Below are 112,382 nucleotides of genomic sequence, written 5' to 3'. Positions count from 1 at the left end.
AGTTTTCCATGTTTGCAGGTTTGTTGTGTTTCACAATAGACTATAAATTAAAAAATACTGGGCGGTAATTTCCATGGCTGCTTCTGGTGGTCTTCAGGATTGAACATCAAGATGAAGACAAAAAGAAAAATAATGAACATAACACGAGTTTCAAAAATACCTTGAAAAATGAATCAGCAATTCACATTGGGACAGAACTTAAAGGTAATTATCACAGCAAAGAATAATTAAAAACACTTAAAAGAAACAAGAATGGTGGTCACCAATACGGATGGCAAATGATTATAGTATGGGAGATCTAGGCATAGATAAGAAAAGCCAGCACACAATAAAAAATACATTGAAAAGAGATCAAATAAATTGTATGTATTATCCACCGACTAGAAAAGGGCAACATAACTTACGACAAAATCCAATCATAAAGTGTTAAAAATCAAACACAGGGCTGTTCATAAACTGTGTTCTATGTTTAGAGCTGCAAATTAAAGTTATCACAGGGTAGATGTCCACAAAAAAAAATTAAGAAAAAGGTGACTAAATTTAAGGGAAGTAAACAAACAAGCTTGGGACATAATACAGGTAAAAAGTAGGATCCAGCACTACACTTTAACATGCGTTTTGCTGTTTGCTTCCTCAAGGGGTTCTGAGCCTATACGGGGGAGAAAAAAGTATTTAGTCAGCGACCAATTGTGCAAGTTCTACCACTTAAAAAGATGAGAGAGGTCTTTAATTAACATCATAGGTAGACCACAATTATGAGAGTCAAAATGAGAAAGCCAAACCAGAAAATCACTTTGTCTGATTTGTCAAGATTTATTTTGCAAAATATGGTGCAAATAAGTATTTGGTCACCTAAAATAACATGCAAGATTTCTAGCTCTCACAGACCTGTAGCTTCTTCTTTAAGAGGCTCCTCTGTCCTCCACTCATTACCTGTAGTAATGGCACCTGTTTGAATTTGTTATCAGTATAAAAGACACCTGTCCACAACCTCAAACAGTCACACACCAAACTCCACTATGGTGAAGACCAAAGAGTTGTCAAAGGACACCAGAAACAAAAATTGTAGCCCTGCACCAGGCTGGGAAGACTGAATGTGCAATAGGCAAGTAGCTTGGTGTGATGAAATCAACTGTGGGAGCAATAGTCAGAAAATGGAAGACATACAGGACCACTGATAATCTCCCATGATCTGGGGCTCCACACAAGATCTCACCCCGTGGGGTCAAAATGATCACAAGAAGGTGAGCAAAAATCCCAGAACCACACGGGGGGACCTAGTGAATGACCTGCATAGAGCTGGGACCACTGTAACAAACGCTACCACTAGAATACAGTAATTCAGATGAACATGATATTGAATATTGATGCAGTGCTATTTGCACTCTATAGTTCTATTATTACCATTAAATAATTGTAATCGTCAGTGATGTCTTAGCCCTAATACCCTGACCTAAAGGGCATCACTGTAACTACTGGGCCTGTCACCATCGTTACTCTCTAGGCAACACAAAACATCGCACAGGTCCTAACGTAATGTCGACGACATTACCTGCTAGGCCGCAAGTCCCAGATTAGTGAGTTACTCGGTACACTTGTCACACTGGCTGCCTTCGTTCCCTTAATCTCAGCACCGGTCCCCACTTTGTACCGTACGTATACACTGGAAGCGACAACTCACATGAACATCCCTTCGCTGCGGCCTAGTTGTCTCTCTCTGCCCTGGTTCAGCTCACTCAGCTCAGCTCTCCTGCCTCTGGTATCTCTCGGGTCTTTACTCAGATCAGATCTTTCAACTCCTTTACTTGCATCTGGTCTCTCGACTCTGTTTCTCTGATCTGGTTTCTCGACTCCTTTTCTCTGATTTCCTCTCTCGGCTTCTTTACTTGGATCTGGTCTCTCGACTCCTTTACTCGGATCTGGTCCCTCCTGGGATTTTTATAATTACTAACTGTACCACAGCTATCACCTGATCTGGAGTCTCCTCCAATCTCTTCCCCAAAGGAGCATGCACGTCACTCTTAAATTCCTACTAATGCTATTCTTTCTGCTTTCACTTTCTCTGTTGTCTTTGACCAGCAGATGAATGGTATTTCTTGCAGCCACTCTGTTAGGCTTTCAAGGGGTTGACCACTATTAGGACAACCCCTTCTTGATAAATATCTTTGGCGTCAATAAAATATTAAAGCCTATACTCACCTCCCGTGCCGGTACCTTTCCCACGCTATCGGCACTTGTTCATCCCGGGCTCTCATGCAGTGTTGTGAAACGTGACGCCAGTGCCCACTCAGTGCTGATGTCACTGCCTCCGCCTTCGGACAAATCGAACATAAAGAGTAAGTTCGGGCTGCAGCTTGGACTTCCTCTTTATGTTCAATTTGTCCGAAGGCTGGGACATTGACGCCAGCACTGATTAGGCGCCGGCATCACGTGTCACAACAGCATGGGAGTCCAGAAAGGACTAGTGCTGACACCGCAGGAACAGCACCGGCATGGAAGGTGAGTATTGGATTTATTATATTATCAGTGCTAAGCGAGGGGTATGAGAAGAAGTTGTCCAAGTAGTGAACAACTTCTATAACTGTGTGCATTTTCTCACTTGTCTATCTCCTTACATTACATTTATAGGTCTTTACTTATTTTGCTTTTCCTTTTCTGGTATTCTTTGAGTTACATAGATGAGTTTCTTATATTTACTTCATTAGAGTTTGCACAGTGGAACATTATTGGTTTAAACATCAACATGGGCCACAGCATGTGGCCACGTAATATAATGTCACTACAACAAAAAAACACTATGACAGTTATTACACCAAGTGGATGAGGAATAAAGAAGAATTTTAAGTAACTTGCATACTGTGTTTTATGTGGATCTTGGGGCGTGCTGAACTCTAGACCCAAATCATACAATCATAGAATGGTAGAGTTGGAAGGGACCTCTGGGTCATGGTGTCCAACTCCCTGCTTAATACCGTTTTACTAAATCATGCCAGACAGCTATCTATCCAGCCTCTGTTTGAAGACTTCCAGTTAAGGAGTATTTACCACCTCTTGTGGCAGCCTGTTCCACTCATTGATCACTCTCACTGACCAAATGTTTTTTCTAATATCTAATCCGTGTCACCTCCCATTCAGTTTCAACCCATTGCTTCTAGTCTTTCCTTATGCCCTTGAAATATTTGTAGAAAGCTATTAAGTCTATTCTCAGTCTTCTTTATTGCAAGCTAAACATTCCCAAACCCTCTAACCAGTCCTCATACATTCTGGTTACTCTTCTCTGAATTTGCTCTAGGTTGTTCATGTCTCTTTTTTTTTAAATGTGGTGCCCAAAACTGGACACAGTATTCCAGATGAGGTCTGACCAAAGAGGAGTAGAGGAGATAATTACTTCACATGATCTAGACTGTATGCTTCTGTTAATGCAACCCAGAATTGTTTGCCTTTTCTTTTTGCTGCTGCTGCATCACACTGTTGACTCATGTACAGTCTGTGATCTATTAGTATACTCAAGTCTTTTTTTCACATGTGCTATTGCTTAGCCTTATTCTTCCCATTCTGTATATGTTTTTTTCATTTTTCTTGCCCAGATGTAGGACTTTACATTCTCGCTGTTAAAACCCATTCTGTTAGTGGTTGCCCACAGTTCCAGTTTGTTTAGATCTTTTAATCCTCTATCTCTCTCTTCTCTAGTAATAGCTATCCCTCCTAGCTTTGTCATCAGCAAATTTAATAATTTTACCCTCCCGATATCTTCCCTCATGTAATCTCCGGTCCTCCCAAGACCTCCTTGTCTCCTCCATGTTTATTTGCTCCTCACCTAATCGCCTCCAAGACTTCTCTCGAATATCCCCCATCCTCTGGAATTCTGTGCCCCAACGAGTCCGACTATCAACCACATTCGTATCCTTCAGACGGAACCTGAAAACCCACCTTTTCAAGAAAGCTTACAGCCTGCAATGATCCCACTGCCTCCTGACCACTACCGGAGCTACCACCTTACCAACACCGGAGCTGCTGAAACCCCCCAACCTACTGTCTCCTTCCCCACCATCCTGTAGAATGTAAGCCCGCAAGGGCAGGGTCCTCTCCCCTCTGTATCAGTCTGTCATTGTTAGTTTGTTTACTGTAATTGATATCTGTAATTTGTATGTAACCCCTTTTCATGTACAGCACCATGGAATCAATGGTGCTATATAAATAAATAATAATAATTCCTTCATCTAAATAATTGATAAAGATGTTGAAGAACACAGGGCCCAGGACAAAGCCATATGGTACTCCACTTGAGACATACTTTCAACTGGATGTGAAGCCATTTATGACCAATATTTGGATCCGATCACTAAACCAGTTATGAATCCGATCACTAAACCAGTTATGAATCCATCTAACAGTTGCCTTGTCCATTTCATACTTGATATTTTTTTCAATAAGCATGGTATGCAATACTTTGTCAAATACTTTGCTGATGTCAAGATATACTATATGTAATATGTAATATGTTTCCTTGATCCATCTAGTCAGTGATTCTGTCAAAGAAATTAAGCTAATCTGACATGATTTATTAATTACAAACCCATGCTAGCTCTGGTTAATCACTTAATTCTCATCCAGGTACTTGCATACATGTTGTTTAGTAATTTGTTCAAAAATCTTTCCTGGTACACAAGTCAGGCTCACAGGCCTTCTACCTACCCCCTTTTGAAGACAGGGACAACATTTGCTCTTCTGCAGTCTTCGGGGACTTCTCCTGTTCTCCAAGAATTTTCAAAGATTATGGGGAGTGGTTCAATACTTTTCACTGTTATATCCTTCAGTGCCCTAGGATGTATTTCATCTGGACCTGGAGACTTGAATTCATTTATGTTTTACTTAAGTATTCCCTCACTATCTCTCTGTTTATAGATGGTGTGGATTCTTCTAGTCCTTCAATAGTACAATGAAGATTAGTTAATGTTACATTACTTTCTAAGAGAAAACAGATGCAAAATAGGAATTTAAAAGTTAGGTCTTCTCAAAACAATGCATTGTGATGATAAAGCATATTTAAAAGGGACACTCCATTTCTAGTTTGCTCTCCTTCCAACCAGAGCTCATTAATGTTTTTAGATTTGAACTTCACCTAGCCTCTGTTCTTTCAAACTTCAGTGCTGTCTCCGGGTCTCCTGAGCGTACCTGTCTGTTGTTTCCATCCAGAACTCTCTGGACATCCAGTCTTGACTGCTGTATCCAGATCCAAACTGCTCCTTTTTTTCCAAGCTCCTTTTTTTCCTTCTAAATCTTCTCTGTGCCCTGTGCCTGCCATGTTATGTTCACCTTTCCCCCAACATCATTACATTTGCAGGACATTACAACACATTAATCTGCTGCATCAAACATCACATACAAAGAATGCATTAATACAACACAGCAATTGCAGCATCTTCAGGGGGGTGCGGGACATCTCACTCTCATTTACAGAGCTATACAATGGTATCGAGGAGGTTTACAGCACACTTTTAAGTCATGGTCATGTATCTTTTTTGGGGCTTCCTCTTCCATCACCTGTTGCCCGCCTCTACAAATTTACCATTGGACACCATAAAACATGAAACCTTCCAGAATAGCAGCTTTCTAGGAAGTCACAGACAGTTTTAGAAGACCCTGAAAATGTGTCAATTCTGATGGAAATAAAGGAGGTAGAGGTATTGTAGAGGGGTGGTGCTGTTATGGACAGTAAGGAACACGCTGCCACTTTAAGAGACAGCACCCCCTTGTCTGCTGTGATGGAATGTTCTTCTTCCCCCTGCAATAGACTGTGTGAATGAACTGCCCTGTGCTAAGGGGAGGGGTGGAACCTGGACAGTGTGTGAGCTGAAGCTACTACAGAGCCAGAGAACTTTGTGCTTGTAGCTGCAAAAGAGGACCCACAGCCTGGGATGGAGTGGACTCGTGAAATTGGACAGACTCTTCGGGCGTAGCAAGGGTGGCTGTCCTGTGCTAGTTTGAGAAGCCACGAAGATACCAAGAAAGTGATTTACAGTTTCCAGGAGCACCTCCCGGATCCAGAAGCAAGGAGAAGACCACGTTTCATGGAGCTGGCAGAGAGCCGTGTGCAGCACCATACTGGACTGTTGGGGGCCCCCCGGGACTGGATCTGAGTCCCCAACATCATCGTGAGTTTGTTCCTGTTTTGTACGCATGTCAGGGCCTAGTGTAGGCTTCAAAAGACAGAACACGGCAGCCGTGTGGCCTGCTTAGTAAAGGCCAGGGAGGCTATACGTAGAGTAGCATCATTCTTTGTTTATTGTTTGCATTTGCTTGTGTGACTTATATTGATTCTGTAATGGTTGGAGCACCGTGCTATTTGACAGCCCAGCTTAAGAATACAACTAGTATAGACTCCTTTGGGTCCCATATTTCAGCACAGTAAGACCATCTTGTTGGACTGAATGTACATTGAAGGGGCAAAAATATGGTAGGGGTTACATATAGATGACACGGCTTCATGCTGTTGCTTCAATGGAAAATATGTAGGCTCAAAGCGTTAAAATACTTCTATCTTCTCATGTGGCCAACGGTCTTATCACCTACCCCCGATATAGGATACAGGATATAATTCCAAGCACTATAGTGTCCTACCCCTCAGTGTCCGCATTGGATGAAATGGAATGAGGACTTGGATATTTAGTAGTACTGTATGAGTTCTGCTCATGACTGATGAATAGGAATTACAGAATAATCGGAAGATGTCCCCATTACTCTGTTTAGGTGATGATAGAATAATGGGTTTCATTTTGCTTCCAGGCTCAGGGTAATCTGAGCTTCATCCACTGCAGTTGAAATTGATTTTTAATGCTATACTAGATTGATTGATTTCTCTAGATCACTCACCCAGATTACAAAACATGGAAGTATTAGATTTCCTTAAAGGGGATCATGTTTGTTAATGACCCTTTAATTGGTTTCCCTATGGAGTTTCTATGGAATGATTATTAGTTGATGTTAAAGGGTTTTTCACACTGGGGAGGAGGGAGATTTGAGCTATCTATGTATGTATCTATCTCACATTAGTTATCTATTTTCTATCGGTATATGTCATATAAACTTATATAAACATATCTACTTATTTATTTATCTCAATGGCGTGCCACAAATAGACACCCGCACTGCTCCAACTCTCCCTCCCTTGCCTGACATGAGGATTTCAGTGATATCTGCATTCTCATGAAGTACATAATGCAGATACTGTGGATACACTGTGTCAGGTGCAACAGACACTGTAGCAGGTGCAACAATTTCACTAGATCACGTTTGCTGCATGGAGCCTCACACGCTACACAGAGCAGAGCAGTGCATCGAAGGACCCGGACTAGGTATTTTTTTTAACTTATTTTTATTAGGCTGCACTTCAAAATGGCTGTGTGGCCATAATATTGTGTTGGGGGCTGTGTGGCCATCATATTGTCTAGTGGTATGTAGTGGCCATTAAACTGTGTCTGGCCGAGGGAGCATAATACTTTGTGGGGGTGCCTGTGGGGACATCATGCTGTGTGTAAAGGATATTGTGGAGGTCATTAAAATGTGTGGGGGCTGTGGGAGACATCATATTATGGGTTGGGGCTGTAGGGGCCATCATAATGTTAGTTCTTACTGCCTGGGTCTGGAGTTGGAGGTGTAGTTCGAGTTCATGGTTCGAGTTAGTGTTTGGATAGTGTTCAGGAGATTGCTGCTTGTAATTTTGGCTGTGTGCCCATCCTCATCCTCTTCTATGTGGTTTCTCCTTCTTTTAACTACCCTGTGTCCCACTCTGCTGTTTGGTGTGTGCATTTTGTATGGTCGGTATTTTCATTTATCCCTCTCCATCTTCCCTTATTTGGTTAGTGTGTTCATATAGTGTTCAGCTTTCCTCTGCCCTGGGTAGGGGAGGGCGCAGATCAAGGTAGATATAGATGCATAGCAAGGCACAAGAACCTGGCATCTCCACCTTCAGGAGTAATCCGGGGAACAGAAATAGACCAGGGCACCCCAAGTTCTAGGGACCTGGATAGCACCCAAAGTCCCAACTCCTTTGTGACACACAGAACTTTATCACTTGCCATTATGTGTGAAGGAAATTGTGGGGACATCATACTGTATGGGGTCACTGTAGGGGTATCACACTGTGTCAGGAGCACTTTTGACGTCATACTATGCATGTGGGGACACTGCTGGGGAATTCTCTCCCAGCTCACAGAGGTCATAGACTGCTCCTGCCAACAATTCTCCTTGATTCTGTGACATCACGTCGACAGAGTAGTTCCTTCTCCTCAATGCTCTGTCAATGAGTTGTAACAGCCAATAGATGTCATGTTAATTGACCACCAGTAGGCAGAGCCAGCTTTCAAGCAAGATGACATTGACAGAGCAAAGCAGAAAAGTAGGAACTACTGTTGATGTGATGTCACCAGAAGTGGAAGAAACAAAGGCATGAACGGTCCGCGACATCTGTGAGCTGGAAGAGATTGTCACAGGGTGGCAGAAGCAAAAAAGGTAGCAACTGCCTGTCGATAAGTGCTTAGTCCCAATGAGAGGGGGTGAGTCTTGATAACCTCCTCTAAATAATCTATCTATCTATCTCTTCTATCTATCTATCTATCTATCTATCTCATATCTATCTATCTATCTATCTCTACGTTAAATTTACAATGTTTGTAGATTAAATGTAAATAGTAACACTTTCTTACCTGAAGCATCATCGCCATTTGATAATTCCAAACCAACTCTCCCCTCCCCCAAAATCAAAAATTTCCACCTGTCAATTATACAGACCTAATGCTATATAACTGTGCCCAACTGAGGAGTAATAACATTACAGTGGGAGATCTGTGACTGTGTAGAAGGAAGGGAGGTCACGGGATGTCTCCGAGGAGGCAATATCTATAGTTGGGAATGTAATCACACACGAGAAGAAGAAACGCTCTAGATATTAGTTGGTATATATAGCAGCAGAGAGGAACAAACATCCATCTATCACCCACATGGGGCTATTTCTTGCCCACCTGTCGCCACAGGTGCCCTTACCTTTTACTTGTAGCGAGCTGGAAAATAAGCAAAGGTGACATTATTAACTGGTGATGCAATTATATCATTGAATGCTACAATTATAAAAAAATATGCATGAAAAATATATGTACACTATATTTTTCTTTAATGAAACAGATGTGATTTAGTAACGTATAAGGGAAATATATATATATATATATATATATATATACATACATATATATATACACACAGTACAGACCAAAAGTTTGGACACACCGTCACATATTTTCATGACTATGAAAATTGTACATTCACACTGAAGGCATCAAAACTATGAATTAACACATGTGGAATTATATAAAAAAGTGTAAAACAACTGAAAATATGTCTTATATTCTAGGTTCTTCAAAGTAGCCACCTTTTGCTTTGATAACTGCTTTGCACACTCTTGGCATTCTCTTGATGAGCTTCAAGAGGTAGTCACTTCACAGGTGTGCCCTGTCAGGTTTAATAAGTGGGATTTCTTGCCTTATAAATGGGGTTGGGACCATCAGTTGTGTTGAGCAGAAGTCTGGTGGATACACAGCTGATAGTCCTACTGAATAGACTGTTAGAATTTGTATTATGGCAAGAAAAAAGCAGCTAAGTAAAGAAAAACGAGTGACCATCATTACTTTAAGAAATGAAGGTCAGTCAGTCTGAAAAATTGGGAAAACTTTGAAAGTGTCCCCAAGTGCAGTTGCAAAAACCATCAAGCGCTACAAAGAAACTGTCTCACATGAGGACCGCCCCAGGAAAGGAAGACTAAGAGTCACCTCTGCTTCTGAGGATAAGTTTATCCGAATCACCAGCCTCAGAAGTCGCAGGTTAACAGCAGGTCAGATTAGAGACCAGGTCAATGGCACACAGAGTTCTACCAGCTGACACATCTCTACAACAAGGGTTAAGAGGAGACTTTGTGCAGCAGGCCTTCATGGTAAAATAGCTGCTAGGAAACCACTGCTAAGGACAGGCAACAAGCAGAAGAGACTTGTTTGGGCTAAACAAAGAATGGACATTAGACCAGTGGAAATCTGTGCTTTGGTCTGATGAGTCCAAATTTGAGATCTTTGGTTCCAACCACCGTGTCTTTGTGCGACGCAGAAAAGGTGAACGGATGGACTCTACATGCCTGGTTCCGACCGTGAAGCATGGAGGAGGAGGTGTGATGGTGTGGCGGTGCTTTGCTGGTGACACTGTTGGGGATTTATTCAAAATTGAAGGCATACTGAACCAGCATGGCTACCACAGCATCTTGCAGCGGTATGCTATACCATCGGGTTTGCGTTTAGTTGGACCATCATTTATTTTTCAACAGGACAGTGACCCCAAACACATCTCCAGGCTTTGTAAGGGCTATTTGACCAAGAAGGAGTGATTGGGTGCTACGCCAGATGACCTGGTCTCCACAGTCACCAGACCTGAACCCAATCGAGATGGTTTGGGGTGAGCTGGACCGCAGAGTGAAGGCAAAAGGGCCAACAAGTGCTAAGCATCTCTGGGAACTCCTTCAAGATTGTTGGAAGACCATTTCCGGTGCCTACCTCTTGAAGCTCATCAAGACAATGCCAAGAGCGTGCAAAGCAGTCATCAAAGCAAAAGGTGGCTACTTTGAAGAACCTAGAATATAACACATATTTTCAGTTGTTTCACACTTTTTTGTTAAGTATATAATTGCACATGTTTTAATTCATAGTCTTTGATGCCTTCAGTGTGAATTTACAATTTTCATAGTTATGAAAATACAGAAAAATCTTTAAATGAGAAGGTGTGTCCAAACTTTTGGTCTCTACTGTATATATATATATATATATATATATATATATATATATATATATATATATATATATATATATATATATATATATATATATATATATATATATATATGTCTGTTCTCAGCAGGTGCCCGGGATCAGCGCGAACAGTACCGCTGATTTCCAGGAGCCGGTACATGTCACACTGATGATACATGGATGTCATCAATGTGCACGTGTGCGGGATGTTTTGCGGCTTGTGCTGCCCTAAGTGATCAAAAACCTCGTTGGGGACGCCAGAAGCTAAGAGATTCGCAGCATCCTGTTCAGCTGCCACTGACCTGACTGGATTCCCATGAATCGATCCACTCATCTCTAGCCCAACTGCCCTGGATACAGCGGACAGTCCTGGATTTAGGTCTGTGCCCTGCAGTCTCAGGAGTCCCTCGCTGCCATCGTTCCTCTGATAGAGAACAAAGAAATGGTAAATGGGCATGGATTGGGACGTGGCACATAATTTTTCTTCTGTTCTTCAAAAGTTGACAGGTATGCTGGTAGGCATGCCACTCACTATATGGAAAGTATGAGGGATGAGTCTGAGTGCTGGAACCTGACTGAATATGACAGGGATCGGTCTTGTGTTTCACCAAAAATGTCTCTCCTTTGTGTGCTGTGTGTGGTAATGCAAACTCCAAGGCTCCCCTGAAATTTTCAATATGGACACAATAAACCCTATAGTGTCTCTTTTGACCATCCGATATGTTGGGAGGTATATCATTATTAATATTATTATTACTATTATTATTATTACATTGCTTTTAATAGTAACCAAGGCTTCCCACTCTGTGCACAGAGATCTCCAGCTGATATTGCCACCTAGCGGTGCTAGGGACATAATACAGTAGTATTGAAACTAAAAAATAATTTGGTGAGACAGCGCTGAATTTTGGATCATCAGCTGTTGCAGAGGCCATCGTATTATCAAGAAAAAGCTGTATGTGCCCTAACAATAGCAGAAAATTATTGCAAGAGCAACATATTATAAAAAATAATACTGACATATAAGTGCCCAAATAATAGTGCCGTGTAGTCTTCAAACTACAGTACTAATAACAAATGCGTACAATCTATAGACAGTCGATTAAATAATACTGCCATACTATACTCAAATATTACTTTCATATGGTACCAAAAAAACCTGTCCTATACAGTCCCCAAATAATCAAGCCAAAAAATCTACAAATGATAGTATCATAAATAATTGTAATATCTGGTAGTTTCTATACTATAAACCCAACTTATCAGTATCTGACACATATACAGTTTTTGTCACCGTGCCTTTATAATAGTGCCTGTTACAGTGGCCATATGGTGCCTTCTGTAGGCCTCTTTGGTGCCACTTTACTGTGACTAGCTGAAATCAAGGATCCTATAGATGTCCAAAGTTATGGAAGAAGTACAGGATGTGACATGATTGGTTCTATACTGTTCTATTTGATCAAGGTATTTTTTTTCAATTGTAATTTATATTTAATTTTTTAAAGATTAACACAATGCAATCGTATGTTATGGAGAAGTATATTAGTGTGTATAAAGTACATTGAAAGTAAAGGTACCGTCACACTCAGCGACGCTGCAGCGATATAGACAACGAGCCGATCGCTGCAGCGTCGCTGTTTAGGTCGCTGGGGAGCTGTCACACAGACAGCTCTCTCCAGCGACCAACGATCAGGGGAACGACTTCGGCATCGTTGAAACTGTATTCAACGATGCCGAAGTCCCCCTGCAGCACCCGGGTAACCAGGGTAAATATCGGGTTACTAAGCGCAGGGCCGCGCTTAGTAACCCGATATTTACCCTGGTTACCATTGTAAAAGTAAAAAAAAAAAACAGTACATACTCACCTTCTGATGTCTGTTACGTCCCCCGGCGTCCACAGGGTTACGCGCTGCTGCTCAGAGCTTCCTGCACTGACTGTGTCAGCGCCGGCAGTAAAGTAGAGCACAGCGGTGACGTCACCGCTGTGCTCTGCTTTACGGCCGGCCGGCGCTGACACATTCAGTGCAGGGAAGCTGCCGGCGGGGGACCTGACAGACATCAGAAGGTGAATATGTAGTGGTTTTTTTTTTACTTTTACAATGGTAACCAGGGTAAATATCGGGTTACTAAGCGCGGCCGTGCGCTTAGTAACCCGATATTTACCCTGGTTACAAGTGAACACATTGCTGGATCGGTGTCACACACACCGATCCAGCGATGACAGCGGGTGATCTGACGACGAAATAAAGTTCTGGACTTCTAGCTCCGACCAGCGATATCACAGCAGGATCCTGATCGCTGCTGCGTGTCAAACACAACGAGATCGCTATCCAGGATGCTGCAACGTCACGGATTGTCGTCGTTCTCGCTGCAAAGTCGCTTAGTGTGAAGGTACCATTAACCATAGGCCCTCTAGTGACTCTTAAGCAAACTGCCTGATAATGCAACAATGGTAGTATTGTAGGACTAATTAGCCAATAAAAGAAAATTGTGCATGGAGCCAGAATAGTACAATATCTAACCATTTAACCCATAGAGAATTTCCATACTAATAGTGATAACGTGCCTGGATAAGTCGTTATCTGAGCATGCTCGGCTGCTAACCAAGTGACTTCAGCGTGCTCGAATAATATGTTCAAATTCCTGTGGCTGCATGTCGACAGCCGCCACACATGCAGGTATTGTCTAACAAACAGGCCATCCCTGCATGTGTTGTGGCTGTCAATCAGCCATGAGTCATGCAGCTGCGGGGACTCAAACATAGTATTCGAGCACGCCGAAGTCACTCGGTTAGCACCCGAGCATGTGGGATAACACCTTATCCGAGCACATTCACTCATCACTACATACTAAGAATTGACAAACAAAAGATAAAAGACACAATGAGGAAAAAGTAGGGAGCATCAATGAGCATGGAGATCTTAATTGTTAAATTGAGCCCATAAATAATCCCAGGGAGCCCAAATAGAATCAAAACGGTCCACCCTAGCATTCAGCAGAGCCGTCAAATTTTCCATTCTGCGAATGTCAGAGATCCTGATTAACAAATCCTGATAGAAAGGTGGATTGGACTGTTTCCAATGTAGAGCAATCATGCACCTAGCAGCTGCTAATATATGCAGTAACAATTTAGATAAATTTTTCCCCATCCCTCTGGTGGTGACATTGAAAAGATAAATTGCGGGATCCAGCCCCATATCTTGGAAGAACTGTTGATTAGTTATGGAGAAGTAGAATTTGATCAAGTCAAATGAGTAAATCTCCAACTAATCTCTGTCAACCAAATCCGCATATCTAAAGAGACCTGCTGAAATCCACTTATAGGAGAAACTACTTGTAGGATTGGGGTGTTGCAGCACCGGAGCTCTCATGAAGGCCTCTTTCAAATGCTGGAAGATTGACACTGCCATCTTAGACCAATACCTGGCATTAGCTACCCTTCTTGGTTAAGGGTTCGATTAGGGACGATAAGTGTTCAATAAAAAGCCTGTAGAAGTTGGCAAAACCCATGAACCACTGGATGGCACGGGCTGAGTGGTTAGCATTGCAGCTTTTTTAGCGCTGGGGTCCTGGGTTCAAATCCGACCAAGGACAACATCTGCAAGGAGTTTGTATGTTCTCTCCATGTTTGTGTGGGTTTTCCCCGGTTTCATCACACACTTCAAAGACATAATGATAGGGAAATTAGATTGTGAGCCCCATGGCGACAGTGCTGATAATGTCAATGGAGGCAATAGCCAGGGGATGATCTAGCTGTTGCATGGGAAACTGAAGTTAAAGAGATAGGTCCTGATGGATGAAGTTAGCAGCGGATCTGGAGTGTAAATGGGCTGCCGTGGAGAGAGACCTCTCTCCTCAGGAGAAGGTGACCTTGGTCAATAGTTTTGGAAAGCAATCTTTCTCACCAAGCAAGGGATACTGGAAGATGGAAGCCAGCCTGGGTGGTCTTCTGACACAAAAATATACTTAATCTTGTTCCAGAGCTCCCTCATGGAAATGAAGATCAATCCTAGTAGCGCTTTTTCATTCCAAGCCAACTCCGCAGCAAGGGAGATGAAATTTACAGCATGCGGAGTCATGGTGTTTGTGCCTTGTCTTAAGGTACCTTCACATTAAGCGACGCTGCAGCGATAGCGACAACGATGACGATCGCTGCAGCGTCACTGTTTGATCGCTGGAGAGCTGTCACACAGACCTCTCTCCAGCGACCAACGATGCCGAGGTCCCCGGGTAACCAGGGTAAACATCGGGTTACTAAGCGCAGGGCCGCGCTTAGTAACCCGATGTTTACCCTGGTTACCAGCGTAAAATGTAAAAAAAACAAACAGTACATACTCACATTCGCGTCCCCCGGCGTCCGCTTCCTGCACTGACTGAGTGCCGGCCCTAACAGCAGAGCGGTGACGTCACTGCTGTGCTGTACTTTCACTTTCACTTTACGGCGCTCAGTCAGTGTGGGAAGCGGACGCCGAGGGATGCGAAGGTGAGTATGTAGTTTGGTTTTTTTACATTTTACACTGGTAACCAGGGTAAACATCGGGTTACTAAGCGCGGCCCTGCGCTCAGTAACCCGATGTTTACCCTGGTTACCAGTGTAAAACATCGCTGGTATCGTTGCTTTTGGTGTCAAACACGCCGGTCTGACGACCAAATAAAGTTCTGAACTTTGTTCAACGACCAGCGATATCACAGCAGGATCCTGATCGCTGCTGCGTGTCAAACACAACGATATCGCTAGCCAGGACGCTGCAACGTCACGGATTGCTATCGATATCGTTTAGTGTGAAGGTACCTTTAGAGTCAAGAGGGACAAGGCGGCAAAGGAGGTGGGGCCTGGTACCTTGAACGTCGCTCAAAACTCCTCCAGGAAGGAATTCGCAAGTCTTTGGACCTCCACGGTCCCAAATGGGATTTGCCCATGCACGGCTTGTCCGGACAACAGAAAGACCATAAAAGCAATCTTGGTTTGGTATGATCGAAAGAGATGGGTGTGGAGCATGTAGTGGATCTGGCACTGGTTTATACAGCTGTTGTTCTCCTTGTGGCTTTCCTAGGGCATCTTCCAGAGACAAAAATGGAAACTGGAGCTTATCTGCTACATCAGAAACTGAAGATTTACGCAGCTCCCCCTGGAGAGGATATCAATCCAAAGACTGGATGGCCTGTCACGGTAGAGAAGCGGGACAGAGTGGACAAATCCTGCAGCTGAGTTGCTACCACATTAATTGCCTGCATCAACTGGTCTTGACACTCAAGATGCGAACGAACCCCCTCATACAAGACTTGAACATTCGACTTGAGGTCTCTAGGTCCCGTTTTGTCAAGGGGATCCATGAACTGAGCTTACGGTGACGGCCGTGGCTGTGCCACGGGAATGGGAATGTAAAACAGGATCAATAACAGGGTGGCTATGGGAAGTACGAGGTCTGGGATCCAGCCTACAACTATTACTCATCTGTCCAACACCATTTACCAGAAAGCGTTTGATGCTTGTCAGAAGATAGGTGTAACAGATGTGTGTCTCAAGCTAAGTATAAAAGATGCCGGTGAGACATTGGATGCCAAAGAGGCACATAATCTAGACGATAGGCTCAAGACAATTTCAAACTCAGATCTCAGCTGCTGTATCACTTTTGTAAAAAAAAATAATTTGAATGTGCAACAGCTTTGCACACAGAACAAATTCAACGGCACTAAATGAAAAGGTTGGATATAGCGGGCTGTATCATGTTTATCAACAGAAAAAATAAATATTTTAATGTGCTTGAGGTCTGCAGACAGATTAATATCACCGCCACAAAATGACAATGTGTGATACGGCACTGTATCACATTCAGCAACAGAAAAAATTATAATTTTTTTTAACGTGCGTTAGGTCTGCAGACAGGTTCATATCACCACAGCACTAAATGACAAGGTGGGATACAGCAGGCTGTTTCACATTTAGCTACTGAAATAATATAATTTAGAACCCTATAGTCGTGCATGGAGCACAATAGAAGCAGTGCACAACACACTTGTAGGCATATGCCCTGCTGGCTTTGTCTGTGGATCTCAGTAATAGCCCCCCCCAAAAAAAAAAAATTCCGGAAGGTAAATTTAACAGCCACACTGGACACTATCTAGCTATACTGTCTGATATACAACCGCCTAACTAACTAGCTGAAACCTTGCTGCTAATAGTGCCACCGTCAGGAGCAGCCTCTCTGCGCTGTTACAATGTCAAAATGGCGCTAAAAGATGTCCGCTATTTATATGGAGAGGGACATGTGATTTCAGCAGCCAATGACAAGCTGTTGTCAGTACATTGTGGGTTTTTCCTGCGTCCTGATTGGCTAGCCGCAATACACATAAAGTTAGGGGGGGTAAAGACTGATTACAAGAGCACTGCACCTCTGAGCTCTGTAAACCCCCTCCCCTCATCAAACACATGCCAAACGCTCGTGATACACCACCATTATCGTTGCTAAAGTGCTGAAAATACTTTTGTGGGTGGCAACGCAAATATTTTCCTGCCATTTTTACCTAATGTTACAGATTTTTACCGACTTTATAAAACTTTGCTCGGGTTTCCGATCATGAATCCGAATGTGCCATATGCGTGCAGATCGTTTTCCGAACAAATTCGCTCATGACTAAGGCTGCAGTCACACTAGAAGTATTTGGTCAGTATTTTACATCAGTATTTGTAAGCCAAAACCAGGAGTGGAACAATCAGAGGAAAAGTATAATAGAAACACGTCACCACTTCTGCATTTATCACCCACTCCTGGTTTTGGCTTACAAATACTGACCAAATACTGCTAGTGTGACGGCAGCCTAAGGCTAGGATCACATTGCGTTTAGTACAATCTGCTTAACGGATCCGTTAAACGCATGTGCAGAAATGAGCCAAATTTGTGAAAATTTGGCTTCACGTTAACGCTTGCGTTAACGCACATGACTGCGTTTATGTCATTCTGATGTCCGTTCGTGAAGCATCCGTTTGTCTGCCTTCAGGCACTGTTAATAAAGTTGTTCCTTTTTTTTTTTTTTGCTCTTTTGTCAGCGTTGGGTGTGTATGGATAACATTCTCCATTTTGAAAGCATTCAGTGAACTTCTGCAAGCAAGGGGTTTGTGTCTGAGCTTGTTCGATTTCGCTTGATGCAGTTGCGTCTTCGGCAGAGAAGGCGTATTTCTCAAAGGAGATATTGGATCCATGAAGTGAATAATTTTTTACGGAATTCATATGGTGCCTTTCACACCCTGTATGTTCAGCTTCGGGATCATCCCTTTAAATTTCATCGTTATCTTCGGATTTCCATTGAAGCGTTTGATATTCTGCTATCACATGTGAAGGATGAGATACATCATCAGCGCAGCACTGTCCGTGATAGTATTTGTGTGGAGCAACGTTTAGTGGTGACTCTGAGGTAATTATCCTTTTTTTTAACATTGTTCTATTGACAAAGACAGGATATAATTTATCGTGGAGCATGTCTTTTAATTATGTTCACTTTGGCAATTGTCCGATGCCATTTTAACTTGCCTTTATTTTAGGTGTCCTTTAAAATCTTTACAAAATGTCCATAGTGCTAATTTTTTTTTTGTGATTGTCGACAGATATCTGGCTACTGGAGAATCTTTTGCATCACTGCATTTTCAATTTCGACTGGGAAAATCAACCATTTGCCAACTAGTTCGTGAAACTTGTGATGCCATTTGGAACAACTTACAACCACTTGTGCTACCAACCCCAACATCAGAAATGTGGCTATCAATTTCCAAACATTTTGAGGATGTGGCCAATTTCCCCAATTGTATTGGTGCCGTGGATGGCAAGCACATTCGGATTCAGAAACCAGTGCATAGTGGATCCCTATACTATAACTATAAGAAATACTTTTCCATTGTATTGATGGCTATTGCGGATGCTAGATACCGTTTTGTTGCTGTGGATATTGGTTCATATGGACGGACGAACGATTCCAGAGTCTTCAAAGAGTCCAACATGGGGAAATGTTTGTACAGCAACAACTTCAACATACCTTCAGCACGACCTCTTCCAGGGACCGAAGGCCCAAGTTTGCCCTATGTTTTAGGCCTCTTTCACACGTCAGTGTCTCCGGTACGTGTAGTGACAGTTTTCTCACGTACCGGAGACACTGACACACGTAGACCCATTTAAATGAATGGGTCTATGCACATGTGCGTGTTTTCACACGGACCGTATGTCCGTGCTGAAAACACGTCGACATGTCCGTTTTCTACCGGCAGCACAGACCACAATACGGACAGCACACGTGCACACGGAGAACAGTGTGCACTCTCCTCCGTGTGCACGTACCGCCCGCAGGAGAGACAGCGCTACAGTAAGCGCTGTCCCCCCCGCTGTGGTGCTGAAGGCGGCATTCATCTCTTCTCCCCCGCCGGAGAGAAGAGATGAAAGATCATTTTTTTTTTTGTGAACAATAAAGTTTTCATGCGCCCCCCGCCTCCCCCCTCAGTGCGCCGCCTGGTCCCTTGCCGCAGAAATACTCACCCGGCTCCCGCGACGTCTCCTCTGTCCTCTCCGCGCTGGCAGCTTCTCCTGTGTGAGCGGTCACGTGGGACCGCTCATTACAGTCAGGGAATATTCCCTGACTAATGAGCGCTCCCACGTGACCGCTCACACAGGAGAAGCTGCCAGCGCGGAGAGGACAGAGGAGACATCGCAAGAGCTGTCCGGGTGAGTATTTCTGCGGCAAGGGGGCAGGCGGCGCACTGAGGGGGGGGGGGGACGGGGACGCGGACGCACATGCAAACTTTATTTCCCCCCCCCCCAAAAAAAAAGATCTTTCATCTCTTCTCTCCAACGAACGCTGGGGGAGAAGAGATGAATTCTGCCTTCAGCACCACATGCGGGGGGGGACAGCGCTTAGTGTAGCGCTGTCTCTCCTGCACGGTCCGTGTGGTCCTCAGGCGGCACACGGGCGGCACACGGATGCCGCACGTATGTGCCACTTGAGCACACGGACATACGGACACGGATATCTCCGGTACCGTTTTTTTCCGGTACCGGAAATATCAGGACGTGTGAAAGAGTGTGAAAGAGCCCTTAGGGCTCTTTCACACGTCCTGATATTTCCGGTACCGGAAAAAAACGGTACCGGAGATATCCGTGTCCGTATGTCCGTGTGCTCAAGTGGCACATACGTGCGGCATCCGTGTGCCGCCCGAGGACCACACGGACCGTGCAGGAGAGACAGCGCTACACTAAGCGCTGTCCCCCCCGCATGTGGTGCTGAAGGCAGAATTCATCTCTTCTCCCCCAGCGTTCGTTGGAGAGAAGAGATGAAAGATCTTTTTTTTTTTTTTTTTTTTTTTTGGGGGGGGGGAAATAGTTTGCATGTGCGTCCGCGTCCCCCCCCCCCCTCAGTGCGCCGCCTGCCCCCTTGCCGCAGAAATACTCACCCGGACAGCTCCTGCGATGTCTCCTCTGTCCTCTCAGCGCCGGCAGCTTCTCCTGTGTGAGCGGTCACGTGGGAGCGCTCATTACAGTCAGGGAATATTCCCTGACTAATGAGCGGTACCACGTGACCGCTCACACAGGAGAAGCTGCCAGCGCGGAGAGGACAGAGGAGACGTCGCGGGAGCCGGGTGAGTATTTCTGCGGCAAGGGACCAGGCGGCGCACTGAGGGGGGAGGCGGGGGCACATGAAAACTTTATTGTTCACAAAAAAAAAAAAAAAAAAAGATCTTTCATCTCTTCTCTCTGGCGGGGGAGAAGAGATGAATGCCGCCTTCTTAACCACAGCGGGGGGGGGGACAGCGCTTACTGTAGCGCTGTCTCTCCTGCCGGCGGTACGTGCACACGGAGGAGAGTGCACACTGTTCTCCGTGTGCACGTGTGCTGTCCGTATTGTGGTCCGTGCTGCCGGTAGAAAACGGACATGTCGACGTGTTTTCAGCACGGACATACGGTCCGTGTGAAAACACGCACATGTGCATAGACCCATTCATTTAAATGGGTCTACGTGTGTCAGTGTCTCCGGTACGTGAGAAAACTGTCACTACACGTACCGGAGACACTGACGTGTGAAAGAGGCCTTAGTTGGGGATGAGGCGTTCCAACTCGGACACAATCTCCTAAAGCCGTACTCAAGCCGTAGTCTAAACTCCACAAGACGCATTTTTAACCCCTTTACCCCCAAGGGTGGTTTGCACGTTAATGACCGGGCCAATTTTTACAATTCTGACCACTGTCTCTTTATGAGGTTATAACTCTGGAACGCTTCAACGGATCTCGGTGATTCTGACATTGTTTTCTCGTGACATATTGTACTTCATGATAGTGGTAAAATTTCTTTGATATTACCTGCGTTTATTTGTGAAAAAAACGGAAATTTGGCGAAAATTTCGCAATTTTCCAACTTTGAATTTTTATGCAATTACCGTATATACTCGTGTATAAGCCGAGATTTTCAGCCCAAATTTTTGGGCTGAAAGTGCCCCTCTCGGCTTATACTCGAGTCATGATCGGTGGTGGGGTCGGCGGGTGAGCACTGTGATATACTTACCTAGTCCCGGCGATCCTGGCGCTCCCCCTGCCCGTCACACTGTCTTCGGTGCCGCAGCTCTTCCCCTGAGCGGTCACGTGGGACCGCTCATTAGAGAAATGAATAGGCGGCTCCACCTCCCATAGGGGCGGAGCCGCGTATTCATTTCTCTAATGAAGCGGTGCCGGTGACCGCTGACAGAGGAAGAGGCTGCGGCACCGAAGACCAGCTGTCCGGGGGAAGGAGCGGGACGCCGGGAGCAGGTAAGTATCGCATATTCACCTGTCCTCGTTCCACACGCCGGGCGTCGCTCCATCTTCCCGGCGTCTCTCCGCTCTGACTGTTCAGGCAGAGGGAGCGATGACGCATATAGTGTGCGCGCCGCCCTCTGCCTGATCAGTCAGTGCGGAGAGACGCCGGGAAGATGGCGCCGAGGAGCTGCAAGCAAGACAGGTGAGTATGTGTTTTTTTTTTTTTTATTGCAGCAGCAGCAACAGCTATGGGGCAATAATGGACGGTGCAGAGCACTATATGGCACAGCTATGGGGCAACGGTGCAGAGCACTATATGGCACAGCTATGGGGCAACGGTGCAGAGCACTATATGGCACAGCTATGGGGCAATGGTGCAGAGCACTATATGGCACAGCTATGGGGCAATGGTGCAGAGCACTATATGGCAGAGCTATGGGGCAATAATGGTGCAGAGCACTATATGGCACAGCTATGGGGCAACGGTGCAGAGCACTATATATATGGCACAGCTATGGGGCAACGGTGCAGAGCACTATATGGCACAGCTATGGGGCAACGGTGCAGAGCACTATATGGCACAGCTATGGGGCAACGGTGCAGAGCACTATATGGCACAGCTATGGGGCAACGGTGCAGAGCACTATATATATGGCACAGCTATGGGGCAATGGTGCAGAGCACTATATATATGGCACAGCTATGGGGCAACGGTGCAGAGCACTATATGGCACAGCTATGGGGCAACGGTGCAGAGCACTATATGGCACAGCTATGGGGCAATGGTGCAGAGCACTATATGGCACAGCTATGGGGCAACGGTGCAGAGCACTATATGGCACAGCTATGGGGCAACGGTGCAGAGCACTATATATATGGCACAGCTATGGGGCAACGGTGCAGAGCACTATATGACACAGCTATGGGGCAATGGTGCAGAGCACTATATGGCACAGCTATGGGGCAACGGTGCAGAGCACTATATGGCACAGCTATGGGGGAACGGTGCAGAGCACTATATATATGGCACAGCTATGGGGCAACGGTGCAGAGCACTATATGGCACAGCTATGGGGCAATGGTGCAGAGCACTATATGGCACAGCTATGGGGCAATGGTGCAAAGCACTATATGGCACAGCTATGGGGCAATGGTGCAGAGCACTATATGGCACAGCTATGGGGCAATAATGGACGGTGCAGAGCACTATATGGCACAGCTATGGGGCAATGGTGCAGAGCACTATATGGCACAGCTATGGGGCAATGGTGCAGAGCACTATATGGCACAGCTATGGGGCAATGGTGCAGAGCACTATATGGCACAGCTATGGGGCAACGGTGCAGAGCATTATATATATGGCACAGCTATGGGGCAACGGTGCAGAGCATTATATATATGGCACATCTATGGGGCAACGGTGCAGAGCATTGTATATATGGCACAGCTTTATGTGGAGTATCTATGGGGCAATGGTGCAGAGCATTGTATATATGGCACAGCTTTATGTGGAGCATCTATGGGGCCATAATGAACGGTGCAAAGCATTATATGTGGCACAGCTTTATGTGGAGCATCTATGGGGCCATAATGAACGGTATGGAGCATCTATTTTTAATTTTGAAATTCACCGGTACCTGCTGCATTTTCCACCCTAGGCTTATACTCGAGTCAATAAGTTTTCCCAGTTTTTTGTGGCAAAATTAGGGGGGTCGGCTTATACTCGAGTATATACGGTAAATCACAGAGATATGTCACACAAAATACTTAATAAGTAACATTTCCCACATGTCTACTTTAGATCAGCACAATTTTTGAACCCAAATTTTTTTTTTGTAAGGGAGTTTTAAGGTTTAAATTTGACCAGCAATTTCTCATTTTTACAACACCATTTTTTTTTTTTTTAGGGACCACATCTCATTTGAAGTCATTTTGAGGGGTCTATATGATAGAAAATAACCAAGTGTGACACCATTCTAAAAACTACACCCCTCAAGGTGCTCAAAACCACATTCAAGAAGTTTATTAACCCTTCAGGTGTTTCACAGGGATTTTTGGAATGTTTATATAAAAATATGCAAATTGCCTCTTCTGAGAAAAAGAGGACTTAAACTCTACAGCGCCACCTATTGGAAGTAGCGATCCTACAAGTCACAATCAACCCTTTAACGAGTCGTGCAATATGACTTAGGATAAAAGCCAAATCAGTATCTCAATTCGCAGACACGGTGTTTCAGGCTGTTGGCCCTCGTCAGTGCGAAGCATGAGAACTGATTTGGCTAGGTGAGAGGCTCTGGACATGGGTCTAAGGGGTATCGTTTCTCCTTATGGAGAGTGACATACCATCTCTGGCTTGTCAAGGTAAGGAGGCTTATTTGCCGTACAATGCTCCTCTGGGAATTTAAATATGCAAATTGCATAAATAAAAATAAACATTTAACTTATTTTCACAGAAAATTTAATTCAGCTCCAATTTGTTTTATTTTACCAAGGGTAACAGGAGAAAATGGACCCCAAAAGTTGTTGTACAATTTGTCCTGAGTACGCCGATACCCCATATGTGGGTGTAAACCACTGTTTGGGCGCATGGCAGAGCTCGGAAGCAAAGGAGCGCCATTTGACTTTCAATGCAAAATTGACAGGAATATAGATGGGACACCATGTTGCGTTTGGAGAGCCCCTGATGTGCCTAAACATTGAAACCCCCCACAAGTGACACCATTTTGGAAAGTAGACCCCCTAAGGAACTTATCTAGATGCGTGGTGAGCACTTTGACCCATTAAGTGATTCACAGAAGTTTATAATGCAGAGCTGTAAAAATAAAAAATCATATTTATTCACAAAAATGATCTTTTCGCCCCCAATTTTTTATTTTCCCAAGGGTAAGAGAAGAAATTGGACCCCAAAAGTTGTTGTACAATTTGTCCTGAGTACGCTGGTACCCCATATGTGGGGGTAAACCACTGTTTGGGCGCATGGGAGAGCTCGGAAAGGAAGGAGCTCCGTTTGACTTTTCAATGCAAAATTGACAGGAATTGAGATGGGATGCCATGTTGCGTTTGGAGAGCCACTGATGTGCCTAAACATTGAAACCCCCCACAAGTGACACCATTTTGGAAAGTAGACCCCCTAAGGAACTCATCTAGATGTGTTGTGAGAACTTTGAACCCCCAAGTGTTTCTCTACAGTTTATAAAGCAGAGCCGTGAAAATAAAAAAATCTTTTTTTTCCACAAAAATTATTTTTTAGCCCCTAGTTTTGTATTTTTTCAAGGGTAACTGTTGAAATTAGACCCCAAAAGTTGTTGTCCAATTTGTCCTGAGTACGCCGATACCCCATATGTGGGGGGGAACCACCGTTTGAGCGCATGGCAGAGCTCGGAAGGGAAGCAGCATCATTTGGAATGCAGACTTAGATGGATTGGTCTGCAGGCATCACATTGCGTTTGCAGACCCCCTAATGCACATAAACAGTAGAAACCCCCCACAAGTGACCCCCATATTGGAAACTAGACCCCCAAGGAACTTATCTAGATGTGTTGTGAGAACTTTGAACCCCCAAGTGTTTCACTACAGTTTATAAGGCAGAGCCGTGAAAATAAAAAAATCTTTTTTTTCCACAAAAATTATTTTTTAGCCCCCAGTTTTGTATTTTCCCAAGGGTAACAGGAGAAATTGGACCCCAAAAGTTGTTGTCCAATGTGTCCAGAGTACGCTGATACCCCATATGTTGGGGTAAACCCCTGTTTGGGCGCACGGGAGAGCTCGGAAGGGAAGGAGCACTGTTTTACTTTTTCAACGCAGAATTGCCTGGAATTCAGATCGGACGCCATGTCGCGTTTGGAGAGCCCCTGATGTGCCTAAACAGTGGAAACCCCCAATTCTAACTGAAACCCTAATCCAAACACAACCCTATTCCCAACCACAAATGTAATCTGAACCCTAACCCTAGCCCTTGAAATAAATACATTTTTTGCTAACTAAGGGAGTGATGAAGGGGGTTTGATTTACTTTTATAGCGGGTTTTTTAGCTGATTTTTATGACTGGCAGCCGTCACACACTGAAAGACACTTTTTATTGCAAAAAATAGTTTTTGCGTTACCACATTTTGAGAGCTATAATTTTTCCATATTTTGTTCCACAGAGTCATGTGAGGTCTTGTTTTTTGCGGGACGAGTTGACGTTTTTATTGGTAACATTTTCGGGCACCTGACATTTTTTGATCGCTTTTTATTCTGATTTTTGTGAGGCAGAATGACCAAAAACCAGCTATTTATGATTTTCTTTTGGGGGAGGCGTTCATACCGTTCCGCGTTTGGTAAAATGGATAAAGCAGTTTTATTCTTCGGGTCAGTACAATTACAGCGATACCTCATTTACATCATTTTTTTATGTTTTGGCGCTTTTAGACGATAAAAACTATTTTATAGAAAAAATAATTATTTTTGCATCGCTTTATTCTGAGGACTATAACTTTTTATTTTTTCTTTGACGCTGTATGGCGGCTCGTTTTTTGCGGGACAAGATGACGTTTTCAGCGGTACCATGGTTATTTATATCCGTCTTTTTGATCGCGTGTTATTCCACTTTTTGTTTGGCGGTATGAGAATAAAGCGGTTTTTTTTTTTTACGGTGTTCACTGAAGGGGTTAACTAGTGGGACAGTTTTATAGGTCAGGTCGTTACGGACGCGGCGATACTAAATATGTGTACTTTTATTATTGTTTTTTTTATTTAGATAAAGAAATGTATTCACAGGAACAATATATATATTTTTTTTTTAACACATGTGAATATTTTTTTTTTTTACACTATAACATTGCCCCAGGGGGGGAGGCATCATGTTATAGTGTAAGATCGCTGATCTGACACTTTGCTGTGCACTGTGTCAGATCAGCGATCTGACGTGCACAGCTCCAGGCTTCCCGGCGCCTGCTCTGAGCAGGCGCAGTGAAGCCACCTCCCTGCAGGACCCAGATGCCGCGGCCATTTTGGATCCGGGCCTGCTGCAGGGAGGAGGTAAGAGACCCTTGGAGCAACGCGATCACATCGTGTTGCTCCGGGGGTCTCAGGGAAGCATGCAGGGAGCCCCCTCCCTGCGCGATGCTTCCCTATCCCGCCGGAACACTGCGATCATGTTTGATCGCAGTGTGCCGGGGGCAGTCCGCAACCGCTCCTGGCACATAGTGCCGGATGTCAGCTGCGATAGTCAGCTGACACCCGGACGCGATCCCCCCGTGAGCGCGGCCGATCACATATGATGTACTATCCCGTCGGTGGTCATACGGGACCACCCCACCTCGACGGGATAGTACGTCTAATGTCAGAAAGGGGTTAATTATTGCTTGAGCCGGGCAAGACGTTTTGTGACGTGTGTTTTTGGTATTTTGACCTTAAAATGGCGTATCTTACTAACTTGCATGCAATTGCAAACTGAAAATGTGGACCGTGTAGTGAAGGCATGCATCTGCCTGCACAATTTTGTTTCCAGACATGAACCCCAGGTGGCTGACCCCGATGATTGAGTCGAACCTCATGAGCATAGATTCGACTACTGTTCGGTCTACAGTTGAAATAATGAGGATTCGTGATCAATTTGCAAATTACTTCATACATGAAGGTCTTGTTCCATGGCAAGACAGACACGTGTGAAAATGTTGAAGCCTGTTTATATTGGTGCAATGTGTGGGGAAATTCATTTTTTTTTTTGTTTATATAACCTTAAGCAATTGTAAAAAGTTCAATCCATACAAGAATATGAAATGTTATCATAACTTTACTAAAAAATATTCTGAAGACATTGTGCGTCCAACCTGATTGTTGGTAGACATTTTAACATATGAGATCCCATAGGGATGAGCAAAAACCATACACGAGTAACTTGGGTACAAAAAAAATTTACACCAACATTTTAAAAGCAGTAATTGCCAAAGTTTGGTGATTGCTTTAACAGTAGTTACATACTGTGATATTGCGCGGGCGTATTGTCTGCCCAACTGTACGCTGGACTGCTACATTGCCTTTTCCATACTCGGTTCACCCTGGCCTCTGTATTGTGGTTTGTATGACGGCATATCCATGGTTCTTGGTCTCAAGGAAGTGGGTTCTTGAGGGCCCAAAAATTCCTTGACTAGGTCATTTAATCTTTGCCTAAACATTACATTCCTGTGTGGCGGTATCTTTTGGGCTACAGGCACATATGACAAAAGCAGGAGCTTCCACTCATTGGCTGCATATACTGATTCACGGGATTGCAATTCCGTAATTTCCCGCCTTAGATCTCTGTGATCACTGCGACACAGATCCTCTAACCGTTGGAGTCCATCTACAATTATGGCATTGACTTCATCTTTGGCAGACGATCGCTTGCGTCCACTGGGGGTGTTTTGGCTGCTGCGGAAGTCCCGTACAAATCGATCTCTAATGGATCTCCACCGGGTATAGACAGCATTGGCTTCAAAGAAAAAAAACAAACAAAAAAATTATTCGACAGCTTGCAATCTTTACATTTTGCACGTTAAGTTCAGCAATAATTACCAATTTTTTTCTTAGAGGATGCGGACTTATCCAAATATCGTGGGTCCAACTGGCATATTATTTTCTCCCACAGCTTCCGGTTTTTAATAATATCGTTGTGGGAGCTGTCACTTTGATCCCATATGGACGGATTCGCTTCCACTAGTGTTATTAGTGTCTCATTTTTAATGTCCAAGGGGTCTTCGTCAACCGCAATGATCCTTCTTTTTTTGGCGGGCTGCTTGGACTATGTAAACACAAAACGTTATATTAAAATGTATACGTTAATTTTTGGTTGCATACCTTTATCTCATCGCCAAAACTACATTATTATGAAGGACAGTTATCCTAATTTTTATTCATTTTTACCACTTTTAACTTTTTATAAATTATATTGCAATGTTTAATTGTTTATTTTTTGTTGGTTGTCCTTGTACTGTTTGGTTTATGTTGTGATATGTATGTAGTTTTTTAACCAGGGTTTTAAACGGCTGCCCACTCTCCCCAGTCCCAAAAGCTTGCTGCCTCGGGGTAATCCTTGACGCTGATCTCTCCTTCAAACCACATATCCAAGCACTTTCCACTTCCTGCCGACTTCAACTCAAAAATATTTCACGAATCCGTACATTCCTCAACCAAGAATCTGCAAAAACCCTAGTCCATGCCCTAATCATCTCCCGCCTCGACTACTGTAACCTCCTGCTCTGTGGCCTCCCCTCTAACACTCTCGCACCCCTCCAATCTATTCTAAACTCTGCTGCCCGACTAATCCACCTGTCCCCCCGCTATTCCCCGGCCTCTCCCCTCTGTCAATCCCGTCACTGGCTCCCCATTGCCCAGAGACTCCAGTACAAAATCCTAACCATGACATACATAGCCATCCACAACCTGTCTCCTCCATACATCTGTGACCTCGTCTCCCGGTACTTACCTGCACGCTACCTCCGATCCTCAAGATCTCCTTCTCTACTCCCCTCTTATCTCCTCTTCCCACAATCGTATACAAGATTTCTCTCGTGTATCACCCCTACTCTGGAACCCTCTACCACAACACATCAGACTCTCACCTACCATCGAAACCTTCAAAAAGAATCTGAAGACCTACCTCTTCCGACAAGCCTACAACCTGCAACCACCGATCAACCAAACCGCTGCATGACCAGCTCTATCCTCACCCATCCCTTGTAGATTGTGAGCCCTCGCGGGCAGGGTCCTCTCTCCTCCTGTACCAGTTATGACTTGTATTGTTTAAGATATTGTACTTGTTTTTATTATGTATACCCCTCCTTACATGTAAAGCACCATGGAATAAATGGCGCTATAACAGTAAATAATAATAATAATAAAATGTTTGTTGTGTTATTGTATGTTTGATTTTTTTAATTAAAAAAAAAAAAAAAAAAAAAAAACCAAATTAGTATTTTTTTTGTTAAAAAAGGAACATTTTGCGTGATATTTACCGCTTCTAGGTGAGGTGAAGACAGACGGCGAGGCTGATTTTTTTTTTTTCCTTTTTCAACAACCTACGGTGTAGTGAAAAAAAAAAAAAAAATACAAATCTTGCATCCATTCATTTATGTGTAAAAAGACACAAAATGTGTGGCATGTACCTTCTTGGACACTTTTGCCACTTTGTTGGGGGGTGGCCTGGCAGGTTCGGGATCAGAAGATTCCTATTTGCAATAAAAACATGATCACACATGATTACCCCAATACACTGGAGTGGCACACAACATTATTGTGGGAAAGCCTACCGCCTGTGAAGAGAAGACTGCAGACACGCTGCTGCTGCTGCTCGATCCCTCACTATCCGACATCTGCGCACAAACAATACATGTAGTGCGCACACACCCGACGGCCACTACATTATGTACACAGAGATATATAACACATAGAATTGTACTTACATTGCCTCAGAGCGCTCACAGGATCACACACTGGGCTGCTGGCGTTCTCAGCAGAGTATATTTATGCTCCACAATGGCTGAAATCCTACTTCCTGTCACATGACCGCATGGACTAGCCTCATTAACGCAATTCGTTAGCTTGACCGGACCCGAAAATGCTGCAGGGGGCGTTGGAAGGTGCGTCATAAAAAAACAGAATGTTGCTAATGCATGCCAATGCTGACATGCGTCATACAAATGCAAGTCTATGGGGCGTTACAATGTCCGTTACATTGCCTTTTGCCTACTTAAAACCGCGTCCGTTAGACGGACTCCCCTAGCGCAATGTGGACCCAGTAACAGTCAGGCATGACGGGAGGTGTACGGCGCACATCAGTGGTCCCCCACCAATCACCTGACGCGTTCCCGGTTCTAATAAACTACAAATCCCATCGTGCCTCTGCCACTTGTTTAGTAGACTGGAGCGTGTATTTCCTTCGCAAGTCATTCTGGGAAGTGTAGTTTAAAAAAAAAGTGACAGCCGTTTCCTGGCTGTGCTGGCAGGTAAACATGGCGGCGGTGAAGCTGAGTGAGGTGCGGGACCCCAGCGCCCTGTTTGAGGCGCACAGCGCGGAGGAGATCCGGGGCCTGGAGAGGAAGGTGCGGGCGGAGATCGAGCAGAAGAAAGAAGAGCTGCGGCAGATGGTGGGGGAGCGATACCGGGACCTGATCGAGGCGGCGGACACCATAGGAGAGATGCGGAGGAGCGCGGGGCTGGTGGTGGACGCGGTGCGGGGGATGGAGCGCTACTGCGGGGCCCTGAGAGCCAAGCCCGGCCCGGCCCCGGGACACCGGGGAGGAGGTGCCGCACAGGTGAGAACACGGCCGGCTCTGCTGCATCTGTACAGGGGGGACACGGCCGGCTCTGCTGCATCTGTACAGGGGGGACACGGCCGGCTCTGCTGCATCTGTACAGGGGAGAACACGGCCGGCTCTGCTACATCTGTACAGGGGGGACACGGCCGGCTCTGCTACATCTGTACAGGGGGGACACGGCCGGCTCTGCTGCATCTGTACAGGGAGAGAACACGGCCGGCTCTGCTACATCTGTACAGGGGAGAACACGGCCGGCTCTGCTGCATCTGTACAGGGGAGAACACGGCCGGCTCTGCTACATCTGTACAGAGGAGAACACGGCCGGCTCTGCTACATCTGTACAGGGGGGACACGGCCGGCTCTGCTGCATCTGTACAGGGGGAGAACACGGCCGGCTCTGCTGCATCTGTACAGGGGAGAACACGGCCGGCTCTGCTACATCTGTACAGAGGAGAACACGGCCGGCTCTGCTGCATCTGTACAGGGGGGACACGGCCGGCTCTGCTGCATCTGTACAGGGGGAGAACACGGCCGGCTCTGCTGCATCTGTACAGGGGAGAACACGGCCGGCTCTGCTACATCTGTACAGAGGAGAACACGGCCGGCTCTGCTACATCTGTACAGGGGGGACACGGCCGGCTCTGCTGCATCTGTACAGGGGGAGAACACGGCCGGCTCTGCTGCATCTGTACAGGGGGGACACGGCCGGCTCTGCTACATCTGTACAGGGAGAGAACACGGCCAGCTCTGCTACATCTGTACAGGGAGAGAACACGGCCGGCTCTGCTACATCTGTACAGGGGGGACACGGCCGGCTCTGCTGCATCTGTACAGGGGGAGAACACGGCCGGCTCTGCTGCATCTGTACAGGGGAGAACACGGCCGGCTCTGCTACATCTGTACAGGGAGAGAACACGGCCGGCTCTGCTACATCTGTACAGGGAGAGAACACGGCCGGCTCTGCTACATCTGTACAGGGGGGACACGGCCGGCTCTGCTACATCTGTACAGGGGGGACACGGCCGGCTCTGCTACATCTGTACAGGGGGAGAACACAGCCGGCTCTGCTGCATCTGTACAGGGAGAGAACACGGCCGGCTCTGCTGCATCTGTACAGGGGAGAACACGGCTGGCTCTGCTGCATCTGTACAGGGAGAGAACACGGCCGGCTCTGCTACATCTGTACAGAGGAGAACACGGCCGGCTCTGCTACATCTGTACAGGGGGGACACGGCCGGCTCTGCTACATCTGTACAGGTGAGAACACGGCCGGCTCTGCTGCATCTGTACAGGGGAGAACACAGCCGGCTCTGCTGCATCTGTACAGGGGAGAACACGGCTGGCTCTGCTACATCTGTACAGGTGAGAACACGGCCGGCTCTGCTACATCTGTACAGAGGAGAACACGGCCGGCTCTGCTACATCTGTACAGGGGGGACACGGCCGGCTCTGCTGCATCTGTACAAGGGGGGGACACGGCCGGCTCTGCTACATCTGTACAGGTGAGAACACGGCCGGCTCTGCTGCATCTGTACAGGGGAGAACATGGCCGGCTCTGCTGCATCTGTACAGGGGAGAACACGGCTGGCTCTGCTACATCTGTACAGGTGAGAACACGGCCGGCTCTGCTACATCTGTACAGAGGAGAACACGGCCGGCTCTGCTACATCTGTACAGGGGGGACACGGCCGGCTCTGCTGCATCTGTACAAGGGGGGGACACGGCCGGCTCTGCTACATCTGTACAGGTGAGAACACGGCCGGCTCTGCTGCATCTGTACAGGGGGGACACGGCCGGCTCTGCTGCATCTGTACAGGTGAGAACACGGCCGGCTCTGCTGCATCTGTACAGGTGAGAACACGGCCGGCTCTGCTGCATCTGTACAGGTGAGAACACGGCCGGCTCTGCTGCATCTGTACAGGTGAGAACACGGCCGGCTCTGCTGCATCTGTACAGGTGAGAACACGGCCGGCTCTGCTACATCTGTACAGGGGGGACACGGCCGGCTCTGCTGCATCTGTACAGGGGGGGGGGGGACACGGCCGGCTCTGCTGCATCTGTACAGGTGAGAACACGGCCGGCTCTGCTATATCTGTACAGGGGGGGACACGGCCGGCTCTGCTGCATCTGTACAGGGGGGGGGGACACGGCCGGCTCTGCTGCATCTGTACAGGTGAGAACACGGCCGGCTCTGCTACATCTGTACAGAGGAGAACACGGCCGGCTCTGCTGCATCTGTACAGGGGGGGACACGGCCGGCTCTGCTGCATCTGTACAGGGGGGGGCACGGCCGGCTCTGCTGCATCTGTACAGGTGAGAACACGGCCGGCTCTGCTACATCTGTACAGGGGGGGACACGGCCGGCTCTGCTGCATCTGTACACGGGGGGTCACGGCCGGCTCTGCTGCATCTGTACAGGGGGGGGACACGGCCGGCTCTGCTACATCTGTACAGGGGAGAACACGGCCGGCTCTGCTACATCTGTACAGGGGAGAACACGGCCGGCTCTGCTACATCTGTACAGGGGAGAACACGGCCGGCTCTGCTATATCTGTACAGGGGGGGACACGGCCGGCTCTGCTGCATCTGTACAGGGGGGGGGGACACGGCCGGCTCTGCTGCATCTGTACAGGGGAGAACACGGCCGGCTCTGCTACATCTGTACAGGTGAGAACACGGCCGGCTCTGCTACATCTGTACAGGGGGGGACACGGCCGGCTCTGCTGCATCTGTACAGGGGGGGACACGGCCGGCTCTGCTGCATCTGTACAGGGGGGGACACGGCCGGCTCTGCTGCATCTGTACAGGTGAGAACACGGCCGGCTCTGCTACATCTGTACAGGGGGGGACACGGCCGGCTCTGCTACATCTGTACAGGGGGGGACACGGCCGGCTCTGCTGCATCTGTACAGGGGGGGGACACGGCCGGCTCTGCTGCATCTGTACAGGGGGGGGACACAGCCGGCTCTTCTGCATCTGTACAGGTGAGAACACGGCCGGCTCTGCTGCATCTGTACAGGGGGGGACACGGCCGGCTCTGCTGCATCTGTACAGGGGGGGACACGGCTGGCTCTGCTGCATCTGTACAGCTGAGAACACAGCCGGCTCTGCTACATCTGTACAGGGGGAGAACACGGCCGGCTCTGCTGCATCTGTACAGGGGGGGACACGGCCGGCTCTGCTGCATCTGTACAGGGGGAGAACACATCTTCTGATTGCGACACGGCATCAAACCGGGCGCATGATGAAATCGTATCACTCTAATATCTGTTAGCAGCAATCTGAGCTTGCTCTGGTTGCAGGTGCCAGCAGTATAATCGCCCTCCCAGGTGTAATATTGCGCCCCCGCTGGCATCTTATGGGCAGTGCAGCCCCCGCTAGTGTCTTCTAATGTGTCTCTTATGGACCTGCTGCTGACTTCACACGCAGCAGGTTTTGGCGCTAACATACCCACGACATCTGCATCCCATGCGTAGGAATGTGGTATTTCCTGCTCACTGCACGAGGCACGTCAGAGCAGTCCCATGTAAATGTGCCTTTAGGTGGGTACACGCAGTGATGATCCAGACGTACAATGATCCCTTTCTCTTCAGTCCCAGGAGCGGTTTTACTGCACGGCGGCCCAGATCAAACTGCTGCTGGAGATCCCCGAGAAGATCTGGAGCGCCATGGAGTCCTCCCAGTTCCTGCGCGCCACTCAGCTCTACCTCCTGTGCTGCCACCTGCACTCCCTCCTGCAGCTGGACTCCTCCACCTCCCGCTACAGCCCCGTCCTCGCCAAGTTCCCCATACTCATCCGCCAGGTGGCGGCCGCTGGCACCTTCCGGTAAGTACAGCGCCGTCCCTCACCACAGGCCGGGTCTGGTACTGCGGCTTACCTCCAGTAATGTGAATGAAGCCGAGCTGTAGTACCAGGAGCATCCTGTGGGCAGGCGTGGCGCTTTTGGAGGAAGAAGGCGGCCGTATATTTTTCATGTGTAATTTCCATTGTCCCCCTACAGCGCCACCATTCTGCAGGAGAGCAAGTCCCTCCTGAGATGTTCGTCGGCCTCTGACCAGTCAGTGGCGGAGGCCCTCTGCTCCATCATGCTCCTGGAGGACAGCTCCCCGCGACAAGCCCTGGCCGAGTTCCTGCTCGCTAGAAAGGCCGGGATTCAGCAGCTGCTCAACCAGCCGCACCACGGTGAGGGACTCGGCCCGGGGGTCACCCACTGCTAGGTTGTACGCAGCACAGAGGATTTCAGAAAATGAGTGCAGCTTGTCCAGTCATGTGATGTAATTAGGGGCTGACAGGACTTGATTAAAGCAGTAGGAACAGTGTCTTTCAGCAGCACAGAGGATTTCAGGAGCAGAGTGTGCTGAGCTGATGACACGTGGGGATTTCATTCATGAGGGGGCTGCGCCTATACAGGAGACAGCGGGGAGCGAAATGATGTTGCTGGTTGATGATTTAGGGTATGTTTCCACGTTCAGGAAACGCTGCGTGTTTGACACTGCGCAGATCCGCAGCGTCCAGATGTTCCAGCATAGTGGAGGGCATTTTATGAAATCCCGTCTCCACTATGAGTGGTAACACGCACCCGGCGACCCTGCGATTCCGGACATGCGGGGCGTCTTTTTAGATTGCAGCATGTCCGTTTACCTTGCGGGGACAATGCGCCGCCGCAAGGTAAAACACAGGGTCCTATGTGTGGGGTGCGATGATGCCGGATGTGAGCAATGAACACATCCGGAATCACCGCGTCACAGAAGGGGTCGGAGCGGGTTTGCCACTCCGGCCATCCTGAACATGGACACGTACCCTTAAGGCGCTAGGTTACTGTGAGTCACGGGGACATGTCCCGTTGGGAGAGAGATCATAGCGAGTCACCGGCTGACCATTCAGGGACTGTGATTACTGTGCAGCACAGAGTGTTTCAGCACAGCCCAGAGCAGATCGCAGTCCGCTCACGTGAGCACAGGGCTGCATGTTAGGCTACTTTCACACTAGCGTCGTACGACGCACGTCACAATGCGTCGTTATGTAGAAAAAAACGCATCCTGCAAAGTTGCCCCCAGGATGCGTTTTTTCTCCATAGACTTATACATAGCGACGGATGTGTCGTGTTTTGGCGGACCGTCGGCACAAAAAAAGTTACATGTAGCATTTTTTTGTCCATCAGTTCCGCTTTTTCCGCATGCGCGGCTGGAACTCCGCCCCCTCCTCCCCGCTCATCACACTGGGCAGTGGATGCGTCGTTAGACTGCATCCGCTGCCCAAGTTGTCATTAATTAGCACACTGTCCGACGGTTTGCCCGTACCGAAGGACTAGTGTGAAAGTAGCCTAAGCCAAAACCAGGAGTGGGTGATAAATCCAGAAGTGGTGCATATGTTTCTATTATACTTTTCCTCTAATTGTTCCACTCCTGGTTTTGGCTTACAAATACTGAGGATAAAAACTCACCAAATACTGATAGTGTGACAGCAGCCTAAGAGCGTCCGTCTGCTGAAACACTCTGTGCTGCTTTTATACTAGTATCAATCTAAGACATCTATCTTTTTTTTTTATCTTGTCTTCCAGGTTCCAGCATAAAGTCCCAGGTGTGTTCCCTGGTGGAGCTGTTGGCAAATACCCTGTACCAGGCCCATGCCCTCTTCTATACTCAGCCCGACGCCGTGGCGGCCGACCCTGCCCTCAGCTGTGGCCTCCTGTTCTCTATATTAGAGACAGTCACCGCCCAGCAGGCTGGAGGTAAGATGCCCGTATCTCACCAGTGGCATTGCCAGCTCCCCTGCTGAACCTGTGCTAATGTGAGTGCCGACCTGTGGGGGCGCCCCCTGCCGGCCGACCTGTGGGGGCGCCCCCTGCCGGCCGACCTGTGGGGGCGCCCCCTGCCGGCCGACCTGTGGGGGCGCCCCCTGCCGGCCGACCTGTGGGGGCGCCCCCTGCCGGCCGACCTGTGGGGGCGCCCCCTGCCGGCCGACCTGTGGGGGCGCTCCCTTCCCGCTGACCTGTGGGCGCGCTCCCTTCCCGCTGACCTGTGGGCGCACGCCTTGCCGTCTCATCGTTTTTGGTTCTTTACTATTAAAGGGAAAGGCATCAAAGTATTAAGAGAGGAGATGCAGTCCGTCAACTGGTCCAAGCACCTGCCGCCCTCTGTCCTGGACTTCCAGCCCACCCTGCGGACCCTCGCTCGCCCTATAAACCAGGACTATCTACGAGAAACTCTGCAGCAGTGGATTAACTTGTAAGATCCTGTATGTATTTAAAGGGGTTGTCCTGGACTTAAACATTGATGGCCTACTTTTAGGATTGGTCATTAATCAATGTCTGATCAGTGGGGGTCTGACACCAAGCACTCCCACTGATCAGCTGTTCCCAGTGGTGGCCAAAACTGCTCACACGGCTTAACAGGACCCCCAGTCTCGTTATTGGCCCAGGCCCCCATGAATACTTGTATATCCTATGACAAAACGTTTGTTGGATAACCCCCTTTAAGAGTGGAAAATCCCTTTAAGAAGGGTGAGGGTAAGGGCGTGTATCTTATGCCATTGTTGTATTTCCGCCAGGTGCAATGAAGACATAAAATCTGGGATTTCTGCGCTGCTGGTCTATGTGAAGACCCTGAAGGGCCTGGCCGGTATCCGAGACGCCGCGTGGGAGCTGCTGACCAGCGACTCCATGAGCCTGAACTGGGAGAAGGTTTGTCAGCGACTGCTGGACCGTCCCATCCGGTTCTGGGAGGACATGATGCAGCAGCTGTTCCTGGACCGACTGCAGGTCAGTGCTCGCTTTGGAGGTTATATGTCAAGTCATTAGAGACCAATTCCGAGGAGCCTCATTAAAGGGGTTGTCCACTACTTTATGAATTTTTATTAATGGTCAAAAGTCCAAAACAGAAATCTCTACTGGAACTGTGCTGCTCAAGCGTATGGCTGCTGGTGTCCCCTAGCGGTCTACTGGCTGCTGGTGTCCCCTAGCGGTCTATTGGCTGCTGGTGTCACCTACTGGCTGCCGGGGGTCCCCTAGGGGCCTACTGGCTGCCGGGGGTCCCCTAGGGGCCTACTGGCTGCCGGGGGTCCCCTACGGGCCTACTGGCTGCCGGGGGTCCCCTAGGGGTCTACTGGCTGCCGGGGGTCCCCTAGGGGTCTACTGGCTGCCGGGGGTCCCCTAGGGGTCTACTGGCTGCCGGGGGTCCCCTAGCGGTCTACTGGCTGCCGGGGGTCCCCTAGCGGTCTACTGGCTGCCGGGGGTCCCCTAGCGGTCTACTGGCTGCCGGGGGTCCCCCGTTGGTCTACCACGGTCCCGGTTCCGGGGAACTGTCAGGTGATGGCTGCAGCCTTGACATTCCTATCGAATAGGAAAAAGCACTCTCTTCTCCTCATCCCAGCGCCCATAAGACAACGGCTGACCTGTGCCATGTACCTCAGTGACAGATGATGGAAGGAAAGAAGGATCGGGCATATTTGATTTCAATATGCCCAGTCCTGTGTTATCATTAGAGATAAGCGGCCACCTAAGGTGTCTGGGAGCTGCTTTTTCTTACGTGTATGGGGGCAGCTTTGTGTATGGATGCCTTTTAAAGGTTATTGCCAACGTCGGCAGAGTAGGGGACGGACATGCCCATCCGTTGTAAAGGGGACTTCTAGAGATCCATTCTCAGGATCAGTTGGACCCCCAGCAGCGTGATGTCGACCCTGCGGATGGGGTGACAACTTGCACTAACCCTTTGTAATCTTGCCATTTTTTTTCCTCCCTGTTGCCCAGACTCTGATGAAAGAAGGACTGGAGTCGATCTCCTCGGAGTCGGTGCAGCTGCTGCTCTCCACCCTGCAGGACCTGGAGAAGAACCCGGACTCCCTGAAGCACATCCAACACGAAGGTAACATCTGCTCCTTCCTGTGGTCCGAAAGCCAAAGCGACCTTCCGCCAGACGCCGCCTGGATCAGTGTGGCCCACCGCGGCCCCCAGCGCAGGAGCGGCCTCTCCCTTAAAGCCCAGGCGGTCACTCCTTGCATCCAGAGCTTCTGCCAAGTCATAGACCTCAAACTGAAGGTGAAACTGGAGGACCTGTTCTCCTACCTCCCGAGGGAGGTGTCTACCGGCGATCAGCAGGGCCAACCTCTTGGCGGCAGACCCTCGGCTTTCGATCGTTACGGAGATGCTGGCACGGTGCAGGAGATGTTATGCCACCACTGCCTCACGTGCATGCAGCACATCCAGGACTCGGTCAGGACACAGCTGAAATCTGCGGCAGATGTAGAGCCCGCCAATAACGCTGCCATGTGCGGGCATACACTGGGCAGGGTACTGTTCCTGGCAAGGTTGTGCCAGTCATTAAGCGAACTCTGCCCTCATTTGAAGCAGTGCATCTTAGGAAAGTCCGGCGGCATCGAACATACGATAAGGGAGGCTAAGACCACCAAGAAGTCCGGTAAAGGGAGGGCCGCCGACAAGCCGCAAGTCGTCTGCAAGTGGCAGGAGCTGAAAGACAAACTCGTAACACAGTCCCTGGATGCCTACTCCATCTGGAGCGCCACCGTGGTAAAAGTAAGTGCTGGGAGGCAGAAGTGCTTTATAGATCACCATTATAATGACAGTGCCCACAATTCTGCAAGCTTCAGAGCTGAACTCTTCCAGCAGCTCCTGTGCAGATCTTGCTTTAGTGGTTTTTCTTATTTTGGGACGTCATATGCTGCCCCCTTGCATTGTAGAAGGTTTGGGGAGTAACATTTCTCATTTGCACCTTTTTCCCCACAGCACTTGGTACATTCCTTCACGAATACCTTGCTGCAGAGTGCGGCTGGATCAGCACTTGCTACTGCCACCCAGTGGGACGAAATAGAAATTCAGGAAGAAACGGAGGCGGGAAGCAGCGTCACGTCAAAGATTCGACTACCTGGACAGGTGGGTAGTTTTTTAGGATTGAAGCTGTAAACGTCGATCTTAAACCAAACTGGCACAATTATTAAGAGGCACGGCTATTGGTAAATTGGGGGGGAGGGGTATCTTTGGCAATACTGGTGCCAGAAGATTAAATCTGTTATTAGCAGGTGTACATTGGGGCTATAATTGCCCCAACTTCTGACATCAATGTGTCCCGTGTCCACAGGAGGCCCCACACCTCCTTCTAGACGATGCTCAGTTTTTCCATCACTATATTTGTCTTATAATTCTACACCATAGAAATGGAGCCTTTACTATTGTCGACATTTTTAATGAATACTACATTGTTCCGCAATTGTGAGGCTGAGTACTATGCTTGCTTCCAGCTGAAAATGACATTGCTCCGCCTACTTTATCCTTTCCAGTTGAATACACACTACAAACACAAGCTCCTATAAAGTAAAAAAAAGGCAATAGCCGTGGTGAATTTACTCTTTTTGGGATGAAATTGCAAGTAATGAGCGATTTCACTAATATCCTCACTGCTTTTTGTCCACTCCTTGACTTGATCGTAATCTTTGTATTTGTGGTTCCCTTCTGCAGTGCTCCTGGTACGTACAGTCGCTTCTGTTTAATCTGTGCCAAGCGGTCAACAGAGTCGGAGGTCACGCCCTACCCAAGGTGACCCTGCAGGCGTTACTGAGGAGCTGCCTGGATGAAGTACTCGGTGCATACGAGAAGCTGTGCCAGGAAGGTTTGGGAAAGGTTTGGTCATATTATATATATTTATCCGATTTACAGTAGTCCTAATACTGTTGGTGGAGCATATGCAGATGCCCCTAATGCCCCTGCCTAATAAACCATCTGATAACCGGATTGTAGCACAACTCAGCTATGCAGAAGATGCCCCTAATGACCCTGCCTAATGAACCATCTAACAGAGTTGTAGCACAGCTCAGCTATGCAGAAGATGCCCCTAATGACCCTGCCTGATGAACCATCTGATAACTGGGTTGTAGCACAGCTCAGCTATGCAGACAGATGCCCTTAATGACCCTGCCTAATAAACCATCTGATAGCCGGGTTGTAGCACAGCTCAGCTATGCTATGCAGAAGATTCCCCTAATGATACTGCCTAAAAACCATCTGATAACCAGGTTGTAGCAAGTTCAGCTATGCAGAAGATGCACTTGCCCAATAAACCATTTGGTAACCGGATTGTAGCACAGCTCAGTTCAGCTATACAGAAGATGCCCCTAATAAACCATCTGATAGCCAGGTTGTAGCTCAGCTATGCTATGCAGAAGATGCCTGTAATTACCCTGCCTAATGAACCATCTGATAGCCGGGTTGTAGCACAGCTCAGCTATGCAGAAGATGCCCCTAATGACTCTGCCTTATAAACCATCTTATAACTGGGTTGTAGCACAGCTCGGCTATACAGAAGATGCACCTAATGACTCTATCTAATTCAGGAAATACAGATGCACCTATGACCCTGTCTAATAAAAAAAATAAAAATAACCAGACCCTCACACGACATTCTCATTGCCCTGACGGCCATGTGGTAGCACAGCTCAGCTATTTTATACTCCACTCTGCTATACATTCAGGGGAGAGCATGGCCATGAACCACTAAGGAAACGTGGAGTGTGTAAATAGTAATGAATATTGGTCAGTCACTACGTTCACAACCATCAATGGTCACATCATCCATAGAAACAAAAAATTGCCTCTGTCAAGATCTATATCAGGAAGCATGAAGGAGAGCAAGGCAAGGGGGCCTGCAGCACTGAAGAGAAGCAGGGTACTGCTCGATTAAGGGGGTTTAAGTTGAACTGAATTACGAACATGGCCATCCTCCTCCATAGGTTGTGTCCCGTCAAGCAAAATGAGTAGGGCTAATCTCTAATACCACGCGCAACCTGAGAACAAGTGTGGTGTTGTCTTTGAAAGAATGCAGTCATCTTCTGAATATGCACAGCCCGTCCCCCGCCTGTTCTCTGGGGTGTGCACTCAAAGTTGAATCATAACCTCCTAGACCCGCACATAATTTTTAATTTTTTTTTGCAGAAATCGGCAAATCCCGTCACACAGACCAGAGCTCTGCAGCTTCTATTTGACCTCCGCTACCTGTGCCTGGTCCTCGGCTCCCGTGCAGAAGATGGAAAGAGTGGTAAAACGAAGCCAGACTCCAGGTATGTTACTGGTGACAGGGGGTGTTGTCATAGGATTACTGCATAGTCCGATTTGACATGGGATTGCGGTTACTTTACAGAATTCAGCACATTGCCGATCAGCTGGAGGGCCGCATTGATCCATTCGATTTGGACGTCTTCACCCCACATCTGAATGTGAACCTAAACCGTCTGGCTCAGAGGACGTCAGTAAGTGGCTCGTGTGCTGTGTTATAATATGGCATCAGGTGGATCTGACTCTGGATTATCAAATGGACATGGATAGAGATGGTGAGGATCGATTTTCAGGACCTGGTCCAGTGGTCACCTGACGGGAGCCCTGAGAACCACCTCCAACCTGACATTATCCATGGCTCAGCTTGACGCATCTTCACGTGAGTCACACTACAATGATGACGTCGCACCAAGCCAGCTAATCAGATGTAGAGCCATGGATGCTGTCAGATAAGAGGCAATTCTCAGGGCTCCTATCCACCGACCAGATCAATGATGTGCCCGCTGCATCAGGTCCTGCAAATCTATTATCACCATCCCTAGTCATGGACCTGACTGTCACATGACGGAGGAGGCGCAGTCTTAGGAGTTACTCCCTTTCTTGTTGCAGGTCCTATTTGGGTTACTCACAGGAGCTGAAAACCAGTTCATCAGCAGAAGTTCCACGCTGGGGGTCCAGGAGACGCACAATGTGCTGCCATTGGCATCCAGCCAGATACGGTAATGGCCACATTAGATGTGTGGGAATGGAGTCTGACCACAGAAGTCAACGGAAAATAAGTGCACCTGTTGTGGTTGCGCACTCAGTGATGTAGAGCAAGACACTGAAATAGTATTTCACCTCAAGTTTTGTCCACAAATAAAAATCTCCTCTTTTCTGCTGCCGAATATCTTCCTCCAAACCCAGAGAGAAAATCGGCAGCAGATCTGTCACACGTGATCACAGCCTTGGAGCAATTTATGATGTCTGCAAGCAGCAGTCCCTGGGATCTGCTCTCCAGCCCATTATCTGTTATCTAGTCCCTGGAATGTGCTCTCCAGCCCATTATCTGTTATCTAGTCCCTGGAATGTGCTCTCCAGCCCTTTATCTAGTCCCTGGGGTCTGCTGTCTAGTCCCTGGGATCTGCTCTCCAGCTCATTATCTGCTCTCTAGTCCCTGGAATCTGCTCTCCAGCTCATTATCTGCCCTCTAGTCCCTGGGATCTGCTCCAGCTCATTATCTGCCCTCTAGTCCCTGGGGTCTGCTGTCTAGTCCCTGGGATCTGCTCTCCAGCTCATTATCTGCTCTCTAGTCCCTGGAATCTGCTCTCCAGCTCATTATCTGCCCTCTAGTCCCTGGGATCTGCTCCAGCTCATTAATCTGCCCTCTAGTCCCTGGAATCTGCTCTCCAGCTCATTATCTGCCCTCTAGTCCCTGGGATCTGCTCTCTAGCTCATTATGTGGTCTCTAGTCCCTAGGATCAGCTCTCCTGCTCATTATCTGCCCTCTAGTCCCTGGGATCTCCTGCCTCCCTTTGCTGCGATATACTTCTGTATTTGGCAGGAAATGTGCCAACCACAAAGACGACCAGGTGCATCTCCTGCTGCCGTTCTGTCTGTGACCGAGAAGCGACTTATGGGCTTGTGTTTTTTAGGTTCGGGCTGCTTCCTCTCAGTATGACGAGCTCACGGAAGTCACTGAGCAGAACCGTGGAAGAGGTGAGAACGCAGGTGAGCGCTGCGCCAGTGTGCGATATATGCTCTGCCCTATGGGGCACCCATCTTGTGCCCTTCTGCACCATCTTTCGGTCTAGAACTTATTAGATGGGGACAGATGGCACCCAGTGCATTCAATCATTGAGATAATTAGGGCCGTGGCTGCCCCATCGATGGAATATTGATGGCCCATGCCAAGTACAGGCTATCCGTTATTAAAGGGCAGTGGTCTGTAGCGATGCAAAATGATGCTGTCTTACCGCTGTCTCTAACATCATGTCCTCCCTCTATCTGAAACTGAACCTGTCAAAAACTGAACTCCTCGTGTTCTCTCCCTCTACTAACCTACCTTTGCCTGACATTGCCATCTCTGTGTGTGGTTCCACCATTACTCCAAAGCAACATGCCCGCTGCCTTGGGGTTATCCTTGATTCCGAGCTTTCATTCACCCCCCACATCCGATCACTGGCTCGCTCTTCTTATTTGCATCTCAAAAACATTTCTAGAATTCGCCCTTTTCTTACTTTCGACTCTGCAAAAACTCTTACTGTTTCTCTTATTCATTCCCGTCTGGACTATTGTAACTCTCTACTAATCGGCCTCCCTCTTACCAAACTCTCCCCGCTCCAATCTGTCCTGAATGCTGCTGCCAGGATCATATTCCTCACCAACCGTTACACCGATGCCTCTACCTTGTGCCAGTCATTACACTGGCTACCCATCCACTCCAGAATCCAGTACAAAACTACTACCCTCATCCACAAAGCACTCTATGGCTCAGCACCACCCTACATCTCCTCTCTGGTCTCAGTCTACCACCCTACCCCTGCCCTCCGCTCCGCTAATGACCTCAGGTTAGCATCCTCAATAATCAGAACCTCCCACTCCCGTCTCCAAGACTTTACACGTGCTGCGCCGATTCTTTGGAATGCACTACCTAGGTTAATACGATTAATCCCCAATGCCCACAGTTTTAAGCGTGCCCTAAAAACGCATTTGTTCAGACTGGCCTACCGCCTCAACGCATTAACCTAACTATCCCTGTGTGGCCTATTAAACATAGAAAAAAACAAAACACAATCAGGTTCCTTGCATCGTGTTCTCATACACTTTATGCAGTTAATAGCACTCTGTGTCTGTACTGCTACATACTTAGGCAGTTAACTGGTTCATGCAGCTTTACATGAACACCCGAGCCTTACACTATGGCTGGTCCAAATAACTAAAGCAATTGTTACCATCCACCTCTTGTGTCTCCCCATTTCCTCATAGTTTGTAAGCTTGCGAGCAGGGCCCTCATTCCTCCTGGTATCTATTTAGAACTGTGATTTCTGTTATGCTGTAATGTCTATTGTCTGTACAAGTCCCCTCTATAAGTTGTAAAGCGCTGCGGAATATGTTGGCGCTATATAAATAAAAATTATTATTATTATTATAATGATGGCTCTCAATATGATCCAAGAGCCAGGGCATTCTGAGAGTTGTAGTCCTGCTCCACATCCAAGATGATTAGACAAAGGTTCCTAGGAGGGCTAGTCTCTGTTCCCCCTGGGGCAGGACATCGCTATTGAATTCTGAAACTTTTTTTTTTCTACTCCTGTGAATTATCTTCTAGCTGTTAGCGGACCACATCCTGCTCTAGATGTCTGCACCGCGAGGGCGGGAGCCTGGTGTGTAAGCGGCTGAAGGGTTGGGATGTGTCTTGCAGTGAATTGCGTTTATATAAGTGCATGTCAGAGAGAACCCATGAGGAAAAATAACGGAGCTGGTTCTCCCTCATATGTGCTCTGTAATATCTCCACCACGTGCTGGCAGAGCATAGTGGTCTGAATCTGAGCCAGAATAGTCATGCTGAAGATATTCTACTGGTGCAGTCACTGTGTACATACATTACTGATTCTGGGTTACATCCTGTATTATACTCCAGAGCTGCACTCACTATTCTGCTGGTGCAGTCACTGTGTACATACATTACTTATCCTCTACTGATCCTGAGTTACATCCTGTATTATACTCCAGAGCTGCACTCACTATTCTGCTGGTGCAGTCACTGTGTACATACATTACATCACTGATCCTGTACTGATCCTGAGTTACATCCTGTATTATACCCCAGAGCTGCACTCATTATTCTGCTGTTGCAGTCACTGTGTACATACATTCCTTATCCTGTACTGATCCGGAGTTACATCCTGTATTATACTCCAGAGCTGCACTCACTATTCTGCTGGTGTAGTCACTGTGTATATACATTACTGATCCTGTACTGATTCTGAGTTACATCCTGTATTATACCCCAGAGCTGCACTCACAAGTTATTAGAATCAATCCTTTTTAGGCTAAATGCACACGTTGAGTAAGATTTCTGCACTTCTTAGCAGGAAAAACACTTGTTTTTGACTGAAGTCAATGGTGAAAAATGCAGAGAATTAACTGCAGATTATTTTCTGCACCAAATGAGGAAGTCAAAAATACTCCACGTGTGCATGACACTTCAGGTTTCTCATTCACTTTTCGGGCATCAGGATTGCTTCAGGTTTATCTAGAAAATCTGCAAGGGAAAAACACAAGTTTGCAATGTGTGCATACAGCCTTACCCCTTTCCAATAATACCATGCATGTCGGGTGTGCGTTTTTTGTCTCTATAGCAGATGCTGGCTGTATCACATAGCTGGCCTCATTCTGTAACAGCAGCAATCAGACCCTGCTCCCATTATTGCAGTTTAACCATTTAAATGCAGCTGTTTGTCATATAAATTATGTGATTGCTGGTGGGCATCCAGCTCCCATATTACCCCTCCTACGACGTGATCGGGGGTCACAAGCCCCCATGGTCGTTATGTTAGTCTTCCTACATACGGATGTCATTTTGACAAGGATATAGAAGCAGCTTTGTTTGTGTGTTTCCTGGGACCCCTAGAGCTCTTGGATTTTACCGTTGCATGAGACTTTGCAGTGTGATTGCACCCCAGCACATCGGAGCCCATGTTTCCAGGGGTCCCAGAAAGTCGCACTCTGGCTTTGCTTGCACCAGTTTCGATAAATCTCCCAGATGACGAGAATACTATTGTTTTTTTTTTCCTGATCCTTGCAGGTGACTGCAACCATCCCGAAAGCTGAAGAGGACACATTCAGACCGGGGTCTTTATTCAGACAACTGGCGACGCAGGACGACGACACGCAGGCCCCGTCCCTCTTCAAACTGGGGTGGTTGTCCAGCATGACCAAGTGACCACACCACCCGCGCTAAAGAACTGACACATTCGAAGAAAGTGGCATTTTGAGCAAATTAAATAACTTTTATTGTGCAACAATCCCAGTTTGTATTGCCTGTGTTTCCACCTCATAATTCAGGATCATGTTGGAGCAAGATACAAAACTTCCTCGCACTCTCCTCTGGCAGCAAAAAAAAAAAGAAAATAATAATAATGTAAACCACACAGATGACCATGTCTCCAAAATAAACTGCAGGTCCGGAGTTCTGATAGCGAGTGACCCTTTATAGTTACATGTAGGTCCCCCATGTGCCCATTTAATGAAGAAACCAGTCCTAAAAGCAAGCGACCGTCCATTAGATCACGCAAACATCCTGGCCAATTTCCCATCATGGACACCTTGGGTTTGGCTGCTGAGTGGTTTACAAGAGCGGTCTGTCTTCTTCCTTTATACAGGGATGTATATAGTATTGTAACTCTTAATCAGTCATTGGAGCGGAGCTGCAATACCACACACAACCTGAAGATAGAAGTGGCGCTGTTTAACCAGTTTATTATCTGTCCAAGTTCCTTTCCAAGGTGACATTACACTGGGGCCACACTTCTACTTTGTAGTACCCCAGGAGTCGCTGCTATATTGCAGCCCAATACAAGTGAATAGGGTCTCATTGCGACCCCTGAGGGTACTGCAAAAAAAAAAAGTTGATCTGTTATCTTGCTTGTTGGGGGTCACATTGTGACCCAAAGCCCTGCTGTTGAGCCGTGATGTAGGGGCAACACATAGCCAAATTTGGTCACAGCGAAAGTCGCCCTGTAGCCCCTGCCTGACCAACGCAAATTCTGCCCCACTTTTGGGCTGGTACATTAGCACTTAATGCACTTTTTTTTTTTGCTCCCCTCATGCAGATGCATATAGACCCCATCCTTATTAATGATCGGAGAGCAGGGGTCCGGCTGCTCTATCACGCCACCATAGCCTTTTGGACGTGACCCTACCTAATCTCAGGCTGGGGCTAGACGGCATAGTTTGCAGTCCATATACATAACCAAGATGCCCAGACTGAGCGCAGGTCAGACATTAAAGTGTCTGAGGCTCCAGGTTTGGGCTAGGCCCCCCACAAACAGTCTGGGCACTGCAGTTTGTACATAGACCATGATATACACTATTCGAGCAGCAGAAAGCTCCACATCTGCCCAATCTATCGGCAGGTTCGTAGAAATCTACGTACGTCCCGACGAGACGTCTCCTTTCACTTCTGCCGAGTGCAAAATATAGGAATTTTTTTTTTACATTTTGTTCCTTGAGAAATGGAGGCGATCAATGGCTTCTTACCAATGTAGCACCAAAGAGAAGGAGTGCAAGCCACGGGGCAAGTAACACCATGGAGCCGTACAGCATGTCTCTGATGGGGCTGGACGGTTACTGAACCATGCATGCTACTTGCTGGGTGTTGTACGGTTGCCGGCCCGGTGTGCAGTCATGTCACTTTGTGCCCAATGTCAGAATGGGCACAACACAACCCTTTTAATAAAAGGTGGAAAGTAAATAGCCTAGCCAGTTTTTCACAGGGCGCCTATGGCACTAAGAGGTGTCCCTCTGACAAGAGCACCGTTTGTGCTCTTGAGATCAGACACTATGGCGGCACTGCTCCGTGAATGAGGCAATAAAGAGGTGATCCAACATCGCTCAGGTTGCGAGAGGAGCTGATGGCATGGATGGTGACTTGCTAGGTATTGTGCACCAGTTATATAGAACGGACACGTGCACAATATCTGACAGGCAGCCATTACCGCCACAGCCATAGCTGGATAAAATGGTCAATGCATCTAGAAAGTTGCTGTGGGCAACTGTCAGTGTTGCGTTCCCCGATGGCTGTGGATGTCTAATGCCACAAATGACGAGGCTCTGCCATCCTTTCAGTAAACAGCCCAATTGTTATATTTATGATCCGTTCTTAATCAGAAAACTATAAAAACAAAGGACCCGGGGGGGTAAAGGTGTGATTAATGTAGGGAGAAGAGAACATAGATGCAACCACAGCCTCTAACATCAGGCTTCAATGCCAGGAGACCCACCATCTGCTCGTCCTCGCCCCCCCTGACCACAACACCACTTTACAGCCAAAAAGCTGTGGCAGCGCCAGTGCTGGGATTTGCCAACATCGCATCCCAACAGTGACCACCGTGGGTCAGAAAAATCAAAAATAAGCTCCCTGGTGTGCCGTGGGGTGACCCTTCTGCCACGCAAGGTGGTAAGAGAAGCGATGGAAGCTCTGGTCCAAGACAAAAGGCGCTTTTTGTTCCATTGCTCCTGCAATCTGAGAAATGGAGGTGGAACCAAGCGAGTGTATTTACAACCCCCCTAGAAAAGGTGCTAATGAACTGGAAGGGGGGGGGGGGGGGGGGGGGGGTGGGTGGGGGTGAAGAAAAAAAAAAACAAATATACACAACTAAATGCGCATGGCAAGATGGCATCTCAGTTTCCTTGTCCAAAGAATCTTCAACAACAAAGAAAAATGGCACCTCCGTGCCGCCAGAATGGGGCCGAATTGAGCCTAGTAATAATCTGTTAACTTGAGTAACGAGTTTGAAACAACTGAATAAAGCTGCCGGGCAACTGGTTGCACAACCTGAGGGCTGTAATATTGGCATGAGATAGTTTGCTGGGTAGGATCCATGGCTGGCAGGTCAGGACGAGGGGCAGCCCCGCTGTTGTAGACTGGAGAAGTGCGCTTCCTTTAAGATCTGGTTGATGTGTACATAGGGTCCTTGATTTAGCGCCGACTGCTCTGGGACGGAGACTGGCTGTGGTGTGGCGGGGCCCGATCCGGCCATGGTCTGGGGATTCTCGGAGCCGCTGCTTCGATCCAGGCTGCCGTTACTGCTGTCGCTCCCTAAAGACTAAAAGAAAATGAAAAATCACACAATGTTTGGGAAAACTTACTGCACCCAAATCAGAAAAGGTGATAGCATCAGCCCCATGGCGGAGCCGAATCAGATGATACGTCTCCCTGAAGGTGCTGGTTTATCTTGTGGAGAGTCTTTAAGGGCCTGATGGGAAAATTATGCAAATAAGCTCTCAAAAGGAAAAAAAAATCTCTAGTGCCACCCACAGGCACCAGGTTATTTCACCAGAACCCTGTCAGGTTTTTAAACTCAGCCCCTAACTAATGGGATAGCCACCGATACACGCAACTGTAGTCCGATTTTGCTTTTGGAGGAAGCCCCCAACGCCCCACTACATTGGTGAAACTTGCAGACGAGATGCCATCACTATATGGAGCGGGCACAGTGATTGTGGGGTGCCCATGGGATGTGGCAAGGTCAGAACAATCTCTAGCCGCATGACCTGTGGGTAAAGTCTCTGTGGAGCCCCAGCCTAACATCCACATAAGCCTGGGTTACTCCTTGCAGAGGTTTTTTTTTTTTTTTCACACCTTGGTTCAGATTTAATCCTGTCCGAGTTGAAGTCCTGAGTCATGGAGAGATGGGTGGGTGCTGGGCACAACCCAACACATCTTGGCAGCAGTCACATCACCGGCTGCTGCATTATTCAGTTTCCATCTTCAAAGAAGGCCTCTGACGCAACAAGACACAGCCTGAGGCCCAGTTAGAGGCCTCCTGTGGAGATGGAAGAGCCGAGAAAGGTGATGGGTGTGGTGCCAGAAGGGGGTGCACAGAGAACCGGAGGAGATTATGAGGTTTTTGTTTTCCCAGCCACTGACTGAGGTCTGAGTGTGCAGCTCCTTCACTTCCACAAGAGAAATATGCCAGAGCTTGCCAGATCACTAACTGCATCTGCAAGTTTCCTCACTTTCCACCATGCTTAAATGAGCTACAGTTTTGGCTCTACTTAAACTTACTTCTCCTTTTCCATCCCGAAACACCAATACACAAATATTTGTGTCTCCTGCCCTCTTACCCCATCTGCTGACCTGCTCCTGAACCTCAGATCCCTCCTTCTAAAAACAAATCAGGCACTCTCCTTCCCCCACCTCCACACCCTCACTATGCTTCTCCTCACTGTTGATGACATATCAACTAATCCTGGACCTCCACAGCTAATAAACCTATTTATTTATTTCTCCCTCCTATCATTCCCCCATCTACTAAAAATTACCGCAATTTCTGGAAAGCCAATTCCTGTTTAATCTGCAATAAACTCCACATCATTCATGACCTCTTATTCTCACAATCCATTCGTCCCAGCCTCATCAAAACATGGCTGACGCCCTCGGACACAGCCTCCCCTGTTGCACTGTATTATGGTGGTCTTCACTGGACCCACACTCATCTCCCTGGCAATAAACATGGTGGAAGTGTTGGCCTTCTCCAGTCCAACAACTGCACCTTCAACCTAATCCCACTTCTACCCTCCCTTCTTTTGAGGAGCACTGCACCATAGCTGCTCTCCCACCAAGAGCACTGCGCCATAGCTGCTCTCCCGCCAAGAGCACTACGACATAGCCGCTCTCCCTCCTCTATCATAGACCCTACAGGTCCTGCCATAACCTTTATCAACCACTTCTCTATATCGCCTCTACATTTTCTCTCTGCTGACATTCCAATCATCATGAGTGACTTCAACATCCCCTCTCACACCCACCAGTCGGCAGCCTCCAAACTCATCACTTGCTTCACCCTTCGGTCATATACAATGGTCCTCCACATCCATCCACACAGACTGACATATCAGACCTTTTCTTCACCCGCCTGTCAACCATCTACTTACTGTCTCAGCCCTGTCCTCTCCACTTGTCCCCCAAGTCCAGCAGTTAGGTTTCTGCAGGGGTGCGCTCTCAAAGACTATTGGACCGTTGTTCACCATATCCTCACTTCATGAAACAGACACTGTTTTCTACAACGCCACACTGGCAGCAGCTAGTGATTTGTTCGCATACATACATAGTAAAGGGCAAGGAATCAATAGACAACCCTGGCACACAAACCTCACAAAAAAAATCTTCGGCACGTGTCCAGGGTTGCAAAGCAGTACTGGAAGAAAACGCAGCAAGCAACTTTCATATTCAAGTCGGCCCTCACCTCTGCTAAGCAGGACAACTTTACAAGCCTCAGGTCTTCTCTATCCCACAACCATAAACAGTTATTCAACAGTTAACTCCCTCCTCCGCCCACCACTGCCCCCTCCGACCTCTCATCTCTGCAGAAGACTTTGTCAGACACTTCAAAAACAATTCAGACAAGTCTTTACTGTTCAACCACCACAAATCCTCCCCACCTCACTGAAAGTGAGCTTACTCATCTTGTCTCCACCTCACCACTTGTGCAGTTGACCCTTACCCATCCCACCTTCTTGCTCATCCCAGCCCTAACATCTGGTACCTTCCCTTCTGCTTTTACACATGCCACTTATTCAGAAGAAACCTTCCCTCAACCCAACCTCTATGTCCAGCCATCACCCTATATTTCTGCTCCCGTTCACCTCAAAAACTCCTTTAATGTCCATGCTGAACTTTCATCTAACTCGCTTTTTGACAACCCACAATTCGGTTTCCATCCCCACCACTCCAATGAAACTACCCTGACAAAAATGACTAACGACTTACTGCCAAAACTAACAGACAATTCTCTATACTCCTCCTTGTAGACCTGTCCTCTGCCTTCTACTACAGATTCTCTCCTCCTTTGGCGGGAAAGACCTTGCCCTCTTATAATACTCATAACTTTCCAACCACACATTGCATCTCCCACGCTACCTCCTCACCCCTGCTCAGTGGTCACATAGCAGGGGGGGGGGGGGAGAGAATCTCCTGCTCAGTGGTCACAATGCAATCTCATTCAAGGGTTCAAGATGCAGTTGGGGGAATGCCAACTTCCTCAGCAGTCACAATGCAGAGGGGGAAGGTTATGCTAATCTCCTACACAGAGGTTACAATGCAGGGGGGGGGGGGGGGGATGCTAATCTCATGCACAGTGGTCTTGCCATATGGAGGGGACACTTACCTCTGCCTCAGCCTCCCAGTCCTGGAATGTTTGGCTCCTGTTGCTCCGTTTAGTCTGTGGGAGCTGGGAGACATCATTGTTTCGCCGTCTCTTTCTAAAAATGGAAATATAAAAATAAACATGTCAGTTAAACAGCAGTTCTACAGAAAATGCTGGACGTAGACAGTGCAGCCTCAGGCTTTGAGCCTGCTACTTTTTAGTAAAGGCTTTTTGCTGGTGGCCATTCTTGGGTCCTGTGGCTCAGCTCCCGTTCACTTCAATCAGGGATATCCGACAGCGTACTCTGTGCACACTACCACCGTGGGATCAGATTAACCCCCCCCTGTACCCGGCACGGCGTCCACCTGTCCGAGGTGGACGCCACATGTAGAATCCCACAAAGGGACCTTGCAATACATAGCCATATCTAGCCGTACACGTACGGCGTATCGATTGCTTTCTATTATCGGCCATTTCAAATCTAAGCCTCTAGCTAGAGAAAAGCCATGACACACACTGCTGCAACGGCAAACAAATCTAGGACTAAACAGACCTGTATGATCTCACCGTTTTGTGTACACAGCTCTTAGGCAGACCTATGCATTTCCATGGTTACAAGCTACAAATAGTGTTATCCAGTTTGTTTTTCCAGTGACCCCCACTGGCACGGGGAAACGTTCAGCCATACCCACACCTTTGTCTGCTCTGCAGCTTTGGCCTGTAGTATCCAGGAACCCGATGACGGACCTGGCATCAAAACAGACTGGCACTAATACACCGCCACCTCGTGTGCCACCCTGTACTGTAATATGAGGGTGTAATCCAGGGTAAGCGGATGAGCCCTGAACTCCTGACACACTACAAAGTTTAGGAACTTAAAGAGGGTTGTCCACGGTAGATGACTTTTTTTCTCACTTAAATACAATTTTTGGGGCTAAAAATTATTTTCGCAATTGGGTTTCATGATAAATTTAGCACCGTTTATGAACTATAGCCTCTCTGCCTACTGCAGAAAACACAGTCAGCGGGCTCATCCTGACTAAGAGAGGTTAACTCTTAGCTGTTTTCTTCACTTCGCTGATTGAAGACCACCTCAAAATGGAGTATGCTGGAAACCAACGTCTGTAAATAATTATGTAATGAAATCCAATTGCAAAAATGATTTTTGGCCCTAAATACATGCATTTAAGTAAAAATAAATAAATAAATAAAATAAAATTGTTCATAAAGGTGGATGCCCCCCTTAAAGGGCAATTCAGAGCAAAGACATTTAATGCCAAATGTTCGGCAGGTGGGACCCCCAAAAAGTGAGGACACAAGTCTGGTAACCCCCTCCCCTTACTGTAACTGGAGCCGAGGGTAAGTTTAGCAGCGTGATCACGTCCTGCTGGAATTTGTAGTGTCACAGCAGTGTCAGATTGCAGAATATCTCCAGTGCGGCTGTCACCGTGACTCAGTATTATCCAAACAAAAGCAAACTGCTGATTACACCCATATTAGTGGGGGGTTATAATAGACAGGAGAACTCCAGTCAAAAGACAGCTGAGGAACACCATAGCTTTTGGGTCACAATTTCACACAGCGCCTGTAAACCAAGGTAAACATCTTTATTTTCAGAAATAAATATGCAAATGAAGCAGGAAGTGCACTGGGGGCGTGTTATATACTTGAATATTTACTGATACGCCCCCAGGGCACTTCCTGTCTGATTTGCATATGGTTTCTACACTAGATTCCTGATGACTGACATCAGATCTCTAAAAAAAAAAAAAAAAGAGGATTATTTAGGGGGAGAGGAGTGCCTATACAGCCATGCCACTACTTCCATACATAAAACAGTGCTGCTGACTGGATCCCTTTAAGTGGTGAGGACAAGAGTGAATTTATACAAGAAATACAAGACTTAATTTCTGACCTGCTATCAGGCAACATCTGGGACTCTGGCGTCCGGCTGTGCCGGGATCCTCTGCTGATGATGAAGGGTGGGATCTGGGTCCCACAGTAATTAAGTGGAGGCTGCTGTCCACTGCGATTTCTCCGCTGCTTAGTGCAGGCTAGGAAAGAAGAAATTAGATTAAAAATGTATTTTTTTAGATCAAATATACAATGTGACAAGAGAAACCGCAACTGCCAAAGGGTGAAACCCACCTATAGTGCGGGGCACACAACAGAGGTCTAATGGATTAACCCTAAAAAACACCCGTTACCTTCTCCAATGAGTAACAAAAAGCCGCCTCATGCTGCTGGAGGCATTTCTACCCTGAGCCACTCTGGTGGGGCCTGGACTGAATTCCCACCCCACCCCCAAAAGAGACAAAAAACACCCCAGACTGACTTAAGGTCATTTAACTCCTTCCCCTCCAATCAGAGTGATCGCATGCCACCAAAGGTCCTTGTTACTCCTGTGAAGTGCGGCCATGGTTTTCACTGTATACTCCAATACTTCGGCGATTGCAGGTTTGTTTCCCCTCAGGAGGCTCAAAAATAGCTAAATAATTATATATATATATATATATATATATATATATATATATATATATATATATATATATATATATATATATATATATATATATATATATACACACATACATATACACTAATTTACATCACACTGAGATCGGACTAGTATATATTTTTTTTAGATAAATACAATACTAATAAAAATACAAATAATAATCAGACCCTCTGCAATATATTAAAAAACAAAAACACAAGCTCTCGCACAGCTTTATGTACTCAGAAATAAAAAAAATTGAAAAAATAAACAAATCGGCAGTTATAGGGTTAAAAAGCGACTCCCTCTACAGACTGGTTAGATCTGGGCCCAGTCTTTAGGCCCACGACCCCTGTGGCTCAGTCTGGCAGCCTCATCTTACTAGCCACCAGGGTAAAATCAGTGGCCAGAAGCCATTTAACCCCTTGTTGCCCCCTCCAGTCCAGTCTCCTGGCACCAGGCCGAGTATAAATAACAACAGAAGTCATAGACCATGATTCGGCCATTCTGCGACTTGTAGTTCCACACCCACAGTATAAAGGAGCGGCGCCCCCTTACCTGAGCCGTCCTCTCGGCTCTGTCTCCCCGAGGCTGCGGCCCCGGCCTCTCCCCCTGCAGTGCATACTCCTCACACACAGGCCCCGCCGGCCTCTATGCTCCAAACCATAGCTGCAGCCGGATACAGGCCCCTGTGACGTCAGGACGCAAGCCTTTAAGAACGCTTCTATTGGCCAATAAGGACGCGAGCTCAGAACTGTCGCCAGTCTGGACGAAGAAGGCGGCCATTTTAATGGTTTGACAAAAAAACTACTTTGCTCTAAAAACATTTGTTTCCGCTGCATGGATGTTTTTTTAGACTATAATATCAGACTGATAATGATACAAGTATATGGAGAGCAGAGCCAACCATAGCAACCAATCCGAATTTTGCTTTTATTTTTTTTTTTCAAGAAATGAGTTGAAAATTAAACAAGGGTTCCGATTGGTTGATCTTGCGCAACAAACTGAGCCTGTCAGCGAGGTAGATACGAGCTGTAAATGTGTCTACCGCCTCTACCAACATGGCGCCCATACTACCATCTTGGAGGCTCCAGCCAATCACAAAACACTAAACTACCCACGTGATCCTTCTCGTCGCCTCATGCTGCGTCTCCATTTTGTTGGAGTATAAACGCGATTTTCTCCTTCTATTTTAAAGTACGTGTACTCGCAGTCTCCATACCCGCAATACTATAATATCAGACGTATGGGAGAGGTTCAGTGACCGTATAACAGCCGGTAAAGCACTTACCACTTTTGCCGCTACCAACATGGAGACGCCTTCATTCCCAGGGACAAGTTCTTTCAGCCAATGAGAGTGGCCAAAGGTGTGTCCATGTGACCGTCACGTGTGAGGTGACGTCACACGTGCGGTGCAGGGCAGAGGCAGCATGTGGCTGAGGAGTGAGGAGCAGCAGGTAACCCCCGGCTCGGGGTCTGAGCTGTGTGCGACCCCCAAATATTCAGTCACCTTTGTTTTTTTATTTTACATGAGTCCATGTTTTCTGACAGTGAGCACCCCACAGTGTAGGAATAAAGCGCAATCCTTACCTCAGGAGAAGTTTAGGAACTTTCTGATAAACTGTGCCTTTCATTTCCTATTTTCAAGCTCTCTGCCTCCTGTCAGTGAACCGGGGGGATGTCTTTGAGCTGAGGGACCCTGAAAAGGTGCGTAATACAGTGGTGTGAAAAGGGGTCTTATGTCCCTTTATTTAGGACACGCACTGCACTGTAAAACACAGACCCCAAAATCCATTCCCCCCTTTAAAAAAAGACCACACACTGACCCCTTTCTTTATACAGTACCCTCACCCAATCCCATAACACCCTTTTTTGGACCCCAGACCAGCCCCCTTGTGCCTTTATATAGGTCACTTAGACCAGTTCCCTCTCTTTATAAATACCCTTAAACCATCCCCAATCTTTAAAAGGACCATGTGAACCAGCCCCCTACCTTTATACAGATTCCCCCAGACCAGCCCCCACTTTTATACAGACCATCAGACTAGCCCCCTACCTTTATACAGATAATAATAATAATAATAATAATTTTATTTATATAGCGCCAACATATTCCGCAGCGCTTTACAACTTATAGAGGGGACTTATACAGACAATAGACATTACAGCATAACAGAAATCACAGTTCAAAACAGATACCAGGAGGAATGAGGGCCCTGCTGCTCGCAAGCTTACAATCTATGAGGAAAAGGGGAGACACGAGAGGTGGATGGTAACAATTGCTTTAGTTATTTGGACCAGCCATAGTGTAAGGCTCGGGTGTTCATGTAAAGCTGCATGAACCAGTTAACTGCCTAAGTATGTAACAGTACAGACACAGAGGGCTATTAACTGCATAAAGTGTATGAGAACATGATGGAGGAACATGATTATGTTGTTGTTTTTTATTAATAGGCCACACAGGGATAATTAGGTTAATGCGTTGAGGCGGTAGGCCAATCTGAACAAATGAGTTTTTAGTGCACGCTTAAAACTGTGGGGATTGGGGATTAATTGTATTAACCTAGGTAGTGCATTCCAAAGAATCGGCGCCGCACGTGTAAAGTCTTGGAGACGGGAGTGGGAGGTTCTGATTATTGAGGATGCTACAGATATACAGATCCCCGCGCACTCCTTTTACAGACCCCCAGACCTGCCCCCACCTTTATATAGATACCAGGATCAGTCCCCTACCTTTATCAAGATACCCTGACTAGTCTGAATCTTTGTAATTCACACCAATCAATCCCACACATTCCTTTTACAGCCCCCCTTTTTACACAGCCCACATGGATTAATCCCCTGCAGCTTTATCCAAACCCCTAGACCAGCCCCCATAGTACCTTTGTATCGATCACCTAGCCCAGTCACTTCTCTTTATATTCATTCCTAAACCATCCCACTTCTTTATAAGGACAACCTAGACCAACTCCGTAACTTTATACAGATACCAAAGCCAGTTTGACTCTTTATACAGATCAATCCCCTACACTCCTACAGACCAACAGCTACCGTTATACAGATGCCAAGACCGGCCTCTTCCTAATAGAGACACACAGACTATCCACCCCTTTATATACCCAGGCCCTTCTTTATACAGCCCACACTGACCAATCTGTAGCGCCCCCACTGCCGCAGGGCCGAGGGGTACCCGGTACCGGGCCTCTGAGTCTCTGCTCTGGGGTTGTCACGGTGGCTAGACCCGGTCCGTGACCCTGCTGAGGGGCGCACAGTGATAGATGTGGATGGTGGTGCGGTGCAGTAAATAACGAGGACACCAGGTTGCAGTCTCTTTACCTCTTTACTGAAGGCTTCTGGGTCCTCAGTCCGGAATACGGTTAACCAGGCTGCGCAAGTCCGGCCGGTCCGATGGCACCTCCAGAGTTCCCTTCGCAGGTGGAAATCTGTGCCTTCCTTCTAGCGCTTATGTGTTGTGGTCCTCCCCTGCTGTGCTTACGGGATAGTCCCCACAACTGTTGTGTCTGTTTCTCGTGTTCCCTCACAACTCGATTCTGATGTTCTTCTCGTCCCCCAGATCTTATGGTAGGACGCACCCGTATGACGGGAAGGCTCGGAGCTCTTCCGGGACCCTAGTGTGGCCCCTCTCCACAAGTTGCCCCCTATGTCTGCGTAGGTGATGTGAGACAGCAGCCTATAGCTCTCTGCCCTGCCGTTGGTTTGAAGTAATGCTTAGAGCCCTGTACTTCCTCGGCGTTCCGGCCACCGGTTATTTACGCCTCAGTAGGATGTTGCCTCGGTCTAACAGCACGACTCCTACTGGTATTCTCCCTGTTGCGTTGATCTCGTTTCTCACTCAGCACAATAAATCTCGCTTCTTGTCCTTTCTTAGGGCACCGCCGCTATGAAGTGCAGTCGCGGTCCCGTAGCTTTCTCTCTGTTTGCCAGGCCTCCGTCAGGATCCCACCCCTGACAGGGACCCTACCGAATCTTCCCCTACAACACCCTCTGCCACAAGGTGTTGCCTGGTTCCAACCCAGTCAGCTTCTCTCTAACTTCCTGCCTAACCCCCAGTTTTACCAGACTGTGAGGAGTGGCCTAATGAATAGTACCCTTAGCTCCCCCTGGAGGCCAGACTGTGAAATGTATTGGTGTCTGTGATACCTGGTCAGATGAACTCCTTCAGTGCCATCAGACGTACCATAGCCCCCCTTAGCGGCGGAGCCACAGTACTGCAACGACCAGGACTCTGGGGCGCTGCAAATCCAGCGTAGCGCAGATCCCTAGACAAGCCCCCCTATACCTTTTATATAGATCACCTAGACCAGTCCCCTCTCTATATAAAGACCCCTAAACCAGCCCCCACCTTTTAGACCAACCCCTTTACAGTTACCCCCTCAATCCCCAACACTTCTTATACAGACCCCCAGACCAGCTGCTTCCTAATAGAGACCCACAGACTCCCACTTTAAAAAGATCCCTGGACCAGGCCACTCTTTATATTGACCATCAGGCCTGCCCCCTTCTTTCATAAGCTGCCCAACCAGACATACAGATAATGACTCTTCCATCCCATCCCTACACGTCCTTTTACTCCTGGTCAATGACAACATCCTGACACTGGGAGCGGCTCGGAGAGGGATTAGTGCTGCTGAACTTCTCATAATACTATGATAGTCGGGTATCCCACCCATAATAAGCAAGGGGAACAGGCCCACCTCACACCCATTCCAGCTTGTAAGGCGGCTGCCACATCTAGACATCACTGGGGCGACTCCACACAACTCTACTACAGGCTCAATTCTCGACCAGACCCGAACCTATTACGGTTCCCTTTCCTTAGGTGAAAAGAGTAAACTAAGCTTGCGCAGCCACCCTTCTACTCACTCCCCGCCTCAAGTTAGGTGGAGGATCCAGAAGTCAGATGTCCCCTGCTCCCCTTTATCCATTTTTAACCACTGTGGTTATAACCTCTGAACCTCATATTTTTGTTTTCTTCAGTGATGAAAGATCCATCTTCTCCAATGGATGTTTGCCCGTTTTGCGGGAAGGCTTTTAAGAGGCTGAAATCCCATTTACCCCATTGTAAGATGGCTGAAAACAAAAGCAAAACTACAAGGTCAGACCCTGGAGACCAAAGTAGGACTGCCAAACAGGTGCCCATGAAAAGGACGGGCACAACTTTGTCAAACGTAGATAAACAGGACATGAAAGTAAAAGCGAAAAGTAAGACAGGACTCAAAATTCAAGTTCAGCAAGACAAAACCATATCCTCATCCCGGACGACAGCAACAAAAGTGAGAAAAGTCACATCAGAAAACATGATGACCCAGCAGAAAGCTGTAGCAACCATCGAAGAGTCCAAGAAAGCTCTACAGACAGCCATAAGGACAAGTCAAATGGTTACCTTACCAAAAGAGCAAGATCAACAGCTGGTGGCATTGGCAGAACCTATGTTGCCAATTCAGCAGGCCATTATATTAAAGACCAATCTTGAGAGATCGGTACCAATTACTGTGGAAAGTCCAAGATTGGGCAACGCTGAAACTGTGAGAGACCAAGTCAGTACTAAAAAGTTTGACGGAGATTTGATCCGATTATTTGTGCCCAATCGCATCTCAGAAAAAGACATCGTAGTGAGTTCAGATGGGGTATGGCCTCACAGACAGGTCCATTTGGACCAAAATTTTGTTTCAAAGTTTCCTTCAGGATGTACCAAGGCTTTGATGGTCTTCGAGTGGTCTACCAACTTTCCTCAGGAAGGGGTTAAAACACAAATACCGGGAATTGCCCAAGTTGGGTGCAATATAAAAGCTGAAATGCATGATATTAAAGCATTGGGGACTGGAAAGTCTATGGAGATCAAGATGGATGTGATATTCCCACCCAAGACCATGAAGATTGTCGATGGTCACTTAGGGCTGCACTGGTTTCCACAGTTGTATCCCAATTATGTCCAATTGTGCATAGTTCCTGGAAGACAAGATCAATGGGATCCACTTGGTAGAGGAACAAGGATGTCAGACCCAATAAGAAATCTACCTGGTAGTGTACCACCATGGCTGGATTGCTCGGATCCTACAAGGATCCCTCATTCATTTTATGCTTGTTGGGTCATTTTTCTCCTTTCTTTCCCTAGAAGTTTCCAAGATTGCTCGTACCGAGTCCATGCTAGAAAGCCAGTCTACATCCAAGGGCCTGATGGATGTCAGACTCGGGGAGCTTCCAAACTGGTTGGCCAACCATAGCTTTACGCCAAGGAACCTTACAATTTTTATGGCAAACGGTGAGAGAGCAAGTTACCTTATTTGTCTTGTGGAGGTGCTGCATGAGAATTCAACACTTGTGGTCAGGTTCTTTCACTCATCAGTGGAAAAGTTTGGGTTACCCTTACTACAAAAAGGGATTGTCTAAAGTGAAGAACCCTTTTAAGTCAATGGTGGCATTCTAGTCTGCTTGGAGATCTCACTTCCAGGTCTTAGTCTTCCACAAGCTGGAAGCCAATTTCCAAAATTGGTTAACATTGCTACCTAAGGGTTCTCTACCATTAGCTAATCCATTAATAATCTTTAATGTCTTAAAGCTTCCTTTTAAAGGGAATATTTCACACCAAGATAATTATGGTATATCGTTAGGATAGGTCACAACTAGAGATGAACAAATAAATTAGAGTGGAATAGAATTCTGCAAAAATTGGCATTTGCCAAAATTCTATTGGGCGCATTCAGCAAAATTGACATGTAGAGGACCATCAAAAGATAAAAAAAATAAATTAAGAAATCGTTCTACTCATCTTACCGATCAGCTCTCCTGCCTATCCATTCCTCATTGTCACCCGTCGACACAAGCAGACAAATTCTAATTTTGCCTGATCCGCTCATCTCTATTCATAACATTCAGGTCAGCGATGGTGTTCTAAAATCGGTGAATGAGCCTATAGTTCTTTGAGGAGATTGTCAAGGAATTGACAAATATAGCTGTTTTCTTCCAGAAACAGCGCCACTTCTGACTACAGGTTTGGGTGCGATATGACACGTTATCTCCATTCACAAAGCCAGTCATCCATGGATACGTGTGGTGCCGTTTTTGAAAGAAAGCAACATTTTTCTGATTCTATACGACTTCCATTAACCCCTTAGTGACGGAGCCAATTTTTACAATTCTGACCACTGTCACTTTATGAGGTAATAAATCTGAAACGCTCAACGGATCCCGCTGATTCTGAGATTGCTTTTTCGTGACATATTGTACTTCATGTTAGTGATAAAATTTATCCGCTATGACTTGTGTTTATTTATGGAAAAAAAGTAAATTTGGCAAAAATTTTGCAATTTTCAAACTTTTAACGTAATTTTTGTGCCCTTTAATCAGAGCGTGGTGTCGCACAAAATAGTTAATAAATAACATTACCACATGTCAGCTTTACATTAGCACAATTTTGGAAACATAATTTTTTTTTGTTAGGACGTTATACGGGTTAAAAGTTGACCAGCGATTTCTCATTTTCCCAACAAAAAATTTACAAAACCATTTTTTAGGGACCACATCACATTTGAAGTGAGTTTGGGGGTCGATATAACAGAAAATACCCAAATGTGACACCTTTCTACAAACTGCTCCCCTCAAGGTGCTCAAAACTACATTCAAGAAGTTTATTAAACATTCAGGTGCTTCACAAGAACTAAAGCAATGTGGAAGGAAAAAATAAACATTTGACTTTAACAAAAAATTTACTTTAGACCCAGACTTTATTTTCAAAAAGGTATCAGGAGAAAATGGACAAAATTTGTTGTTCAATTTCTCCTGAGTACGCCAATACCCCATATGTGGGGGAAAGCCACTGTTTGGGTGCATGGCAGGGCTCAGAGGGGAGGGAGCACCGTTTGACTTTTTGAATGCAAAATTTGGCTGGAATCAATGGCAGGCGCCATGTCGCGTTTGGAGACCCCCTAATGTACCTAACTAGTGGAAACCCCCAATTCTAACCCCATTCCCAACAGAACCCTAATGGAAAAAAAATAAAATCATATTTTATTATTTTTACCTAACTAAGGAGGTGATAAAAAAAAATAGTGAATCAAGCCGTCCTTTATTTTGATCACTGTGATAGTGAACTTTAACCCCTTAGTGACAGAGCCAATTTGGTACTTAATGACCGAGCCAATTTTTACAGTGTCACTTTGAGGTTATAACTCTGGAACGCTTTATCGGATCCCGCTGATTCTGAGATTGTTTTTTCGTGACATGTTGTACTTCAAGTTAGTGGTAACATTTCTTCGATATTACTTGCGATTATTTATGAAAAAAATGGAAATATGGCGAAAATTTTTAAAATTTTGCAATTTTCAAACTTTGTATTTTTATGCCCTTAAATCAGAGAGATATGTCACAAAAAATAGTTAATAAATAACATTTCTCACATGTCTACTTTACATCAGCACAATTTTGGAAACAATTTTTTTTTTTTGTTAGGGAGTTATAAGGGTTAAAAGTTGACCAGCAATTTCTCATTTTTACAACACCATGTTTTTTTTAGGGACCACATCACCTTTGAAGTGATTTTGAGGGGTCTATATGATAGAAAATAACCAAGTGTGACACCATTCTAAAAACTGCACCCCTCAAGCTGCTCAAAACCACATTCAAGAAGTTTATTAACCCTTTACGTACTTCACAGGAACTAAAACAATGTGGAAGAAAAAAATGAACATTTAACTTTTTTTTGCAAACATTTTACTTCAGAACCATTTTTTTAAATTTTCACAAGTGTAAAAACAGAAATTTAACCACAAATTTTGTTGTGCAATTTTTCCTGAGTACGCCGATACCCCATATGTGGAGGTAAACCACTGTTTGGGCGCACCGCAGAGCTTGGAAGTGAAGGAGCACCGTTTGACTGTTTCAATGCAGAATTGGCTGGAATTGAGATCGGACACCATGTCGCGTTTGGAGAGCCCCTAATGTGCCTAAACAGTGGAAACCCCCCACAAGTGACACCATTTTGGAAACTAGACCCCCCAAGGAACTTATCTAGATGTGTGGTGAGCACTTTGAACCCCCAAGTGCTTCACAGAAGTTTATAACGTAGAGCCGTGAAAATAAAAAATCGCATTTGTTTTCACAAAAATGATTTTTTCGCCCACAAATTCTTATTTTCACAAGGGTAACAGGAGAAATTAGACCACAAAAGTTGTTGTGCAATTTCTCCTGAGTACGTCGATACCCCATATATGGGGATAAACCACTGTTTGGGCGCACCGCAGAGCTTGGAAGAGAAGGAGTGTCGTTTTACTTTTTCAATGTAGAATTGGCTGGAATTGAGATCGGACGCCATGTCACGTTTGGAGAGCCGCTGATGTGCCTAAACAGTAGAGACCCCCCACATATGACACCATTTTGGAAACTAGACCCCTTAAGAAACTTATCTAGATGTGTGGTGAGCACTTTAAACCCCCAGGTGCTTCACAGAAGTTTATAACGTAGAGCCGTGAAAATAAAAAAATCGCATTTTATCTACAAAAATGATCTTTTTGCCTCCAAATTTTTATTTTACCAAGGGTAACAGGAGAAAATGGACCCCAGAAGCTGTTGTACAATTTGTCTTGAGTACGCCGACACCCCATATGTGGGGGTAAACCACTGTTTGGGCGCATGGCTGAGCTCGGAAGCAAAGGAGCGCCATTTGACTTTTCAATGCAAAATTGACTGGAATTGAGATCGGACGCCATGTCGCGTTTGGAGAGCCCCTGATGTGCCTAAACAGTAGAAACCCCCCAAAAGTGACCCCATTTTGGAAACTAGACCCCCCATGGAACTTATCTAGATGTGTAGTGAGAACTTTGAATGCCCAAGTGCATCACAGAAGTTTATAATGCAAGTCGTGAAAATAAAAAATATATATTTTTTAACAATAAAGATTTTTTAGCCCCCAAGTTTTTATTTTCACAAGGGTAACAAGAGAAATGGGACCCCAAAAGTTGTTGTCCAATTTGTCCTGAGTATGCTGGTACCCCATATGTGGGGGTAAACCACTGTTTGGGCGCACGGCAGAGCTCGGAAGGGAAGGAGCGCCATTTTGGAATGCAGACTTTGATAGAATTGTCTGCGGGCGTTATGTTGCGTTTGCAGACCCCTAATGTACCTAAACAGTAGAAACCCCCACAAGTGACCAAATTTTGGAAACTAGACCCCCTAAGGAACTTATCTAGATATGTGGTGAGAACTTTGAAAGCTCAAGTGCTTCACAGAAGTTTATAATGCAGAGTAGTGAAAATAAAAAAATATTTTTTTTTCCAACAAAAAAGATTTTTAGCCCCCAAGTTTTTATTTTCACAAGGGTAACAGGAGAAATTGGACCCCAAAAGTTGTTGTCCAATTTATCCCGAGTACGTTGATGCCCCATATGTGGGGGTAAACCACTGTTTGGGCGCACGGCAGAGCTCAGAAGGGAGGGAGTACCATTTGACTTTTTAAGCGCAAAATTGGCTGTCGTGTTTGGAGACCCCCTGATGTACCTAAACAGTGGAAACCCCCCAATTCTAACTCCAACCCTAACCCCAACACACCCCTAACCCTAATCTCAACCCGATCCATAATCCTAATCACAACCCTAACGATAATCACAACCCTAACCCCAAAACAGCCCTAATCTCAACCCTAACCATAACCCTAATCAAAACCCTAAATCCAACACACCCCTAATCCCAACCCTAACCCTAATCCCAACCCTAATCCCAAACGTAACACTAATCCCAATCCTAACCCTAATCCCAACTCTAACCCTAACTTTAGCCCCAACCCTAACCATAACTTTAGCCCCCGTCGTCACAAAAAAAGTTCAATGTAACCTTTTTTTTGTACGTCGCGTCCGCCATTTCCGCGCATGCGTGGCCGTAACTCTGCCCCCTCCTCCCCAGGACATAGACTGGGCAGCGGATGCGTTGAAAAACTACATCCGCTGCCCACGTTGTGCACAATTTTCACAACGTGCGTCGGTACATCGGGCCGACGCATTGCGACCGCCCCGTACCGACGCAAGTGTGAAAGAAGCCTAAGGCTAGCGTTGTAAGCGCCGCACAACGGGTGCAGCGGATGCTGTATTTTCAACGCATCCGCTGCCCCATTGTGAGGTGCGGGGAGGCGGGGGCGGAGTTCCGGCCACGCATGCGCGGTCAGAAATGGCGGACACGTCGCACAAAAAAGTTACATGTAGTTTTTTTTGTGTCGACGGTCCGCCAAAGCACGACGCATCCGTCGCACGACGGATGCGACATGTGGCAATCCGTCGCTAATGCAAGCCAATGGAGAAAAAACGTATCCTGCAAGCACTTTTGCAGGATGCGTTTTTTCTCCAACGACGCATTGCGACGGAAGCCAAAAAACGCTAGTGTGAAAGTAGCCTAACCCTAACCCTAAATTTAGCCCCAACCCCCTAACCCTAACTCTAACCCTAACTCTAACCCTAACCCTAATTTTAGCCCCAACTTGTCTTCTCCTGCCGGCCGGCAGATGGCGGGCGCACTGCGCATGCGCCCGCCATGATGAAAAAGCCGGCTGGCAGGAGAAGACAGAAGAGGACCCAGGGACCCCGGGTGAGTATGATAGGGTCCCCGAATCCCCCTATTTCTCTGTCCTCTGATGTGCGATCACAGAGGACAGAGAAATAACTGATCGCTTTTTTTTTTTTTTTTTTTTTGCGGTCGCCGGTAAACTGTTAATTACCGGCGATCGCAAAGCAGGGGTCGGTGCAAACCGACCCCGATCATGTTCTTTGGGGTCTCGGCTACCCCCGGCAGCCGAGACCCCAAAGATCTTCCGGGTGGCGGGCGCACTGCGCGTGCGCCCGCCATTTTTTCCCGGAAAAAAGATGGCGGCGCCCATGGGGAGACACGAGGAGCACCGGGGGAGGTAGGTGAGTATTGGGGGGCTATCGGGGACCACATTTCTCTGTCCTCCGATGTGCGATCACATCGGAGGACAGAGAAATTAAACGGCAAATCGCGTTTTTTTTTTTTGTTGCGACCGCCGGTAAACGGTTAATTATCGGCGATCGCAACTCGGGGGTCGGTAAAAACCCCCCGAATCATGTTCTCTGGGGTCTCGGCAACCGAGACCCCAGAGAAAATCCGACTCTGGGGGGCGCTATACACTTTTTCCACAGCGCCGTTAATTAACGGCGCTGTGGTTTAAGTACCCTTAGCGGCCGCCGTTAAAAGGCGTATCGGCGGTCGTTAAGGGGTTAAACACAACCTGTCACTTGCTCCAAAAGGTTAGTTAAATATCTTGTAAAAATCCCGAATCTCACCCGATTCCGCTGCATCACTCCATTGAAGAGATATTCACATTTGTCTCTTCTGGACCGCTCTATGTGAAATCTCTGCTTCGCAGTACAACTGGGTGTTTCTGCAGACTCTTCACTTTGGGCGTGTACTTTCACTCTTCCATCCAGAAGCAGCCAATCACGGCTCATGGTCCGAGACTGCTAGATCAGCTGCTGAGTTATGACTGGCAGCATCTGGGAGGGTGGGGTGAAAGCACACACCCCAGAAATGACTCTGAAGAATCACCCAGTTGTACTGCAAAGCAGAGATTTCCCAGTGTGCGACATAAGCAACAAATGTGAATATCTCTGCAGTGGAGCAACACAGCGCGAAACGGAAAACAGCATCAGAATCAGGGGAGTTCAGGGATTTTTTCAAGAAATTTACAATAGCTCTGTAAAGGGGTTGTTCATAATGTTTTAAAACTGATATAATTCCCTGTCCGTAGCCCTTCCACTACTTAAACTCCAGCTGCCCCAGCACCATTAACCAATTGGTCCTTAGTGTTCCTGAAGTGCTGATATCACGTCCATCGTTTGTGACTGCTGCAGTCAATCATTTTCGTCAGTGGTCACACTGCTGCGGGACCATCAGGACAGCATCGCAGAAAGGGCAAACTTTTAATTAGGCGGGTAATTTTTTTTAAATTACTATTTTATATACTATTTCCTAACCAGAGGCCAATTTTGAAAAAAAAACCCGGACTGCCCTTTATTGTAAGTTTAAGGAAAATTTTATTATGTTTCAGAGGTTTAGTTTAGTTAACCCCTTCCTTTTTACGTCTATCATTTTACAACCATGTCATTTTTTTTCCAGCTTGGGAACGCTACTACAACAAATACATCAATGTGAAGAAGGGCGGTGCGGGAGGGCTGACGATGCTTCTCGCGGGTTACTGCGTTCTCAGCTATTCCTGGAACTTTGACCATATAAGTATGATTACCTCACTTTAATCCTAAGGTTGCCTTTTATGCCCAGCTGTGTGCCCTTTTTTGGCTAATCCATTGGCTACCGTTTTGTGTATACAGCTCCTATGTAGAACTATGTATCTCATTGTCACACCATTTTGTTTATTCCCTGAGTGATGCTAATGTACAGTCAGGAAATATAGAGGGGGTCATGTATGAAGGATCTGAAGGGATCTCCCTACACAAGGTCTTGTTTTAATCATAGAAACACATCCAGAACAGCTCTATACACAAAACAGTAGAAAGGAACTGTCCCACTTTTGTGGATAATAAAGTAAAAAAAGAATAAAAATGACATATACAAGTGCAATTACCCTCTTGTGTTGCACTGTCTATAGCTGGTTGCAGAATGAGTTAGCTGAGAATCAGGCAGTGAGCTTGCTTTGAAGGTTTCACAGAACAGTTAACGCCTTTATCTATCCGATCGCATCAATGATGAATGTGTAGAGAAACTAAAGAGCCCGTAAAAGCCAAACCATGCAAAATATTTAATGAAACCCAATTTCAAAATTTATTTTTAGTCCCAAATACATCTTTTCTAGTAAAAAATAAGCAGTCACTTTAACAATAATTATAACATGGGTTGTCCAGGATTAGAAAAACCCAGCAGCCCTTTTCCAAAAGCTGTGGCCACCCTATCCATGGGCTCTTGTTTGGTATAGCAGCTCAGCCCTGCTGAAGTGAATGGGACCGAGATGCAAAATCGTACACAACCTGTGGATAGGGTTGATGCTGTTTTTTTGGAAAAAGGTGGCCACTTTAATAACTGCGATCATCAAAAAGTGCCAGCGCGTGCATAGGAAGACAGTCACATGTTAGCGCCATATTTACACTCCTAATCTGACAGTCAGTAATAATGTCGCCAATTCTGAGATATTCAGGGTCTGCTCACCTGAAGCAAGAGGGATCAGCCCCACAGAACCGTATAAGGCAAAGCCTGGGCGATCTGGATATTAACGATCAGACAGAATATTTGCTTTAAAAGCCACATTACCAAGGAGATCACTTCATGCCCAGCACGGGCCGCTCCGGTAAATCACCTATCATTGCGGACCATTATACCGCACCAGCTGCAAGGAAAACATTAACTCCGCACACAGCAATGTATTCCTGGAGCCGTAAAAAAGCAATCCATCTCATCCAGCCCGAAAGACGGAATTAACTGGAGACTGCAGGATAAATCAGAGAGCGAGCGCTCCTTCCAGGCTGGGTCATAGATTTATATTCCAGGCTGCATTTTTTTTTTTTTTTTTAATAAAATTTCTCAAACTCTGCAAAATTGCTGCAGTTTTAGAGCAATTTTAGAAAAATTTGCAGCACACTAAAACTGCAGGTTTCATACTGCGATTTTGCAAAAATGTCAATATATTGTGCAGCAAGATAGTTGTTTTCATCTGTCCTGTTGAGTCAGACTGCCGTGTAACGCGGATGAGGATCGCTACACAATGCTCGGACAGGCTGGCAGCTCTCCTGACAGCTGCATAGAAACACATGCTATTACGCTCTGGTCGGGAGAGCCACCAGCCAGTCCGAGCATTACATTGCGATCCTCGTCCATGACAGTCAGGCTCTTCTCTATTACTTTGATATCTTGTTCATACTTAAATAATACTTTCCTGTGACACCGGTATTAGAAAAGTTGTGCTTTTTATCCATTTGACCCCGTTGTTTCTCCTTTAGGATAAGCGTCACTTGTGGTATATGGCAACTGCTTATCCCACATTAAAGGGGTTTATTTTTTGTTTCTGAAAATCTGTCTCCTGGCTGCAGTTTGTTAAAGAAAAATCAAACTGACCTTTACCCTCCCCAGGTCCAACACTGAGTGTCCCATTGACAGCACTGCAATCAATCAATGAGCTCAGTGGCTTTAACTGCCAATCTACTCAGTCACAGCCAGTGAGCTCTTGTATAGGCTGCAGCACTGACAATGGGATGTCCGCACTGCAGACATTAACAGACACAGAGAGCAGCGGCGGAGACGGAGTTCTGGAACTCGGTAGGGCGATTCAAATAAAACTGCAGCTGGGACACAGGGATTAAATGGATTAAAAGAACAACCTTACAAAAATAAAATAATAAATAATAACAAAATATAAATATTATATAATAGTAATATAATGATCTACACATATACATTCCAGGGAGAGGGGTTTTCAGAAGCCAGAAACCCCCATTAACTGTATATCAATTTCATTCTTGGGATTCCAGTGTTGCAGCTCTCCCTTCTGCCCACTAGAGGGGGTTTATACGCAGGTGAGCAGATAGAAAACCTCTGCATAAACCCCGGTCCAGGTGCAGAAGGGGGCGCAATAGCCCTTCTATCAAATAAGAGAGCACCAGTGTCATAAGTAGCACATGGCGGAGGGGTGCCCCTGTTAGGGACCAGGAGCGTCAGCTCATACCTCTAACTTCTTTCTTTCAGAGCAGGATCGCTGGAGAAAATACCACTGATGACCTCACAGGTTCCGTAATGCTGGTACTGCTTGTGGTGTCATAATCAGCCACCCTGATGTCATGGGAGACAGTCAGCAAGTGCCTTGTGAATATTTGCACTGAGGTTCTTTTACATTTCATTTTTTGCGTTGTGTTAACTTATTTTTAGTTCTAGTATTGAGTTTATGTAACGGAGACCCTGTACTGACCACGCCATTATTAAAAGAGTTTACTGACTGAAACATGCACTGGATTCCCTGTATCGAACAATTGAGGAAACCTTAAGCAAGCTGGTGCTGACCCAAGGTGTAAGAGGCAGTCTCGGGAAGACCGCCCCTGTCCATATGCACTTTCAGGGGACATATTATAAGGGGGTCCACTGAAGATCGCTATACAACTAGTTAACCTGAACAGTACACAATGTAAAAAAGAAAATAAATATATATAAATGCCCATTTGCAATAAAAAAAATTACAATATAAAGCACTGAAATTGTCATACGCAAAATGGTACCAACAGAAACAAGCTACATAAATGGGAACGTGGGTTGTGTCGCCATTTTGTGAGACCTACAAATTTTTTATTTTTTATTTATTTTTTACAAAAATCTGAATTTTTTTTCAACCGCTTAAAGGGCCACTGTCACCCCCCTCCAGCCGTTATAAACTAAAAGAGCCACCTTGTGCAGCAGTAATGCTGCATTCTAACAAGGTGGCTCTTTTAGTTTTTGGTTCAAGTATTCCCAAAATAAAGCGCTTTGAAACTTAGCCAAAATAACTGTCTTTAGCCAGGGAGGCGGGTCCTCACTCCCCAGGTTCAACCGCTACTCTGCCGTCACTCAAATCTTCAGGGGCTTTTGGCGCCGCCCCCTCCGCGCTTTTTTCTCTTCAAAACCGGCGCCTGCGCTGTATGTAAGCTCTGGCCGTGTGACGTCCCAGCCAGGCTTGCAGACTGCGCCTGTGCGGGCATTGCGGCCACCCACCTTGGGAATCCCAGCCCCGCAGTGTGTTATGCATTATGCACAGTGCGGGGCTAGGATTCCTGGGCATGCGCACTGCGTGTGTCAGCCTGTCACCCAGGTCCCCCGCCTTACAGCGTCTATATATATATAGAATTATTATTATTAGATATAAAAATATTAAAAGGCTGCTCCAGCTCCTCTCATTTCGGCATCAGCAAGGTAGTGGTGCTCATTGTGTCTCAAAAACACCTGCCAAGACGCAAGCTCGGCTGGCACGTGTGGTGCACCAGTCTGATACACCCTTAAGAGTGGGTTGTCCAGGATAACACAAATATGGCCAATTTCCTTCAGAATCAGCATCCTCCTTGACTAAGGGTTGTGCTAGGTAGATCAGCTCAGCGCCATTCACTTCGGTGGGGCAGTGTTGCAATACCAGACCCAATCTATAGTCAGGGGTGGCGCTGTTTCAGAAAGAGAGGAGACTGTTTTTGTAATCCTGGAGTCGACTCTTCCCACCTACGCCACCTTTGTTTGGCCAGCTTACATTGCCTGGAAATTGATCAGATACTGCAGATTACCAAAATATAATTTATTTTTTTTTCTATAATTTAGCAATTTAGGGGACTTCTCATGGGATAAATCATCAAATTCAAACTTGTCCATGCAAGGCTCTGGCAGCGTGGAAGTCCTGACTTGAGTGGATGAGGACACGGTGGTCTTGTCTGTGTCCGCGTGTCCGTTCCTCCACCGTCGGCCGCTCACTTCCTCATTAGCAGGGCGTAGCGGTTCTTGCTGCACTTGTTGGCATAGTGGCCTCGCTCTCCACACTGCATGCATGGTCCAAAGCAAAAAGGGAATTAGAGACCTAGAAGAATGTTCTGCTGAACAGGGCAATTTCATTATCCTTACTTTGAAACACGTGACTTGTTCCAGGGGTCTCAGGCCCCCACAGACATTTTCCTGCATCTTTCTAAAGCGTTCGTGCATCATGGAGAAGACAGTCAGGTGTGAGAGATGCGGCAGCTCCAGAATGACGGCTGGGGGCTTCGACATGGGCTCAGGATCACAGGGGAGTGAAGGGACCAGGATCCTCTGAGGTGCAGCAGCATTCTGTAAGACGAAGCAGGGTCACTAAACAAATGCCTGAAGACACTAAATGGATGTATGCCCAACTTTATACTCATTGTACATGAACAGTTGGGAAAATTTGTAAATGCTGTCAGTTACTTATCCTGTACTGATCCTGAGTTACATCCTGTATTATACTCCAGAGCTGCACTCACTATTCTGCTGGTGCAGACACTGTGCACATACATTACTTATCCTGTACTGATCCTGAGTTACACCTTGTATTATACCCCAGAGCAGCACTCACTATTCTGCTGATGCAGTCACTGTGTACATACATTACATTACTTATCCTGTAGTGATCCTGAGTTACATCCTGCATTATACTCCAGAGCTGCACTCACTATTCTGCTGGTGCAGTCACTGTGTACATACATTACATTACTTATCCTGTACTGATCCTGAGTTACATCCTGTATTATACTCCAGAGCCGCACTCACTATTCTGCTGGTGCAGTCACTGTGTACATACATTACATTACTTATCCTGTACTGATCCTGAGTTACATCCTGCATTATACCCCAGAGCTGCACTCACTATTCTGCTGGTGCAGTCACTGTGTACATACATTACTTATCCTGTACTGATCCTGAGTTACATCCTGTATTATACTCCAGAGCTGCACTCACTATTCTGCTGGTGCAGTCACTGTGTACATACATTACATTACTTATCTTGTACTGATCCTGAGTTACATCCTGTATTATACTCCAGAGCTGCACTCACTATTCTGCTGGTGCAGTCACTGTGTACATACATTACATTACTTATCTTGTACCGATCCTGAGTTACATCCTGTATTATACCCCAGAGCTGCACTCACTATTCTGCTGGTGCAGTCACTGTGTACATACATTACATTACTTATCTTGTACCGATCCTGAGTTACATCCTGTATTATACTCCAGAGCTGCACTCACTATTCTGCTGGTGCAGTCACTGTGTACATACATTACATTACTTATCTTGTACTGATCCTGAGTTACATCCTGTATTATACACCAGAGCTGCACTCATTCTGCTGCTGGTGAAATCCCTGCATACTGAATGCATACTTTTCCTAAGTGACATCCTGTATTGTACTCCTGAGCTGCAATCTTAATTCAGATAGAGTTAGAAAGTACTAACCTTTATATGGTCTGGACTGTAGATTATTAAGTCAACTTTTGGACTGGAAAACATATAAACATAAGAGATGATTGTTATTTGGGACCCCAATGGGGGGGGCACCACATACACAAGTAAAACACTGGGCCTGTAGCGCCCCTCTATTGCCACGTAGTTTATACACACTGTAAAGACATAGGCTGAAGTTTCCACTGGAGTGCGTGGGAGGCTGGCAACTTACTGGACGTATTTACAGCTTGGCCCTTCTGGACAGAAACCAACCAGGTAGTTGTTGCACATGACTCTGCGGGTGTGTCTGTGCTTACAGGCTGGACCTGGTCGGGCGCAAAGGAAGAGGATTAGTAGCAAAAGGGATTCCAGCTGGTGGCAGGTCCGGGAGCGACCTACCTCTGCACCCCCTATAGGCACCACATCCTGGTATATAGGAGAAATAGTCTGCAACAACAAAGTGTCCAATGACTGACACAAGGGATTAATCCTCACCCAGAAAACAATGCACTTTGCTGCAAAGGCAATAAAAATCCGCCAGTGATCCTCCACTGAAAGCTAATGTAGGGCGTTATTGGGAGTGGGAGAAACTAGATCCTGTATAGCAATGCTTCTCTATAGTTCTTCCCAGGAGTAGCCTTCATTGTATGACAGTCGTGGCCCCTCGGGGGATTGTGGGGATGGACAACAGCTGCCGGATGTAATAAAACACCCATGGTGCAAGAAACAGTCTGCACAAAGAATGAGCATTGCATTATGGAAGATGTGGCGTTTACCCTATAAACCAGAGGAAAATGTCAAAAAACAAAACTGAACTGCAATACTACACACTATCCAGGTGTGGCGCTGTTTCAGGAGGAAAGCAGCTATTTTTCTCCAATCCTGGATAACCCCTAGAGTGTGAATGATTTATTGTTAAAATTATTATTTTATTATTGTTGTTTTATTTTTTTGACAATTTTTTCAGTTTTCCATATCACAAACTATATAGTAATCAGAAACTTTGCTATTTTCACACCTAGTATTAGGCTTCATACTAGGCTCAACTCTCTGTTCTCTACTGAAGACTTCAGCAGTCTCAATATTATTCCAGGCAGGATTACAATGAAAGGAAACGCATCTATGTAGAGTATAGAATGTGATCCACAACAAGTCATGTCACAGCTCACCTCCTCCACCTCCTGTACAACGACTGATCACACCTCTATATAGAGTAAATAGCACAGGATCCACCATTCACAATAGGTGATATCACAGCTCACCTCCTCCTCCTGTACAATGACTGATCACACCTCTATATACAGTATATAGCACAGGATCCACCATTCACAATAGGTGATATCACAGCTCACCTCCTCCTCCTGTACAATGACTGATCACACCTCTATATACAGTATATAGCACAGGATCCACCATTCATTCATAACAGGTGATGTCACAGCTCACCTCCTCCTCCTGTACAATGACTGATCACACCTCTATATATAGTAAATAGCACAGGATCCACCATTTACAATAGGTGATATCACAGCTCACCTCCTCCTCCTGTACAATGACTGATCACACCTCTATATACAGTATATAACAGGATCCACCATTCACAACAAGTGATGTCACAGCTCTCCTCCTCCTCCTGTACAATGACTGATCACACCTCTATATATAGTAAATAGCACAGGATCCACCATTTACAATAGGTGATATCACAGCTCACCTCCTCCGCCTATACAATGACCTCTATATACAGTAGATAATACAAGATTCATCATTCGTAATAAGTGATATCACAGCTCACCTCCTCCTCCTGTACAATGACTGATCACACCTCTATATATAGTAAATAGCACAGGATCCACCATTTACAATAGGTGATATCACAGCTCACCTCCTCCTCCTGTACAATGACTGATCACACCTCTATATACAGTATATAACAGGATCCACCATTCACAACAAGTGATGTCACAGCTCTCCTCCTCCTCCTGTACAATGACTGATCACACCTCTATATATAGTAAATAGCACAGGATCCACCATTTACAATAGGTGATATCACAGCTCACCTCCTCCTCCTGTACAATGACTGATCACACCTCTATATACAGTATATAACAGGATCCACCATTCACAACAAGTGATGTCACAGCTCTCCTCCTCCTCCTGTACAATGACTGATCACACCTCTATATATAGTAAATAGCACAGGATCCACCATTTACAATAGGTGATATCAAAGCTCACCTCCTCCGCCTATACAATGACCTCTATATACAGTAGATAATACAAGATTCATCATTCGTAATAAGTGATATCACAGCTCACCTCCTCCTCCTGTACAATGACTGATAACACCTCTATATACAGTATATAACACAGGATCCACCATTCACAATAGATGATGTCACAGCTCACCTCCTCCCCCTCCTGTACAATGACTGATAACACCTCTATATACAGTATATAATACAGGATCCCACATCCACAATAGGTGATGTCACAGCTCACCTCTTCCTCCTGTAGAATGACTGATAGCACCTCTATATACAGTATATAACACAGGATCCACCATTCACAATAGGTGATGTCACAGCTCACCTCCTCGTCCTGTACAATGAGTGATAACACCTCTATATACAGTAGATAATACAGGATCCACCATTCACAATAGGTGATGTCACAGCTCTCCTCCTCCCCCTCCTGTACAATGACTGATAACACCTCTATGTACAGTAGATAACAGGATGTATGATAGATGAGGTTACAGCTCACCTCCTCCCCCTTCATTGTGATCTTTTCCCTCAATAATGGCTGTTCAGATAATGCTTCTACACAAACATATAGGGTCAGTATAAGTCTATTGCTCCTTGTGTCCATGTCAGGAAGCAAGAGTCTAATACTAAGCCTAGTGGCCAATGTGAAAATTTTAAGATTTTCTTTTAATTTAAAAAAAGAATATGAAAAAAAAAACCTTTTTTAATGTATTTAACATGAAAACTACTTTCTGATGAGACTATTACCATGTTTGCAGAATCCTCTGTCGTACCATGGGCAATCCTTAATCTTAGATGCCGGGTCAATGTGCAGAAAGGGACAGTCTTTGTTGCTGCATTCACCTAATAATGCCAATGAAGGGTCACAAGTTATACATGGCTGCAATTTGTGTTATTACACAGTCTACCACTAGAGGGAAGCAGAAGACCACTAGGCAGTATTCACACTACATACGCTACTAAACGTTGCATTCTTTTGGATATTACTTGGTTTTAATGGAAAATAAAAGTTGTAAAGTAGCATTTGTGGTGTTTGTACTATTCGGAATGGATCGTTTCGGATAAGCATAAGAATAACTCCTGTTCCAGGTAAGCAAAGATGACATAGGAATGCATAAGGCAGCCATTATCTGTGTATATGCAGTGTAGACTATTACTGCGCAAGGTGTATCGGGGACACCGATTATTGAAGGGATCGGGGTCTGATAAGTAATATAGAAGAGTGGGGAGTCCTGCCTAAGGATGTGTTTTAGGGCGTGCTCAAAATTGTAAATGTTGGGAACTAAAATGGTTGTGATTGTCTGATGTAGCGCATTCCAGAGAACTGGTGCAGCGTGAGAAAAGTCAGAGTGCACGGGTATAGTGGTAGTAGGAGACGTAGAGAGCTACCGAACCGTGGAGAGGTTTGTGGGTGGGAGCGATAGTTTAAATTGTTCTTCATCGAGTGAAATTATATTTTGGGGAGCGCAAAAGAACATCGTTCTCGGCGGTACATCAGCCAGTAAGCACTGTGCAGTCTATTACGGAATGCTCAATACTCATTGTTAACAACGCCGATTAGTAAAGGTTTACCGATCGGCAGTCATTTAGTGTAAATAGACTATAGCTGTCTAACTACTTTTTTCACAATGGAGATCATGGAGCTTGGACGGTACAGGCGCTGGCACCGAGCTTGGCAGTTTCAGTCCTGATTGAGGCATTATATGCAGCAGTTTCACAGCACAATTTTTCACATGGGTAATAATTTGGGACATTGTGATGGCTGCTTGCTAGTTCCATCATTGAGCACGGGGACGGTTCATTCACTGATTTCTGGTCCTCACTAGTGATGAGCTAACATGCTCAGGTCTAATCTGATAATGCTCGGGTGCTCACCGAGTGACTTCGGCGTGCTCGAAAATTATGTTCGAGTCCTCGCAGTTGCATGTCTCACGGCTGTTCGACAGCTGCAACACATGTAGGGATTATCTAACAAACAGATAATCCCTGCATGTATGTGTTGCTGCTGTCAAACAGCCACGGGGACTCGAGCATATTTTTCGAGCACACCGTAGACACTCTGTTAGCACCCGAGCATGCGGGAGAACACCTTATCCGAGCACGTCCGCTCATCACTAGTGCTCACTTCTTGTGATTCATGGCAGCTTTCACCCAGTGATCTCTCCATCTGACGGGTTTGCTCCCACTCCACACCACAGCAGTTTCATCACATTTGCTGTTCACATGACAAGTTTTTTTTCAGCAGTTTTTCTACTTCAGATTTTGAAAAACACCTAGTTGAAAAAAGGAAACTTCACCTCACGTCACTTCTATACAGCAGATCCTGATGGAATTGCTCCAAACTAGACATTGCCAAATCAAAATGGTAGAAAAAAAAAAAAAAAAAAACACTTCAGGGGGGGGGAAAAAATAATGTAACTTATAAAATGTTTCAAAACCACTTCAGGGGAAAAAAAAAAAAAAAAAACTCCTAAAACCTCTTAATAATCTTTATATAGCGCTAACATATTATGCAGCACTTTACAGTTTGCACACATTATCATCGCTGTCCCCGTTGGGGCTCACAATCTAAATTCCCTATCAATAAGTCTTTGGAATGTGGGAGGAAACCGGAGTACCCGGAGGAAACCCAAGCAAACACGGAGAGAACATACAAACTCTTTGCAGATGTTGTCCTTGGTGGGGTTTGAACCCAGGACTCCAGCACTGTAAGGCTGCAGTGCTATCCACTGCGCCACCGTGCTCTTAAGGTGGCTCTTAAAGGGAACCTGTCACCACGTTTTTGGAAGATGGGATAAAAATAGCGTTAAATAGGGGCAGAGGTGGGCGTTACATTAGTGTGTGTGTTATGCGTTTATTACCCACCTAAGTTGCCGAAATAACTTTGCAAAGTCTCCGTTTTCGCCTGTCAATCAGGCTGGTCAGGTCACATGGGCGTGGTGTCTTCACCCAGATTTGGCGTAGTTTTCCGTTGGTGGCGTAGTGGTGTGCGCATGCCCAAAGTCCGGAATCCTCTTCCAGGGGATTTAAAATAGCGCGGTGTTCGTTATTGCATTGGTGATCGGTGGGCGCGGCCATCTTCCTTTGGCCGCGCGTGCGCAGAAGCGGCGCTCTGCTGGCCGCGGCTTCAGGAAAATGGCCGCCGCGATATCCATCTGCGCACGCGCGGCATCCCGCGGCCATTTTCCTGAAGCCGCGGCCAGCAGAGCGCCGCTTCTGCGCACGCGCGGCCAAAGGAAGATGGCCGCGCCCACCGATCACCAATGCAATAACGAACACCGCGCTATTTTAAATCCCCTGGAAGAGGATTCCGGACTTTGGGCATGCGCACACCACTACGCCACCAACGGAAAACTACGCCAAATCTGGGTGAAGACACCACGCCCATGTGACCTGACCAGCCTGATTGACAGGCGAAAACGGAGACTTTGCAAAGTTATTTCGGCAACTTAGGTGGGTAATAAACGCATAACACACACGCTAATGTAACGCCCACCTCTGCCCCTATTTAACGCTATTTTTATCCCATCTTCCAAAAACGTGGTGACAGGTTCCCTTTAAGGTCATCTGCGTATTTTTCAGGCAGATCTTTATGTCCATACAATGCCAGGTATAAGGCCACATTCACACTTCGCGGCGTCCCTCTGCGGGTTCTCCCGCAGCGGAATTGATAAATCTGCAGGGCAAAACCGCTGCGGTTATCCCTGCAGATTTATCGCGGTTTGTTCCGCGGTTTCCGCTGCAGGATTACTCCTGTACTATTGATGCTGCATATGCAGCAATATGCAGCATCAATAGTAATGTTAAAAATAATAAAAAATTGGTTATACTCACCCTCCGATGTCCGGATCTCCTTGGCGCTGCACGCGGCGCTCCGGTTCCAAAGATGCTGTGCCGAGAAGGACCTTCGTGACGTCACGGTCATGTGACCGCGGCGTCATCACGGTCATGTGACCGCGACATCACCGCAGGTCCTGCTCGCACAGCAACCAGACCGGGCGGCCGCGTGCAGCGCTGAGAGGTGAGTATAGCATCATTTTTTATTTTTATACTTTTTTTTTTTTACACCATTTATGCTTCCCAGGGCCTGGAGGAGAGTCTCCTCTCCTCCACCCCGGGTAGCAACTGCACATTATCCGCTTACTTCCCGCAACGTGGTCACAGCCCCATGCAGGAAGTAAGCGGTTCAATGCTTTCCTATGGGTGTAGAATCGCAGCGATTCTGCACAAAGAAGTGACATGCTGCGGGTTTTAAACCGCTGCGTTTCTGCGCGGTTTTTCCCGCAGCATGTGCACTGCGGTTGGCGGTTTCCATAGGGTTTACATGTTAATGTAAACGCTATGGAAACTGCTGTGGACCCGCAGCATCAAAATCGCCGCGGATCCGCGGGAAAAACCGCAAAGTGTGAACTAAAAAAAAAAATCTAAATTTAGTGCAGAAATGCCAATTTTTCTGGGGTTTACTGTGTTTTTTCCTAAGGGCACGTTCACATGTAAGCCCAGATTAATCACTGCTGACATTTTGTATGCCAGTCATGGTGAAGGCATTGTTTCCACCCACACTTCAAAGACATACTGATAGGGAATCTAGATTGTGAGCCCCAATGGGGACATCGATGATAATGTCTGTAAAGCGCGGAGGAATATGATAGCGCTATATAAGTGAGAAAAATAAATAAAAATAATATATTATCTCCTCCTTAAATTATGATGACTTTGGTGGTCTCCTAGCTAAGCTCCACACACTTCAAAAACTTGTTGGAGCCGCATAGAAAAGGTTATAAGGTGACAATTATGTGCACCACTTTGGTCTGCGTAAAACATTTCCTCAAGGGAAACACTTTGGGGTCGGCATTGTGCATTTTTTATGTGTTTTACCACTGAAAAGGCCAATTTTCCTCATTGAGCTCAGTGGATTAAAAAAATAAAAAATAAATTTGACAACCTGTAGCTGAAAATAAATAATTGCACCGCAGGTCAATTAGTAGAAGCGGAAAAAAAATGCAACATGTGAATGAGATTTTAGGAATCTCATCCTATTGTAAAATGCTGAGGCTTTTTTTTGCACCCAAAACAAGACAGACGGAGAAAAGACATATAAAATGCTGCAGGTGAACAAGTCCTACATTTCCAGCCCATTGTGTAAATTCCTGCTAATCCAGGACACAACATTTTTTATTCCATGTTTCCAGAATATCATATGCCGGATTAATAGAATTCTACTACGTTTTTTTTATATTAAAGCCAATGATATGAATCAATACACCTCACTTCCTAGATTCATTGGGAAACCAGCTAATAAGTGACGTGATCCTCATCTCCAGGTGTGTTTATGATATTACAGAAGACTTTCAGGTCCAGTCATGTGGAACAGAAGACAAACAGAGCAGGAGAAGCAGCTCCGTGCAGGCCGGATGCCACCAACCTTAGCTGGAGGGCTGTATTCATCCGTTAGAGGTGGTGTTACGCCACACTAGTCTGCCAAGCGTCTGTTACAGGATCCTGACCCATTGGAACCAGTTAGTGCCAGAGAAACGACTGACAGTTTGCACCAGGACGACTCCGGTGCCAGGTTTTATAATGCTGTGACCATATGTGTCCGCTGCCAAAAATTATGGTACTTGGACATACTGATTGCTTGAATAATATTTCCAGCATTTCAATAGACTCACAGGACTAGTAGGTGCCGATGGACTTATACTGGTTAAAAAACAAAAGCACAACAACAACACAGTGTGACCACAACATCTCAATGCCACCTTAAGGGTTGTCTCTAGTGATGAGTGAGCGTGCTCGGATAAGGTGTTATCTCGCATCCTCGGGTACTAACAGAGTGTCTTCGGCGTGATCGAATATGTTCGAGTCCCCGCAGCTGCATGACTCGCGCCTGTTCGACAGCTGCAACACATGCAGGGATTTCCTGTTAGACAATCCCTGCACCTGTTGCGGATGTCGAACAGCGGTGAGAACCGCGAGGACTCGAACATATTCGATCACGCCGAAGTCACTCTGTTAGTACCCGAGCATGCGGGATAACATCTTATCCGAGCACGTTCGCCCATCACTAGTTGTCTCAACAGGTCAAATCCTTTTCAGGTTAAAAAAAGCCAATTGATTTGGTTAATGGAAGGACCAGGCTTCAAAAGTAGCTAAGGAGGTTCCAGAAGGCCATTTATTTAGCCCACAGGACACTTTTATGTAAAGTGCTGATAAGTCAAATGGCAAGCCACATAACACATGGATGCCCAGGGCAAGGGTTAGCCTTTTATTAGCAGCTGTCCACTGTGGCTACTAGATGATGTCCATAATCTCTACATAATCTATTTGAGCAAATGTCCTTAATAGGTTATTAATTAAACCATGGGACAATTACCTGCAAGTAATAAAGCTAAGGAAACAAATATCTTATTCCGATTGCGCTTTAATAAAGTTGCCGTCCATCGGCCATGTCAATAATTGGTGACCGCTGAACGGGAGCCCTGAGAACCACCTCCTCATTTGAGTAGCCGGCCTGGCATGAAGTCATCGTTGCGGCTTGACGTATCGGCTGGCCAATCAAAAGAAGACCTGTAGATTCTGTGAAGAGGGAGACAATTCTCAGGGTTCCCAAGCAACAGCTGTAGATTACCGTTGTGGCCCAATCATTGAGTCCAGCAAATCGATTTACACCAACTCTACCATTTACCCATAAACCTCGTTTCTCACCAAATTTGGAGTAGAAGTAACACTCGGGCATGCGACCCATGTCATATTCATGGAGGAACTCGCAGTGGTCGCCTTTCTTGCACAAACCCCTTAGCCAGTGCTTGCAGACTATAGACTTCTCTCCAGTCAGGTGACGGAAGGGGCACATTGGACCTGTGGGAGATAGGAAAACCAAAAGCATCCTACATTAATACATTGGAAACTGTGACCAGGTGTGTAGTGACAGAAATCACACCCAGCCCCAAGTCGGAGTTTCCCAGTAGCCCCTTTACCAAAGGAGAATACAGCAATATACAGTAATAAAGAGAATATAGTAAATGTGGGGGTGAGGGGGTTAAAAAAATTATGAAGGAGAAAAGAAGCTTCAAGTGGCATCACTAATTTCTTTATCTGTCCGAAACTTGGTGAGGTCTTCAGAGGCTTAAATTGAAGACAATTCCCCCATTATACAGGAGACATTGGTGACATAGTAAGTACAGTTGGCCTGTGTGGCAAATAGGATGACTGGACCCTTTTAAGACAACAGGGTGTATATTTAACCGTTGATCGCCCGACAGAGACTGGAGTTTCCTATGCTAGTCTTAGGGCGCAGTCAGACAGCCGTATAAATGGGACCGAGATCAGTCTCCCCACCCAAAGCGCAACAGCTTCATGTATTTCTATGCAGCTGTCATGCTCGGGTCCGGAGAGCCACCGGCAGGGATGGACTGGGACTGAAATTCAACCTTGGCATTTGGAAGCACACAGGCCCATGATGTCCCCTGTCTGGACCTACCTGGAAGAAATCAAGATTTACTAGAAGACTAATATTTCTTATTATACCAATAATATCACTACATAAGATTGAATAATACTGCACCTAGAAAACCTGCAGAACCTTTCACCAAAAACCACTGTACCTTATTTGCCACATATAGTAATAGTACCCTCTATTGTGCCCACATAATAACAGTGCCCTTTCTGTGCCCCTACACAGTAATAATGTTCCCTCTGTACTTCCTCGTAGTAATAATGCTCCTCTGCACCTCTTTACAGTTACATAGCACACTATAGAAATAACATCCCCCTGTGCCCCCTCATAATAATGCTCCCCTGTGCCTCCTTACAGCTATACAGCACCATACAGTAATAATGTCATTTTGTGTTACCTTATAATAATTCCCCTGTGCCTCATTCAATAACACTCCCCCTTGAACCTTTATAATAATGACTCCATGCCACTTTATAATAATAAAAACACTACCGGTGCATTATTATTATTATTATGCCTCCATTGCTTTCCATAGTGATAATGACTCACTCGGTTTTTATACCTTGAGAAAGGCGCCGATCCGGCGCTGAAGCATTGGTATTAATTAAAAAAAAAAGGTTTTGGAATCCCAAGGCTCTTTATTCCAACAGCACAGCCCGCCTCAACATGCCAGCTTCCATTTTTCAAAATGGAAGTGTGTATTTAAAATTATAATACCTCCCCATTGTGAATCCTTATAATAATGACGTTCGGTGTCTCTTTACTGTAATAATGCTCCTGAGCAGGGGCTTATATATAAATAACAGGCGCCCCATAGCAAAAGCCACAGTCACAGAAAGGCATACCTCCCAAGTTTCTAAAGAAGCACTCTTCCCATCAAAATGTTTATCCTCTTAATGTATTGTAATTGTCATATTACATGGCTCTGTGTACTTACAATTGCTGATTCTGCCCTGCTACTCGACTAGGTACCTTCACACTGAGCAACTTTCCAACGAGAACGACAACGATCCGTGACGTTGCAGCGTCCTGGATAGCGATCTCGTTGTGTTTGACACGCAGCAGCGATCTGGATCCCGCTGTGATATCGCTGGTCGGAGCTAGAAGTCCAGAACTTTATTTCGTCGCTGATCACCCGCTGTCCATCGCTGGATCGGTGTGTGTGACGCCGATCCAGCGATGTGTTCACTTGTAACCAGGGTAAACATCGGGTTACTAAGCGCAGGGCCGCGCTTAGTAACCCGATATTTACCCTGGTTACCATTGTAAAAGTAAAAAAAAAAAAAAAAAAACACTACATACTCACATTCTGATGTCTGTCACGTCCCCCGGCGTCCACAGGGTTAAAACTGCTTTCGGCAGGAGCGCTTGCTAATGCTGAGCATTTTACTTTTACAATGGTAACCAGGGTAAATATTGGGTTACTAAGCGCGGCCCTGCACTTAGTAACCCGATGTTTACCCTGGTTACCCGGGTGCTGCAGGGGGACTTCGGCATCGTTGAAGACAGTTTCAATGATGCCAAAGTCGTTCCCCTGATCGTTGGTCGCTGGAGAGAGCTGTCTGTGTGACACCTCCCCAGCGACCACACAACGACTTACCAACGATCACGGCCAGGTCGTATCGCTGGTCGTGATCGTTGGTAAGTCGTCTAGTGTAACGGTACCTTAATTCTAGCTTTTCTTTTTCATTAGGTCTATAAAATCACATAATTAAAAACGGACAAGCTGAATCCTTCTAAGCTCTATCTAGAAACAGGAAGTGCTTTTGAATATATTGTTCCCCTACTGAAGCTTCTAAGTGGTCACACCCACTAGGATACCCCTTTCATGTCTCCCATAGAGTATGATGAGCTAAATAGTATGATTGCTCTACAAACCTCACAGAGGAAGATGGTCACTACAGCCCCCCATGGGCTACAGCACATGGTATTCACCACAGCCCCCAAAATACAGCATGACGTCCACCCTAGGCCCCTATATAAAGTATTATGTCTACCAAAGCCCCCATACAGTATGATGTTTCCTATAACCACCCTGTACAGTATGATGTCACCACAGCTCCCCACATAGTATAATGTCCACCACCCCACACAGTATAATGTCCACCACAGCCACTCCACAAAGTATGATGATCCTCCCACAACTCACCAGTTTAATGGTTCCCCCACACATAGCCCCATTACAGTATGATGGTCCCTCACAACCCCCTATATAGTATGCTGGCACCATTCACAGAACCTTATATAGTATGATGGTCCACCTCACAGCCCCCTATAAAGTATGTTAGTCAACTCCACAGCCCCCTATATAGTATGATGTTATCCTCAACAGCCACCTATATTGTATGATGGTACCCCAACAGCTCCCTATATAGTATGATGGTCCCTCAACAGCACCCTATACAGCATGATGGTCCACTCCATAGATCCCTATATACAGGTGCTTCTCACAAAGTTTGAATATCATCAAAAAGTTAAATTATTTCAGTTCTTCAATACAAAAAGTGAAACTCATATATTATATAGAGTCATTACTAACAGAGTGATCTAATTCAAGTGTTTATTTCTGTTCCTGTTGATGATTATGGCTTACAGCCAATGAAAACCCAAAAAGTCATTATCTCAGTAAATTAGAACACTTTATAACACCAGCTTGAAAAATGATTTTAAAATCCGAAATTTTGACCTACAATGTATGTTCAGTAAATGCACTTAATACTTGGTCGGGGCTCCTTTTGCATCAACTACTGCATCGAAGCGGCATGGCATGGAGGCAATCAGCCTGTGGCACTGCTGAGGTGCTATGGAAGCCCAGGTTGCTGTGATAGCAGCCTTCGGCTTGTCTGCATTGTTAGGTCTGGTGTCTCATCTTCCTCTTGACAATACCCCATAGATTCTCTATGGGGTTAAGGTCAGGAGAGTTTGCTGGCCAATCAAGCACAGTGATACTGTTGTTTTTAAACCAGGTATTGGTACTTTTGGCAGTGTGGACAGGTGCCAAGTCCTGCCGGAGAATGAAATTTCCATTTCCAAAAGGCTTGTCGTCAGAGGGAAGCAAGAAGTGTTCTAAAGTTTCCTGGTAGACGACTTCGCTGACTTTGGTCTTGATAAACCACAGTGGACCTACAGCAGCAGATGACATGGCTCCCAAACCATCACTGATTGTGGAAACTTCACACTAGACCTTAAGCAGCTTGGATTGTGGCCTCTCCACTCTTCCTCCAGACTCTGGGACCTTGATTTTCAAATGAAATGCAAAATTTACTTATTTCATCTGAAAACAACACCTTGGAACACTGAGCAACAGTCCAGTTCTTTTTCTCCTTTGCCCAGGTAAGACACTTCTAGTGTTGTCTATTGGTCATGAGTGGCTTGACATAAGGAATGCGACACTTGTAGCCCATGTACTGGATATGTCTGTGTGTGTGGTGGCTCTTCAAGCAATGACCCCAGCAGCAGTCCACTCCTTGTGAATATCCCCCAAATTTTTGAATAGCCTTTTAACAATCCTTTCTGCACCTTTTTTCTACCACACTTTTTCCTTCCACTCAGCTTTCCATTAATATGCTTGGATACAGCACTTTGTGAACAGCCAGCTTCTTTAGCAATTAACTTTTGTGGCTTACCCTCCTTGTGAAGTGTGTCAATGACTGCCTTCTGGACATCTGTCAAGTCAGAAGTCTTCCCCATGTTTGTGGATCCTACTGAAACAGACTAAGGGACCTTTTTAAATGCTTAGGAAGCCTTTGCAGGTTTTTTTTTGTTAATTATTTTAATTTACTGAGATAATGACTTTTGGGTTTTTATTGGCTGTGAGCCAATGATTATACATTAATCATCAACATTAACAGAAATAAACATTTGAAATAGATCACTTGAATGCAGTTCAATTTTCATGTTTGCATGTTTTGGCGCCGCAGTGTGCTGCCTTATTTAATTGACTGTATACGAGTTGGTGACTCTAGGTTCAGCACCTGTTCACACTTAGTCTATGTTTGGATGTGACGGTCAGTTTTTTGAAATTTGTATTCATTAGCCTTCTGACTGAGCACTCCACCTCTTAGCCACAGGTGTTTTAATTGCAGCCGGACCATTACCCCACCACAGAGAGAGAGATTTTAGTCTAAGAAGAGGATTCACAGTAGGTTCCCATTCAGATGAAGACATTTATTCTCAGCGAGGAAAGGAAAGTCTAGGACCTGGTATACGAGAGATGCCTTAATGTGGCTACCAGGTACACATGAATTGGCCAATTTATGCGCTCAATGCTCTCATTTTTTCATGTTTCTAAAGCAGTTCAAATTTCATGTTTAATGTTTGCACGCCGCAGTGTGCTGCCTTATTTATTTGACTGTATACGAGTTGGTGACTCTAGGTTCAGCACCTGTTCACACTTAGTCTATGTTTGGATGTGACAGTCAGTTTTTTGAAATTAGTAGCCACCATAAGAAAGAGACTGAGCAAAAATGGCCTGCATGGCAGAGTTCCAAAACGAAAATCACTGCTGAAGAATAAGAGCATAAAAGGCTTGCCTCAGTTTTGCCAGAAATCATCTTGATGATCCCCAAGACCTTTGGGAGAATACTCTGTAGACTGATGAGACAAAAGTTGCACTTTATGGAAGGTATATGTCCCATTACATCTGGCACAGACATAATACAGCATTTCAGACAAAAAAACATCATACCAACAGTAAAATATTGTGGTGGTACTGTGATGGTCTGAGGCTGTTTTGCTGCTTCAGGACCTGGAAGACTTGCTGTGGTAAGTGGAACCATGAATTCTGCTGTGTAACAAAAAATTCTGAAGGAGAATGTTCGACCATCTGTAACCTCAAGCTGAAGCACACTTGGGTTGTGCAACGGAATAATGATCCCAAAACACACCAGCAAATCCACTTCTGAATGGCTTAAGAAAAACAAAATTAAGACTTTGGAGTGGCCTAGTCAAAGTCCTGACCTTAATCTGATTGAGATGCTGTGGCATGACCTTAAAAAGGCAGTTTAAGCTAGGAAACCCTCCAATGTGACTGAATTACAACAATTCTGCAAAGATGAGTGAACCAAAATTCCTCCAGAGCGTTGTAAAAGATACATTGCCAGTTATCGAAACGCTTGATTGCACTTGATAGTTCTGCAAAGGGGTTGACAACCAGATATTAGGTTTAGGGGCAATCACTTTCACACAGGGCCCTGTAGGTTTGGATTTCTTTTTCCCATAATAAAGACCTTTATTTAAAAACTGCATTTTGTGATTACTTGTTTTATCTTTGTCTAATATTTACATTTGTTTGGTGACCTGTAACATTTAAGTGTGACAAATATTCAAAAGAATAGGAAATTAGGAAGGGGGCAAACACTTTTTCACACAACTGTATATAGATTGTATTACCTTTCTTGCATATGCCCTGTATGAAGAAGTCACACACAGCTGCTCCAGACTCTGCACAATACATAGGGAAGAAAGTAGTTGTTACACATAGCGCAAAGCGATCCTCCTACAGGACTATAACCATTTATTCATGACATGACTGTCTATAGGGTTTGCAAAAAGGTTGCTTATTTTGTCTTCTAAAAGACTTGATGCTCAGAGGTGTAATGATCGCAGCCCAGTACTATCAGCTCAGTGGAGATGGGAACCTATCAATACGAGCACTATTTTCAAATGGATCTGCATTTTTGCATTGTATTTGAAGAACAGAGCCACTGGCTCCCTGCACCGCCATACCTACACATGCCACCGACCTATCAGAGGCCAGCTGCTGATGTTGGTATGCCCACCGCAGTCAGCGCATGATGTCACTGCATTGCACAGCTTCATTCACGTGTGTCAGCTATGGAGGAGGAAGAGTACGCATCTTGTCGTGGGAGCGAGGACAGCCAAAAATAATCTTTTTTTTTTTTTTTTTAAATTTTATGTCTTTGTGAAGAGAGCTCAAACTTGGGACATTATTGTACATTGCCAATTGGGAGACATTATTACTAAGTAAAGCCAATTGGGGAACATAACTACTGTGTTTTGGTCAACTGTGGGACATTATTATTGTATAGGGCCAATTTGTGTGATATTATTGTATGGGGGCAATATTATTTCACCAAGGGGGACATTAATAATATTACCCATGGGTGGCCATAAATATTAATAAAAGGGAACCTGTAACCATAAAAATACAGTCCAATCTGTCGGCACCATGTTATAGAGCAATGGTAGAGCATTAAGTATATCCTGTATTTTCATAATTTCAAAGTTTGCTCTTTTGGGGATTTTCAGTCCAGTGGGTGGTCCTATCACTGATTGACAGCTATCTATATATGTACACTGATAGGACCGCCCACTGGACCAAAAATTCCAGAAAGAGCAGAGATTTATATGACGAAAACACAGGTTATACTGAATCTTCCCTCACAAAACTACATATCAAACTACCTCGCTCCCACTGCTCTATAAACTTGGTTCCGGCAGACTGGACTACATTTTCATGACGACAGGTTCCCTTTAATTTATGGAGCCGCAATGTGGGGCTTTCCAATTGTATTGAGGCATAAGAGTTAGATACAGATATTGTATGGGGGCAGAAAAGGTGTAAATTATTACAGTACGACTATCACTGGGGAGGGGGCATTACTGTTGTATTTGGTCTCAGAAACGGACATTTCAACAGTGGGAGGTCAAAAAGGGGACATATGCATTAATAATATAGGGGGGCCACAGTGGGTGACATTTTTACTGTAAATCATAAAGGTAGACATAACTTATGTACGATATTTAATTTTTGAGGACACTTGCTGTAAGGTGATCAAAAGGGAGGTACTGTTATCGTGCAGGGCATCAGCTCGGTACTATGGCACTTTTCTTCTACATCTGACCCAGTGTAGAATTGGAGGAAAAAGTGGGGTGGTGCTCTAGAAATGATTAGCCACAGATGTCTGTGTGTTCTTTCTGCAGAGACGAGTCATGGCTGAAAGATGTTATAGCGGTCTGTGCCAGATGAAGAAGAAAAGCGAAAATTAAAGACTTCAACTGGAGAAGTCAACGTTGATCACTGGATTTACCAGTGTATCGGTCAGTGGTGGTAATTTTAGTTTTAGCGCTATGGTTTGACAGTTTATTCAGTAAATAGTACGGTCCTAATATTTATTTTTTTGGTAACTATATTACTGCTATTTAGGCTAGGGTCACATAACTGATGTTCTGTAATGTGAAAAGAGAAATCAGTCTGATTATGCTAATCACACGCTCAGTGTGATCTGATTTTCTCGGATACGGAGAAGAAGAAAAAAAATCTCCATTTTTTCAGTCTGTGAAAATCGGACCGCATCCGGATGTCATCCAAGTGCAGTCCGATTTTTGCACAGACCCATAGATATGAATGATCCAATAATCATATACAACTCGTGCATGCGGCAAAAAAATCGTACATGTGCACGGCTTCAAAGAATAACATGGAGAGGAGTGCTATCCGTTAAAATGACTCGTTTATTTTTACGGTCATGTGCACGAGCGCTTAGAAGCATTACTTCTGTTTATCTGTATATTTTTTCTTGGGGTGGGACAGCACATATCTTTATTGGATCTGAATTTTGTCCTAGGACCCATAGGACTATACTTACGCCTCTGACTCTGCTCCGGTATTAGTGCCGACACGCAATAATGTGTATGAACCTATACACCACTGTGTGTGTGCTTTGGCTTCCTAAGCAGCGCACATGTGACAGCTGAGATCTCAGAACCCAGATTTTCTGCCCTGTCACAAGTTAGAAGCAGTTTATATTTATCAAGCAATTTACCACCAAACTGGATTTCTCAGCCTTGTACCAAATTAACCCCTTGCAAACCTTCTCTAGATTAATAATGCATCACATATGTCATGAGCATCCTGCATTATTGTCCTCAGACCCTTCGGGACGCTGTAAATCAGACTTACTGTCCATGCCTTGGAAGGGCAAGATTTGGGACCCCCGTTGACCTTCCACATCCTTTTCAAATGCAAAATTAAACTTTTCAAGTCCAGCAATTAACTCCTGCATGACCACAGAGAAGACCCGTGATGAAAATACCAATGCACGCCTCCTAAAATCAAATACAAAAAGCTTTATCTTATAAATATATCAGTTTCATTTTCGTGCCTCTACCAGCAATGTTTCAATTTTTTGCATCCCGTTAGGCCGTTTTCAGACAGCCATTTTTGTACCAGGATGTACAGATTGTCCACAGGTTTCCTGACCCCAATTTCCTGCCTTGCTTATGCCTATGAAGCTGGAAGCTTGGGTCTGAGGACCCAAGGTCAGTCATTGCATTGTGGTCCAGATACGGACCATGAAATCCAGCCATCTGAACCCTGCCTTATTTATATAGCACCAACATATTCCACGGCGCTGTACACCCATAACACGCTCCAAGTCCATACCTCTCGTCTACCTGATGTCATGCCAGGAATATGGAGGAAGCATAATTCTCCACCATGACTAATAGACACCTGTGACCACACATGTGCAGCAATTCATTAACCAGCCTGTGCAGGTACTATTATGTCCTGAGTGAGTTTCCCCAAAGTTTGGTGGTTTTTCTATATCAAGCATTTTCATTACTAAAAAAAAAACATAGTTTTGGAAATCAGCATACGTCATGGAAGCATGAGTTCCTTTGGTGTCTCACAATGACTTCCATGCCATGTTTTGTTCATCCAGCCTCCTGAATAAGGTAAGGGCTCGGTCATACATCAGTTTTTCTCATGCGAGTGCTATCTGTAGTTTCCATGATAGCACTTGTACCTATGAAAGTCTATTGGGCTGTTCACATGTCTCTGATTTTTGGCAGACCAAGTGGTCCATGCAAAATCATGGATATATGTCCGATCTTGATCAAAATTGGCAATGTAAGTCTATGGGTCCATGATAAAATCAAATCGCACTCAGTTGCCATCTGTGCTATCTTTTTTTTCACAGACTGCTAAATAAGAAAATATAGATATCTTTTTTTTTTTTGTTACTCCGAGAAAAACTGCTGAAACTTTGACCAAACGCTGATGCTACAAATTGACACATTGAACAAATTTTATTGAAACTGATTAAAAAAAAAAAAAACACTGATGAATCTTGGAACGATTTTCTCATTTGAGAAAATTACTGACTTACGAATGAGCGCTAAGCCGTAAAGAATATTAGAGCTCGTCCAAATTTTTGGTACGAGTGCGATCGGACAAAACATTGAATCGCCCTAGGACCAATGTTATTCTATAGAGCACGTGGCTGATTTTTTTTTTTTCTTCAGTCCAAGGAAATTCACAATTTGCATTCGATATTCAGATCACTCTCGGCCATGCAAGTCAGTGGGTAGTTAAAAAAAAAATCAGACTGCATTCAGATGTCCGCTTTTCACAGACAGAATGGAGAAATGTTTTTCCTATCTTCTCATCTGAGAAATTCATACTTTGATCAGAGTGTGATAATTTGGTCCGATTCTCGGGTGAGAGAAAATATGGTGGTGTGACCCTAGCCGTAGTTTTAGAATGGCATTGATCCAAAAGACATCCATGTTCCTTAATAAGGGGAAAGTGGTTGTATACATGGGCGTATAATGCCATGGATGTGACCATCTCAAAAGCTGCCTGTGTAAGGTTACGTTTACACAGGCCGCTATTTTAATTAATGGAACAGGTGTACAAGCAGGTCCACCATTAGGACATTACTGGTGTATGGGGCCCGAACTGGGTGAGACACGCAGCACAGCCGAGCCACTGTAAAACGACCTACTAGACTGCATGGGGTCCGGGCTAATTACTTGGCTTTATCATACCTCACAACTTTTGAAGAATAGAAATATGGACAAATGATGCGGTGCGCTTTGGCATATTTTGTCCACACCCCAATCCACGCCCATTTACCATTATTTTCTACATTGGCAGGAGGAGATGTCAGAGGGGCACTGGCAGTGTGTGAAATCCAGCAGATGCTCGAGACTGCAAGGTGTAGACCCAAATCCGGAACAGTTGGGACTAGAGATAAGTTGATAAATACAGGGGTCTTCGGTCCAGCTTCCAGATCAGTGGCGGATGGATGGGAGAATGGAAATGTTTTCCCTTCTGGCGTCCCATGGACTACTATTGATCACGCAGGGCAGCGTAACGTCATCAGTGTGTCCCGCTCATCTGTAGTTAGGATCTGTGAATTTATTTTTTGTTCCTTCATTCATAGTCACAGCCGCCAGAACTTTCTCATCTCTATGTTTCTTCATTATATCTTCACATCTGGTGTTTTTTTTGTTTGCTTTTTTGTGTCTCTGTGAGGACCATGTTCACACTTTGCATAAATACTGTTTTTTGTTTTCTGAAGATGTCCGCACCAAACTACAGAATAACAATATTCTCTGATTATTGCTGTATTTTTTTTACACTTTTTCCCCTTATTTCATGCATTTTTAGTGCAGATGCGAAGCCGCATTTTCAATGTGTGTTTTTTTTTTATAGTACAGAAAAGCTTTGATTCTTCACTTAAAAAAGTAACTGCAGTATTTCACATGCACTTTTTTAGGCTCCACAGAGAACCCTCCAGAGAAAAAAACAAGCACCATATCGCACAGTTCAGCAGCGTCTTTAGACCACAGCAGAGGTGTATCTAGGGTTTCTGGCACCCGAGGCAAGAATTCCGTTTGGCACCCCCCAGGACATATGCGATTTGCACACTTAGTCATGTACCGACGAGCCTCTCTCTAACGCTCTCAATGTTCAGTGAAAAACTGAGAGAATCAGAAGAGAAGCTCGTTGTCACAGGACCATAAGTATGAAAGTCGCATATGAGTGACGTGTCCATGTGACGACTACTGGAACCTGCAGAGCTGAATCCTGACACCACAGGCTTCTGAATTCTCTCAACGAATGCACTGCACACTTTTAGGATTCTCCCTTGCCGGTGGACAGTCATGTCAGCACAAGTATGTGATTTGTATACCTCTGACCACATTCCGACTAGACGTGCCCGGCCTCAGTCAGTTTATTTTCATTGAATGAGGCCACACATGTCTAGTCAGCACGTGACTGCATGTATGTAAATCGCCGGCACGAGAGAATCCTGACAGTGTGCAGGACGCACTGTGTGAACTCAGAAGTCTGCAGTCACAAAGAATAACTGCAGACTCATTACAAACCTGGACATCCCCTTTAATGCTCCTAACATAAATAAAACATGAGAGTTAGTTAGCATCACACATAACATTTACATCCAGGTACCTTATAGATGACGTCATCTCTGGAGTCGTTCTCCTTCTTTTCTTCATCTTGTCCAGACCCCATGATGCGTTTTCTCATCCACAGCTCGTCTCTGCGGACTTCCTTCTTCTCCGCTCTTTTGTAGAAAATCTCCACATGATGCCTTAAAGATAGAAGTTATCATGCTCCCAAATAAAAAATTGCCCCTCACTATATTGTCGGCATAAAACATGACCCCCACATTGTCCCTCTTATGGTACATGCTCTTTACACTGACCTCCCCTTTCTATACCGGACCCCTCTTCACACTGACCTCTCACACTGTGTCCCCCCTATAGGGCCCAGTATTTATACTGTACTCTCTCATCACACTCCCCCTCCTTGGTATACTGTCCCCTCCTGTACCCTTACACTGTCCTCATGCTACGCATGTACACATCCCAACATCCTCACTCCCCGTACTCTGTCCACATACATTTTTCACATCGCTACTCATACTGTCTGCATACAATCCCTGTTTGCTCCCCATACTGTCTGCACCCATCCCCCTATACTGTTTCCTCATATATGCCCCCTATTCCCCAGTACTGATTCCTCATACATGCCCCCCATTCCCCAGTACTGATTCCTCATACATGCCCCCCATTCCCCAGTACTGATTCCTCATACATGCCCCCCGTAACTGTTTCCTCATACATGCCCCCATTCCCCCGTATTGTTTCCTCATACTGGCCCCCATCTCCCCCTTTGCTCTTCATTTTGTGTCCTCCAATCTCCCCCACACATTAAATCCCCCCCATCCCCACTACAAATCTCCCCACACTCAATAAATAACCCGATGTCCACTCCAAATATCACCCCACACATTAAATCCCCCATCCTCACTCCAAATTCCCCCCCACACATTAAATCCCCCATCCCCACTCCAAATCTCCCCCACACATTAAATGCCCCCATCCCCATGACAAATCTCCCCCCACACACATTCAATCCCCCCACACATTCAATTACCCATCTCCACTCCAGTTCTCCACACACAATAAATCCCCCCATCTCCCCTCACATTAAATCTTTTCCCCACAATAAATCCCCCCATCTCCCCTCACATTAAATCCCTTCCCCACAATAAATCCCCCATCCCCACTCACATTAAATCTCCCCCCCCACAATAAATCCCCCCCATTCCCACTCACATTAACTCTCCCCCCTGCACCTTCGGTGTCTTCAGCTCCACTGGAGCACTTACCACCGATCTGCGTCTCTGACTCTGCTCTGCAGCGCGGGCGAGTGACATCAGCAGCGTGATCACATGACCTGATCACGCTGCTGGCGTCGCTCTGACCCGGCAGTCAGAGCTTTAATTGTACTCGCATCTCAGATGCAGTACAATTGAACACTGGGAGCCGGCGCACTGCAGCTTCTCTGTGCCGGCTGTCAGCTTGACAGTCGGCACAGAGAACAGCTGACTCCCAGTCCGGGGGGCAGCAGAAAGCAGCCGCTGGGGGAGACACTGCGGACCGCCGCTTTAGGCGGCCTGACTGCGCCCCCCTGCCGGCTGCGCCCAGGGCACATGCCCCGGCTGCCCCCCCCTAGATACGCCACAGGACCACAGGGGGTGCAGTTTTCATGAAATCACATCCACTTTGCTTGGACAATTAAACACAGCAGAATTTCTGAGCAAAAAAAAATAGCAGAATTTATGCTACATGTGAACACAGTCTAAATGTCTAAGCAAAGTGGATGTGATTCCAAGAAATCTCTGCCCTCAGTGTATCTAAAGACGCTGCTGAACCCTGCGTTTTTTCTCTAGAGGCTTCTTCTAAAAGTAAAAAAAAAAACATGAAAAAAATCCCATTGCATTTTTAAGTGCAAAATTAAAGCTTTTCTGTACTTTAAAAAAGTGTTAAAAAGTCTGCTTCATATTTGCACCAAAATTGCATCAAATTAAAGGAACTGCATAAAAGAAACACAGCAAACACGCAATAATCAGAGAAAATTGTTATTGCGTCGTGTGGTGCAGACACCTGCAGGAAAAAAGTGGTAGAAATAATGCAGCACATATGCTACGTGTGAACACTGCTTCAGCATTAAATTTTATATAATTTTAGTATGGGTTTAATCGAGAAAAAATATCAATCATGCTATTTTTTTTCTGCCATTTATTGTTCCCCATAAATAATCTGATCACTGTGTTGTGCAGATTGTTACGATTACAGGGACACCAAAAATGTCCATGTTATTTGATTTGTGATGTTTTTTTTTTTTTTTTTCTAAAGTGCGTTCAAAATTACTATTTTAAGTGTTTTTCATAATTTTTAGCAAGTTTGATAGCAAAAGAAAGAATATTATCTTCCCTCTAGAATAAAAATTACATCACCAGAGCTTGTAGCATTGAGGGTTGGGGGTTCGAGACCAGGGGAGACTCACACAAAAAGAAAGAACTACATTTTTATAATTCCTTTTTATTAGTTTTATAGGAACAAAAAAAGTTTCACCTCAGTATACAAGTGCAAAGAAATACACTGCTGTATACAATGTGCATGTATAATCTGCTGGGTTCACTGCCTGCAATAGAAGTCAATATGACCAAATTCTCCTATGTGACTCATTGAGCTGCAGCTCATAGATAGAGCTGCCGCCTGTGAATATAAAGATGTGAGGACGTGAAGTGAATCAATAAAATTTAAGCAGAGAGAAGTGCCCTGCCTTGGATGAGGAGCTACAAGAGCGATGAAGACCTTGGAGAAGTGAGTATAGAAGCCGGGTCAAAGCAATGACGTGCTAGGTTGGCGGGACTGAGCCCTCAAAGCGGGACAGTCCTGGGGATCCGGGATGGTCGGGAGCTATGGCTTTATTAAGCCCCAGCTACTTACATTGTATGGCCGCAACAGAGGGTCACAGTTGGGTGTGAGGTCAGGCGCTGCTGGCCCGCCTTCTGTTCCTAAGATGATGGCGCGTCCCAGGCCCTTTCGGGCTCATATTATGAAGGAGATCAGGGCTCGAAAGTGATGAGATGCATACGTCCACCCCCTCACCCACCCACTATTTTTTTTGTGCCCCCTCCCTGCTCGAGCAGTGTGAAGTTGGAGGCCCGGCTGTCTGCAAACTACTAAGCTCAGCCCTACTGATTGTTGCCGGCCTGCCTTACAGTAGTTCCCGGTCTTAAAGGGCATATTCAAGTAACCTTACAACACTTATTCCCTACCCTATTACACAACATATGGGATAATTATTAAGGCCAGTTCACGGGGTGGAGCATGGGCGCAGTCTCCAGGGAGCCCGAATATTTTGCCAGTATGGGGCCCTGAAATTCCTGGTGGCAGCCCTGTGTACAAGTCCTATCAAGTGGCCAATGGATGCAACATCCGCAGCACCTCCAGATGGGGAAGGTCATGTCATATGGCACTAGTATGGTCTGAAAAGCACCCTCCAAAGTTTATAACAGGTGCCAGTCACTGGAGTGCCCTCTGTTTCTGTTTTATGAACCCCATGAGTGTAGCAGCCAATTGTTGGCAATAACAGTGAAATAATTTTTGATAACGCGTCCTTCCGGCAGTCTCCAAGTAGCTACTGCCAACAGGTAGTGCATTCCTCATATGTAAAAGGTTATAAGCGTGTATTCACGCGTTGTTGTCATTTAACTGTATTTTTTATGTTGTTATCACAAAAGTGCTTTTTTTTTACTTCTTTTTCTGTGAAAAAATACAATATATTCACATAACCTATACTATGGAACCCAGTGACAATTACAAGACATATATACTGTTATAACCACACATACTAGGCCTCGTGTGTCAGAGCTGCCTCCGAAACTGGCTATGCCAATCAGAACCCTTGTTTCATTTTTCCAGTGCTACTTAGAAAACAAAAGATGAGGTCTGATTGGTTGCTATGGCGTACAGACATTGTGCTGCCTGTTGTCAAGAGATTTACTCTGAAAACTTTTGGTAATTCTACAAAACATTGGAGTACCTGGCTGTGGTAAATGTCAGGATTTGTTACAAAACCATAACAATTTTATAAAAATTGACAGTTTTAATAAGTTTCACTTACGGCAATACACGCTAATGTAGAGTGTCTGAGATAAAACATTAAAAGCGACAAGTTAATTATGCCGCTTTTGCATGTAACGTGAAAACACGTGGATTTACCACAAAACGACCACGTTTCACAGCAAGCACTGATAAAGCTACGGTAATTAAAAAAGCGAAATGCCCTGCACATGGGGTAAGCGACACAGAGAATCAGAAGAACTATGCTACATTTCTAATTGAAGGTATCTGCTAATATTATTATTATTACACCTACTACATGGGAGAGGATCTTGAAGATGGGAATACCCATTTAAAGATTGGGAGATTTATTGTATTTAATATTGCACTTTTATAATAATCATTTTTATTTATATAGCGCCAACATATTTCGCAGCACTTTACATTATAGAGGGGACTTGTACATTTCTTTCAAAAGCCATATTTTATCATTATTATTTTAGCATCAACGTAGTTGTATGTGGGATTTATTTTATTTTTTTGCAAGAAGAGTTATACTTTTGTATGACATCACTGAAATATTAAACAAAAATGCAATTACGTTATCAATTCTTGGGATTCCTTTTTACTGCATTCATTGCATGACTTTGGAACGTGATTTTTCAGATCTTTTCAGATATTTTGATTGCACTGCTACCAAAAAAAACGCAATAACAAGCAATCTAAAATGATAACAAAAATTCTGGCATTTTGATTATTTTTGCTTTAAAATGTTTCCCATATGGATTAAATATTTTTAGATGTTGATTGGACTTTTGTGGACATGATGTTACAAAATATGCTTACTTTCTTAATTCTTTTTACCCAGTAAAAAAAAAAAAATGTTTTTCTTTTCTTTCTCGTAGGATGCTTCTATTTTGCAGATCATGCAGCTTTATATGAAAATCCCTATTTATTATAATTGCCAGACCTGAAATAACAAGTACTTTTCACCTATTGTGTCCCCCCCATTTCCTTGTAGATTGTAAGCTTGCGAGCAGGGACCTCACCCCTAATGTCACTGTTTAAATTGTCTTAACTTGTATTGAATTTGTCTGTACATGTCCCCGCTTAATTGTAAAGTGCTGCGAAATATGTTGGCGCTATATAAATAAAAATTATTATTATTATTTTTAATCACTTGTTCTATATACTTCAGTATTGCATCATATAGCAAAAATGCCGATTTTCTGTAAAGTCCAGTCTGTAGCTGAGCTTCAAGAAAAGACCATGATGCTGGCAATGGGGACCTTCAGTGCCTTTGCAATGTGCAATTATGTTGAGGTAAGGGGGCAATGGATGTCTTTGTGCTGGCAACCAAACCAAGTGATTGACAGTGACACTTAAATGGTTAAAGAGCATCGGTGCCATCTCCAGTCAGTGCTGTTGGAGGCAGATGCCAGCTCTTTAACAGTCTGCATCTGCCACGTATGAAGATCCATACACCCAACAAGTACAGCAAGTGTCAGAAAAGGGTTAAAACCGCTAATTGTAAAACCATGTGCTTTATATGCCAATTGACAAGGACCACAATATGGCCGATACATGTGAGTGCACCTTTAATGACATGCCACATTTGGCTGTACACACGGTTTCATCCAATCCAACTTGGACACAACCAGTTGTAGCGGGACCATCTCAACAAATTCGGGCCAGTTGGCATGTATGCAGTAGTGAGATGGCACAAAAGGAGTAAAGTATCTAATGAATTGCACTTAAATATTAGTAATACATTGTTTAATATAATTAACTCATTTTCCTACATTTTTGTCAACTGGCACACTATATAGAATTGGGCGGAGCAGTGACAATTTAGGCGGGGTCTGCAATTCCCAAATGATGTGTCACCACAGATGCTTTCTAAATCAGTTAACCTACCCATCACTCTCTGAGCTGTGGCGGAGTGGTACAACTTAAGTCACATACCATAGTCTTTGTGCTATACGGGCTCTGGTGTTGTCATGTCGGACGCTGTTCATACCAGGGCGTACGACAGACAGCGGTAATTCCGCTTTTGTCCACTATGTGCTCAGTGGCGTCGGCTAGATTTTATCTAGCTGGTCCGGGGTTAATTTAGCTGGTGCTCGGACTGGAAGCTGGGCCATGCCAACTGCCTTTAAATAGTTCTTCTGAACATTGGGCGTCGCCAATTATAGCTTCTGTCTAGTGCTTGGTTATCTCGGTCTGGAGTGTTGAGCTAAGTAGTTGGAGTATCGTTGCTGGTGGTGTATTTCCCTTTGTCTTATTTACTCCTTCCTATATTTGTATTTGTTTTGCCCTGCGCATTTATAGTGTATTCCTGAGTGACTGCCGCGTGGTGTATATTTTCCATTATCCTTGTCTGTGCTAACTGTTGGTATTGGTGTATTAACTCTTCACTGGGTGGTGGGGTGGTGGTTTCAGCCTAGGGTTGAAACAGGAGATTGGGTGAGGGTGGAGGCCTAGACATGCACACCATCAGTGTAAACTCTAGGTAGAGGGTCAGTCAGGATTTCCCTAGTCTGAGGGGAAATTGCAGGGGCCCAGGTTATTAGCTCTTACCCACCTAGGCTTCCCGTGACATTATAATCGGCCATATATAAAAAAAAAAAGGGGTTTCCTTTTTTTTTGTTTTGTCATGGATCCCATGACTTCCATAACCCGCCAGTTGGAGGCGCTGTCCCTACAGGTCACTGAGTTGAGGGGGGCAGTGCAGAAACAGGGACTAGCAGTGTCTAATGTGCAAGCTGGAACGACAGGTAGAGTTGCTGAGCCTAAGTTTCCTCTGCCTGAAAAGTTTGCTGGGGAACGCAGTAAATTTGTTTCTTTTCGTGAAGCTTGCAAACTATATTTCCGTATGCGCCCGGTCTCCTCGGGTACTGAGGCTCAGCGTGTGGGCCTGGTGTTGTCTTTGTTAAGCGGGGATCCCCAAGCATGGGCGTTTTCTTTGCCATCTGATTCTGCTGCATTTGACTCTGTGGAGAGATTTTTTTCCTTTCTTGGAAACATTTACGATGAGCCTGACAGAATGGCTCTAGCAGAATCTAAGATACGCACTATTCGCCAGGGGGAGCGAGTTGCAGAGGATTACTGTTCTGAATTTCGTCGCTGGGCGATCGACACACAGTGGAATGATCCAGCGATGCGGAGTCAGTTTATTCATGGGGTTTCTGGAAGGGTTAAAAAAGCCCTTCTGATGTACGAGACTCCTGCTACTCTAGATTCCGCTATGAGTCTGGTTGTCCGCATTGATTGCCGTTTGCGTCAGGGGGAGCATGAGACACCGCCTATGGGAGAGGGTTTAGGTTCACGTGAGGTTGCTGCAGGTGAGCCCACGGAACCTATGCAAATCGCAGGGGTGTCACATGATAAGCGCCGAGCTCCTGTGCTCAGGAAGCAGGAAGCCTGTTTTTACTGCAGTAAAACTGGTCATTTTATTAATATCTGTCCTCTGCTGTCTAAGAAAAACGCAACGGCGGAAAACTTCTAAGCTCAGAGGCTGTGGAGGAGGCCAATCTGAGCTTATGTATATCCTCCATGGTGGTTTCTCAATGCATGCTCCCTGCTAAGGTTTTTATCGCTGGCAGTGAGCTGCCAATTACTGTTTTTGTGGATAGTGGTTCTGCCACAAATCTCATTGATGAGCAGTTTGTGCGCTCAGCAGGTTTTAGGATTGAAAAACTGCCTCATCCTATCCGGGTGGTCACCATCAATGCTGCTCCTCTCTCACAGGGGGAGATTACTGAGTTTGTGGCTGAGGTTAAACTCCACATTGGGGATCTACATTCCGAGCAGGTTACATGTAAGGTGCTCAGGAATCTTCCTGCACAGGTGGTTTGGGGTTTTCCATGGTTGACTATGCACAACCCGGTAATTGACTGGAAAACTCAGGACATAATTAAGTGGAGCGAGTTCTGCCAGGAGAATTGCCTGGCCACATGTGTGGCTGCGGTGACTTCAAGCGTTCCGGAGTCACTTCTGGATTTTGTGGATGTGTTCTCTGAGAAGGGTTGTTCAGAGTTGTCACCACATCGTCCCTATGACTGTACTATCAGTTTAAACCAGGGGCCAAACTGCCTAAAGCAAGGATGTTTAACATCTCCAGTCCGGAGAGACAGGCGTTAAAGGATTACATTGCTGAAAGTTTGAGCAAAGGGCACATCAGGCCTTCATCCTCGCCTGTGGCAGCGGGGTTCTTCTTCGTGAAGAAGAAAGATGGCGGATTACGCCCGTGTCTGGATTTCAGGGAGTTGAACCAGATTACGGTTCGTGATCCATACCCTATGCCATTGATACCGGATTTGTTCAATCAGGTGGCAGGTGCTAAGTGGTTTACCAAGCTTGACCTCAGGGTGGCGTTCAACCTCATAAGAGTCCGTCAAGGTGATGAGTGGAAGACGGCTTTTAATACCCCTGAGGGTCATTTTGAAAATGTGGTGATGCCTTTTGGGTTGACTAACGCACCTGCAGTGTTCCAACATTTCATTAATGATGTGTTCTCGCATGTTTTGGGGAAATTCGTTATCGTGTACCTAGATGACATTCTCATATATTCTTGCGACCGTGATACTCATTTAGATCATGTCAGGCAGGTGTTACAGCTTCTCAGAGAGAATAAGCTGTATGCTAAACTTGAGAAATGTGTATTCTCTGTTCAAGAGTTGCCTTTCTTGGGTTATATTGTGTCTGCTTCTGGTTTAAAATGAACGCTGCTAAGGTGCAAGCGGTGCTGCATTGGGAACGGCCTGATAACCTAAAAGCACTTCAGCGGTTCCTTGGGTTTTCTAACTACTATAGGAAATGTATCAAGGATTTTTCCATCATTGCTAAACCGCTAACTGACATGACTAAAAAGGGTACCAATTTCTCCGTTTGGCCTGAGGCTGCTGTGCGCGCATTTGAATTTCTTAAGAACAGTTTTGTTTCAGCCCCCATTCTTGTGCAGCCAGACGAATCAAAACCTTTTGTTGTGGAAGTCGATGCGTCTGAGGTTGGTGTGGGGGCGGTACTATCACAAGGCTCATCTTTGAGTGATTTGCGTCCATGCGCCTATTTTTCCAAGAAACTGTCGCCCGCCGAACGTAACTACGATATCGGCAACGGAGTTGTTGGCAATCAAGTTGGCCTTTGAGGAATGGCGACACTTCTTGGAGGGGTCGGTTCATCAGGTTACCGTTATTACCGATCATAAGAATTTGCTTTATTTGGAGTCTGCCAAGCGTCTGTCTCCCAGGCAGGCTTGCTGGGCATTGTTTTTCACGCGGTTCAACTTTGTTGTCACTTACAGACCGGGGTCTAAAAACACTAAGGCGGATGCTCTGTCCAGGTGTTTTCCGGGAGGAGAGCCTTGGGAGGATCCAGTACCCATCCTCCAAAAGGGTGTTGTGGTTTCGGCTCTCACTACCGAGGTTGAGGCTGAGATTGCCGAGGCTCAGGAGGAGGTACCATCTGAGCTTCCAGTCAACAAATCTTTTGTACCGCTTCATCTCCGCTTAAAGGTTTTGGCGGAGCATCATGATGCTGTCCTGGCTGGCCACCCAGGGGTTAGAGGTACCTTGGAGTTGGTGTCACGTCGGTTTTGGTGGCCCAAGATCCGACAGGACGTGGTCTCATACATGTCAGCTTGTACCACGTGCGCTAGGGCTAAGATGCCCCGTTCCCGTCCTGTTGGCACACTACTTCCTCTCGAGGTACCTAGTAAGCCATGGACGGAAATCTCCATGGATTTCATCACTGATTTGCCCTCCTCAGCTGGGAACATGGTCATCTTGGTGATTGTTGATCGGTTTTCAAAAATGTCGCACTTTGTGTCTTTGCCTTCGTTGCCTAATGCTAAGACTCTAGCTCAGGTATTTGTGCAGGAGGTGGTCAGACTTCATGGGGTTCCGTCTGACATCATGTCTGATAGGGGTACTCAGTTTGTGGCAAAATTTTGGAAAGCATTTTGCTCACGGCTGGGGATCAAGTTGTCTCATTCTTCGGCGTTTCATCCTCAGTCAAATGGTCAGACCGAGCGTATGAACCAAAATTTGGAACAGCTGCTTTGTCTCTGATAACCAGGAGGAGTGGTCAACTTTCCTTCCTTTGGCTGAGTTTGCCATCAATAATCACCGCTAGGAGTCGTCTGGGGAGTCTCCGTTTTTTTGTGTTTACGGGCTACATCCTCAATTTTGTACTTTGAGTCAGAGGGGCTCTTCCGGCGTTCCGGAGGAGGATCAGTTAAGAGCACAATTGTCATCAGTCTGGAGGAGAGTTAAACAGCGCTTGCTGAGTGTGGGTGCTAGGTACAAACGTGTGGCTGACAGTAGGCGTGTGCCAGGTCCGGACCTGAGTGTGGATGACTGGGTGTGGTTATCCACAAAAAACATAAGACTCAAAATACCATCCCTTAAATTGGGTCCACGGTTTATTGGTCCATTTAGGGTCGCCGCCGTCATTAACCCTGTAGCGTACCGATTGGAGCTTCCTACGGTGTATAAGATACACAACGCGTTCCACAGATCGTTGCTAAAAAAGACGGTGGGTCTTGTGGACACGACACCTATGCCTTCTCCAGTCTTGGTGGATGGTAATTTGGAATTCGAAGTCTCCAAGGTGGTCGACTCTCGTGTAGTGCGCCGCACTTTACAGTACTTGGTACACTGGCGTGGTTATGGGCCTGAGGAAAGGTCCTGGGTGCCAGCCTCGAACGTTCATGCGGACCGGCTGGTCAGTATGTTTCACCGCCGTCATCCGGACAAGCCGGGTCCTATAAGCCGTGAGGGCCCTGGGGTCCTTCGTAGAAGGCGGGGTAATGTCATGTCGGACGCTGTTCATACCAGGGCGTTCGACAGCGGTAATTCCGCTTTTGTCCACTATGTGCTCAGTGGCGTCGGCTAGATTTTATCTAGCTGGTCCGGGGTTAATTTAGCTGGTGCTCGGACTGGAAGCTGGGCCATGCCCACTGCCTTTAAATAGTTCTCCTGAACATTGGGCGTCTCTGATTATAGCTTCTGTCTAGTACTTGGTTATCTCGGTCTGGAGTGGTGAGCTAAGTAGTTGGAGTATCGTTGCTGGTGGTGTATTTCCCTTTGTCTTATTTACTCCTTCCTATATTTGTATTTGTTTTGCCCTGCGCATTTATAGTGTATTCCTGAGTGAGTGACTGCGGCGTGGTGTATATTTTCCGTTATCCTTGTCTGTGCTAACTGTGGGTATTGGTGTATTAACTCTTCACTGGGTGGTGGTTTCAGCCTAGGGTTGAAACAGGAGATAGGGTGGAGGCCTAGACATGCACACCATCAGTGTAAACTCTAGGTAGAGGGTCAGTCAGGATTTCCCTAGTCTGAGGGAAATTGCAGGGGCCCGGGTTATTAGCTCTTGCCCACCTAGGCTTCCCGTGACAGGTGTTGGCATTTGTTTGGGCAAACTAGTAGGCACTTAATGGTGTTTTGTGGCTGGAAGTTAGTGGTACTAAGTTTCAGGGGTTCTGATTGACACTTATAGAAGTATGAAAATGTTGTAAAGAAGTGGTTGTACCTGGATTTGAAAAACCTGGATGACTTCTTCCCCCCCCAAAAAAACAGTACCATTCCCATCTACAGATGTGAATCTGGAATTGCAGCTCTGCTATATGAAAGGGAGTGGGGCTGAGCTGCAGGACCAAACACAACCAGTAGACCGGTATGGCATGGTTTATGGGAGAAGCAATTATTTTTTGAACCCTTGACAACCCTTTAACTATCTTAACTAGAGTAACGACAATTGTCACCAATATGGGAGGACATTGCTGTAACTGTCACTGTTAAGTGTGAACCTTAGAGCTTCGTTTGGACGTCCAAGTATGGACCACAATGCATGGACTAGCTGCTGGTCTCCTGACCCAAACTTGAGATCGTCATATTTATGCATGAGTACGGACCTCGATGCACAGTGCACAGACGGGACTCGGTCTCCTTCCTCGAACTTGACAGCCTCATATGTATGGATGCACAGATTGGCAGCAGGTCAACTTTGGCCATCATACGCATATGAGCCTATTAAGTTTGGATCCGGAGACTCGCAGCCAGTCCGTTTTTTTTAATATCTAAAAAAATTATTAATTTTGCAATAAGTTTTAATTATCATATCAAAGTGTTTATGCAGCTCCTGTGAAAACATCCTTTGCAAGAAAATGGACAACAAACAAGCCCTGTATAGAAAGAAATCTGACTGCAGATTTAGGCTATGTTCACACGGTGCGGTTTTTGCTGCGGATCCGCAGCGGAATTGCACTGCGGATCCGCAGCAGTTTTCCATGTAGGTTACAGTACAATGTAACCCAATGGAAAAAAGGACCCGCTGTGCCGACGATCCTTTTTTCCACAGGCAAATCCGCAGCGGTTTTGCCTGCAGAAAAAAGAAGTACCATGTCAATTCTTTCTGCAGATTCACCTGCGGGTTTCCAGCAGCACCAATAGGAAACTGCATTTGGAAACCCGCAGTGGAATCCGCAGAAGAAAAAGGATCAAAAACCGCAGCTAAAATCAGCGCTGAATTTAGCTGCGGTTTTTCAAAACAGGACCTGAAAAAAAAAGGATGAAAAAAAGGATCGTGTGAACGTAGCCTTAGACTTTGTCCCCCTACAGTATGCCCATGTACATTTGGAAGTAAAGGACAGAAGAGTGTGACTGAAGAATCAGACTACACAGGGTTTATTTGTAGTCTGTTACCATGTAGGTCTGAATGTCAGCCATTGAAACTGTAACGCTAGTGGGTGTGGATCCACTGCACCATGGGCTAGGTTTAACCTGGAGAGGCATAACTAAGTGTCTATGGGTATTTACTAGAGCCTCTGATGGTGAGGATAAGTTGGGACGCTGATAGACTCCAGGAACCAATCCAGGTCAGTCCCTGGGTTTGCAGCAGCTGACTGGAGGGTCAGAGACATAGGTACGAGGTGCAGGTGGATGAAGGCAAAGACGTGATCAGACAATCTGAGGTCAGGGCAGGCAGCACAGGTTGAATATGCGTAGCAGAGATCAGGATAAATGAATAGGCAATCTGGGTCTAGAACAGGAGAGACAAAACAGGAACACGTCATTGCAGTAAACTAGAGGCAGAGCTACTAGGAACCTAAGTTCAGGTGGAGGGTGGGGTCACCTCCTTTAACCTCTGCTGGCAGGAGATAGGTCAGGGAAGCAGATCTCTGCAGGACAGAGTGGATACAAATTCCTTTAGAGTTTGGCTTTGCCTCCCTATGGCTGAGAGGAGACTTGCAGGCAGAAACGGCAGAGCTGGAAGTGTTATACAAGGCAGCTCAGAATGATTGTCAGGTACTGAGTGGAGCAGAGCAGAACACGCAGTGAGTAGGGCGGCGCTTAGAAAGCGTGCAAGTCGGTGGCATAACAGAAACAAAATGATAGTGGGTCGAGGGGTTGCAGTCACACTCGACCCCTGGAGCCTAGGGAGTACAAAAAGCCTTGTTTGCCCATATGAGAACATCAGTGCTAGACTAGACCTCTGATAGTTGAGGGCCTTGTTAGCGATAGCGATGAGGTTCACGAGATTCAAGTGTTTGTGAAACATGGATTATTGTGCTACATTTGGACTTGTGGTTTAACACTTACACTTGTGACCATTACATAACATTTTGATGTAGTTCCATGCCATAAGCAATTAGTAAGCTATGATAAAATCCTTTATCTCTAGTTTGCATGATATTTGACTCGGATTCCAGGCTGCAGTTCACCCCCCTCCTACATCACATGACCCTGGAGACAGACAAAGGCCTAGTGTATCAGTAAAATAGAGTGACCGTTTCGAGCTAGCATGTGACAGGAGCCACGCTCACATCTGTCCCTCTATATTTTGTGAGGACACTTTGTACCAAACCCAGCAAGAGTGAATTTCCATGTTGATCCATGGCAGCACAATTTAGATTTCTTCATTTATGGAGTAAAAGGGATGTTTATAGGGTTCTATTTTTTTTCCAGCAAATGACTTTCGTGATGTATAAATCATTTTATAATTGGGGATTAAGCAGAAGAGAACCTTTCATAGCCCTAATACAGTAATCTTGCTTTTTACATTTTACCAGATATTTTAATATCAGACACTATTCAATGAGAGGTGTGGGCTGTTTCTGGAAAGGAGTCATAGTTTTTTTTGCTCCTATACAACTTCTTAGATTCCTAACTAATATATTTCCTTGACTATTCCATAAAATGGAAACCGTAAGGGGCCCCTGGACATATTAGACTAAGGTTTACTAAACTTGAAAATATTGGTGGAATTGGCCAAAAGTCTAATGTAGACACGTAAGGCCATAAGACATCCCGCCTCTCTGGGCACATCGTAATTCCAACATCCAATCTTTTTTGTTCTTTGAGAGAAGTTGCTGCCAGAGTATGCCAGCGGCTCTTTCCTAGAAAAACACAGGAGCAATCACCTGACCTGAACATTTCTCTGGTATGGGGGACTTAGAAGAGATAGATGAACGTCGATCAAATGACAGCTATTGTGTTTGGGGGACTTTAAAGGATTGTCTGGCGAAAAAAGGTTTTCACTAGTCATAGTACATGTGGGGGTTGCCTGGTTGCTAGGGAATCCCCACATGTAATCAAGCTGACTAACAGATGTAAATCATTCAGCTGAGGTGATGAAAACTAAATCTCCGAGTACTTACAAATACTCGGAGGACCCCCGAGCGTGCTCAGGAAATCTCGAGTAACGAGTATATTCGCTCATCACTAGTTATCACCTATCCGTTGGACCCACACCTTATGACAAAATTGGAATTTTTTGTATCAATATTAGAAGATGGAGCTTCAGGTCAGATGCCTGACCACAACTCCATTAATTCTTTATGGGGCTACTGGAAAAAAGCCAAGCACAACACTGAAGACTCAAAGTGAATGAATGGATAGGTCCAGCCTACTCCACTTCTTCAGATCATTTGGGGGTCTGATCTGTGAATAGGTAATAACTTGTATTCACCAGACAACTCCTTCTAGGAGGAATGTTTATGTTCAAGGCCAGTTGGATCTAAATTGGAATGACTTGCACCACAGCACTTCTTTACTTAGTTTGGTGGGAGTCTTTGTGCCAAGAAAACCATCGATGCTACCTTCTGACATGTCTTAGAATAGGAAAGAACTGCTGATCACTGGGGTCTGAGCTGTGGGAATTCTAAAGATCACAAGAAATGGGGTCAAAAGTCACCTGTTTGAATGAAGTGGCGGTAGCGCATGCTCCATTCAAAGTCTATGCGACTACCGGAGATGGTGTAGCACTGTACTCTAGCATCTCCATAAATCCTATAGTAGGCCACTTCACTAATATATTTGGACCTAGTAAAAAAAAAAAAAGTTGGAAAATATAAAACAAAGGAAGTGTGTTTATAAAAATACTTTTTGTTTCGATATAAAAGAGACCTTAATATTTTGGACATATTTGATGGGTGTCCTGCCAGGGGTCAAAGTGGATATGAACATATACTAAGAAGCTCCATCGGTTACGGCATGGTTCTGTAAAATGGCTAATGGGAAAGTTTCAGAATTTGACATTTTTTTTCCTTATACCTTCTGTGGTTAAACTGCTCACTTGGCTGAACACAGAGGTAGATGCAGGAACGTTGTCTCTTTTAAATCTTCCACTGGTTTATTAAAGGTACTGCATAAACCAGTGCAGCAATAGCAAAACAAACACGGCCTTCCTGGCTTAATGATTAAACAAAAACAATGTATGGCACAATCCAGTGTTGCTGAGGGGATCCGTCCACTCAGGAACAAAAAAAAAGTTCAGCTTTCCTTATCATGCAAACACAGCTCTGGAGCTCACATCTCCAGCCACACAACACTGAGCCAGTAGGCTGTGTATTTATCCTCTGTACTCCACCCTGGGGTGGAGATATGGAGAACAGCCTCCCACTCTACAGCTGTTCACACAACCTAGCTCTAAACATGGCAGATTAACCCCTCTTAGTACTTAGTGTGTTGGAACGTTTTCCTAGATTCATATTACTAAAGCTAGCAACCACAGTGATGCATATCTACCCTTCAGTACTTTGCCAGTGGCTTTGGCACACTTTACAGGATTGAATGATTTATTTTGGGGGATTGCGTGAGAACCATCAGTTTATGGATTACATTATACCAGGTCACCATGTACCTAGCAACTAGTGTCTGATTACTAAAATTCTTTCTTCAAGACTAAATTGGCACTGAGCCGAACACAGGGACTGGGCAAAAGACACTTGACGGAACTTGGCTTCCGCTACTTTTTTTTCTATCTGTTCCCTCAGTGTCTGTGTCAGTATCAGTTGTTTCCAGGAAATGTGGCAACTTTGTGGCAAAACATGTCAGGAAATGAATTTACTTGTAGAAGGGAACAAGTCTTATCTCAGGGGTTTCTTTTCTCCCCCAATATATTTTTGCAGATTACATTAATTAGTACATTTCCAAAGACTTCCTGTTGATAATACATCGGTTTTATATTTTCATTGATTATGGTAATTGCATGCTGTTAGCATTCTTTGCTATTCTTGAACATGATTATCCGTAGATAATGGACCTATTTATGATCTGCCAGATCGGACATTGGGTATGAGATGTTACGAACGCAACCAAATGAACCCCCTTAGAGTATCATGCATGGGTTTTAATAAAAAGAATAGGAGTGTTGGATCACCATAACTTGCAACTTGACACATCTTCCATGCCCAATGTCGGATTGAGCAGGGGAATGAGTGAAAGGAGTGTTGCAGAATTTGCCATGCAATGCAAAATCAACTCTTTTCCTGAAGTTATCGTGGGCATTTATGACTAAATGGGTCTTGTTTAGACTAGCACTTACCAGAGATGAACCAAAACAGGATAATTATACCAACATGGAATTAGCTCCCATCTGAAGAGACATGCTCTGAACAGCACATGCTTGAACAACCTGCAATTACATTTGAGTAGTGCTCTCCTTAAAGGCAAACGTAGCTAAACCTATTGGTACCAAATTCATGACCCTGGGTAACTCATCCACTGTGGTTCATAAAGCTGAGATTCATTCAGTTGGGTCCTGTGTAGCTGATTAGGAGTCTTAAAATGATGGGTGGGCGTCCAGATTCCCAATACCAAGCAGAGATTACCTTTTTATCATGTCACAAGATGGATAAAGGGAACCTGTCAACTGGATTTTGCACTATAAACCACTACCACCATTTTATAAAGCACTTTAAGGCTGTACAAGCATGGTAATAGTTATGCTGGT

At 45.6% G+C, this 112,382-nt stretch overlaps 5 protein-coding genes across 17 annotated transcripts; 2 read left to right on the top strand and 3 right to left on the bottom strand.

Moving 5' to 3' along the window:
- Positions 1–27,368: 27,368 nt before the first annotated feature.
- Positions 27,369–30,171, bottom strand: LOC143766056 (uncharacterized). 2 transcript variants are annotated; one of them, XM_077253422.1, is made up of 6 exons: positions 30,034–30,171; positions 29,881–29,943; positions 29,737–29,799; positions 29,587–29,649; positions 28,148–28,373; positions 27,369–28,064 (listed from the first exon to the last, which is right to left on the bottom strand). In XM_077253422.1, the coding sequence occupies exons 2-6, from the start codon at positions 29,941–29,943 to the stop codon at positions 27,622–27,624; spliced, it is 858 nt and encodes a 285-aa protein (XP_077109537.1). In that variant the 5' UTR covers positions 30,034–30,171; the 3' UTR covers positions 27,369–27,621. The 2 variants fall into 2 exon arrangements, 1 of the variants encoding a protein (XP_077109537.1); XR_013213507.1 differs by lacking the exon at positions 29,881–29,943 and having other exon boundaries at positions 30,034–30,161.
- Positions 30,112–48,243, top strand: COG1 (component of oligomeric golgi complex 1). Of its 2 annotated transcripts, XM_077253414.1 has the most exons (15): positions 30,112–30,210; positions 30,577–30,885; positions 34,482–34,714; positions 34,890–35,071; positions 36,450–36,620; positions 36,960–37,116; positions 37,439–37,649; positions 38,637–39,419; positions 39,630–39,776; positions 40,359–40,520; positions 41,829–41,953; positions 42,034–42,142; positions 42,558–42,667; positions 43,583–43,658; positions 46,738–48,243. In XM_077253414.1, exons 2-15 carry the CDS (start codon positions 30,583–30,585, stop codon positions 46,873–46,875), a joined length of 2,907 nt encoding a protein of 968 aa, XP_077109529.1. In that variant the 5' UTR covers positions 30,112–30,210; positions 30,577–30,582; the 3' UTR covers positions 46,876–48,243. The 2 variants fall into 2 exon arrangements, with proteins under 2 accessions (XP_077109529.1, XP_077109530.1); XM_077253415.1 differs by lacking the exon at positions 30,112–30,210 and having other exon boundaries at positions 30,444–30,885; positions 43,583–43,646.
- Positions 46,922–71,030, bottom strand: VCF1 (VCP nuclear cofactor family member 1). Of its 4 annotated transcripts, XM_077253424.1 has the most exons (5): positions 70,986–71,000; positions 56,889–56,997; positions 54,717–54,855; positions 52,823–52,916; positions 46,922–49,759 (listed from the first exon to the last, which is right to left on the bottom strand). In XM_077253424.1, exons 3-5 carry the CDS (start codon positions 54,731–54,733, stop codon positions 49,547–49,549), a joined length of 324 nt encoding a protein of 107 aa, XP_077109539.1. In that variant the 5' UTR covers positions 54,734–54,855; positions 56,889–56,997; positions 70,986–71,000; the 3' UTR covers positions 46,922–49,546. The 4 variants fall into 4 exon arrangements, with proteins under 4 accessions (XP_077109539.1, XP_077109540.1, XP_077109541.1 ...); XM_077253425.1 differs by lacking the exon at positions 56,889–56,997 and having other exon boundaries at positions 70,986–71,030; XM_077253426.1 differs by lacking the exons at positions 56,889–56,997; positions 70,986–71,000 and adding an exon at positions 56,590–56,655.
- MTNAP1 (mitochondrial nucleoid associated protein 1) lies at positions 56,521–71,258 on the top strand. Of its 5 annotated transcripts, XM_077253420.1 has the most exons (6): positions 56,521–56,755; positions 56,850–57,005; positions 60,297–61,340; positions 61,435–61,581; positions 68,432–68,548; positions 71,006–71,258. In XM_077253420.1, exons 3-6 carry the CDS (start codon positions 60,299–60,301, stop codon positions 71,032–71,034), a joined length of 1,335 nt encoding a protein of 444 aa, XP_077109535.1. In that variant the 5' UTR covers positions 56,521–56,755; positions 56,850–57,005; positions 60,297–60,298; the 3' UTR covers positions 71,035–71,258. The 5 variants fall into 5 exon arrangements, with proteins under 5 accessions (XP_077109535.1, XP_077109536.1, XP_077109534.1 ...); XM_077253421.1 differs by lacking the exon at positions 56,850–57,005 and having other exon boundaries at positions 56,706–56,755; XM_077253419.1 differs by lacking the exon at positions 56,850–57,005 and having other exon boundaries at positions 56,717–56,755; positions 71,011–71,258.
- A 952-nt stretch (positions 71,259–72,210) lies between these two features.
- CPSF4L (cleavage and polyadenylation specific factor 4 like) lies at positions 72,211–98,956 on the bottom strand. Of its 4 annotated transcripts, none has more exons than XM_077253412.1 (9): positions 98,933–98,956; positions 91,873–92,018; positions 89,340–89,390; positions 83,198–83,350; positions 77,240–77,335; positions 74,455–74,548; positions 74,235–74,277; positions 72,887–73,087; positions 72,211–72,804 (listed from the first exon to the last, which is right to left on the bottom strand). In XM_077253412.1, exons 2-9 carry the CDS (start codon positions 91,973–91,975, stop codon positions 72,736–72,738), a joined length of 810 nt encoding a protein of 269 aa, XP_077109527.1. In that variant the 5' UTR covers positions 91,976–92,018; positions 98,933–98,956; the 3' UTR covers positions 72,211–72,735. The 4 variants fall into 4 exon arrangements, with proteins under 4 accessions (XP_077109527.1, XP_077109523.1, XP_077109525.1 ...); XM_077253408.1 differs by lacking the exon at positions 98,933–98,956 and adding an exon at positions 96,345–96,586; XM_077253410.1 differs by lacking the exon at positions 98,933–98,956 and adding an exon at positions 92,571–92,688.
- Between the last annotated feature and the right edge of the window lie 13,426 nt (positions 98,957–112,382).

Source organism: Ranitomeya variabilis, chromosome 4, assembly GCF_051348905.1.
Source record: "Ranitomeya variabilis isolate aRanVar5 chromosome 4, aRanVar5.hap1, whole genome shotgun sequence".
Taxonomy (NCBI): domain Eukaryota; kingdom Metazoa; phylum Chordata; class Amphibia; order Anura; family Dendrobatidae; genus Ranitomeya; species Ranitomeya variabilis.
Note: the sequence above shows the minus strand (reverse complement) of the source record. Positions and strands in the feature narration are given on the sequence as shown.

Coding starts and splice junctions, on each gene's coding strand:
- LOC143766056 (XM_077253422.1), bottom strand. CDS start 29,943: ATGTCGGATAGTGAGGGATCGAGCAGCAGCAGCAGCGTGTCTGCAGTC. Junction 29,800..29,880: donor CAGTCTTCTCTTCACAGGCG/GTAGGCTTTCCC, acceptor TATTGCAAATAG/GAATCTTCTGATCCCGAACC. Junction 29,650..29,736: donor TGGCAAAAGTGTCCAAGAAG/GTACATGCCACA, acceptor ACTACACCGTAG/GTTGTTGAAAAAGGAAAAAA.
- COG1 (XM_077253414.1), top strand. CDS start 30,583: ATGGCGGCGGTGAAGCTGAGTGAGGTGCGGGACCCCAGCGCCCTGTTT. Junction 35,072..36,449: donor GCTCAACCAGCCGCACCACG/GTGAGGGACTCG, acceptor CTTGTCTTCCAG/GTTCCAGCATAAAGTCCCAG. Junction 36,621..36,959: donor CACCGCCCAGCAGGCTGGAG/GTAAGATGCCCG, acceptor TTACTATTAAAG/GGAAAGGCATCAAAGTATTA.
- VCF1 (XM_077253425.1), bottom strand. Junction 49,760..52,822: donor ACTGGGAGGCTGAGGCAGAG/GTAAGTGTCCCC, acceptor ATTTTCTTTTAG/TCTTTAGGGAGCGACAGCAG.
- MTNAP1 (XM_077253419.1), top strand. CDS start 60,299: ATGAAAGATCCATCTTCTCCAATGGATGTTTGCCCGTTTTGCGGGAAG. Junction 61,341..61,434: donor CCCAATAAGAAATCTACCTG/GTAGTGTACCAC, acceptor TTCTTTCCCTAG/AAGTTTCCAAGATTGCTCGT. Junction 68,549..71,010: donor CTGGAACTTTGACCATATAA/GTATGATTACCT, acceptor CTTTCAGAGCAG/GATCGCTGGAGAAAATACCA.
- CPSF4L (XM_077253408.1), bottom strand. CDS start 96,445: ATGTCACTCGCCCGCGCTGCAGAGCAGAGTCAGAGACGCAGATCGGTG. Junction 92,019..96,344: donor GTGCAGGGGGGAGAGTTAAT/GTGAGTGGGAAT, acceptor ATTTGATTTTAG/GAGGCGTGCATTGGTATTTT. Junction 89,391..91,872: donor GCCCTTCCAAGGCATGGACA/GTAAGTCTGATT, acceptor TGTATTGTGCAG/AGTCTGGAGCAGCTGTGTGT.